This window comes from Euprymna scolopes, chromosome 6, assembly GCF_053919585.1.
Source record: "Euprymna scolopes isolate OS-2025 chromosome 6, ASM5391958v1, whole genome shotgun sequence".
NCBI classification, from domain to species: domain Eukaryota; kingdom Metazoa; phylum Mollusca; class Cephalopoda; order Sepiida; family Sepiolidae; genus Euprymna; species Euprymna scolopes.
Genome location: NC_136487.1, coordinates 113169212 through 113313390, shown reverse-complemented (window position 1 = coordinate 113313390; position 144179 = coordinate 113169212). Strand labels below are relative to the sequence as shown.

General features: G+C 34.8%; 1 protein-coding gene across 4 annotated transcripts; it reads right to left on the bottom strand.

Moving 5' to 3' along the window:
* Nucleotides 1-24053: 24053 nt before the first annotated feature.
* LOC145277881 (UDP-N-acetylglucosamine--dolichyl-phosphate N-acetylglucosaminephosphotransferase-like) lies at nucleotides 24054-87434 on the bottom strand. 4 transcript variants are annotated; one of them, XM_080129870.1, is made up of 9 exons: nucleotides 87045-87434; nucleotides 86227-86298; nucleotides 58907-59027; nucleotides 55021-55234; nucleotides 51571-51720; nucleotides 45560-45641; nucleotides 43456-43644; nucleotides 32957-33209; nucleotides 24054-24537 (listed from the first exon to the last, which is right to left on the bottom strand). In XM_080129870.1, the coding sequence occupies exons 1-9, from the start codon at nucleotides 87209-87211 to the stop codon at nucleotides 24478-24480; spliced, it is 1308 nt and encodes a 435-aa protein (XP_079985996.1). In that variant the 5' UTR covers nucleotides 87212-87434; the 3' UTR covers nucleotides 24054-24477. The 4 variants fall into 4 exon arrangements, 3 of the variants coding, with proteins under 3 accessions (XP_079985996.1, XP_079985998.1, XP_079985997.1); XM_080129872.1 differs by having other exon boundaries at nucleotides 86214-86298; nucleotides 87045-87433; XM_080129871.1 differs by lacking the exon at nucleotides 86227-86298 and having other exon boundaries at nucleotides 87045-87432.
* Between the last annotated feature and the right edge of the window lie 56745 nt (nucleotides 87435-144179).

Below are 144179 nucleotides of genomic sequence, written 5' to 3'. Positions count from 1 at the left end.
TTTGATACTAGCTTTTCAACACTGCATTAATTACTTGTATTTTCTCTATCGTTCTCCCTCAGTTCAAAAACTGTACCCTAATCGACCATGTCTCTGGACAGTATAGATGTAGCACTCTCTCTAGATACTAATGCCCAAGTACATGTGCTTTGTGATTTTAATGTCCCTCAGTAATCGGCTTAGCTTCTGAGTTATACAGATGCAACTGGACGCTGCACTCAGTTTCTCTATAGCTCATTCCCTTACACAGACAATCATATTCCTGACTCGCCTCCCAGATCGTGAAGATCAACAATCCTCACTTCTAGATGTATTCCTAATCACAATACCTGAGCATTGTGTGACAAATGCTCGTAATCCATTTGGAAACGTCAATCACCTTGTGATACCAGTAGACATCACCCTTAATTTCCGACCTCCAAATGTTCAAAATGACAAGGTACTACAAAAAGACTGATTGGGGAAACCGTCAGAGCATTAATCTTTTTCTTTCGGTTGAGTAGCTATCAATGCAACAACAAAATGATGCAAAGCAGGCATTGAAGCACATGTTCCTACACGGAAGTATAGTTTTTTTTTTGTTTTTTGTTTTTTAGAGATGACAAACTTTAAATTAAAATAAACCACAGAAAAATATTTTTATTATACAAATATGTGGTTTATTCCAAAGATTAATTTTTGGCATTTCTAACTCAAATAAAATTTTGGGCATATGGTCCCTGCGGCTTGCGCATATATGGCATCATAAGGTCCAAATCTCACAAATTCTATGCATTAAGTTAGAATTAGTATTTCGGCAATAACATATCAAACGTTGTCTTCCAAGTGGTCTATTATGTTTGGTTTATCAGAGTAAACATGAAACTTTACATAATCTCAAAAGAAATAATCTAATGGGGCTAAACCACACAAAAAAAAGGTGTCCATTTGATAGGTCCATTTTGTGTAATTATTCATTCATCAAATGTCAATTATTCATTCATCAAATATAAATAAAATAAATTTGCACAATTTACAAATGCTGCTCGGGTGTCAGTCTCTTCATGATGAATTTCCAAACCAAGCTGAACTAAAAATAACCGATAGTTGCCAAATCTGCAATTAAAGAAAATAGAGTTGTTAATTTAAAGTTCGGTGCTTCTAAAAAAACACCCTGTACTATAGCAACTCTCCGCGATGATTCACTTCACATTGTGCAGCTGCTATTGCACAAAGGTAGAAGCATACTGTTGATCCATCCATTACAAATCAAGTGCAAGTAGGTAAAAATATATAGATGCTAAAAATCATTGTGATAGCAAAATCACAGTAACCAAGAGAAGGCATATTGAAATAAATAGAAAACACGTACAATTGCAGAAGATAGGAACTTGCAATTTTTGGCAATTTTATAACAACAGTTCAGGAGTTTCCAAACTATGGCCTGCAGGCGAGATTCAACCTGCCAAAGGCTTTAATCTGGCCCACGAAAAATGTAAAAATATTCAGGAAAATTTTTTTTTTAAATGGAAATGTGAGAAAATAGTGTTTTTCTTTTTTTTTTTTTTTTTTGTTTTTTTTGTTAAGAAGATGATTAAAATAATAAGTTTTTGGAAAACCAGTTTCACTAAAAAGCAAAGCTAATGAGCAAAACAGTTAAAAACATGTCCAGGTTATATTTTTTTATTTTGGCTCTAAAAGTCAGCAATATGCCCCCCCCTCCTCCTCTCCGATTCGGAAACTTTGGAGACCCCTGGTGTAATAAATAAGGGACAATCAGTAATCCCTCTACTATCCAACAATCTGAACTGCTTTCCCAATGATACACCTTCAACTCCACCTTATACTCCACAAACAATTACCTCCCAAATTTCCCTATGCAAACAGAAGTCACACTTGATGATCTGGCAATCACACCTTCTCATATCCACGATATCATAAAAAAACTTAGACACCTCCAAGGTGCGTGGGCCTGATATTATTCCTACTAGACTAATTAAGAAATGCTCGGCTGAGCTAGCCCCTGTACTCTCCAAACTCTACAATGCCTTGCTGAATCTTGCTTCCCTGATAGCTGGAAAATTGCCTCTGTGGTAGCAGTATACAAGAATTCTGGTGAAAGAACTGACCCGCTTAATTATCACGTTATCAGTCTCCTTTCATTCCATGGTGCTTTCTACATTTACTTCTATAATTAACTGTTAATAATATTATTTTTTTTTAATTGATAAATGCCTCTCAGGGTCAGTACTATTAAGAAAGAAAACAATACCATTCTCCTTCCATAAAAATAATCGTCAATGTCAGCTAAATATTCTTTAAATCAATCAATTTTTTAAAAACTCTTTTTCACCCGAAACAAGATATATTACCACTTGAATGTAAGGGGGGGGGGAGGTTACAATTTTGGAATACTATAACGGGAGTTGAGCAACAAGATGCATGTTTACATTATATTTAAATTTCTGCATGTTAGTATAGTCAGGGAAACAGGAAAGGAATTCCAAGGTCTAGTAGTTTGAGGAATGAAACTATTAGAATAGAAGGCTTTCCTACGTCTAGAGACCTCAACAGTGAAGAGGTGGGATTTTGTTGCTTTTCAGGTATTCATGTCGCTCGTCAGAGCACATTCTTTCTTTTTTTTTTACAAAGGAGTCACCACTTATCAAGGCCCGGAGGCCACTCGAGGATAAGGGTCATTGGGTATACATTAGTCAATAGGATTATAGCATAGTAATCATAAGTAGTGGAAATTTTGTAAATTGGATTAGTTACCTAAGATGTAAGAAGTAAGACGGTGTACCATTGAATACCCTCTCTGGTTTATGGCGTTGAGCTATTTATCTGCTTATCCATTCAAACACTTGTAAAACATGCACAGGGATGTATTTAGTGATGAGACAGAGGTTGGAACTTGGTTGATAGTGGGGGACCTATTAGATTGGAGAGTCTTTTTTGGACCCTGTCTAAGAGGTAGAGACTATGTATCTTTTTTTTAAATATAAGTAAATATTCTTCAAATTAATAAAACGAATGTAACTTTTTTGAAAATGCTTTTATTTAAAACTAGCGGGGGTACCCGGCGTTGCCCGAGTGCTTGTTTCCGGGACGGGGGGGGGGGAGTTTTAAAAAATGTTATGGTAGGTAAGTAGGAAGGATCAAACCCGGAGTCATGAGTAAAAGTAGGAAAATAAAGTGTGAAAAAAAAACAAAAACATCTGCAACGTTAACAGTTCGGCCACCAAGAAAAGTCCATTCCAGTTGTTTAGGAAAAAAAAAAAAAAAAAAAAAACGACTACGGTAGGTCGGCGCGAACGTGAAAATATAATGTGAATTGTCCAGCACGCTAACCACTACGCCACAGAGCACTGCAGCTTAGTTTAGTGATTTTAAATAACTTCACATGAAAGAACTACGAAGCCAAACCGGTGTTCTCTTCTCAACTGTTCCTTGTGAACGATCCCCAAACGGTGTTAAGTGGTGGCAGGGGGAGGAGGAATTTATTAGAGAGAAAATATTTTACCACTTCCATTGATCTTAACCGATTTTGGCCGTGACTTCTCAGCAGAAAAAGTATAGAAATCTAAGATTATCGAGGAATTTGAGAAATAATAAGCCTATAACACACCTCAGATATTGTTCTGCCGTTTGTGCATATTATATTTGCATGAAATATCTTGATTTTTAATCCTATTAAGGTCAAAATCAGACGGAAAAAAATGAGTTCATTTTATTTATATAGAGATTATACTGTTTTAGTCAACGGGACGAAATAATTTGATTTTAGAACAATTCATTTTAAAATGGGTAAAGTCAGAACGTTTTTTTTTACCTTAGCAACATAAGATTAATCACAAATCAACATCTTGGCTAATCAGACAATCTCATTATTTTTTAAAGGTGTGTGCAAGGTGATAACTAGGGCTATGACAAGAGAATATTCTTATCATTGTTTTGACTCTCGGGTATATATCCGACACAGTTAATCAATCGACAATCACATCACTCTATCTAAAAACATATAAGATATTAACTGATATATACTCGAGAGTCCAAATAGTGAAAAGAATATTCTCGTCATAGCCCTATTAATAACATACACATCAACATGGGATGCCTTGGTGTATTATTATATAAATATCTTCAAATTGTCTGCCTGAAGATAAATATCTTTTTGAATCAGAAGCACCTTCTGTTCTTTGAATATTAGTTGATGTTTGGTAAGAAGATATTTTGCCGGTAGGAATGAGGGGGGGGTGAACGAAAGTCATGTTGACGGTGTGCCATTGAATATCCTCTCTGGTTTATGGCGTCGAGCTATTTATCTGCTTTCGGCGGATGACTTTTGACTGCTGATGCTTAGAATGCGTGCAAACACATTTAAAGGTATTTGGCATCTGCCAATGAAGGCTTTCACATCTGACCAATTCTATAAGTACGAGTTAAGAATCATTTACATAGTTTGTTCTTGCATGTAACTTACTAATGTCAGTGCTGGTGCTAAATGCTCATTTCCACTAGGTCGCTATTATTTGTAACTAAACCAATGTGTTACTTTTTATAAACACCAACATCATCATAACGTTTGTTTTACATGCTGGCATATGTTGGATGGCTTTTGGAAATTAATTTCCGAGCTAACGTATCTCTTATCAAGTCTTTATTTATCTCCCTTTCTCTTAAGTCCATTTTTATCACTTTCTCCCATGCTTTCTTTTATCCTCCCCGTTGACCTGATCCTGTTAACCCCAACTATTCAAAATCTACTAACCAAAGAACTTTCGTCCATTCTTTCAACATCATGCCATCAAAGTCTGCACATATCTTCCTATACTGTCCAAATTTAATTTTTCTTTGAGCTGATCAGATCTGAGCCTGTCTTTAAGACCTGCTTTACACATCTATCATATCATTCTCACCATTTATCTCCATGCAACGCATGTCCTCAACCATTACTGGCCAGGTTTCACTTTCGTATATAATCACACTTTGTATGCATGCCTAATAAATTCTTCCCTTGATCGACAGTGCTTATACTTTGCTGGTTAGGAACAGAAAAAGTTCCCTGAGTTTACTTCATCCAACCCTAATTCTAGTCATCACATTTTCACCTGCTCCATACTGTGCTCCAAAGTAAGGTAACACAATTTCTGAACAACTTCAATAACTTTGCCATCCACATATATTTTCTTCATATCTGACTTTGCACACAATCTGATTATCATCTCTCAAACTACCTGTAATTCCATTGCATTTCTTGTGAATCCGATGTTCACAAGTACCACAAAAATTTTAACTACACCCGACTCTCTTACCACAAACTGAGCATGGGACTTTTTCTCTTTCTGGAGGATATACAACACTACAAGCACTGCTCAACAGTTTTGCTTTGGTGACATTCATTTTCAGTGTTCTGTTGTCACGTCATTGGATCACATAATATTTGATTTCATATTTTAATTTTAAAATTAAGTTTAACGCAGATCGTTAATATTTTGTTTTAGTTTTTATTTAAAATTGTTGTCAGCGAAGATTTGTGTACGGAGAGAGAGAGAGAGAGAGAGAGAGAGAGAGAGAGACACACACACACACCTCCAAAAGTCACCACAGAATTACCCTCCCCCCTATATAAAACGATGTAACTTTATTATAAATTAATATTTTCAATATAACTTTTGTACCATTTAAAAGAAGGGCAAAATAAACTAGTAATAATTAAAAAAAGATTTTTTTTTCATCATACGAAAATAATTAAATTGCAAGACGAAAATCGTGTTTACATAATTGGCGCATTAAAATAACGTTCCCATATAGTAAGCATTTTGAACGTGAAAACATAGCCGTGTTTAATAAATTTAGCAAAAATCAGCTAATGGTCAAATTTTCGTGAAATTTTCGATACTTATCCATTTTAGAATGAAATTACATATAAAATGCAGTTTCCGTAAAATATGCGAGGGGAAATATTTTTTTATTACGTGCCCCCCCCCTATTTATTTTTTCGAAACTTAAACAAAATATATTTAAATCTATCAAAATTTCTATTTATTATGAAACATAAGAGTTCAAATAAGTAAAAGATTTTTTTCTAATTTAAATACACGTATTTAACAAAAACTTACCTTGAAGTTGCAATTAAAAAATGATATAAATTTAATATTATGTTTTTTTTAATAGGGTTTTTTCGAATTAATATATACTATAATCAATTGAATTGCCAAGAAAAAGAAACTTTGTAAACATTAATTAATTTTTACAAGATTAAATCGATTAAAATTCCATTATTTCAAAACGTTCCGTTACAACATAGACTTTTAATTAATTGTGTTTAAAATATTTTTAAATAGCAAGTTTTAATATAAACATAGCTCTTGTCAGCTATTTTATCACCAGATTAAAACCGATTTGAAAATATTATTGTACAAATATTAAGCATTTTGTAGCCCCCCTCCCTCATATTTTGTTTTCCTCTTTTTACCAAAAAAAATATGGAAGCCGGTAGGTAACCAAATGGACATTCAGTAAAACCGTACTTCATATTTAATATACAAATGTTTATAATATTATTAATCATTAAACTGTGTAAATCTTAAAACGTAACAAAATTATAACAAAGATTAATTATTAATTGCAGTTTGAACAAGATAAACAAAGGTGTTAAAAATCATTAAGTAGCTTCTGCTTTTCCATAGTTAACACAAGTCTGACGTCATGGAATCATGCTTTCTTTTTTTTCACATTGTTTTGGAGAGAGAGAGAGAGAGAGAGAGAGAGAGAGAGAGAGAGAGAGAGAGAGAGAGAGAGATTTTTTCTTATCGTCTGCGTAAAAGCAGAAATGAAGAGAAGGAAGGGAAGTGATTCTATAAAGAGGGAAAGAAAAGGTGGACAACCGTTTAAAAAGAGAAAGAGATGACATGTTTGTCTGCATGCGCACGTGGAGAGAGAGAGAGAGAGAGAGAGAGAGAGAGAGAGAGAGAGAGAGAGAGAGAGAGAGAGAGAGAGAGAGATACATTATGTAACACGCACGTGAAAGAAAAATTATGGGCCATGAAGAAAAAGAAGGAAAGAAAAGGATTGCTGGAAAAGTGCATCATTTGACGGTGACAGGCCAGGACACTGGGCGGCAAATGCCCGCCTTCCTGGTGAAAGCAGACAAAATATCACAAATGAAAGAACTAAGAAAAGAAATGACAAATTCCTCCATTGTTTTTAAATAAAATGAATAAAAAATAGTTATCAACAATAATAACAGTAAATGTCTGCTACGTATAGACATCTTAGCAGACGATGAATGAACAAATGAAGAAATGAAGGGCGAACTTCCGCTAAGAATGACAGCAAGTGATATGAAAGAATAAGAAATAAATGAAAGATATTTTCCAACCCAAAAAAGTATCAACTAACATTGTCCCAGATAAAAAAATAAAATAAACTAGCAGGACCCGTGGAAAACCACGGTAGTTAAAATCTTTTAAAACACATCAGTAAGAAATTCCTTATAAAAATGGACGTATGGAAGCAAGTAGAACAAACAAAGAACTTTAGTTTAAACTTTTATTGAAGGTCAATGCGATCGTAACTGATGCTGTTGATATTGTCAGGAAGTGCTGGTGATGATTGAGGCGGTGACAGGGACGTCGATCAGCTGCTTGGATGAGAATAGTGGTCAGTCAGCAGGTTCTTGGGAGTCAGATTGTGAATTTAAAAAAAACTGTGTGACATTGCTGACATCGATTTTGTGCAAGTTCTGATGACCCTCAAGTTATTTAATATTTCAGGACATTTTGGATTACATGTGTAAGTAATGAATAGGTCACAGAAAACTGCCATTGCATCTTGATAAAGCTGTTGTAGATTACTAGGACTTCCTGTAAATGTAGATGGTAGAATAACTGGTACACCAGAATAACCATCTTCATTCCTTGCTAAATGATCCATTAAGCCAGAATATTGAGCAGCTCTTAGTTGACTTTGATAGCTTTTAATGAAGTTAAATAAGCAACCGTCAACTTTAAATATGCGATAGACTTTTCTATTTATTTTGAATTTTATTCAATGAAGATTTGGAAATTCACAAATATTTTTTAAGTCGAATTATTGATATAGATTTCAATTAATGCATCACAACTTCCTGATAATATAAATAGAACACTTTGAATTTTCTGTACAAAAGTTTTTTCCAGAAAAACATTGTAATCTGTCATAATATTCAGATTCTTGTGTATTACATGCATAGAAAATGAAGTGCGTCTGTAAATCTTACGAAGTACAGTTAAATTTTGATTTTTCGATAATCAAAATGTGAGGTAGGTTATACCTATCAAATTTATGTCAATGTTATATAGTTAAGTAAGCTGGCTAATTGGCTATAAAGTAAGCTATTCCGAACTTTGATCTAACATTTTAATTAAAAAAAAAAAAGAAAAAAAGCTTAACATTTTCTTGTATCTTTTTTTTTTATATTAAGAAAAATGTGAGCATCATGCTGAAATAATAAAATGCTATTCTTAATAAGAGGAGAGGGTTTGACTATTCTAAACCTTCACCTAAATAACGATTTAACGAAAAAAATGTTTAAAATGTTTTTGGATCTTTTTTATAATTTTTGTTAAATAAGAAAAATCAATAAACTTTGATAGCAATATTGTAAGAATCATGCTGAAAGCCATTCTTAATATGGGGAAGTGGGGATTAACTATTCTGAAACTTCACCTAACAATGTAAAAAAAAAATAAGGGAAAAATATATGTATGAACAATAAATATTTCTTCAGTTAAATAAAATATACTGTAAATCTTTAAATAAGGAATAAATATTTATTTAAACCATAATTATTGAAACAAAGTATTGTACTGCATAAAAAAAAAACGGTTATGGGGAGAAGGGTTAACTATTTTGAACCTTCACCTAAATAGCGATTTAATGAAAAAAAATTTAATGGTCTTGTATCTTTTTTTTATAATTTGTTTTAAAATAAGAAAAAAAAACTTTGATACCGCTATTCTAAGAATCATGCTGAAAGCCATTCTTAATATGGGGAGGGGGGTTAACTATTCTGAAACTTCACCTAACAATGTAATAAAAATAATGGAAAAATTCTTCAGTTAAATAAAATATACTGAAAATCTTTAAATAGGAAATAAATATTTCTTTAAATAAATTAAATCGTAAGTAATGAAACACTTTTTTATTTCATATTAAAAAAAAGTGTTGTGTCCATTTTTTATAGTATTTAAATATGCATGCCCTGTCGGTGGGCATTAGAAGATGATGGCTGTCTGTAAAAGAAGCAAAATAAAATGAACAAAACATAAGTAATAACTATGTAAACAACGTGAAGCTGTATAAATGTTACAAAATTACTCGATTCTGCATTAAATAACACGAAAAAGGATTAATATGCCGTAAAACAAAAACAAAACAGAACAAGACGTAAAATATGTTTTGACTCTGTGTTACTCAGTGTATTTGCAGATGGTGACTTTGGTGATTTATTTAATAAAGTCATTCTTGACTTTTGTAACATGTATTTCTAAACATATTTTTTGTTATGTAAGGCTCACTCAAAAGTAAATAAAAAAAAAAAAGATAAAGTGGCACATAAAAAAAAACAAAAAAAAACGAACTCGTAACGTTAAATGTAAAAAATATATTTATTACTGAATAAAATAAAATAAGCGTTCCGTATTACACTACAATGATAAACAGAAGACATCGTTACAAATGTAAGTAAAATACTATACTATTTAAACTGGGGAACGATACCTTCTATGCATAATTGTCTTTAAAATAATCCGGAACCATAAATAGACAGTTATTTATTTATTTTTTTTTTTCGGGAACTTTTGGGAAATAAAAGGGTTTAATGATTTTTAACTGATAAAGATTGAACAATAAAGGGAGATAATTTACATTAATTAATGTTTGCGATGATGATGACGCGTTTCATTAATTAATGTTTGCGATGATGATGACATGACACCGTACGGACAAGCATATTAATATATAGATAATAATAAAAACTTGCATATGAAAGACAAGAACTGTCAGTATATCCGTTTCAGTGTCTTCTTGCTATCAATCTCATGAAAGTTTGTATTATCTTTTTTTTATCAATTTGTTTTGTAGCAAATTTGGGGGCTCGTTTTTTTTTTTTTTCTTTTTCAAACAGGAATCACCACTTATCAAGGCCCGGAGGCCACTCGAGGATAAGGGTTAATGGGTATACATTAGTCAATGTGATTATAGAGTAGTAAACATAAGTAGTGGAAATTTTGTAAATTGGATTACTTGGGGGGGGGCGGTTCATCAAGAACTTGTTTACGTTGGACTTGAAGACAATCAGATTGTAGTCAGCTGGAAAGCAGGCAAATGGAAGAGAGTTCCACAGGCGTTTAGTTCTAAGAAAGAAGCTTTGTTCATGGAATCTACATTTAGGTTTAGACACAGATAAAGAGTGTGGGAAATTATTGATAGTAGTTTTGGCTAGACAAGTGTTTTTTGTGAAAGTTTGGCGAGGGGGGGCATAGATTGAAGCTCAGACGAGCACTTTCCATGAAAATAACAATAAAGCAGAGGCAAATCAATCTGTTACATTATTTTTTCGCCATTCCCAGTAGAATTAATGAGTCGTAACATTAGGCTTTTATATTACTTGTAGTGATCGGACTATTGTTCTCATCTTGAGTGTTATTTGTGCAACGTTTCGGTCGGATTGGCCTTCGACCATCCTCATGAATGTTGGTTGTTGTTTGGAAAAAAAAAGAAAAAAGTTACTGGCTCCAAACTTATTTTTGTATTCTTTGAGTTAGTCTCTATTTTATGGTTATTGTTTCGAATTTCTGAAAATAATTGGTTGCCAAAAGGGAGGCAATTCTAATAAAGCTCAACACAGGATTATCTCCCTTCCATCAGCATTAGGCTTCTACTTTTCATAACATTCTTAAAAGTTTTGAACTCGACATGTAAGCCTTCCATTGTCTCACAAGTAAGTACTAAGCTATCAGCATATAGCGTCTTTTCTGGACAACTTTTGCAGAACTGAACAGTGCCTCCAAGACATGGATGAAACGTAATGCAGAGCTGTGATGCATTCCCACTTTAACATTAAAGCTTTCACTAAATGTGCTCTTAATTCCAACATGATTTCAAGTATTTCTGTACATTGTTTAAACAACTTTCACTGACCGCTTGCTTGCCCCTAGTTTACACAAAACCCCACAGACAACATCTGCCATTCTGTCAAACGCTTCCTTTATATTCACAAAAATAAAATACAGGTTCTTCTTATGAAAGAACTTCTCTTGTATTTTTCTCAGTACAAATGCAGTAACAAAGCAGATAATTATCCATATTATATATTTAATTGTACGTACATAATCAGATTCACACACCAGTTCTTGTTAAATTATCAAAGTTAAGCAACATTGAACCTGGTCAATACCAAATGGGTGACTATTGACTGCACGTTATCTCATCTGATATGTGGTTTTGATATTTCATATAAATTTTCTTTTTCGGTGAAAATCGGATGCAAGTCCAGGACAAATACCACACCTGGTATTACCAAATGTATATGTAGCTATCTGGCGTAGCCTGAGAGTCTTTTTACTTCAATTTTAGAAACACCATTTAATGAAGAATTTTATCATTAAAAAAATCAAATAAATAAATCCAAAAAATATAATGATATCATGAACACAAATACATCCGGGTTCCTCCTCACAAGAATATGATTGATTGGTGTAAGCCATAGATATGGATGGGTATATCAGCCTAGGAAAGATGTCGAAAAATATGCTTAAAATCTAAAGTTGATACATATTACCAGCTATGACTATGAACAACTGTTCATTAAGATTACTTACTAGATTGTATTAGTCAATTACTGTAGTTAAATCCACTCAGCTACTTAACCAATTATATCTCTTTCTGGAACATCTATAATATAAATCTCATCTGTCTGTTTAAATGTATGTATGTATATTTGTATGTCTGCCTAAAACTTTCGACAGAAGTGACAGATTTTCATGAGATCGGTATTATTTTGAAGCTCAACCTTTCGGATGACAAATATCGAAAAAATGGCTAAAACATTAATTCCTTCACCCTTAAATGGGCACTTTTCTACAGGGAGAAGTCACTTTTTTGCCAATATTGTCGACAGTCATCTCCTCTTTTCGATTGTCTAGCCTTAATTTAAACCTATGTTACTTCACCAAAATATAGAGATGAGACAACGCAATGGGGTTTCATTCTATATTAATAAACAACTTTATTTGTTATCTTTGTTAGTAGAATGTACAAGAGAGAAACGGTTTAGTAGGTTGAAGTGTTCTTGTGTGAAAATAGAATTAATATCATGCCAGCTTGTTGAGAAGAGAACAGTTCAGTTCCAGTTCCACATGTTTATAGGTAGTAGCCGTCGGTACGAAGGAAGCCGGTTAAAAGAGAAAGAAAGGGCAAAGGCTTCAGTGTGTTTACATATGTAGGAGCGTGCGTCCAATAGTAGAGACAGGGCAAAGGGTTAGTATCTCGTGGTAATAAAGAGTAGGTGTGTGTATCTCTGTGTGTTCTTTAGCATGACAAAAAAATGTTTGTTTGGGTACAGCACGTGGAAATAAATGGTAGTTAGAAGAGAGCCATTGTTAGTTTGTAGTACTCACGTTCGGTCGGGGAGGCGGGGGGCCCAAAGCCCCAGGCGATGTGTGCTTCTGGGCAAAGCAGTGAGAAAGAGGGTTGAGAGTTTCAGATTTTGTCTTTCTGTAACACGATAAAGAATGTTCATGTGGGTACTGCATGTGGAAACAAATGGGAGTTAGAAGGTCGCCATGTTGGCTTGTACTCACGTTTGGCCTAGGGCCAAAGGCTCAGGTGAAGTCTGCTGTCCGGCAGGGCCAGGAGGAAAGAGGAGTAAGAGTTTCAGATTTCACCTTTTATGTACTCGGTCACATGATAGACAGCTGGCTTGTGATTGGACAAGCCAGGGAGAAAATGGATTTCAAATCTCGAGTCGTGAGAAGCACTTCTGCCTGTTTGTAGTGAGTGTCGGTTGCTACAGACCACTGAAGAAACCAAAAGGCATTCTGGTGGATTTAATTACTTAATTTTTTTAATACAAATTTTAACATTTCACTTTATTTTATGCTTTATTATATGCTTATTTTATGCTATTGCATTTTGATTTCAATATTTATTCGATTAATAGTGTGATTCTTATGTTGTTATGATGGCTCATACAAGAGTAGTTCTAAAAGCAAAGCCTCTTATTTTTTTTAACTTAAAAAGTTTAAGAACTATGAAAACGGGAGTGGTAGCATTAAAACGAGCGACATTTTATGCTCCAGAATTTTCTAGATAGTCACCACCATTCTCAATGCACTTTTGTCAGCAATGAATGATGGCTGTGCATGGGCATCTGGAGTGCGCTTTGTCATGCAGGTCTTTTGAAAAGTAAAGCCTCCTATCTTTTAACTCCAAAAGTTGAAGAGCTATGAAGATAGAAGTGACATTTTTGTGCTCCAGAATTTATTTTTCTACATAGTCACCACCATTCTTAATAATGCACTTTTACCAGGAATTCAATGATGCATCTCTGCTTCTGACATGCATCCATCACAGGGGTTGCTTTCTTAGAGTCTCACACCGTCAATATCTGCAAAAGAGAGATGAAACTTTCATGTCATAAATGCATAAGTTCAGTCATCATAACAATGCAATTTGCAATCTCCTCAGATACATTCGGGTGGAATAAAAAATGAGGCATTACTTTTGGAAACTCCTCTCATAGATCCTAAAGGAGGTTTAACAGCACATTGGTAAACAGGGTTTTATGTAATGATATGTATTGTCTTTCATAGGATCAAAGAAAAGAAAGATCAGTGGTGTTGTTAACTCTGCTCAACATGGTAAAAACTCTTCTCTTTTGTTCAATAATCTGAATCTCTCTGACCAAACGAGAATAATCCACCGGTGTCCTTAGTAACCAGTGTCATTCTCCCTTGTTACCCTACAGTGTTCAATTTCTAATTATATAAAATTAGATATGTGGATATGTGTATACTTTTTAAGGATTCACTTCTAAATTAATTAACCGATTATTATAAATTTTGAAATACAGCAGCTAGGTGTAAGGTGTGGTAATATGGATTGTTTTCAGGTTACTTTAGTTTTATACAAAGAAAGTAAAATGAGAGGGAAACCAAACTTTTACGAAAAACACTCGTCGACCCAAAACCACTATCAATATGTTTCCCACACTCTTTATCTGTGCCTAAACCTCCATGTAGATTCCATGAACTGCATGCCTGTGGAACTCTCTTCCGTTTGCCTGCTTTCCAGCTGACCCCTTGACAGCCGAATTTCTGGCCGAAAACCGATTAAAAAGATTTTCTCAAATCTCAATACTCCTTATGTCAAATCTCGAATCTCTAGACCGAAAATTGACAGAGTTATTTGGTAGGGAAATGTACACACACACAGACACACATTTTCACTTATATATATATATATATATATATATATATATATATATATATATATATATATATATGTAGGAGTTACTGTATGCAGACGATGCTGTTTTTTTTGTCGCACACTGAGACTGATATGCAGCATATAATGGATAGCTTTGCTGACTCCTGCACTGCCTTTGGCCTGAGGATCAGTCTGTCTAAAACAAAGGTGATGTTCACTCGTGCACCGGGCTATTTCTATAGACCAAGCTTTTCAAGGTAAAAACTCAATGATTGCTAGCATAAAATCAAAGCATATGAAAATCGACAATATTAAGCTATATTTCATTGACCAAGATTTTATTCATTTTAAGTTTGTTTTTTTTCCAATTCAAAATTTTAATAAATATTTTATGTCAACACAGCCAACTGATGGAAATTAGTATATCAATTCATTTGGTCAGACTTTGTAAACTAGCACCATGCAGCCTAGCAAAGAGTAGGATGGGAAGCCGTCCATTAAACATTAACAAAACAATGGGAGTGTTGGACTTGATAAGTTTGGAGTGAGCAATACTGAACTTTTGTCGAAAGTTAAGTTAAAAGAATTTGACTGAATAGAAGTCATAGCAATATAGCACTAGAGTAGACTGATTTTTTGATCAGAACAGATTATCTGAACAATAGCTCATCAGATAAATTGCTGGAGTCTGGTCATGTAGATGACATGTAGCAGTAGTAGATATCACAGTGATGTTTTTTTCCTGTCTTTTTTAAATAACAGTGTAAAAGTTATTAATAAAAACGGCACCCTATTATTTGGAGTTTGTTAAATATCCAGGACAGGTATACTGAAATTTATTTGATAAAAGATGCACTTGCCATGAACATGTACTGGGTCAGAAGAAAAACAATTGAAGTCAGGTGCCTAGCCGGAAAAATGAATATGGTAAATTGTCAAAAATGAAATAATTGTTCATCGAAACCACTTGCAAAAAGTTACTGGCAGAAGGAAATTCAATCCAAACTATTTTCATGATTCACATAATAATATTGTTTGGAAATTTATGGAATCAATCTCTCACCAGCTATGCTTAAAATGGCATCTTGCATCCAATAATTGTATACATTGGATCATTTGTAATCATTGCAGTAAATAAAACTGGATCATGTTAAAACTGCTTGTACCAAACTTCTATCTTTTCACCACCATCACTCTGATCTCCACTTGGTCCCAGATGACATGAATGGCTCTAGTCTCAAGCTTTTTGAAGTAACCTTCGCTCCCAACCTTAAATGGAAGACTTACATCAAGCATGGTCGTTAGAAAAATGGTTGCATCATTCTATCGCTCCAAAAGATATCTTACCCCAGATGCAATCCTCTACCTGTATAAAAATCAAATTCATCCTAAAAATGAAGTACTGTTGCCACATCTGAGAAGAAGCTGCTCAAAGCACCTTGTCCTGTGTTGACAGAGTTCAATGTCGGCTTCGAAATCTGAATGGGATACATTTAACGATTGTAATTTATTTTATGAATATTGTTATTACTTAAACATATCACCATTATTAATTTATAACGTTTTCTTTCAGATTATTAAAGCAGCATTCATATTTTGATGTAATATTCTCACCCTCTGTTTTGCTATCAGTTATTTTGACGATTACAAAACTATTTAGATGGCCTTAGTTTAACATCAAAAGGGATTGAACACGAGTTAGATTCATATTTCACATCAAAATTTAAAGGATTTTGCAAATTAAGCATTTATAAGCTCATTGACAGATAGAATCAAATTATAGAAAGCAAAGGTTATTATTGTTATGAATAAATATTTTCCAAAACACAGTTTTTCATTTTCGAGATGAAATTTTAAATCAGCAAAAACTCTTGCACTGATCTTATAAGAAGAAATACGAGGTGCCGGGGCCGGATTTATCAATAGGCTAGGCAGGCTGAAGCCTAAGCCCTCAAAGTCCAGGGGCCTTGAAATTCAATTTCAGAGTTTGTGATTGCTGCCGAACATTTAAAAAGTAATTATTACATACTTAATTACATGAACTTTGTTAATGTTATGTTGCATATTAATTGCAATTGACTGAATCAGTGCTGATATTTATAGTGATGAATTCCTCTGACGCTATTTATAAAAAAAAATTCAAATTTAGTCTCTATTCATTAATCTGAACACATTATAAATGAGTAATTTTCATTTTAATTTTTTTTCTCAATAGTTAAATCAACTTATTGAACATACTCAAGAGTGGTCGATCAGTGTTGTTGTAAATTTTATAGATGAATACAAAAACAAATCTACTTAGACATATTTCATTTCATTTATCACTCCATCATTAATAAACAAAATTTTGATAATTATTTACCTATTCGTGATATTATTAATAAATTTAATTTAAACCATGTTAAAATTCTTGTGACAATCTAACGCCAATTATTGTTCCTTATGGAAATATTGAGTTATCTCCCTTAAAATCTATGGCACATCTACCTGTTATAATTTTCAGATTGCAATCTAACAAATAACAGGAACGTTTTTTATAGTATATTTTTATTAAAAGTTGTAAATGTGTGAAAACGTCCAACAAAAAACGAAGCTGTGTCAAAAGTCCAGCAAAAACCAAAGCAATTAATTGCATGCATTCTTGTGAAAGTTTTAAAGATACAATGTGTAGTGGCCCGAAAAAACAATTATTTCAATTTCAACTTATTTGAATTTGCCATGTAGGAGCTGCGGCCCGAGATTGCTTGCTTTCTGAAGACTGCTGATTTTATATGGTAAGATGCTGCTTTAATTGTTTTAGAGAATCCATTTTTTATTCATAACTACTGAGTTTAGCGTCTTTAACTGACGGTAGCGCTACATGTTTAGTTGTGATTGCTAATTAGCCTGATATTGGATGATCAGCATGTCATTACCGGCCAAGAGTGGTCCCCTTCTGTGACACGCGTTGCGTATGCTAACGTCACCTGGCAACATCTGGTCGTACCCTGCTGCAGTGATTACCAGTACTGGTGAGTCTGAAACCGTCATTGTGTTTATCTGTGTGTCGGTTGGCGGTGTGTTGTGTCAAGTGCTGTGTCTTCCTCTCTTGACAACAAGTGATTTTCTGTTATAATACGAAGCAGGAGAATTAAATACGAAAGTATTGTAAATTAATTAACTGATGCGGAATTCAAAATTACTTATATGCTTTGAATGTTGTATTTTATTACCTATCATGAAAGAATTGATTGATATTTTTAAAATTAAAAGAAAGTGTATATACATAGTATAGATATGATAGCATAAGTCATAAAAGTATATTTCTAAGCAATACATTTATAACTAATTTATGCCAATTTTAATTCTGATGTTTGAAATGAATTGCTTTTGTGAAAAATATTCATTAACTATTTGATAGACATAAGTGAATCTCACTGCATACTCAACAGATAAATAAATGTAAAAATCTTGTACAAATTGTGAAATTGAGGTATACTTTGTTAAGTATGAAAAAATGTAAATTGTATGAATTATTGATTGAAACAAACATAAACATACAGTATTATTTCGATTAATCAGACTACTGTTTTCATCTTGAGTGTGATTTTCACAACGCTTCGGCTGATGTTAACTCCAACCTTCTTCAGGTGTACCTTGTCGAACTCAGGAATGTTTCTGTCGAACTGGATAGAGATTCTCTATCCAGTCATGGCTGATGGAACAAGAGCACACTACCCCCATGAAGTAAATAAAGGGTTTCGCTTGAAATTCTGTCCAAATTCCCAAGTTCAACAGAAACATTCTTAAGTACGACAAGATATACCTGAAGAAGGTAGGAGGTTACATCGACCAAAACATTGTGAAAATCACACTATAGATGAAAACAGTAGTCCGATGAATCCAAATAATACGAATAACCAATCCTCATCTTAAACGTTCAGAAAACGTCATAAAGAAACAGCATTTCCACTTCAATAACGGAAAGAAATATTTCAATAAAATCTTCTTGATCCTTTAAGTCACAAAGGTTGTTTGGTTGAGTGCCGCATTTTACCCAAACATCTTGTAATTCATACATGTTTCATACTGTGTTTTACAATCTACATGCATTGTAACATGAAACCGTGTATTCAAAAACTGTGAACGAAGATAATGAATTACCAGTTTTGTTTCCCCTCAAATAAAACGCATAAATATGCATCAATTTTGCTGAAATCTTCAGACATTGTGAAACTTTGCATGTCAATTAAGATGATATATTTTTTTATGAAGTATTGCTGTTTGCTCTCATGGTATGTTAGAAGAGATACTTTGAGGTTTTAATTATAGTTGATAGTTTTAATTTGATATCATGCTGCTGAAATTTATTGTTCTTATCGATTTATTTCATTATTCGACGTCAAGGTATCACCTGCAATCATCTGATTTCTTACTTTCACATACCTGAATTTGTTATGAGTAAAAGGTTTGAAAGTGGAGCAAGCAAGCGTAAGAGAAAGAAAATTTAAAATGATATGGTTGAATGAAGACTGTAAAGAAGATGAAACCAATCACTGCTTTCTTGCATCAACTTTTGACAGAAGCAACAGGCACTAGCGGTGAAGGAGATGCAATGACGCTATCAGAAAAAAAATGAGCGTGATGAAGTTGATCAGCCAACGAGAAGAAAGTCTTATTGAAAAAGCAATGCAGAACGTTAAACAGCAATCAGGTAATGAGGAAGTAGGCATGCCAAGTGAAAATAAAAACACATATATTTCATAACTCAGTTGCTGGAAAAAGAGAGTTAAAAGAAACACATGAAAGTAATGGAGATAGTCAAAATTTTCAGTTCAAACCTGGTGAATTAAATCAATCCTAAGATATTACAGATTCTTATGCAAATGATGGCAAACATAGATCTATACGTGCACTCAGTTTAAAAGATGGTTTGTGAAAAGAATTATCAAATGAGGAATTAGTCTACTGGATAGAGAGAGGTCCTTCTATTCAGCACAGTTGTGGACCATTTTCTAATTCCAAGCGAATGTACAAGAAGCAATCCAGGTTTTGCAAAAAATCTGTTTTATTCAACGAAAGTTCATGGTGAAAAATATAGCAGAGAATGGCTTGTATATTCTTCCGCAAAAGGACGAGTATATTGTTTTGTTTGTAAACTATTTCCAAACCGTGTATCTTCTTTGCCTTTAGATTCTGATGGTTTTGATGACTCGCACAATTCTTATCTTATCTAAGCACACGAAAATCACAGAAATGCCATGTTGACATACCTAACAAGGAAATGAGGATTTATGCTTTTACTTCAAAGCTGGAGGAGCAAATAAAAGCAGAACAGCAGTATTGGTAGCATGTAATAGAAAGAATCACTGCTGTAATCTGCACTCTTGCAAAACAAGGCTTATGAGGAGCGTACAATAAGTAATGCCCCTGACCCACTTCCAGTTGTCTGATCTAGCTGAAATTTTGCATGTGCAATGATTTATATCTCTATGGGTTATGTGGAAACTTACAGCTCCGAACTAATTATGGTTTCTGTTTTACAGGTGTTTGAACTGAGTCAGGTGTGAAATGGAGCCTGTTGAATGTCGAGCAGTGATCCGGTTTTTGTATTTGAAAGGACACACACCACAGGAGACTTTTGATGAAATGAAAGAAACTTATGGTGATAATGCCCCATCATATGACCTTGTAAAATGCTGGCATCGTGAATTCAAACATGGCTGGAAGTCTGTGGAAACAGCTCCCAGACATGGTCGCCGCCCCCTTCTGCCATTGATGAGACATCTGTCCGTCAAGTTGAGGCTGCCATTTTGGAAGATCGGCGTATTACTATTCGCCAAATAGCCTACGATGTCAAGATTAGTACAGGGTTTGTGGAATCTATCATTCATGACCATTTGCATATGCATAAGGTGTCTGCCAGATGGATTCCCAGGTTGCTCACACCATTCCAGAAGCGAGAACGCGTTGAGTGCTCGATGATGAATTAGGAGATGTGCCAAGAAGATGAGTCAAAGTTTTTCAAAAGACTGATTATACAGGATGAGACCTGGGTCCATCACTATGATCCAGAGACCAAAGCCCAGTCAATGCAGTGGAAGCACTTGGACTCACCACCTCCAAACAAGGTAAGGGTGTAGCCCTCCACTGGCAAGGTCATGCTCACAGTCTTCTGGGACCAGAACGGAGTAGTGATGACAGATTTCCTGGCAAAGGGTACCACAATTACAGGAGCCTATTATGCTTCACTTTTGAGGAAATTAAGGGAAGCTATCAAAATCAAGAGGCGGGGCAAGATCAGCAAAGGTACCCTTCTCCTGTAGGACAACACTCTGGTCCACAACTCGCATGTCGCCAGATCAGAAGCACGGGTGTGTGGTTATGAAATATTCCCCATCCTCCCTACACTCCTGACCTTGCACCCTCTGACTTTCACCTATTCCCAGGCATGAAGTTGTTTTTGAAAGGAAAGCGTTTCCCAGATGATGCAGCCTTGATTTCTGAAGTCACTTCGTGGTTGGAGGACCAACCTGGGGTGTTCTATAAAAACGGTCTCCAGAGCTGCATCAAACGATGGGAGAAATGCATAACTCTGGGTGGTTCCTATGTAGAGAAAGACTAATAACTGTGCCAAGTTTCGTTGCTCTACTGCTATGGGAAGTTGGTCAGGGGCATTACTTATTGCACACCCCTCGTACCTTTTAGAGGGGACAATGAACAATTTGGTTCTCCTAATAATGACAATTATCTTGGTCTTTTAGAACTAGTAGCAAAATTTGACCCATTTTTACTTGCTCATATCAATCATTATGGAAATTCAGGATCAGGAAATCCCTCTTCTTTGTCAAAAACTATTTGCAAAGAGATGATTCAGCTCATGGCCAAAAAAGTTAAGAATCAAATTATTACCAACATGAAAAAAAGTGGATATGTCAGTTTTTCTATGGATTCTACTCTCGAAATTTCACATACTGATCAGTTAATTTTGATTATACGATATGTCACCCGTAAACAGTTTACCAAGTGAGAGATTTATAATTTTCCTACCAGTCTGTGGTAGGCATGGCAGATTTCGGGCATAAATATCTCACGACTGAGCTTCAGCTTGATTTTAATGCTGAGGACAGTCTTATGATAATGCTGTAAACATGACTGGTAGGTACAACGCTATGCAGTAAAAAATCTTAGAAAGAAATGAATTTGAAAAATTTATTCCATGCACTGGTCACTCCTTAAATTTGGTGGGCCGCTCACCTGTTGATTGATGTCTTGAGGGAATGAAGTTTTTTGGCATTTATCAATGAAATGTACATATTTTTTAAATCTTCCACAAAGAGGTAGTCAGTTTTAAAATCACACTGCCTTTCCTAATGTGAAAGCAATATTAAGACTATTTCTAAGCTTAATGCTCACTAACTGCTCAAGAGAGAGACTTTCTCAAGGCTCAAAGGAATAAAAAATGAACTGAGATCCACAATGTCTCAAGAAAGGTTGTCAGCATTGTGCATTGAGAGTGACAACATATAAATTTTGATGAACTGTGCCAGGATTTTGCTTTGATGAAAGCTAGAAAAAAAATTTCATAACTTAATCATACTTTATTTGATGGCTGCATGTCATCTTCTAAACTTTGCATTTATTGTAACAGCTGTTTAATTCAATAAACTAAAATTAAAAAGAAAAACTGTTTTAATTAGATTTTTTTTTTAATTTTGCACCCATGAATGGGGAGGGTGAAAAGAGTGGATAGTTTTGTGCACTCGTATTTTTAACATTAAGTAATGATATGTTATGTTGTTTAGAAAGAAATCTGAGTTAAAAAATAAGAGGGACTCACAAATGGAATAGCCTAGGGCCTGTTATGGTATAAATCCGGCCCTGTGAGGAGCCTTCAATAAGTTTTCAGACATTTTTGTACAGGCATTTAAAAATTGTAGTAGACTCTTGGAAATTCAGTATGTTATTGCTATACATCTTATGAGATGACTAACCAATTTTTATGCTTTTAGGGTCAAATGAACAGCTACAGCAGAAATTGGAATACACCCTACTAAAGCCTGATTGTCACAGCTGGTGAATTTCAAAAATGCAATCTGGATGTGAGGACACGTTAGAAGAATGATATGCAATAAAATTTTGTTTTAAACTTGGAAAAAATGTCACAGAAACGTATGAAATGCTTCAGACTGATTTTGGACCATCTTGCATGAATCAAGCATCAGATTTTGAATGGTATAAGAGATTCAAGAACAGCAGGGAGTCTGTGAGGGATGATGATAGGTGAGAGAGGAGTAAGGAAGTCAGAACACTCGAGTTGATTGGCCAAATAAAGAATTTCATGGATAAGGACCATCGTGTGTCTATAGAGACAATAAGCGCAGTTTGATGTCAGTGTGGGAACTGTACACACAATTATTTGTAAGGAACTGAAGATCTAGAAGATTTGCGCAAAGATTGTCCCAAGATTTCTCAGAGAAGATCAGAAAGAAAGTTGTCATGATAGCAGGGAGATGGCCAAGCTGATCAATTCAGATCCCACAGTTCTTGATGCTCTGGTGAACTGCAATGAAAGCTGGGTCTACTGTTATGACTCAGAGACCAAGAAACAGAATTCTAAGTGAAAGCATGCTGGCTCTCCCAGACCCAAGAAGGCCAGACAGAGCAAATCCACCCAGAATCTTATGATGATCCCTATTTTTTGACAGCACAGGCATGATCTACATGCACTAGGTTCTCACTGGACAGACAGTCAACAAGAAATAATACTATGTTGAGGTTTTAAGGGTGTTCAGAAAGAGATTCCGTCGGAAGAGGCCAGCACTCTTCAAATCGGGTCAGTGGCATTTTCACTAGGACAATGCACCAGTCCACAACTCAATCCTTGTAACAAACTATTTGACCAAAATGGGCACCAAGAGCATTTATCACCCTCCCTATGCTCTCTGTGACTTTTGGTTATTCCCTAAGCTCAAGGAAAACCTTAGAGGTTGTCATTATGAAACAATTGAGGGGACAAAAGAGGCTGTGATGAGGATCATTGACATGCTCACACGAAAGGACTTCTATGGGGCCTTCTTGAAATTGTTGAAACAACAAGTGCATTGAAGCCAGAGGGGATTACTTCGAAAGGAACTAAAGTTTCATGTGCTTACTATCAATGAAAGTGTTCATACGAAAAAAAGTCTGGAAACTTATTTAAAGTACTTTGTATAATAATTCTGATAAAATATATAAAAGATATATAATAATTCTGATAAAATATATAAAGTATATAATAATTCTGATGAAATATTTTGTAAGATATATAATAATTCTGATAAAATATATAAAGTATATAATAATTCTGATGAAATATTTTGTAAGATATATAATAATTCTGATAAAATATATAAAGGATATATAATAATTCTGATAAAATATATAAAAGATATATAATAATTCTGATAAAATATATAAAGGATATATAATAATTCAGGTGAAATATATAAAGGATATATAATAATTCTGATAAAATATATAAAGGGTATATAATAATTCAGATGAAGATCCAGTATCTAAAAGAAACACCAGATAGTAATAAACATAAGAACAAATAAAAGTGTAAAACAAAACGAATGCTATGTACATATACACATATATATTTTATCTGTATAAACAAAATGATATCTGATAATCTTTGGAAAGCAATTGCACCATCATACAACAAATTTGAAAGATCTGAATATTTCTTATTAAACAAATTCTTAGAATCCTATAGAACCTGAGAAGATTGCACAAATGTATTAGAAAACGAATCTGTTTGCATATTTTATAAATCCTTTATCAATCTGAAAAAGTCAGTAAAAAATATAATTCCAAAAATACTTGTAGAGTTGTCTTCCCTTTTTACTTGCAAAATTGTTGCACATTATCTGAGGTACAAGTAAATCAGCTGATTGCATTTATCACATCAAAAAGACATGGCCGCTTGTTAGCATTTTGCTTCCTTCTCCATCGTTATGATCAGTTATAATCTCCTTTGTTAGCACCAAAGAATTAAACCTAATAGAATACTTTAGCCAACTGATAACGGATGAGGAAGGCAATTATACTGCAGACAACCTGCAAAAGATTTAAAAAAAAAAAAAAGAAAAAAAAAAGAAGTTCATTACTAATAATTTTAAGGATTTTTACTTTTTAAAATATAATAAATCATAAAATTAATTGCCATATTTTCTGGTGTATAATTTAGAGAAATTTCTAATGGAAATTAAAGTTGTCAATGCATAAAAAAATCATTAAAGTTCTGTTTTAATATAGATTTAATAATAATACTTGAAATTTCCTGGCAAAAATCCTGGAAAGCAAAATAAAAACGCTACAATTTAACAAGAGTAAAAAATGAATCTTTGGTTTATTTTTGAAAACCTTGTAACTTTAACTTCCCTCCCACCTATTTTGTCCTTTTGTCGTCACATTTCATGAGTGATGTTTCTGACAAAGAGGGAAGAACTTCTGTTTTCTGATTGGCTTTAAATGGACAGTATTTGAAGATTTTCGATCCTCTCATAATACTTACTATCATACCGCCATAAATATATTTATCGTATTAACCCTTATCTTCAAGTGGCTTTTAGTCTTGATAAGTAGCGATATTTCATTACAATCACATTCTCAAATAAAGTATCTTCTTCTTTTTTTTTTTAAAAGGATGTTAATATGGGGGGGACGGTGCTCTAATAAATAAATAATAATTATTATTTGTCTCTTTTATTCTCTTCGGTCAAGCCCTTGGAACTATCTTTTCAATCTAAACACAAAAATAATAAAAAAAAATTACATAGACTATTTACACTATTAATTCAATATCAACATAAAGATGAAATATAAGGGGTGTTCCAAAAGTAATGCCTCCTATTTTTCATTCTGCCGGATAGATCAGAATATATTGCAAATTGCATTGTTATGATGACTGAACTTATGCATTTATTCTCTCTTGCAAATATTGATGTGCGAGACTTTAAGAAAGCAACCTTTGTTAGGGACGCGTGTCAAAGCAGAGATGCGCTATTGAATTACTGGCAAAAATATATTGAGAATAGTGATAGCTATGTAGAAAAATTAATTCTGGAGCACAAAAGGTCACTTATTTTAATGATATCACTTCTGTTTTCGTAGCTCTTCAACTTCTTGAGTTTAAAAACAAATGAGAGAGGCTTTACTTTTGGAACAACCCTTGTATGACAAAGTTCGCTTCGGATGCCTATGCACAGCCATTGTTAATCGTTAGCAAAAGTGCATTGAAAATGATGGTGACTATGTAGAAAAACAAATTTTGCAGCACAAAAGACCACTCGTCTTAATGGTACTACTCCCATCTTTGTAATCTGAGAGTTCCCAAAAATATCCTCTTAATTGTTTTTTGGTACCTTTATTTCTGAATTAATAAAATTCAATTTATAACTGGAGGGGGACCTGAACATTAATAATAAGTAAGAATTATAATAAATAAAACAAATAAATAATGATATTAATAAACAAAAATAAAAATAATACATAGAAATAATAAAAAGTAAATTAAATTGACAAATAAAAATAAAATTATCATTATAAATTATTTTCATAACAAATAAATAAAATACATAAAAATAATAAATAGAAAACAATAAATTTGGTTTGTTATGCATCTCTAATCAATCTTCAATTTAATTATCTTCTCAATTCAACCTTGAAAAAAAAAAAGAAAGAAATTGCATTGAACATTTACACTATTAATATGAATTCTTTAAATATCCCATCTGACGTTTCTGAATTTTTTAGATGAGGTTTGGTTATTTGTATTATTCATTCAAATCAAAGTGAGGTAAGTATGGACGTCCTAACGTTATTTTGGCTCACTGTTCATTTGCAATAACTTTTAATTAGCCAATGTGCAAATTAACCTCTCAAAAAGTTTGTTGAAATGAGACAGCAACATTAAATTTCTTACAAGATGCAGCAGACAGTTGCTCAACATAAAGTGTCAGAGCTGATTGTCATTAACCAGCAATTTACCCCAGTGGGCACAGGTCAATACTTTGGATAAAGCACGTGATATTCTCCTGAAGGTTCAATCCTGAGAGTGGGCGATCAAAATACATTTGCGAATTACTTAGAACCTCTATCCAGTCATGGCTGACAGAACAAGAGCACGCTAAATAAAGGGTTCCGTTCGAAAGTCCGTCCAAATTCCTGAGTTCGGCAGAAACATTCCCGAGTTCGACAAGATACACCTGAAGAAGGTCGGAGGTTATATCGACCGAAACATTGTGAAAATCACACTCAAGATGAGAACAGTAGTTCAATGAATAATAATTCAAACATCCCATAGTTCCCAAAAATGCTCTCTTCATTCATTTTTACCATTATTTTTGAATTTATAAAAAAAATATTTTATGCAATTGTTATTTTTAATCTTGCAACTTGTTCCAAAAAATGTATAAATATTTGCAAAAAAACAAAAACAAAACGCAATTGGTTAATAGATTTAATTTCTGAAAAAAAAAAAAAAAAAAATTTGGCTTAGAAATTAGTCAAATGTTTTTAAATTTTTAAATTTAATTTTAAACACGTACTAGTTTTACTAAGGTTATGTCCATTTTGCAAGTTGAAAGGCAAATGTCAAAGGGTAGTAATCTTTGTTTGTTAACAGAGATACGACAGCTGAAAGATGTCTAACACCCCATTGATAGGTGAAAGCTTATTGCCAAAGATAAATACTGGCATATATAATGGATATTATGGCTCAATTTATTAAATATCACGTCCTTTGCGGATAATATGAGATATAACACTTAAAAGAAACAAATGTTTGATTGGTAAATATCAGAAGCAAAATAACACCATCGAAATAGAACGGCAGAAATGTTGTGGATATTGGAGAATAATCAACTCGAGATAAAAGAAGTGGTTGTGACTAGAGAAGTTGGGAGAATTTCTATTCACAGTGGAAGCCAAAGGAAGACAAGAAAAAAAAAAATAAATAAAATAAGAAGAAAACAAAAAAACAAAGTGGCCAGAGTTAGGTTCATTGTTCAGATAGAGAGTAATTTCAGGAATTCTCTATCTATAATTTAATTAATGAGATATAAACTGAATCGGAATCAGGAATCAGAAAAATTGGAACTTTTTGGGATATCAGAATCAGTATCCAAAAAAATTTTAGGCTAATTCTCAATTCTGAAATCGATTCTTTTACTTATTTATATTTTATTTAAAACTTAATTTTATATTGTTGACACAAGTGAAAAATATAAATGCAAATCGAGTTTATCTTGGATAAAGGGAAAACATTAAGAAGTTTGTCAAATTAAAAAGAAAATAATATCTAAATTTAAAAGTAGATAAAAACTTTGTTAAATGTTTCACAATAAAAATCTACTGTTTTCAGGCGATTTTAGAATCAAAATCTGTAATTGCATCGAAATCAAGAATATGGATTAAAAAAAAAAAATTGGTAATTATATCAGCATTGGGATGGTCCCATCTCTAATATAAATCCTAACTATAAATATACAATGTTTCAACTGGTGTGGCTACGTCACTCAATGTTAATCATCGGAAATGCTCGAAAGTATGTCCTACACTGATGGCCCAAAGTCATGTGGTAGGCTACTTAAGATATGAAGAGGATCAGTTGATAACAACTTGCTCCTCAAAGTGTTACAAGCGAAACAGCAACAGAACAGGAGAAGTTAGAAGTTATTCACAAAACATCTAACCAAAAAATAATAATAATAATAGTAAGCTGGGAGCATAAAAATTTCCAACAATTTGAATAGTTATCTTTTTCAGATGTTCAAATTCAGACCCACATAGCAATTGTTCTGACATATCTACATTCAATTCTTTATAATCTTTCCAACAAAATCTAACATGGTCATTGTTGTAATCATCATTTTGACGACACTGTCTGATTGAAATGTTCAGAAGTAGGTAGCACTAATTCTGCATAGAACTGGAGAATGATGATGGAGTCTCAAAATGCGTTCCCTTAAAAGAACAGTGATATGGTATTCAACTAATTGCAAACCACTGGAAATTATGGAACAAGTTTAACTCTTAAACATACAGGGTGACACAAATTATACGCAACCCCTTAATGAAATCATTAATAAAAGTCACAATCGTTTTTGCAATCTAAACATATTTAGTACAATTAAACTTCAATCTATGTCTGACTTGTCCACCAAGCTTCAGTCATGAATGTCCCACGGTTTTTGTTTTATCATCATTCAATGATACGTGGGGACACTTTGCTGACCCCCCCCCCCCGTTTTTATCTACAAAACATAAACATAATTTCCATTAATTTCCCATCTGTGGAATACGTTACTAGAATATTGCTTTCTTGAGGTCATCATGATCCTCTTGAAATCTAATGTCAATAAAAACTTGTCATAAACCATCCTCATAAGTCATTGACCGTTATTCTTGAATGGCTCTTAAACTTGATAAATCATGATTTCTGAATCAAAAAACAAAAAATTAAATAAAAAAGAGAAGAAAAAAAACAAACAAACAAAAAAACTGATGTCCATTCCATTTAGTATCAGAAACCTTGTCCTCAAATTAATGTTACTTGGTGATTGTTGTATGGATTCTATACATTTGATAATAACTGATGCAGTATTCGTTTTCCATGGAAAGAGAAAGATTTTAGGAAATATCAACTTCATATGCGATCCCCAGTTGCATGTATATCTCAGTCAGCAGAGATGAAATATAGCACCTAATATTCCCAAATGGTTACCCATTTTCTATTGACCAGGCTCAACACTGCTTAACTGCAGTGATTTAACAAGGACCAGTGTGTCAAAGTAATTTTTTTTTTTTTTACATGGGGGTCACCACTTATCAAGGCCCGAAGGCCACTCAGGAATAAGAGTTATTGCGTGTACAGTAATCAATGAGATAGTATTGTAGTAATCATTAGTATTGGGGGTTTTGATAGAGTGTCTTAGGGGGTGGTTTGTCAGGAGTTTGTTTATGTTGGACTTAAAGACGTCCAAGTTGTAGTCAGGTTGGAAACAGGCAAGCGGCAGAGAGTTCCACTGGCGTGCAGTTCTAAGAAAGAAGTTTTGCTCATGGAATCTACGTTTGGATTTAGGCACAGATAAAGAGTGGGAAAATTATTGACAGTAGTTTCAGCCAGACGGGTGTTTCTCGTGAAAGATTGGCGAGGGGGGACGAGGGATTGGAGCTCAGACGAGCACCTGCCATGGAAATAACGATAAAACAAAGACAGCCAAATATATTTCTTGGTGCTACCAGGTGTCTGAAGATACCAGCTTCCTGATCTAATATGCCCCAAACATTGATGTTATTTTATTTTTTTTTATTTTCCCATTGCAAAACTCAATTATGTTCTGCAAAACTAAAAATGAAAACAACGATTTTCCTCTACAAAACAATAAAATCAAACGCCATGAATTTTAAGATATAAGGAACTTGAAATATAAAAACTTTTATCACAATAACTGAACTTTTTTCTTAAATTACTGGGTTTGGCATTAAATAACCTCAACAGTGTTGATATTCTGTAAAACAAAACAACCAAACAGAACCGTATATATTGTTGTACGGATTAGGCATGTTCAATAGGAATTTGAAAAGTATGGAGATTTAAGCCACATTTAAGAAACAGCTAAACAATTGATGTTTATTTTGTTTATAGAAACGGGACGTGAAGAGTTTGTGTTGCAAACACAACTTGAACACGTTTGCTGAGAATTAGATAGACATAAACAGAAAATGAGAAGATTAACGGCCTTAACATTAAAAAGATTTGGCATATCTACAATTGTTAAGGGGGAAGGGCCGAGAAATATCAAAGGCTCTGATTGGTTGAAAAAAGACCTCAACCACTTAGACAATCACGAGAGAAGGTTATCAGACAATATGGCAGTAGACCAAAAAGGTCTGATAATGAGGTTCCATTTGTGCATCCAAGGATGAAGAAATAATAATGCGTCAGTTACAACCATGCTTAATCTCAGGGTCATTGTCTAATGATAGCTTCGTTGGAGGCACTGCACCTGTTTTTCAAGTAGTAGTACAAGCAGTAATAGAAAAGTACAACCATTAACAAAGGTTTTAGGACCACCTTGTAATGTTATTATGTTATTGAACAAGGATCATTCAAAAAGTTTCTAAGCCTTACTAAGAAAGTACATTTCTAACATATAAAATTATCATTGGATTTTCAAAGTCAAACCTAAATAACATTTAAGCTTATAAATGATACTTTGCTTCTGACTAACCAATTTCCATTTGTTACATAGTACCATGTTTATTGGCAATATAATAACATTTTTTGTGACACAATTTATTTATTCCATTGTTTAGTCAGAGCCAGCCAACTGTTAATTTGAAACCATTAAAAATAATCATGTACAAGAAAAAAAAAACAAACAAAAAAAAAACAATCAACAGGGGAGATAATTAATTTAAAATTAAAGAATATAGTAAGAGTTGTCTACCTTCGGTTAAAAAAATGTACAAATAAAAATCTAAACTGATTTCATTGCATGCTGGGCAACCGAAAATATGTACAGCTAGTTATAAATATAGTTAACTAATTTGTTTGGGAATTTTTTTTAGATAAGGATTGATAGTTTGTATTATTTGGACTATTGTACCTATCTTGGATGTTATTCTGGCAAGGACTTGTGGTGTAGCTATTTACTATGCCTCCCCACGGGACAGAGTTAGACACCAGGGTCGTTTTTTAACGTGGAGAAAAGGTACAAAAATAAAAATTGTCTCATTCGTGAAGGATTTCTCCTCCACCGAAAGAGAACAAGAAATGGAAGTGCAGCATCTGAAGAACAGATACTACACTTTGATCTTGACCAAAAGGCTTGTGGTGTAATGGATATAAGTGTTAAATAATAATCAGTTCTAAATGACAGTCTGCTGGAGGTTGAAGGTTCAATCTTCAGTGTAGGCAATACTAAGAATACAATTGTAATTATTTAAGACTTCTACCCAGTCATGGCTGATGGAACAATAGCCAACTACCTGATGGATTAAATAAAGGGTTCTGTTCAAAATTCCATACAAATTCCAGAGTTTGACAAATAACCTATCAATTATTCAGCATTAATTTATATTTAAATATACGAGGGATGTCCCAAAAGTAATGCCTCCCATTTTTTATTTCGTACAAATGGATCAGAGGTGATTTGAAAATTGCATGAACATGATGGCTGAACTTATGCATTCATGACCTGAAAGTTTCATCTTTCTGTTGTGGATATTGACGGTGTGAGGCTAAGAAAACAATTCCTGTCATGGATGTGCATCAGAAGCAGAGGTGTGTCATTGAATTCATCCATACTGAAAAAATTGAACCGATCAACATTCATCAGCACCTGTTGAACTTTTACAAAGCCGATGCAGTTGATGTTATCACAATTAGGAGATGGGTTCGTCGATTTTAGAGTTGTGATTACAGATATGTGATTGATAAAACACACTCTGGACTTTTGCAACTGAAACATCAAAAGATGCTGGCAAAAGTTCATTGAGAATGGTGGCTGGAGCACAAAAAGATCATTGGTTTTTTTATGGTACCCCTCTCGTCTTCATAGCTGTTCTCTGTTTTAATTTTTGAGTTAAAAAATAAAAGATCTTACTTTTGGAACGCTCATCATACTTTGATATTGTTTAGAGTAAAGAGCTTGCAGAAGGGAAACACTTTTCTGAGTTGGCCTCCATGGGTGACCTCAATTATTTCCATGCATTCAATGTACAAAATATAGCCTCTTCACAGTAAATGACAGTCTGAGTGTGGTGATGAACCACATCTTTCTCAAAGTTGCCTTTTAATATGCATGAGTATAGATATAACATGGCAGATCTAGAGGAGTAAACCTTAACCACAAATCCTGCTATTCCACGTGTAGAAGTGATTCCAGTTGCATTCATTGAAAAACTAAGCCTCTTTCATTTCCTCAATTGTCTCATAATGACAGCCTCTAACGTTTTCCTTAAGCTTAGGGAATAACCAAAAGTCACAAGGAGCAAAGTCTGGCTTATAGGAATGATGAGGAACTGTCTTGATGTCCATCTTCGTCAAATAGTCTGTGACAAGGATGGAGCACTTTTGGCACAAACTTTGTGCAAATCTTCCACATCCTCAGTTTCTTACGAATAATTGTGTGTATAGTTCCCACACTGTGCATCAAACTGTGCACTTATTGTCTCTATAGACATGATGTGTTTCTTTTACAAATTCTTCACAGAATGTGTTACTGCACTTGTAATCCCTCAGTGAAAATATCCTGACCAACCTGGTTAGCAGCAAAATCATGCCTCTTCATTGTAAAGTCCAGCTGTTAGAAAATATGTCAGTCTTCCAGAATTGGAAACCACTTCACCCAGCTTGGAGACCATTCAGTCCCCAGTTGAGGGAAGGGCAGATAACTCATCCCTTTACTTTAGTATCTAACTAATGCTTTAAAGATTTCAGAAATAAATTTAAAAAAAAAATAGTTACCTGAATGCCAAGAATAATTGTGACAAGATGTTTTTCATGCAATGGACCCATGAAATAAAGTACAAGGTTGAGTAAGGTCAAATTGTTGCATTCGATTTGTTCCGTCTTTTTGCCATCTTTAGGTTTACTTTTGTGGATGCGAACCAATCGTAACGTGTGTAAAATCTTCAGCATCAACTGGCCGATGATATTGATATTTTTTAGTTCAAATGTTGTGACACTCATTTTCAGCGTATCTTTTTCAGGATCATATCTAAAATGATTGACAACAAAAAAATAAAAAATGATTACACAAATAATGTCTTCGTGGATTTATTTATTAAAAATCTCTTAAAAGGAGAAAGTATATCCATTGACAGTAGATTAATTAGTAAATTATATCTGCTGTAAAGTTATTGCAAAAGAATCATGATTGTCAAAGTAGAGTTTAAGTATTAATCATTCTCAAATGTGGTTAAAAACTGGTTTTGTTAGACTAAGAGTATCTTTCTCCATCTAACTTTAATTTTCTTTTTTTTTTTAACGAATTGTTTAAATACTGAGCTTTAAGACTATCACCTCCAAAATGTATTATTTTGAAAGTTTTTACTGGTGGTGGAGGCCATTACATAATAATTTGAGAGTCTTTTAACCCTCCAGGGATCTTGAGGGTACTGCATTATTTCATGCAGCATACTCTAGGTAAGAAAAATATGGCAGAGTCCACCACTCTCCAGACTTTAGAACATATGTAGCAGCTGGTCTTATCAAATAATCACCGATTGTACCATTTGCCATGTTCAATATTACTAAACTAATGAGAGTCGATATATCAATTTGATCATGCTGTATATACGAGGTGCCTTCAATAAGTTTCCAGACTTTTTTCGTATGAGTACTTTTATTGATAGTACACACATGAAACTCTAGTTTCCCCTTCGAAGTGATCTCCTACCATTCCAACAACTTCTAGAAGATCCCAGAACATGCCAATGACCATCGTTACAGCCTCTTTCATCTCCTCAATTGTCTCATAATAACAGCCTCTAAGGTTTTTTTTGAGCTTAGTGAATAACCAAAAGTCACAGCGAGCAAGGTCTAAACTATACAGAGAGTGAGGAACTGTCGATGCCCATCTTGATCATGATCTTTCTTTCTGATTTTCTCTGAACACCCTCGCGACAAACTTTGCACAAATCTTTTACATCTTCATTATTTTGCGAATAATTACGTGTACAATTCCCACACCAACATCAAACTGTGCACTTATTGTCTCTAGACACACAATAGTCCTTATCCATGAAATTCTTTATTTGGCTAATCAGCTCTGGTGTTCTGACTTCCTTACTCCTTCCACACCTCTCATCATCCCTCACAGACTCCCTGTCTTCTTTGAATCTCTTATGCTACTCAAAAACTGATGCTCGTTTCATGCAAGGTGATCCAAAATCGGTCTGAAACATTCCATAATTTCTGTGGCATTTTTTCTAAGTTTAAAACGGAATTTTATTATATATCATTCTTCTAAAGTGTCTTCACATCCATATTGCATTTTTAAAATTCACTAGCTGTGACAATCAGGCTTTAGTAGAGTGAATTCCAATTCCTGCTGTACCTGTTCATTTGAACCTAAAATCATAAAAATTGGTCAGTCACTTCATAAGATGTATAGCAATAACATATCGAATTTTCAAGAGTCTACAACAGTTTTAAATGCCTGTACAAAAAAGTCTGGAAACTTATTGAAGGCACCTCATAAGCATCGTTATAGCTTATAGTAAAACAATCCTTTAATAAGACTGGTCTTAATCTTTAGGATTTTAAAATTGTATTTCCAGTGTGCACCATTGTTAACACTGGCTGTGCAAGATTGTGAAACTTTAAAAGATGATCCATGTTATAAATGTTCACATCCTTGCACATTCCATGTTAAAAACAGTGCAGTACCAAAAGAATGAAATTAAAAAATTAAATGAAAGAAAAAGAAAAGCATTAATTTATTATTGTTAAAATACTTAAATTGGAGAATTATTTTCATTTCTACATCATTTTCAACATAGAGGAATCGACTTTATGATATTTAACTTTTAAAAGTATAAACATAAAATATCAGTTTCAGCAAATCAATTTCCATTTTAACAATCACTGCATTAAAGTTGTTTTTATAAAATCTGTTTCAGATCCCAATCTGTTGGCACTAGAAGTAACTCAATTCTTTTTTTTTTTTTTTTTTTTAGATTTTCACTTTTCCTTAACTCAGGAAAGAAAGTCAATAGAAAAGAGTTAGCAGAGAAGAGATGGCCAATACATTGAGGGAGGATTGATATTATAGATCAGAAGAACGGGAAGAAGCTTGATGCATTTTAATATTATGTCAATTCTATTTTGTATAAAGTTAATCTTTGCAACGTTTTCAAATTTTCTGGTTGAAATAAGAATCATTTTTTTTTTTTTTTTTTTTTTTTTTACAAAGGCATCACCACATTATCAAGGCCCAGAGGCCACTCAAGGATAAGGGTTAAAGAGTGTACAGTAGAAGTTGGTCAATATAGTAATCATTAGTAATGAAAATTTGGTAAATTTAATAACTTATATGGAACGGCTCATCAAGAACTTATTTACCTTAGACTTGAACACAACCATATTGTAGTCAGCCGGAAAGCAGGAAAACGGAAGACAATTCCACAGGCGTGCAGTTCTAAGAAAGAAGCTTTGTTCATGGAATCTATGTTTAGGTTTAGGCACAGATAAAGAGTGGGGGAAATTATTGATAGTGTTTACAGCTAGACGAGTGTTTCTTGTGAAAGTTTGGCGAGGGGGGACCATAGATTGAAGCTCAGTTGAACACTTTCCATGAAAATAACGATACATCAGAGACAAACTCGCAACATCTCTTCTGTGAGATAGAGGTAGTAAGGAGGAGAAAAGGACATCTCCTACGAGGCTACGAAGTCTATTTTGAACTCTATCAAGGCAGGACAAGTCCTTTCTAGCAGCTCCTGCCCAGATGTGGCAACAGTATTCCATCCTTGGACGTACCTGGCTCTTATATAGATAGAGAATAGCATCAGCAGTGAGATATCTACTGGATCGATAGAAAGATCCCACCATTTTTCCAGCGGCCTTGGAAACAGATTTGATATACGTGCTCCATTTAAGATCAGGAGTAATGGTCAAGCCCAGAAGCTTGTCAAAACTTGAGGCCTCCTGAAGACGAGAGCCATTCATTTCAATTGATGACAAATGTGGATTAAAATGTTGATGATGTAAAGAGAGAAGCTTGGTTTTAGATGCATTAAAAGTAACCAGCCACTCCTTTCCCCATTGTACTACATGCTCAAGATCAGAGGAGAGAGAATTGGAGAGTACTTGCTCGTTTACTGTCTTAGATGTGGTACCATAAATGGTAGTGTCGTCAGCATAAATGTCTACAAATGATGTAAGGATATGATTTGGAAGATCATTAATGTAGATCAGGAAAAGAGTTGGGCCCAGGATGGATCCCTGAGGGACACCGGCATTAATACTGTGAGCTTCTGATTTTTGCCCCTCAACTACTACTCTTATGAACCTATCAGAAAGAAATGATTTAATAATTGAGAAGACTTTTCCAGCTATACCATAGCTAGCGATCTTATGAAGTAAACCTTTATGCCATACCCTATCAAAGGCTTTAGATATGTCAAGAGCAATTGCCCTAGAAAGATTGCCACCGTCGAGAGATTTGCTAATCCTATGCGATATAACTGTAAGGACATCTGCTGTAGATCTAGCAGAACGGAAACCATATTGAGTGTCACTAAGAAGGTTATTTTTGTTGAGATGTTTGATTACTTCTGTATTTAACACAGATTCTAGCAACTTACTCATGACGCACAGGTATGTCAAAATTTACATTTATTAAACTAGTCTAGCAAATATCCATCTAACGTAGATGGAGATAATTTTATTTGCATTTTTATTATCAGAGTTATCTTTTGTATCATAATGCAGAGTTATTTCCCTTGACATTTTGCGAACGTAAATTTGTACGAATCAGAATATGACTTTTTAACGAGTACAATTCTATTGTTATTACTTTCTGCGATTACTTTTTTTTACAAAAGAGTCACCACTTATCAAGGCTTAAAGGTTACTCGAGGATAAGGATTAATGAGTGTCTGGTGGTCACTGAAATAGAATCATTAGTCGAGGAAATCGAGTAGAATCAGATTATTTAAGAGGACACCTCAACAAGAACTTGTTTACATTGAACTTGAAGACGACCATGTTGTAGTTAGCTGGAAACCAAACCAGCAGAACAAAATTCCATAGGGGGACAGTTTCAGGAAAGAAGTTTTGTTTATGGAATTCGCATTTAGATTTAGGCATAGATAGAAAGTGTGGAAAATTGTAGAGAGCAGTTGTAGTTAGATGAGCGTTTTTTATAAAAGTTTGGCAGGGGGGACCATAGAGTGAAGCTGAGACAAGTATTGGCTATGAAAATAACGATAGAATAGACACAGGCTTGCAATGTCTCTTCTGTCAGAAAGAGTTTGTAGGGAGGAAAAAAGGCATCACCAACTAAGTTTTGAAGCTAGTTTTTAACTCTTAAGGCAGGATAGGTTTCCAACCAGCTCCTGCCCAGATATGGCAATAATACTCCATTTTAGGACATATTTGGCTTTTATACATGCAGAGGATTGCATTGGAAGTGAGATACCTTCTAGAGCAGTAGAAGGATGCAACCATTTTCCCAACGATTATGGCAACAGATTTGATACAAGTCTTCCATTTCAGGTCAAGAGTGAAGGCCGGACCCAGAAGCATGTCAAAGCAGTGATGAGAGCCATTTATTCATATCAATTGGGGTCAAGTGGACATCAGAGCGTTTATGGTCAAAAGATAGAAGCTTGGTTTTGGATGCATTAAAATAGCCAGCCACCTTTTACCCCCCAAAATCTAGAATCAGGTACTTACAAGAGGGGCTACATGAAGGTTGCCAACATTCATAATGAAAGTTGTGCTATGGAACTGGTAGGATTTGAACTTGGCACATCCAGATCATCAGTTAATGTTGGTATCCACTCCACCATACTAGATAGTTTTAGGATTGTTTTAAAAGGGATTATTTTTTAAATAACCCCCACAGATAAAAACATGAAGGGGGGGCAGTTTAAGGTCTGGTGAACAGGAAGTTCATTTAGGATCACACCTTCTATTGATGAGATTATCACTAAATTGTTCTCATTTGAAAACAAAAATTGTTGGGCATTCATGATTGAAACTTGGTGGACAAGTCACTCATAGACTGAAATTTATTTCTACCAAATATGGTTGTATTGCAGAAAGAATTGTGAATTTTATTAACAATTCTATGTGTGGCATTTTTTTGTGTGTGTGGGAGTGGGATTACCTTCTATAATGGTGTGATGCAATTGTAAGTTGTTTCGAAACAGTGTAGAGGTGTAATTCTTTTAGGATTCCCTTAAAGTTAGTGCCAATAAAAATCTTTTTTCTTTTTATTTATGTAATACTAGCATGGTTATCTGGTGTTGTCCAGGAACATGGAGTTAGAAAGTGTGTGTAGCATCTTCCTCTTAAAATTCTATCTCCCCATTTCCCATTTATTACCCTTCCTTTCTTTCTCTGGAAAGTGGTTCAATATTCAACAGAGAAAAATAAATATAACTACAGTTTGACCTAATCTCAGACAATTGACAATAACAATGAAAAAAAAAAACAAAAAAACAAACAAACATAATCCCTCCTCCTTGTATTATTGATCCCTAATGACCACAAGCAAATCAGCATTGTAGTATTTCTTTTAAGCTTTATAAGTGTATTTTGTGGAGTTTTGGTGCTTCTGCAGTATAATGTGATTCCAAATAAATACATTTCGATTAAAAACACTATTATGTGTCATGTAAAATTTAGTATAATTCAACACATTCGCTACCAGCTATAGCTGTATTAAATTTATTATCATTGTGAAGCTATTTTTCTGCAATTTCCAAAAAATAAAGTCAACAAATATATGAATATGCATATAATATGGAATATATATTAAATTTATATTTATTTTTAAAGGAATTGTCACAAGTCACTTTCACTAAAGGAATTTTTTATCGGTTTATATATTTTTTGCAATAAAAACAACTCAAATCAGCTTTTATTTATAGCGAATCATTCAAATTATAACTTATATATATATCCACTAGAAAAAAACATAATATATGGCAGGGGTCAAATACGAGATAACCCGTAAACATACTATTCAATGTGTTTTTATCATACATGCCAGTTCAAGTTAAAGACAGTTATTGTATGTGCCGAGCATGCATTGACTAGTAGAAAAAGAATTTCATTACTAGGAGTTTACTCATAGCGGGTAAGGCTAAGCAAATGTCAGGGTACGAGAATACTCGTACTTGTCAGCAAATGTATTAAAAATGCCCCAAAAATGATTAAGTAGAAAATAATTAAAAGAAAAAATAAGATTTATTGAATTATAATTTTATTGTATCTTTTTATGTGGAAGAGTTCTTAAAATCCAGGGAAGGTAACTGCAATCTATCATTTTGACTTATCTTCCTTGTTTTCAATGAAAATCTGCCACTTCAAAATAGAAAATGTCTGACCACTAATATCTATGATTTTTTGCAGAAACTAAATCTAGCACATCTACTAGATCATTTTTCATAATTTCTGGAATTTACACTAAATTTTGGCATGACATACAAGTACATAATATCATGTGCAAGCAAAGGATCATTATACTGACAACCACTGTAAACATGAATTGGCTCATTGAACTCACTATTGTCACGTGGTTGAAGCAAAATGAATTGTTTTCAACTATTAAAAACAATTCCAATGCTATTGATAATGCTTACCCTTTCATCAATTTATTTTTCATTATCATTTATGACTGAATTCATGTTTGAAACACAACGTAAATCATAAATGTATGGTGTCACACCAAAGAGATGATTATTTTGTTAGGGTAATGTTTTAAGCTCTATTTATAAGAAAGTCAAGCTCAGTTGGTAGAACCTCACACTGAAGATCTCAAGGTTTCATTTTCCAGTTAGGATTGCCACTTTATTTGTCGTGAATTTATTATTTATGATTAATACAATTTTCTCATTTTTTAAAAGTATTTCAAAATGAGACAAATTTCGCATTCTATTTATTACATTTTGTGACAGATAAATAAAATCTCTATTATATAAGAAAATATATATATTGTATAGTATAGATGAACGATCGAAAGATAATTATTTGAATAGCCCATTTGTAAGATTATGTTTTTAAAACAGTTTATAATAAATTTTAGTGTTATTCAATTGTGATTTTATTGTCCTAGTTTGTCTATATACATGCAATAGTTTTGTTGATATCAAAAATAATCAAAATGATTTGAAAAAAATGGATAAGTTGATAAAATCTTGTCTTAAATTAACATTGCTCAATAGAATATGTGAGAAAAGAAAAGGGAGGGAGAAAAAGGCTTGCTTGCTAAATTTCATTTCAATCTTATTTAAAAGATAAATAAATGTGTATAAAATTACCAAAAATGTTAATATCTAGCAATTTATATGAATAAATGCAAAAGTTTTAGCCTTGTTGTGTTGAAATGCTTGTTATTTAAAATTTGGGTTTCAGATATTTCAGATAGTGAACTTTGCAAAATAGGGAGCTGGTAAATTCAGCTAATAATATAATAACATGAAAATTGAATCTTCATATAGTGTTATTTGCGTAGTTTTGTTTCAAATTATTATTCTTACTGTCAGTATTTAGTTTTGGACTACGTTTATGCCCTCTACTTATCATCAGCTGTATTGTTCAGTTACAACTTGTTTATTGTGCATGCAACATTTCATATGTACATAAATCCAGTGAATTAGAAATATTTATATAATAGTGAATGCATGTCTGTCTGGCTTGATTAAATAATAATCACGTATGAAACTTTAATTTTATGAGCAAAGAAGAGGAAACTTCATTTTAATAATATCTGATAATAATAAAAAAGGAAGGAAAGCATTTCTTTCACTTTTAATATAGACACAAATATTTGCTGATTATTATCATAATTCAAACAGAATGAAGGAAGAGAGAAAGAGTTTTGTCTTCTTTTTCTTATCGATGCGTTTTGTTTGAATGAATTCATCATCAGCAGCATGATGACGGGCTCCTTGCCCGGACCAATGTGACTCTTCCTCTCCAGAGTTTCCTATCTTCCATCAGTTGCCTCAGATCTTCAGGTTCACAGTTGGCGTTGTGTGCTATTTGTTGGATGTACGTGGATCTAGGCCGTCCTCTGCTTGCGCGTCCGTGTCGTGGAGTCCATAACAATACATCACTCACCAATTCATGCTTGCTCCTCAGACAATGACCGGCAAATTGTAGGCATCTTTCTCTGATGGTATTAGATATGGCAGGTAGATTGCCATAAAGTTGGTAGTTCGTGGGATGATTTTGCCAAGATATATTTAATATTGTTCTTAGCATACGGGTGTATGTGCCATCTAGTTTTCTTTCCAATCTTTTGGTGAGTATCCAGGTTGTAGCACCGTAAACAAGGACAGACTCTACCACTGCCCTGAAGAACTGCCTTTTCAGTTTGTCAGCCAGTCCCGAAGTCCATACTGAATGTAGCCCATCCAATGCGGTCCATGCTTTTGAGATGCGAATTCCGATATCTCTCTCTGTGGAGACTATGTTGCTGCCCAGATACTTAAACTCAGCGATTTCTTTCAGTGTTGATCCAACCAAAGCCTTGATCCCTCCTTTCACATTGAAAGTCATAAACTTTGTCTTATCCACATTTATGTGGAGACCAATGTCATTTGCAGACTTTTCTAACTTACGTAACAGTGTTTGCGCATCAGCAGTGTTGTTCGCGAACAAAGCAATATTGTCTGCGTAATCTGCATCAGTTATGTGTGCTGATTGATGACGTCTGTTTCTGGATTCATTTAGGGTGAAGCCTAGCATGTTGTGTATATCAACAAAGGTGCGAAGTACAAAGTCAAGAGAGACAATGAAAAAAAAAGGGGCAAGAGTATCTCCTTTTAGAACCCCAGTGCGGATGTCGAAAAATTCAGTGTCCCCATCTGGGGACCTGACCATTGCTCGAGTGTGCTCATATAGCATCATGATAGCATTAATGACTTCATTTGGAATGTCATATGCTTTTAATATGCTGGCCATTTTTACTCTATGTATGGAGTCGAATGCTTTGGAGAAATCTACAAAGATCATGACTGCCTGAATGTTTTTTGCTTTGACTCCTTCGATCAGTCTCCTAACAGTAAGTATTTGACTAGTAGTAGAGCGATTCTTTCTAAATCCATTTTGGTTCTTCCTGAGCACTTCTTCGATCTTTGGTTGGATACGGTTGAGAAGCATGGCATTGAATGGATTGGTGTTAAAAAATGATGAGACCATTCCAATATTTTTTCCTGATTCCGATACAATTACTGATTCTGTTCTAAATTCTCAATCCAAATTCTTGTAAAACCTCTAAATATTTAGCTATAGAACTGGTTTGTTTGTTTTTTTATTTTTCGGTGGGTAAAACTCATGTAATATATATATATATTTTTGCAAACATAAAAATTACATTTATGTTGAGATACATAGATTTTAGGTTTAGTTTAAAAATCAATAACTATTTATCATTAACAACAGCAATGGAAAACTGAGTTTTAAAAAACAGCACATATAAACAAATCGTTTTTAGCATAAAAAAATAGGCTTCAATTTTTCTGTTTCTGATACCTCAAAAGTTCTGATTTTTCCGATTTCGATTAATTGTTCCAACACTAGTATTTAACTGCAAAGTGACAATAAGTGATCAAAACTTGGTAATCTATATTATAAATCTCACCTATCTGTTTAAATGTATCTACGTATGTATGTTTGTATGTCTGCCTAAAACTTGTGACGAGATTGGTATAATTTTGAAGCTCAACCCTTTCGACGATAAATATCGAAAAATTGGCCAAAAACATTAATTCCTTTACCCCCAACAAGGCACTTTTCCACAGGGAGGGGTCACTTTTTTCACTGATATTTTCGAAAGTCATCCCCTCTTTTCGATTGACTAGCCTTAATTTAAACCTTCATCACTTCCAGTTTGGCAATGAACACAACAGCAAAGACACTTTTTTTTTTTTTTACATTTCTTTCCTCCTCCGCTGCACGAGTTCAAGCCTGCCTGCCTGTCTACTATCGCTTTTTAAAAAATGTTTTGCTCAACACACACCTCCAAACATCTGGGCAACACCGGGTACCCAGGCTAGTAACAAATAAATAGTGACATAACATTCTAAAAATCGAGAACTGAAACAAACTACAAACAAACATACATATGTTAAGATAGAGAAGCTGTTATTCATTGAGATTTTTAATTTTTAAAATAATTGTAACATTTTATGACATCATTCAACAGTGGAATTCTTAGTGATTAGTCAAAAAAAAAAAGGGAAAAGAAAAGGAAATGAATAAAAAAGCAAAATATTGTTTACTTTGGTAATCGATGACGTGGACATGGGATGAAGTGAAACAATTGTGGCACAGAATAGAGGAAGTTGAAGATTTGTGGGATGAAGAAGAGCAGAAGAGTCTTGCTGAAATGTCCGAGAATTGCCACCACGGCAAATGTCATGCCTGAGAAATAACAGAAAGTGTCACCCACAAATACCTGGGCAGGATACCTGGAATTAGAATGAACCAGAGATTAAGAAGAAATAAATAATAATAAAAAAAAAAAACTACAAAAGAAAATCTAATATTACAACTAAATATTAGAGAAATTATAAAAAAGCAATAAATAGAAATTGTTTGTGCTTTAATTTAAAATATACATTTTTGAAGATTTTACAAAGACAGATAGTTGGCTGTGTTATTGATTGCATCCCTGAAAAAAGAGCAAGCACCATAAATATAGCACAAACTAACTGTACCTATCCTGCGTTGCCCAGGAGTTGTTTTACTTTCATTTTTGTTTTGTTTTTTTTATCTTTTAAATCTCAAATATTTTTTTTACTTTTAAATTTATAAATACAGAGTGTGGATGACAGTCTCGGAAAAAATAACAATAGTTTCAGTTTTTGTGATTTATTCATCTAATATGACTTTGTCAATTTTACTCAATGAACCTGCTTTTGGCTTTGGTGACAACCGTGAGGCAGTATTGTAATTGTCACTCTGTTCCAACAGTTCTGGTGATTCTGTCCTCTAGCTAGCCCTTCATGTTGCAACAAGATATGTTAGTGTCTTCTTCTACCACATCACAGGTGCTATGTGAAACGAAATGTCTGGTGAGGTATAGTCAACATAGTTTTCCAATAACCTGAACTGAGTCTTCCAGCTGGTATGACAGAGTACTGAATATTTTTGCCACATATACAGCCTACTTACAGATTCCTGGTCAAGTCAGGGTTTCACTACTTTCCCTAGAACATGGATTGTGTTCAATTAAAGGTTTTTAGGCAAGAGAGTTGACATGATGCCATCTTCAGTGACAAACTCTAGCATTCTGACATCAGATTGTAGATTGTGTATTTAGTTCTCTGATGTCATCTCCTGAATCTTTCAATTCCGTTCTGACCGTTTCTATCACCCTCCTGTTGAGGCCGAGGCACTCTTAGGCCTTATTTGTCCTTTTGACACAAATTCAAAGAGAACTTTTTGTCATTTCCTCAAATATGAAGATTCAAAATTATCAATCAACAGAAATATAGTCACTATTTTTACGACAAAAGATGCAATTTGCTTGAAGCATTACAAGTAAAAATTTGAAATAACTTAAGAATTAATTAACACTTGTATGCAGTCATGATTGACAGAATGAGAACAATCTACCTCTGTGGATTAAATAAAGGATTCAGTTCGAAATTTCACATAGGTTCTCGAGTTTGACTTAAAGAGTCCCAAAATTCAAAAAGATGCATCTGAAGAAGTTTCGAGGTTACATCAACAAAAAAGTTGCAAAAATAATAACCAATTGAGAAAAATAGTCTGATTAATAAAATAAAATTCTTTTTGAAATTAAAATAATAAATTCATAACAAAAATATTTACACTTAATCAATTTAATTAAACTATCTATATTTTTTAATTAAGATAAAAAAAGTTTTTATATTCGATAGAATATGTTTAAACTTAATCAAAATCAAAGAAATTGCAAATAAAAAAAAAAGTGTTGTTTGGGATGTAAGTCAATTATCTCTAACGTCTGTAAAAAAAAAAAAAAAGGTATTTAATTTTTTTCTCAGGTTGCATATTTTTGCTAATATATCTGACAAACAAACATATTACAGAGTCACTCTCCAAGAGGAAGTAATGCTTTGGTAGATGGTCTTATAATAACAAAGAAGGTACTAGACTACACCCCCCTGCACTCCAAAAATAAATAAACAAAAGGAGGGGGTAATGCCTTGGAGGCTAGTGTTATGACAACAGAACTTTATACTACCCTCTCTGAATTGAGCACTGAAAGATAGTACACCTATTTCAAATAGTAAACTGTACCAAGCATTACAAGATAGTTTTCGTTTCAGACAAACACATACCAAATCATTATTAGTAATAGATGATGCAAAACTCAATATTTATTGAATGACTTACCAGTTATGCCAGAGTAGAAGACCACTTAGAGCTGTATATGGAAACAGGAAGTAAACAGAAAGTTCATGAGGGTCAGGGTCACCTAATAAAAGAAAAAGAAAACATATTGTCAGGTTGAAACAAAAGCAGTAACCTTATTGAATTTGACAATATTTCTGAGATAAGATATTTTTATTTACATTATGAATGAAAAGACAGAAAGGAAAAACAATCAAACACAGGAAGAAATAAAAATTAAATGAGAGACTGACCGGTTTTGTTTGGATCAAATGTCTCCAGAAAATAAATGAAAACTTGAAATCTATTGAAAAATGGCACACCATATGAAGGAAGATATAAAACGGAACTTTTGGCACATGTGTAATTACTTAAAAAAGATATGCAGTGTATGTGAAAAAGACATTAACTGGGAAGAGGAAAAAAAATAAAATAAAACATGGTGTCAATGTATTACAAATAAATAATACTTAATTATGGTTGGAGTTAATAATGCAGTGGTGGTGTATATTGAATTGTTTGAATGCAATTTTTCAAGTTGTTTTGTTAAGGAGAAAACCTTAAGGTTTATGCTAGGTGGTTGATAAGAAAAAAAAATTAGAGCACTTTTGATGCACTTACAGTGTGGGAGAGAAGATTCAGTCTTGAGGAAAATGCAGTTTGTAAGATTCAAAATTATTATTTACATCATCTACATATTAAAATGTAGAAAAAAATGACCATAGCCACGATGACACATGACTATGGTAATTTTTTACACACATTTCACCTTCTATACTTTCTAGCATTCTTCAGGTGACTTTTGTTGTAATTTGCAATTTAAATTTTAAAATTTAACTCTTTATTCAATCAACAGCAACAGACAAGGAAAATAGATCAAAACATAAATAATGTAAAGAGATACAAAATTAGAACTTTTTTCTTCATAATAATAATAGTAATAATAATAATAATCTCTGAGCAGGCCTTTATTTATGCTTCTTTCTCTCAAACCCACCCTCTCTCCCATATTTTCCTTGCCACCTGATTCTACTACCTCAACATCTACTAACACAAGCACTCTCATCCATTTTTCCATGTGACCAAACCAATTAAGTTTCCTGCTGTGCATGTATCTCCCTGTCCATATACTGTCCAGCTTTAATCGTTCTCTGAGGTCTTCAGATCTAAAGCTATATATATTTGTAATAAATCTATAAAAGTGAAGGAAATTGGTTCAAATATGAGATGAATGAAAGTTCTAACATTTCAAGTACATACCAATGTTTTTATTCTTTTCTTTTAATAATTTATAAAATAGAAAGGAGTTTTGTATAAAAGTTGTTCTACTTACGTAGCATTAACTGGGAGTTTTTTTACCCTTGCTTTTATTTTGCCTTTTCTTTCTTAAACTATTCCCCTTTTTTTATAAAATTATTTTTTTGCTCTTAAAATAAATAAATATGCATACAAATTCAAATAATTCAGAATGTGTTTACAATATCGGTAAATTTTCAATGGGTTTAATAATCACATGATTATTGATAATGTAACCATGTGATTGAAATTTAATTTAAATTAACCACACGTGGTCGCTTTCCTATCAAATATTCATCGAAAAATGGTAGGTACAGATAAAATGAATGCCGACGCTCAAAGTGTATAAACATTTTGACCCCTCCCTTTACTTAAAAATTCACCAAAAATCAGGAAATTAACCAATTTTAATGAAAATTGCAGTATTTATCAAATAATGATCGCAGAATATAATGAACTAATTATTTTTTACTTAACTCTTAGTGAAAATATTTTTTGTTTAAACAAAAAATACCTTTACTAAAGTTATGGTTTTCAGTAATAAAGAAAAAACGCAAGAATTTATTTTTGCTTTTTTTATATAAATAAAGCATCGTAATTTGTAACAATAAAAAATAATTTTTACAGTAACATTATGAAAAAAAGCCCCTAAAGTCCATATTAATGAATTCGATATAACTCAAAGAAAAATGAATTCTCGCATACTATTCAGGAAATTAAAGATTCAATTAGATTCCTATTTCAATCACCTAAATTATTTAGGGTGAAATGAGTTTAGGAATTTATAGCCAAACCTAAATATTTTTTTTTTTTTTTGCTTAAAAAAAATAGCATTAATACAGTAAGTTAGGTAAAATTTGCATAGAATGCTCTGCTTTACGGTTGTTGTAAAAATGGAACGGAAATTTGAATTTCGTTCCCTTTTAAATTCAGTACATTTTTACATTACATCCAACTCATCGTTCACATTCGACACGTCAACTTTTATAGCTTTTCGGGTATGCTGGCAAGGTTAGGGGTGTCTATTCCGAAAGCCGTTCTTAACATGGGTAGATTGGTAGGTTTGTCAGAAATTTCGTGAAAAATAGTGAATAATTCCACCCCGTCTTTCCAAGCTTATAACTCCTCGAAAAATCTAACTCAAGCCCTAATTTTTTTTTCAATTAAAGGAGCAAGGACCAAGGTTTCATTATAAAAAAACCCCAGAAACAAACGTGTTTTTTTTTTTTTAAAAAGTTTTAAATTTCGGACTTTACAGGTAAATTTATAAAAAACACTACTTTTTTTGTTTTAAATTTGAATATATTACTTATTGACCTTTTCTCTTCAATTTGTGATATATAAACCTTTGGTGAGTAAATTAATTATTTACTTTTTAATAGACACTTGAAAATGGGGGGGGGGGCGTGAATTTAAAAAAAAAGCGTTTGTCTAAAATATTATATTCGGTTTATTGGAAAGAGCATAAAATTTCACATTGACCCTGAAAATATCGTAAAAATAGAATCAATAGAAAAATTTTGATAGATTTTTAAAGTTTAAAAATTGAAAAATATTGAGTTTGTAAAATTCATTACTGTTTTTTAAAAAATAAAAAAAAAAATATTTCTATTACTTTTAAAACAACTTAAATAGTTTATTTTGGAAGTATAATCCATAAAGAAAATAAACAACCCACTTTTAAAAAAGAAATTACGAGTTTTTTATATTTTATTCGCAATTTCGTGATAGGGGTGTCAAAAATTCCTACAAAAATTCTGATACATCTACTAGATTGGAGTGTTTATTCGTTGTAAACGTACCCGACAACCTATAAATGTCGACATTTCCAATGTGAATGGTAAGCTGGACTTATGTAAAAAATAACAAAAAGATATACCAAACTGACTTTTTCGTTTAAAAATGGAATTATTTCCCTTTCGTTATTAACTTTGTTTTTTTTTTAATTTTTTTTAAAAATAAATAGTTTGTGTTTTATATACATAAAGTACAATTGTTGAATGTTACTGTTTTGATTATATTCGTTTTTTGGGGGGGGGGCACAATTAAAAAATTAAGAAAGATTAAAACAAAGCGAAATTTAAGTTTCCATTCCATTTTTACAACAACCGTAAAACAGCGCATACTCAGCAAGTTTTATCGTAATTTATAAGCATAATGTTGAAACACTAAATCAACATTTTATTTATTTTTTTGCATAATTAATGATGGAAGTATTTTTCTGTTTATTTTCTGAACATCTGTTAAAAAAAAATAATAATTTGTACATTTGTAAAAAAGAATCAAACTTTTCTCTACTTTCACATAACTATTTACAGTGTTCATTTAAAGCATTCATCTGTTCTTTTTATAATAAAAATTCCGTTTTCAAAGAGAAACGTTTACTGCCAAATTTCTTTTAAAAAAAAAAAAGTGCAAGTTTTCCTGAAAAAAAACTTTCACCTCACAATTTATGGTAAAAAATTAATCTTTTTTTGGGGGAAAAAAATAACAACCTTTACTGATTAAAAAAATTGCAAAAAATAATAAACGTAAATAAACAAACAAAATGCAATTTTTCTTGAGGAATGTGTTCCATTTTAACAAACTGAGCCACAGCAATGCGTGGCCGGGTACAGCTAGTTATACATAGGTATTTTATTATATTATCTATAGATATTTTATTATATTATATATAGATATTTTATTATATTAAACATAGATATTTTATTATATGTAGATATTATATTATATATAGACATTTTATTATATTACACAGATATTTTATTATATTATACATAGATATTTTATTATATTACACGTAGATATTTTATTATATATATTTTATTATATTATATATAGTTATTTTATTATATTACACGTAGATATTTTATTATATTATACATAGATATTTTATTATATTATACATAGATATTTGATTATATTATACATAGATATTTTATAATATTACACATAGATATTTGACTATATTACACATAGATTTCTTATTATACATAGATATTTTATTATATTATGCATAGATATTTTATTATATTATACATAGATATTTTATTATATTATACATAGATATTTTATTATATTATGCATAGATATTTTATTATATTATACATAGATATTTTATTATATTATACATAGATATTTTATTATATTATAAATAGATATTTTATTATATTATACATAGATATTTTATTATATTATACATAGATATTTTATTATATTATACATAGATATTTTATTATATTATACATAGATATTTTATTATATTATAAATAGATATTTTATTATATTATACATAGATATTTTATTATATTATACATAGATATTTTATTATATTATACATAGATATTTTATTATATTATGCATAGATATTTTATTATATTATGCATAGATATTTTATTATATTATACATAGATATTTTATTATATTATACATAGATATTTTATTATATTATACATAGATATTTTATTATATTATGCATAGATATTTTATTATATTATACATAGATATTTTATTATATTATAAATAGATATTTTATTATATTATACATAGATATTTTATTATATTATAAATAGATATTTTATTATATTATACATAGATATTTTATTATATTATAAATAGATATTTTATTATATTATACATAGATATTTTATTATATTATACATAGATATTTTATTATATTATAAATAGATATTTTATTATATTATACATAGATATTTTATTATATTATACATAGATATTTTATTATATTATACATAGATATTTTATTATATTATAAATAGATATCCGAATGTTCCATTAAAGGTTTACTTTACCTCTCAAACGTTAGTTAGTAAAAAAATGAAAAACATTAATTTTCCTTTTCTCAATCGACCAATTATGTTTTAGTATATTTGTATTTTGATCTCTAGTCTTATCAGGACAAGAATTCATCTAGTCTCTTTGAATATCAAGCTCAGTGCTGTTACCAAAGGCAACATTACTTAGAGAAGTGCACCATTTCTTGTAGTAGCCAGTGTGAGATAGTAATACCTAAGAGGATTTTACTTGTGCTTCAAATGTTATTTTGAATATTTGATTATGGTTTAAAGAGCACATATGGATGCATGTGAGAAAATCAGCAGCAGCTGAAGAAAAGATGGCTAGCGAAATTATTAGCAGCAGCACGCGTTAGAGCATGTATGCAAATTAGCAAGTGTGAGTGAGCTTTCATCACAAGAAAAAGAGAGAAAACTACATCACATGCTTGAGAGAGAAGCAAGTTGTGCACCAAGCAAGATGGATGTGTGAATACGAGGCCGAGAAGCGCTGGCCGGTGGTGGCAACAGAGACTTTTAAAAAGCACATGTGCATGTGAAAGGACTTTGGAAATAGAATGAAAGGTGTTGTTTTGGAAGAACTACAAATAAATGCATTTCATTTGTAATTAAGAGAATGACTAGTTGGGTTTTTATTTCTTTCCTGTTTTGTTTGTTTGTACCTGCGACGTTTTGTTTGTTTGTACCTGCGACGTTTTGTTTGTTTGTACCTGCGACGTTACATTTGTAGGGAAAAGTATCCTCATTCCAGGTTGTCCTGACAAAACTCTGTACAGAGAGACTGTACAGACTTGACAAGAGTATCTAGTAGGCATAGCAAACGTGAGTGATAACAAAACCTACAACATGATACAAAATACAATTGACCAAATTATTTCAATTAATTAGATGATAAGTACTTACCATGCATGATCTCAATAATGTTAAAAATCAACACTGAAATTGCAATAACCAGAGACTGGCCAACCTCTAAGCCATTAACGCCAGCTAAAATGTTGATAGCGTTAGTTGAAAATACAGCCAGCATTCCCATATAGACATAATAAAGCAAATCTGGAAAAAAAAAAAAAAATAAAATTTACATACACTTAAACAGATGAGAAATTTACTTATTATTACTCCAAAGTTTCTGTTATATTTTGAAGTATGTGTGATTTTTTTTTTTGTAGTAATCTATCGGTGAATATTTTATCATGCAGTGCATAAGCTAAAAGAAAATGGAGAGTTTATTTTTTTAATGCAAGTTTTAAAAATTATATTAATGTTTGTGTTTTCTGTCTGTAAGGAAGCAGTAATTGAATAGTTAGTATTAGAAAGATTGAGTAAGATGGGGTAATAAATGAAGATGCACACGAAAGTCCATTTACAACATTGTGTGAAGACAGTGTTTTAATTTGTTGTTGTGATATATCAAATTAGCTTATATACATTTATGATATCAAAATCATTTTTTATAAAATAGACTAATAATTTTTTTTTTAGTTTTAGATATAATTGCTTATCAGAATGAAGCATTTTTAATATCACCAACAAATCTGAAAGGGAATTCTTTTCATCAATTTTGAAAACAGTTGGTCCATTTAAAGTTATAAATGAGAAATAGCCCTAGGGTAACAAGACAAAATTAAGCAAACCAAATTAAATTGTGGTCAATAATAATGAAAAAAATTCCAAAAGCTGCCAAAGTCAATTAGCGATTTGTCAGACAGATTGTTATTTGGGTCAGACTTTACAAATTTGACAAGATAAATTATAAGTTATATGTAGGTTTTAAGTTTGAAACTTTGATATTTTACACTAATTGATACTTTTATGTTTCAAAATGACAACTCTGAACTAATTGTGATTTCTTATTTATAGGTGTTTAAACTGAGTCATGCGTGAAATGAAGTCTATTGAATGTCACGCAGTGATTCAGTTTTTGTATTTGAAAGGACACACTTTTGATGAAATAAAAGAAATATATGGTAAGTGTGCCTCATCATATGACCTTGTAAAACGCTAAAATCATGAATTCAAACATGGCTGAAAATCTGCAGAAACAGCTACTAGACTTGGGCAACCTCCTCTTCTGTCATTGATTCTGTCAATGAAGTTGAGTCTGCAATTTTGAAAGATCAACATGTGACTATTTGCCAAATAATCCAAAAGGTCAAGATTAGGACAATGTCTGTGGAAACTATAATTCATGACCATTTGCATAAGATGTCTGTCAGATGGATTTCCCAAGTTCTAACATCTTTCCAGAAGCAAGAATATGTTGAGTGCTCGAGGATGAATTTGGAAATGTGCCAAGAAGATGAGTTAAAGTTTTTTGAAAGATGAAACCTGGGTCTATCGCTATAATCCAAAGCCCAATCAATGCAGTAGAAGCACTTGGACTCACCACTTCCAAAGGAGGCAAGGGTGCAGCCCTCCACTGGCAAGGTCATGCTCATAGTCTTCTGTGACCAGGAGAGAGTAGTGATGATTTCCTGTTTCACATTTGCTTTTGAGAAAATTAAGAGAAGATATTAAAATCAGCAAAAATATCCTTCTCTTGCAACACTCGGATTCACAACATGCATGTCACCAGATCAGTAGTACAGTCGTGTGGCTATGAAATTATCTCCCATCCCCCTACTCTCCTGACCTTGCACCCTCTGACTTTTACTTCTCTCCAGCCTCATATATATATGCATGTCTTATCATCTTACAGAATATATAATACGAATCATCATTGTCTAGTCATGGTAGTATCATGGAACCTCTTGACTTACACCATCTCGCTCTTTCCTCCATTGCACCTGGCAGGGCTTCATGAGTGCATTGCAAATCTTTTGATAGTTGCTTGATGTAAATTCCACGTGGTCTCACTACTGAGCAACATCCCTGTTTGGTATCCACAAAAGAAAAACATTGTTGATGATTTCATCCTTAGCTTTCAAGCAATGTCCAACAAATTTGGTTATTTCTCTAATCAAAGCTGAGATTTGAGAAAGGTATCTGTAAAATTGATCTCATGTAGTGCTCTATCCAAATGTTCTCTAATCTTCTAGTGAAAGTTTAGGTGTTACTTCCATATTCATATGATGTAAAGTTGGTTTCAAACAATTCACATTTCATCTTGATAGGAATAGTATAAATATATAGATCAAATTCTTAAATAATCTATCAAATAGACCTTAAAATGTAAATTCATTTTTTACCATTATTTTTAATTTCAGTAATGTTCATTATAAAGGTTTTACAGTAGTGTTAGATTTAACTTATGTAATTTCTTTCAAATTATTATGGAAAAAAAATCTAATTGTGATAAAGTAAGTTTTTGAAAAATTTCTTGTCTCTAAATTTCCAGTGCAAGAAAAGCTCAAACAATGTTGTCAATATTTTGAAACTCTATTAATTATTTTGAAGGTTGCAAATCATTCTTCATTCTTTTCTCTGGTAATTAACCTTAAGATTCCAAATTATTTTTATAACTGAAAATTTTTATTAGTTTAGATTGTTTTCTTTAATGCCGAATTCATATATAATTCTATAGTAAGATAATTATTTATATTTTGAGAATACATTGCTCTTAGAATACACTTCTCTACTGTTGGAAAACGTTGCATTACTCTTAGAACCGCTAGACTCTGGAATTCCATTCCAGGTCCATGCTTCCCTAACTGTACTGACATGCAGAAGTTCAAGTGTAACGTGAACCGACATCTTGCTGCCCAAATCCCAACATAGTGCCCGAGTAGTTGCTGCCCCTGATAGTAGCCCCCTACACCAAAGTGGCAATGTGCCTTGTTTGGGGTGAAAATGTAATAAAAAAAAAAAAGAAAAAAAAAAAAAAAGAAGGAAATTTCAGAGACTACCGACACTATTCAAGAACAGGAAAACAAAGCATCCAGAAAAAGCACCCCACCAGTGACACTACTCAGAGAATACGTTGCTTTCTGGCATTGGTTATCTTCTTCGTTTTTAACATGATTAATTTTCAGCCGCCTTCTAGTAACGATTTGGGAAGAAAATAAAAAGGAGAAATCAGGTTCTGATTTTTAGGAGAATCAGATGGAATAACACAGTTTGAGATGAACTTATAGATACTAGGGCATGACATGACCAGCTGATTAATCAAATGGGATCTCTTTGAGCTCCCATCTAACTGAAATAAAAGTCAAAGTGGTAGCCATCCTAAAGCATCACCTATAACCTACAAGTGGCTCAATTTTCAGGTGGGGTTTATTATTTTAGTCCCTTATCATTGTACACTTAGTTTTAATGGTTAGAATATTTTATACAAGGTTTTATTAAAGTCTTTTTAAAATATATATTTTTAAGAATAAATAAAATAATGTCTAAAAATCAAATTTGTACACTTACGCAAGTCGAGGTCAAATCCAAATATTTCTCGAAATGGCTTTGGAATAATGATTACAGTTTTTCCAAAATTGACGTAATACACCATGAGTAGAGGCAACGAGGCAATGGTTGGAAGCAGAAGTTTGTGGCGCCATCGAAGATCAAGTACATCATCAGCAAATCCCAAGAATATCATACAACATATGGAAAGGAGTGCCGCAATATATTCAATGAACTGGAAAGAAAGGAATAAAATCAAAAAGAAATTATTTTGGTTGAACAGAAATTCAATAATACCTCAATGTTGACGATTCTATCTAGAAGTCATCCATCTTTATATTTGGTGTTTAACAAACAAAAATTACATAAAATGAGAATTTATTTAAAATTTCCATTTTTATGTCATTTATGTAATACAGAACAGATCTAAGATCAAGAAACTGTATTTTATTTTGAGTTTCATACCAAATGATGTAAAAGTATCACTCTGTATAAGAACCAAATATGTCCTAAGATGGAAGACATCTGGGAAGGAGTTGCACAGAGCACTCTCTCCTGTCTTGTTGGAATTTTTTTTTGTACCAATAATAGTGCATCCCCCTGTTTACATTTATTATTTATATTCTGGTTCTTATATTTGATTTTCTGTATTTCGTATCATTTTATGATTCTTAGTTTTGTATATTTTGGGTTTGTACGGAACTCCCTTTAATTTGAAGAAAAGGGAAATGCTAGTTCCTTGATGATGTCACGAGCCCAGCGTGAAATTCGGCCTCTTTTGAAATTCCGTTGACGAGGATATTGGACGTGATTTCATTGCCCAGCGCTGAATATGGAATTTTGACGAGCCTCCTTCAAAGAAGAAAACCCGACAAGAATACCCCGGACATGCGACGAGGCGTACTTCTGAAGACTATTTACGTGGCTACGGTCTGCACGTAATTGGAAGGAGTATAATTTTTTAAAAGGACTTTAAATCGAGAAAAAAAGAAAAAGGCATGTGCCTGACTGGCTTTCAATTTGAGTACGTTCCTAAAATTTATTACATATGAGAGTGTGATTAGGAACAACTATTTTTAATCTTATTATTTTGTTCGTTCATGGATACGACATCTTCATTATAAGAACCAGTGTTATTTTTTTTTCATTATATGTTACCTTTGGCGTTCTTTGTTTTTTGAATTTAATGCTCGCAAAGGGAAAAATTTGCAACTAATTTTATTGTGAATAAAATCTCTTCTTTGTTTTGAAACAAGACCTTTAAATTTTATTCTTTACCCCCTCCCCCTTTTTATTTAATGCTGTTATCTTTTTTTTCCAGGCCATTACTTTCGCGTCGAATTTATCTGAAAGAGGATAAATTTCCGACAGTCTTGACAGGGTACAAAACTGGCTTTGTAATCTAGTAGGAACTGTCTTTGTTTCCTTCTTACAATCTCTTTCTCACAGAAGAGATGCTGCGATTCTATATTTGCTCTATTGTTATTTTCATGGTAGGCGCTTGACTGAGATTTGATCGAGCCTCCCCTCCCTCTTGTAAAACATTCACAAACATCTATAGATACATGAGCTGATGCCCTTTATTAATGTAATAGCATGATTACCTGCTGTTGCTCGGTGAGGGTAGGGTGGTGGGGGGGGCATGTTCAATAAAATAAAAGAGTTAAGTGTGCGTAGCATCTTTCTTTTAAAACTTCTCCTGCTCTACCCCTTCCCCTTTTGCTTTCTCTGTAAACTGGAAAAAAATTATGTTTCTGAATTTTTGAGATGAGGATTGACAATTTGGATGATTCAGACTGCTTTTCTCACAGTGAATGTTATTCTCACACTATTCGTGATGATGTAACAGATAAAGTGCTATGTAAAAGTTCAGTTGTAAGTGACACTGTACTGGAGATTGAAAGTTCAATCTTCAGTGTGGGCGATACTAAAAATACAATTGCGAATTACTTAAGACATCTTCTCAGTCATGGCCGATGGAATGAGAGCATGGATTAAATAAAGGGTTCCGTTCAAATTCCATGTAGATTCCCAGGTTTGACATGACACACCTAAAGAAGGTTGAAGGTTATGCAATGAAAACATTGTTATAACATTTAAGATCAGAACAAAAGTCCAAATAATAATAAGACACAACTTTGCTTCATATAATAAATTAGTACAAATACTTGTTGTAAGATTTATAAAACCGAGACACTCTTAAGTCAGGAAAAGTCAAAGTGTGTGTGTGTGTGTGTGTGTGTGTGTGTGTGTGTGTGCGTGCATGCGTGTTTACAATAATGTATATGGGTATGTCTTGTGTAGTTTTTACTTTTAACTAGACACTCACATCGACAACTTTTCTTTATATAACAGACTAGCAGAGATACCCAACATTGCCTGGAGTTCTGGCTAAAAAAATAGAAGAGTTGAAAAAAATAGTTTTTGTCTCACTCTATGCATCCTCAGCCCAGTTATGTGTTAACTTTGCCAACTGATGACAAGAAAGAAAGAAGATGACTGACTGTTTGATCTAATTACAGTATCCTTTTACAAACATTTACCAGTAAGAATGAAAATTTTGTCTCATGAACTAATTTCGTCCATGTGAATGAACATTAGAGTACTTTATTTTACCATAACCAACTGAGGGTTATACTAAGTCAGGCTATGTACACATCTTTGGTAGTTTTCAAACTTTAGTGGGACAAATAGACAGATAGAAACACGATTTCCTTTATATAAATCCGATTGAAGAAGGATCAATCTGATTTTGACAAAAGTTAAAACTCTGATACAGTCTAACATTACAAGTGAAATTTTCCTTCCGGTGCACTGTGGTGGGTTCCTGACTAGAGTAGGCAATAAATCGATTTGATTGAAAAATAATTTCACTGATTTTGATGACAATAAACATATAGAAAGTGTGGAACATTTGTTGATCCTAATTCAATCCCGGAACATGTTGGCTACTAATTGCGCCCCCCCCCCCCAAGTATAAAAATGTAAAACATTAAATGCATATTCAGTCTTAAGGAGGGTGTAGTTTATAAAGAGAAAATTATGGGTAAAAGTGTTCCTGTGTATGACTAGTGTGTTAGTGGGATTGTTTGTGTTCATAAATATGGGACTTGATGCTTATATCCATCTCGCCAATATGAAACATCAGACCTGAGGTGCATTTTATTTTATAGATGCTAGTTTAGAAAGCAATGTCTTTACATGGCGTTGGGTGTTGAGTAAATCCTTAATTGTTTTAGAAGTTGATTTTTAGGTCAGGTTTAAATTGTTTTTGTAAGGCAATAGAAATGAGATTAGTGGGGAGAACTATATAAGATTTATGTCTTATCAAACTTGTCGATGTTATGGTGTTGTTGCTCTTCTTCTTCTTCTGATAATGATGATGATGATAATGATGATGAGGAGGAGGAGGAAAGTACAAAATGGTTCAAGCATCATAATACTGACTCTTGATATTTTACATTTCATCAATGTAAAGTTTTTTTACATGGAAAAAAATTATTATTATTTAATCACTAGGAGTTCTCACACAGGCTCACTGACAATAACCTGTGATGTTCCCTGAAATCCGAGTGACAACAAGTCTCCCCTGATTTCCAGTGCTCTCCACCTTTTTAAAAAAAAACATTGTAAATGATTTTGCATTATTGCAACAGTCGTTTACCAGTGATTTCTTGTTAGCAACAGCCATTGGTATCTCATAGGAGTTGCCAGTGCTCTCCACACCTTTCCAGTGGAGGTCTGGCTAGTTCTCTCCTTCCTAAGTCCTTTCATCCTCCTTGGCCCTTCATGATCATTTATTGTATCTCCAGCCAAGGCTGTCATTACCATTTTGGAGGGGGGCAGGGGGTGCAGTTACCTGAAAATTTTTACAGTTTTAGTTCTCTTGGTTTATTATAATACATACCTTATGATGAGGGAAGTTTTCAGGATTTTTCTCGGTCAAAAATTGGCTGAATGGAACTGGGATGAAAACAAACATTATGATCAAGAAAACAGTTCCAATTATCACACCTTGAGATTCTGGACTGCAAAAAAAAACAAAAAAAAATTAATGTATTCAAGTGAGAGTGGTTAAAATATTAGGACAAGGATCAACAATCTCTAGCCCTTAATGATTTGACCCCAACAATAGTATTCCTTAATCTGCAAAAGATTTTCTTCAATATAGGGCTATGACAACAGCATATTCTTTTCATTGTTTTGACTCTTGAGTATATATCTGTTAATCTATATATATAAAAATGTAACTCTTGGTTCGTTCGCAATTAATAGTCTAAAAAACCACTGGACGGATGGCTTCCACATTTTGGTATAATATGTTTACTATATCCATGTGTGTTTTTATATATTTCTTTTTAATTATAACATTATACTTAATTTTTCTATGATAAATAGGCGTTTTTCTTTGTACTGATACGCCATTTTTTTTTATTTAGGGACAATTATTTATTACCGCTTCCTGTCACGTGACCAGTGTTACAATTTAGCGGTTTTCCTGCTAGATCTGGAGATTTCGTTTGCAATCTAGCGGGGAATTCTAGAAAATCTGGAGATATTTGGCACCCACACATCCTCAATTTTAGATTAAAAAATAAAGAAAAGCGCTTGAAAATACTTTAAAACATAAAATAAACTCATTCAAGTAAGTAAAAAAAAGTAGCATTTATTGCCTTTGGTAACAATTATTTATTGATCATTTGTTTTGTTTTTCACCTTTTTTCGGCTAACCATTCTTAAATCTCGCTATAAAATCGATTTTTCCAAGTACATTTTAGGTGGGGGGGGGGCATTCCAACCTCCGAAGTTTAGTTTAAAATACGATCTAAGCAACCCTGCTTTATTTAGAAGTATTTAGTCGAAAATTGTAAAAAGCAAGAAACAACAGCAAAAAAAAAAAAAAAAAAAAAAACTTATACCAATACAGTAGAATTTAATTATCTACCAACCTAAATACTTTTAATATGCTAAAACAAAGTTTTTTTGTTTTTATTTTTCTAATTTCAATGTTGCACCATTATTGTGATGTTTAATTTGCAGTATATTTCAATTTAACTTTCATTATAAAAAGTTTGAGTTTATGATTTGTTTCCTACAAAAAAAAAAATACCCTCTCTGAAAAAAACAGGCAAAACTAGCTGATAAAATATGTAAGTCTTCTGGGGAGCTAACCGCTTCAATATAATTCCAGAAACATTTAGTGAGAAAATACGGAACATTTTATATATTGAATATACTATATTTATAATTTTTTTATGGTAGTAAGTTAAAATATGGAGTTGGGGGGGGGGGGTAGCGATTTTTGAAAATTTCAGACGATAAAAGTTAAAAATCTAGCGATTTTCTGGACATTTCTTTCTCCTGATCTCGCGGGTTTTTTTAAATCTCAGTTGCCAACATTGCATCACTAAAAAAACACTACAGGCTTAATGTAAACAGAATGTGTTTACAATATCGGTAAATTTTCAATGAGTTTAATCACATGATTATTGATAATGTAACCATGTGATTGAAATTTAATTTAAATTTTTTTTTTTTTTTTTTTATTACATTTTCACCCCAAACAAGGCACATTGCCATTTTGGTGTAGGGGGCTACTATCAGGGGAAACATCTACTGGGGTACTATGTAGGGATTTGGGCAGCGAGATGTTGGTTCATGTTGCACTTGAACTTATGCATGTCAGTACAGTTGGGGAAGCAGTGACCTGGGATGGAATTCCAAAGTCTAGCAGTTCTGGGGAAGAAACTACTGGAGTAGAAAGATCTTTTACATCTATGGATCTCTACAGTGTGGGGGTGGGATTTTGCAGCTTGTCGGGTCTGTCGAGGGTGTTTACGTCGTGGGGGCACAAGTGCTTGCAGTTCATCAGAGCATTCACCATTATAATACTTGTAGAACAGGCAGAGGGATGCAACGTTTCGACAATGGGACAGAGGCTGAAGCTTAGATGCCAGTTTAGGGCCTATCAGATTTGCGACTCTCTTTTGAACCCTGTCAAGGAGCAAGAGACTAGTAGCCGATGCACCAGCCCAAATATGACAGCAATACTCCATACATGGGTGAATAGTGGCCTTGTAGAGGTACAGGATACTTTCGGGTGTTAGAAGTTTTCTAGCACGGTAGAGAGAGCCCACCTTCCCCGCAGCGGCCCTGGCAATGCTCTCGATGTAATTGTTCCAACTCATGTTTCCTGTGAACGTTAGGCCAAGGAGCTTGAGAGACGTACTCTCAGATAAAGAGTTGTTGGCCATTGCTATAGGTGGTAGAGAAGGTTTCTTGTAATTATTGAATGAAACCAGTTTTGTCTTGGCGGCATTGAACGTGATCATCCATTTTTGTCCCCATTCCACTACTGATTGGAGGTCATCCTCTAGTGTTTCTGCCATTACTTTAGATATATGTTCATTTGTTTTCCTGTCGTGCCTGCTATAGAGTGTGGTGTCATCAGCATATATACCCATCTCAGAGGCAATTTTGTTGGGGAGGTCATTTATGAATATCAGGAACAGCAGAGGTCCAAGGATAGATCCCTGGGGCACTCCCGCATTTATATCATATTGTTTAGATGTACGACCGTCGAGGACAACCTGGACAAAATTAACCATGTGGTCGCTTTCCTATCAAATATTCATCGAAAAATGGTAGGTACACACAAAATGAATGCCGACGCTCAAAATGTATAAACATTTTGACTCCTCCCTTTACTTAAAAATTCACCAAAAATCAGGAAATTAACGAATTCTAATGAAAATTGCAGTATTTTTCAAATAATGAACGCAGAATATAATGAACTAATTATTTTTACTTAACTCTTAGTGAAAATGCTTTATTTTGTTTAAACAAAAAAATACCTTTACTAAAGTTATGGTTTTCAGTAGTAAATAAAAAATGCAAGAATTTATTTTTGCTTTTTTTATATAAATAAAGCATCGTAATTTGTAACAATAAAAAATAATTTTTACAGTAACATTATGAAAAAAGCCCCTAAAGTCCATATTAATGAATTCGATATAACTCAAAGAAAAATGAATTCTCGCATACTATTCAGGAAATTAAAGATTCAATTAGATTCCTATTTCAGTCACCGAAATTATTTAGAGTGAAATGAGTTTAGGAATTAATAGCCAAACCTAAATATTTTTTTTTTTTTTTTTGCTTAAAAAAATAGCATTAATACAGTAAGTTAGGTAAAATTTGCATAGAATGCTCTGCTTTACGGTTGTTGTAAAAATGGAACGGAAATTTGAATTTCGTTCCCTTTTATATTCGGTACATTTTTACATTACGTCCAACTCATCGTTCACATTCGACGTGTCAACTTTTATAGCTTTTCGGGTATTCTGGCAAGGTTAGGGGTGTCTATTCCGAAAGCCGTTCTTAACATGGGTAGATTGGTAGGTTTGTCAGAAATTTCGTGAAAAATAATGAATAATTCCACCCCGTCTTTCCAAGCTTATAACTTCTTAAAAAATGTAACTGAAGCCCTAATTTTTTTCCAATTAAAGGAGCAAGGACCAAGGTTTCATTAAAACAAAAAACAAAAACAAAAAAACAAACGATACGTTTTTTTTAAAAAAAAGGTTTTAACTCCGGACTTTACAGGTAAATTTATAAAAAACACTACTTTTTTTTGTTTTAAATTTGAATATATTATTTATTGACCTTTTCTCTTCAATTTGTGATATATAACACTTTGGTTAATAAATTATTTACTTCTTAATAGACATTTCAAAATGGGAGGCGTGAATTATTCTACCCCCTGTCTTTCCAAGCTTATAACTACTCGAAAAATGTAATTCAAGCCCTAATTTTTTTTTCAATTAAAGGAGCAAGGACCAAGGTTTCATAAAAAAAAAAAAAAAGAAAAAACAAACAACGTGGTTTAAAGAAAAAAGGTTTTAAACTTCGAATTTTACAGGTAAATTTCTAAAAAACACTACTTTTTTGTTTTAAATTTGAATATATTACTTATTGACCTTTTCTCTTCAATTTGTGATATATAAAACTTTGGTGAGTAAATTAATTATTTACTTTTTAATAGACACTTGAAAATGGGGTGGGCGTGAATTAAAAAAAGCGTTTGTCTAAAATATTATATTCGGTTTATTGGAAAGAGCATAAAATTTCACATTGACCCTGAAAATATCGTAAAAATAGAATCAATAGAAAAATTTTGATAGATTTTTAAAGTTTAAAAATTAAAAAAATATTGAGTTCGTAAAATTCATTACTGTTTTTTAAAAAATAAAATATTTCTATTACTTTTAAAACAACTTTAATAGTTTATTTTGGAAGTATAATCCATAAAGAAAATAAACAACCCACTTTTAAAAGAGAAATTACGAGTTTTTTATATTTTATTTGCAGTTTCGTGATAGGGGTGCAAAAATTCCTACAAAAATTCTGATACATCTACTAGATTGGAGTGTTTATTCGTTGTAAACGTACCCGACAACCTATAAATGTTGACATTTCCAATGTGAATGGTAAGCTGGACTTATGTAAAAAATAACAAAAAGATATACCAAACTGACTTTTTCGTTTAAAAATGGAATTATTTCCCTTTTGTTATTAACTTTTTTTTTTTTTTTAATTTTTTTTTAAAATAAATATTTTGTGTTTTATATACATAAAGTACAATTGTTGAATGTTACTGTTTTGATTATATTCGTTTTGGGGGGGGGCACAATTAAAAAATTAAGAAAGATTAAAACGAAGCGAAATTTAAGTTTCCGTTCCATTTTTGCAACAACCGTAAAACAGCGCATACTCAGCAAGTTTTATCGTAATTTATAAGCATAATATTGAAACACTAAATCAACATTTTATTTATTTTTTTGCATAATTAATGATGGAAGTATTTTTCTGTTTATTTTCTTAACATCTGTTAAAAAAATATAAATAATTTGTACATTCCCTTGAAAAAAAAGAATCTAAACTTTTCTCTACTTTCACATGTGTTCCATTTTAACAAACTGAGCCACAGCAACGCGTGGCCGGGTACAGCTAGTATCTTATATGTTTTTATATAGACAGATGTGGTTCTTGGTTTATTAAGTATGTCTAACTGTGTTGGATATATATCCGGGAGTCCAAAGAATGAAAAGAATATTCTGTTGTCACAGCCCTAATAATAAAACATGTCTAAAGGAAGGGTAGCTACTGAAACACACTTTGATATATAGTGGTGATTGCCAATTCTACACAGAAAAAGGTCATCCTTAAAAGAATGCAATGTTCAGTTGTGGGAACGTAAATGGCTCAGCTGCCTTTTTATAAGTCTTGCTGCAGCCTCTGTCCAAATTGCTGCAATGTTGTATCCTTGTGCTTGTTTTTAAAGTACTACAATGGAACGTGTCCTGATGAACTTGTTGATCAAATGCTCCTCTCTTGATGTAAATACATTCAACAAACTTGACAATCAGCTAAATCCTATCCATTTACTGTGGACGTTCCCAAATGTTGGATGACTTTCCACTCTAATAACTTCTTCCCTGGAATGGCTAGCCTGGAATTCCTTCCTTGCTCCCTGTTTCTGTAACTGTACTAACATGCAGAAACTTAAATGCAATGTGAACAAACATCTAGTTGCACAGCTCATCACTTGGGGTAAACCTCCTCCCCCATAAATCTGGTTCCTCATTCACATCTCTGGCAACATTATATCTAAGGCGAGTGCAGAGTTTATACTGTCAGAGATGTGGTTGATTAGGGTACAGTTCTAAATTGAAAGAGAACGGTATAGGAAATACAAGTAACTAATGCAGTGTTGCAAGGCTAATCTGAAGCCCATGAAGGCCCGATCATCTGATTCTAGATTGTGCTTAATTAAGGGAAAAGTGTTATGAATATAGAATCTAAGTCTGAGACCTTACAGCAAAGAGGGAGGTATTAATTCATGTTAAAGCAGAGGGAATTGAGTTAGTTTCACTTCATGCTAGGATATCTAGGGAATTTATGAGATGAAAAGATTCTACATCATCAAGATTAGTTAAAAGTCCATGGATATTTGTGAATGCGAGCCTCATCGGAGGAGGCAAATTGGTTTTGTTTGGGTTGAACATGTTCTTGGCTTTGAATGTTATTTCATTTGATTATTTCAGTTTGGTGGTAGAGTGGGTTAAGCGAAGTAGATCAGTTTGATGCCAAATATGCATATACAAGTAGACTATTAACAAAGTCATTGTTTAATTTATTGCATTGTTTTGGGTGAATAAGCTATCATATTGTTGGCCATGCAAAGCTATCATATTGCTGGCCATGCAAAGCTATCATATTGCTGGCCATGCAAAACTATCATATTGTTGGCCATGCAAAACTATCATATTGCTGGCCATGCAAAACTATCATATTGCTGGCCATGACATGAGACACTATCTCAGTGATTCGACAGAAACACCCAGCGGTAGATCTTGTTTCCTGGCTAGGGCAATGAACGCCGTTCTTCCCCATTCCCAGCACGCCCCACCCCTAAAACTGAACATTTGGGAGTGCTGGAGTATAAGATATGACTGAGCGATTAGATTGGGTTGACCCTCTTCTAAAGGGTTGAGGGTACCGTATTGACAGTTCCTGGCTGCTGTTCCCGACTGGTAGTACAGGAGCCCTAACTCTTTGGTAGCGCTTAGAGTGGCTGCTCCATCAACAGTTGAATAATATCGGGTTGTTTGTAGTGCCATGACGCGCATGGAAAGGGACCCTGCACTCATCCCCGGTGGGCTTTCCTGAGGCCACAATCCTAATTGGAGAAAGGTCAGCTGATGGTCTACTTATGATGCATGTCTGAAGCTCCGCATAACCTCTTGTTTAGCTCCCCCTTACCGAAACTCTTTAAAAAAAATATGACAACAGTACAATCCAAAAATAAGCTTAAACCAGGATTAGGGACAAACAAATTCAACTTGCCTCCTCCCTTGAGGCTCTCATTCACAAATATCCGTGGGCTTAGAACTAATTTAGCTGATGTTGAAGCATTTCTCTTAATAAATACCCCGGATATCTTAGCACTAAGTGAGACTAACCTACACTCCTCCATTCCCTCTAACCACTTTAACATGCCTGGATATCTCCCACTCTGCCGTAAGGACTCTGACAGACATATGCACGGACTTGGAGTTTACATTCGTAATACCCTTCCCTTGACTAGAGAAACAAACCTAGAAACAGATGATCAAGCCTTTATGTGCTTTAGACTAAACATGCAACACAATATTAGCTACTATTATTTTCTCTACCGCTCTCCCTTGACTCAGGACTGCTCCATAATAAACAAAGTATCTGACAGCATAGACACGGCACTGACCCTCGACACTAGCGCACAAATACATGTGTTTGGTGACTTTAATGTCCACCACAAAAACTGGCTTGGATTCTCTACTCACACAGATGCAGCGGGCAGCGCAACTCATAGCTTCGCTATATCTCACTCCCTATCACAAATTGTTACGTTTCCAACCCGATTCCCTGACCAAGAAGAACAACACGCATCACTTCTAGATCTGTTTTTGACCACAGTTCCCGATGACTGCATAACGAAGGCCCACAGCCCACTCGGGAATGCTGATCATGCAGTGATAATGGTTGAAATCGCCCTAAACTCTAGACCCAAAACTCAAGAGCCAGTGCTCAAAACAACGAGATATTATAATAAGGCTGACTGGGAAGCCATCAGGGAACTAATTAGAGATGCTCCATGGAAAAATATTTTCTCTCTCCCTGCTGAACAATGTGCAAACGAGACCACTGACTGGTTCAAAACTGCAATTGAAGCGCATGTTCCCATGCGGAAATTTTATAGTAAGCCCCACTCTCCCCAATGGTTTACGTCGACTTGTGCAACTGCCATTGCTCAAAAGCAGCATGCATACCGTAGGTTTAACCGACATAAGTCTAGTTCAAACAGACTGAAGTATATAGAAGCTAGAAATAACGTTAAGAAAGAAATAGCGACAGCTAAGAGAGAATTTACGGAAACCACTAAAAAGCGCATCGAAGCACAAAAACTAGGAACTCGAGACTTCTGGAAAATCTACAACAGTGTAGTAAATAATGGGCAATCAACCATTCCCCCACTAACCAACAATCACGAGGTTGTCTCCTCAGCAACCGACAAGGCTAACATGTTTGCCAGTCGGTTTGCCTCAAACTCCACACTGGACCCTTCCAACCACCCCCTACCTGACTTTCCTAAGCGGACAGACGCCACACTAGACGATCTGAAAACTACCCCTGCTCAGGTGCATGCTATCATAAAAAACCTTGATACCTCAAAAGCATGTGGACCTGATCTTATCCCAGCTGTGCTATTAAAAAAGTGCTCAGCCGAAGTAGCTTCAGTTCTCTCCAAACTCTACAACAAATGCCTTAATGAAGCTTGCTTTCCGGTCTGTTGGAAAACTGCTTCTGTTGTACCAGTATTCAAGAATTCTGGCGAAAGGACAGACCCATCAAATTATCGCCCCATTAGCCTCCTCCCACTTTTTGCCAAAATATTTGAGACCATAATTAACCATGCTCTAGTCCATAATCTTACAGATGCTAAACTACTGACTGACAAACAATATGGATTTAGACAAGCCCGTTCCACAGCAGACATCCTAACTGTGATCTCTGAACGTATATACCATTCACTGGACAACGCGGGGGAGGGCAGAGCGGTAGCTCTAGATATATCTAAGGCTTTTGACAGGGTATGGCATGAGGGTCTCCTCAGTAAAATCAGATCATACGGTATCACTGGTAGAATACTTAACATAATTAAATCCTTCTTAGATAAGAGAAAAATCCAGGTTGTCCTCGACGGTCGTACATCTAAACAATATGATATAAATGCGGGGGTGCCCCAGGGTTCTATCCTTGGACCTCTATTGTTCCTGATATTCATAAATGACCTCCCATTTTGCCTCTGAGATGGGTATATATGCTGATGACACTACACTCTATGGCAGGCACGACAGGAAGACGAATGAACACATTTCTAAAGAAATGGCAGAAACACTAGAGGATGACCTCCAATCTGTAGTGGAATGGGGACAAAAGTGGTTGGTCGCGTTCAATGCTGCCAAGACTAAACTAGTTTCATTCAATAATTACAAGAAACCCTCTCTACCACCCATAGCAATGGCCAACGACTCTTTATCTGAGAGTCCATCTTTCAAACTCCTTGGCCTAACGTTCACAGGAAACATGAGTTGGAACAATTACATTGAAGGCATTGCCAGGGCCGCTGCAAGAAAGGTGGGCTCTCTCTACCGTGCTAGAAATCTACTAACATCCGAAAGTATCCTGTACCTCTATAAGGCCACCATTCGCCCATGTATGGAGTATTGCTGCCACATCTGGGCTGGTGCATCTGCTACTAGTCTCTCGCTCCTTGACAAGGTTCAAAAGAGAGTCGAAAACCTGATAGGCCCTGAACTGGCATCTAAGCTTACGCCTCTGTCCCATCGACGAAATGTTGCATCCCTCTGCCTTTTCTACAAGTATTTTAGTGGTGAATGCTCTGACGAACTGCAATCACTTGTGCCCCCATGACGTGTGAACCCTCGACAAACCCGACAGGCTACTAAATCCCACCCCCACACTGTAGAGATCCCTAGATGTAAAAGATCTTTTTACTCCAATAGTTTCTTCCCCAGAACCGCTAGACTCTGGAATTCCATCCCAGGTCCCTGCTTCCCCAACAGTACTGACATGCAGAAGTTCAAGTGTAACGTGAACCGACACCTTGCTGCCCAAATCCCTACATAGTACCCCAGTAGTTGTTGCCCCTGATAGTAGCCCCCTACACCAAAGTAGCAATTTGCCTTGTTTGGGGTGAAAATGTAATAAAAAAAAAAAAAAAAAAAAATGTCAAACTATCATATTGTTCGCCATGCAAATCTATCATATTGCTGGGCATGCCAAACTATCATATTGTTGGCCATGCAAAACTACCATATTGTTGGCCATGCAAAACTATCATATTGTTGGCCATGCCAAACTATCATATTGTTGGCCATGCCAAACTATCATATTTTTGGCCATGCCAAACTATCATATTGTTGGCCATGCAAAACTATCATATTGTTGGCCATGCAAAACTATCATATTGTTGGCCATGCAAAACTATCATATTGTTGGCCATGCAAAACTATCATATTGCTGGCCATGCAAAACTATCATATTGCTGGCTATGCCAAACTATCATATTGCTGGCCATGCAAAACTATCATATTGCTGGCCATGCAAAACTATCATATTGCTGGCCATGCAAAACTATCATATTGTTGCCCATGCAAAACTATCATATTGCTGGCCAAGCAAAACTATTATATTGTTGGCCAAGCAAAACTATCATATTGTTGCCCATGCAAAACTATCATATTGCTGGCCATGCAAAACTATCATATTGCTGGCCATGCAAAACTATCATATTGTTGCCCATGAAAAACTATCATATTGCTGGCCAAGCAAAACTATCATATTGCTGGCCATGCAAAACTATCATATTGCTGGCCATGCAAAACTATCATATTGTTGCCCATGCAAAACTATCATATTGCTGGCCATGCAAAACTATCATATTGCTGGCCATGCAAAACTATCATATTGTTGCCCATGCAAAACTATCATATTGCTGGCCAAGCAAAACTATCATATTGCTGGCCATGCAAAACTATCATATTGCTGGCCATGCAAAACTATCATATTGTTGCCCATGCAAAACTATCATATTGCTGGCCATGCAAAACTATCATATTGCTGGCCATGCAAAACTATCATATTGTTGCCCATGCAAAACTATCATATTGCTGGCCAAGCAAAACTATCATATTGTTGGCCAAGCAAAACTATCATATTGTTGCCCATGCAAAACTATCATATTGCTGGCCATGCAAAACTATCATATTGCTGGCCATGCAAAACTATCATATTGTTGCCCATGCAAAACTATCATATTGCTGGCCAAGCAAAACTATCATATTGTTGCCCATGCAAAACTATCATATTGCTGGCCATGCAAAACTATCATATTGCTGGCCATGCAAAACTATCATATTGTTGCCCATGCAAAACTATCATATTGCTGGCCAAGCAAAACTATCATATTGCTGGCCATGCAAAACTATCATATTGTTGGCCATGCAAAACTATCATATTGCTGGCCATGCAAAACTATCATATTGTTGGCCATGCAAAACTATCATATCGCTGGCCATGCAAAACTATCATATCGCTGGCCATGCAAAACTATCATATTGTTGGCCAAGACAAACTATCATATTGTTGGCCATGCCAAACTATCATATTGTTGGCCATGCAAAACTATCATATTGTTGGCCAAGCAAAACTATCATATTGTTGGCCATGCCAAACTATCATATTGCTGGCCATGCAAAACTATCATATTGCTGGCCATGCAGAACTATCATATTGCTGGCCATGCAAAACTATCATATTGCTGGCCATGCAAAACTATCATATTGTTGGCCATGCCAAACTATCATATTGCTTGCCATGCCAAACTATCATATTGCTGGCCATGTCAAACTATCATATTGCTGGCCATGCAAAACTATCATATTGCTGGCCATGCAAAACTATCATATTGCTGGCCATGCAAAACTATCATATTGCTGGCCATGCAAAACTATCATATTGCTGGCCATGCAAAACTATCATATTGTTGCCCATGCAAAACTATCATATTGTTGGCCAAGCAAAACTATCATATTGTTGGCCATGCAAAACTATCATATTGTTGGCCATGCAAAACTATCATATTGTTGGCCATGCAAAACTATCATATTGTTGGCCATGTCAAACTATCATATTGCTGGCCATGCAAAACTATCATATTGTTGGCCATGCAAAACTATCATATTGTTGGCCATGCAAAACTATCATATCGCTGGCCATGCCAAACTATCATATTGCTGGCCATGCCACACTATCATATTTTTTGTCCATGTCAAACTATCATATTGTTGGCCAAGCCAAACTATCATATTGTTGGCCATGCCAAACTATCATATTGTTGGCCATGCCAAACTATCATATTGTTGGCCATGCAAAACTATCATATTGTTGGCCAAGCCAAACTATCATATTGTTGGCCATGCCAAACTATCATATTGTTGGCCATGCCAAACTATCATATTGTTGGCCATGCAAAACTATCATATTGTTGGCCATGCAAAACTATCATATTGCTGGCCATGCAAAACTATCATATTGCTGGCCATGCAAAACTATCATATTGCTGGCCATGGAAAACTATCATATTGCTGGCCATGCCAAACTATCATATTGTTTGCCATGCAAAACTATCATATTGCTGGCCATGCCAAACTATCATATTGCTGGCCATGCAAAACTATCATATTGCTGGCCATGCAAAACTATCATATTGTTGGCCATGCCAAACTATCATATTGCTGGCCATGCCAATCTATCATATTGCTGGCCATGCCAAACTATCATTTTGTTGGCCATGCAAAACTATCATATTGTTGGCCATGCAAAACTATCATATTGCTGGCCATGCCAAACTATCATACTGCTGGCCAAGCCAACCTATCATATTGCTGGCCATGTCAAACTATCATATTGCTGGCCATGCAAAACTATCATATTGCTGGCCATGCAAAACTATCATATTGCTGGCCATGTCAAACTATCATATTGCTTGCCATGCCAAACTATCATATTGCTGTCCATGCAAAACTATCATATTGCTGGCCATGCCAAACTATCATACTGCTGGCCAAGCGAACCTATCATATTGCTGGCCATGTCAAACTATCATATTGCTGGCCATGCAAAACTATCATATTGCTGGCCATGCAAAACTATCATATTGCTGGCCATGCAAAACTATCATATTGCTGGCCATGTCAAACTATCATATTGCTTGCCATGCCAAACTATCATATTGCTGTCTATGCAAAACTATCATATTGCTGGCCATGTCAAACTATCATATTGTTGGCCATGCCAAACTATCATATTGTTGGCCATGCAAAACTATCATATTGCTGGCCATGCCAAACTATCATATTGCTGGCCATGCAAAACTATCATATTGTTGGCCATGCCAAACTATCATATTGCTGGCCATGCCAAACTATCATTTTGTTGGCCATGCAAAACTATCATATTGTTGGCCATGCAAAACTATCATATTGCTGGCCATGCAAAACTATCATACTGCTGGCCAAGCCAACCTATCATATTGCTGGCCATGTCAAACTATCATATTGCTGGCCATGCAAAACTATCATATTGCTGGCCATGCAAAACTATCATATTGCTGGCCATGTCAAACTATCATATTGCTTGCCATGCCAAACTATCATATTGCTGTCCATGCAAAACTATCATATTGCTGGCCATGGAAAACTATCATATTGTTGGCCATGCCAAACTACCATATTGTTGGCCATGCAAAACTATCATATTGCTGGCCATGCAAAACTATCATATTGCTGGCCATGCAAAACTATCATATTGCTGGCCGTGCAAAATTATCATATTGTTGGCCATGCCAAACTACCATATTGTTGGCCATGCAAAACTATCATATTGCTGGCCATGCAAAACTATCATATTGCTGGCCATGCAAAACTATCATATTGCTGGCCATGCAAAACTATCATATTGTTGGCCATGCCAAACTACCATATTGTTGGCCATGCAAAACTATCATATTGCTGGCCATGCAAAACTATCATATTGCTGGCCATGCAAAACTATCATATTGCTGGCCGTGCAAAATTATCATATTGCTTGCCATGCCAGATTATCATATTGCTTGCCATGCCAAACTATCCTATTGCTGGCCATGCCAAACTATCATATTGCTTGCCATGTCAAACTATCATATTGCTGGCCATGCCAAACTATCATATTGCTGGCCATGCAAAACTATCATATTGCTGGCCGTGCAAAATTATCATATTGCTGGCCATGCAAAACTATCATATTGCTTGCCATGCAAAACTATCATATTGTTTGCCATGCCAAACTATCCTATTGCTGGCCATGCCAAACTATCATATTGCTTGCCATGCCAAACTATCATATTGCTTGCCATGCAAAACTATCATATTGCTGGCCATGCCAAACTATCCTATTGCTGGCCATGCCAAACTATCATATTGCTGGCCATGCAAAACTATCATATTGCTGGCCATGCAAAACTATCATATTGCTGGCCGTGCAAAATTATCATATTGCTTGCCATGCCAGATTATCATATTGCTTGCCATGCCAAACTATCATATTGCTTGCCATGCCAAACTATCCTATTGCTGGCCATGCCAAACTATCATATTGCTGGCCATGCAAAACTATCATATTGCTGGCCGTGCAAAATTATCATATTGCTGGTCATGCCAAACTATCATATTGCTGGCCATGCCAGATTATCATATTGCTTGCCATGCCAGATTATCATATTGCTTGCCATGCCAGATTATCATATTGCTTGCCATGCCAAACTATCATATTGCTGGCCATGCAAAACTATCATATTGTTGGCCATGCAAAACTATCATATTGTTGGCCATGCAAAACTATCATATTGCTGGCCATGCAAAACTATCATATTGCTGGCCATGCAAAACTATCATATTGCTGGCCGTGCAAAATTATCATATTGCTTGCCATGCCAGATTATCATATTGCTTGCCATGCCAAACTATCATATTGCTGGCCATGCAAAACTATCATATTGCTGGCCATGCAAAACTATCATATTGCTGGCCGTGCAAAATTATCATATTGCTTGCCATGCCAGATTATCATATTGCTTGCCATGCCAGATTATCATATTGCTTGCCATGCCAGATTATCATATTGCTTGCCATGCCAAACTATCATATTGCTGGCCATGCAAAACTATCATATTGCTGGTCATGCCAAACTATCATATTGCTGGCCATGCCAGATTATCATATTGCTGGCCATGCAAAACTATCATATTGCTTGCCATGCCAAACTATCATATTGTTGGCCATGCAAAACTATCATATTGTTGGCCATGCAAAACTATCATATTGCTGGTCATGCCAAACTATCATATTGCTGGCCATGCCAGATTATCATATTGCTTGCCATGCAAAACTATCATATTGCTTGCCATGCCAAACTATCCTATTGCTGGCCATGCCAAACTATCATATTGCTGGCCATGCAAAACTATCATATTGCTGGCCGTGCAAAATTATCATATTGCTTGCCATGCCAGATTATCATATTGCTTGCCATGCCAGATTATCATATTGCTTGCCATGCCAAACTATCATATTGCTGGCCATGCCAAACTATCATATTGCTGGCCATGCAAAACTATCATATTGCTGGCCGTGCAAAATTATCATATTGCTTGCCATGCCAGATTATCATATTGCTTGCCATGCCAGATTATCATATTGCTTGCCATGCAAAACTATCATATTGCTGGCCATGCAAAACTATCATATTGCTGGCCATGCAAAACTATCATATTGCTGGCCATGCCAGATTATCATATTGCTGGCCATGCAAAACTATCATATTGCTGGCCATGCAAAACTATCATATTGTTGGCCATGCAAAACTATCATATTGCTTGCCATGCCAGATTATCATATTGCTTGCCATGCAAAACTATCATATTGCTGGCCATGCAAAACTATCATATTGCTGGCCATGCAAAATTATCATATTGCTGGCCATGCCAGATTATCATATTGCTGGCCATGCCAAACTATCATATTGTTGGCCATGCAAAACTATCATATTGCTGGCCATGCAAAACTATCATATTGCTGGCCATGCAAAACTATCATATTGCTGGCCGTGCAAAATTATCATATTGCTGGCCATGCCAGATTATCATATTGCTTGCCATGCCAGATTATCATATTGCTTGCCATGCCAGATTATCATATTGCTTGCCATGCCAAACTATCATATTGCTGGCCATGCAAAACTATCATATTGCTGGTCATGCCAAACTATCATATTGCTGGCCATGCCAGATTATCATATTGCTGGCCATGCAAAACTATCATATTGCTTGCCATGCCAAACTATCATATTGTTGGCCATGCAAAACTATCATATTGTTGGCCATGCAAAACTATCATATTGCTGGTCATGCCAAACTATCATATTGCTGGCCATGCCAGATTATCATATTGCTTGCCATGCAAAACTATCATATTGCTTGCCATGCCAAACTATCCTATTGCTGGCCATGCCAAACTATCATATTGCTGGCCATGCAAAACTATCATATTGCTGGCCGTGCAAAATTATCATATTGCTGGCCATGCCAGATTATCATATTGCTTGCCATGCCAAACTATCATATTGTTGGCCATGCAAAACTATCATATTGCTGGCCATGCAAAACTATCATATTGCTTGCCATGCCAAACTATCATATTGTTGGCCATGCCAAACTATCATATTGCTGGCCATGCAAAACTATCATATTGTTGGCCATGCAAAACTATCATATTGCTGGCCGTGCAAAACTATCATATTGCTGGCCATGCCAGATTATCATATTGCTTGCCATGCAAAACTATCATATTGCTGGCCATGCAAAACTATCATATTGCTGGCCATGCAAAACTATCATATTGCTGGCCGTGCAAAACTATCATATTGCTGGCCATGCCAGATTATCATATTGCTTGCCATGCAAAACTATCATATTGCTTGCCATGCCAAACTATCCTATTGCTGGCCATGCCAAACTATCATATTGCTGGCCATGCAAAACTATCATATTGCTGGCCGTGCAAAATTATCATATTGCTGGCCATGCCAGATTATCATATTGCTGGCCATGCCAAACTATCATATTGTTGGCCATGCAAAACTATCATATTGCTGGCCATGCAAAACTATCATATTGCTGGCCATGCAAAACTATCATATTGCTGGCCGTGCAAAATTATCATATTGCTTGCCATGCCAGATTATCATATTGCTTGCCATGCCAAACTATCATATTGTTGGCCATGCCAAACTATCATATTGCTGGCCATGCAAAACTATCATATTGCTGGCCGTGCAAAATTATCATATTGCTGGCCATGCCAGATTATCATATTGCTGGCCATGCCAAACTATCATATTGTTGGCCATGCAAAACTATCATATTGCTGGCCATGCAAAACTATCATATTGCTGGCCATGCAAAACTATCATATTGCTGGCCGTGCAAAATTATCATATTGCTTGCCATGCCAGATTATCATATTGCTTGCCATGCCAGATTATCATATTGCTTGCCATGCCAGATTATCATATTGCTTGCCATGCAAAACTATCATATTGCTGGTCATGCCAAACTATCATATTGCTGGCCATGCCAGATTATCATATTGCTTGCCATGCAAAACTATCATATTGCTTGCCATGCCAAACTATCCTATTGCTGGCCATGCCAAACTATCATATTGCTGGCCATGCAAAACTATCATATTGCTGGCCGTGCAAAATTATCATATTGCTTGCCATGCCAGATTATCATATTGCTTGCCATGCCAGATTATCATATTGCTTGCCATGCCAGATTATCATATTGCTTGCCATGCAAAACTATCATATTGCTGGCCATGCAAAACTATCATATTGCTGGTCATGCCAAACTATCATATTGCTGGCCATGCCAGATTATCATATTGCTGGCCATGCAAAACTATCATATTGCTTGCCATGCCAAACTATCATATTGTTGGCCATGCAAAACTATCATATTGTTGGCCATGCAAAACTATCATATTGTTGGCCATGCAAAACTATCATATTGCTGGTCATGCCAGATTATCATATTGCTGGCCATGCAAAACTATCATATTGCTTGCCATGCCAGATTATCATATTGCTTGCCATGCCAGATTATCATATTGCTTGCCATGCCAGATTATCATATTGCTTGCCATGCAAAACTATCATATTGCTGGCCATGCAAAACTATCATATTGCTGGTCATGCCAAACTATCATATTGCTGGCCATGCCAGATTATCATATTGCTGGCCATGCAAAACTATCATATTGCTGGCCGTGCAAAATTATCATATTGTTGGCCATGCAAAACTATCATATTGTTGGCCATGCAAAACTATCATATTGCTGGTCATGCCAAACTATCATATTGCTGGCCATGCCAGATTATCATATTGCTTGCCATGCAAAACTATCATATTGCTGGCCATGCCAAACTATCATATTGCTGGCCATGCAAAACTATCATATTGCTGGCCGTGCAAAATTATCATATTGCTGGCCATGCCAGATTATCATATTGCTTGCCATGCCAAACTATCATATTGTTGGCCATGCAAAACTATCATATTGCTGGCCGTGCAAAATTATCATATTGTTGGCCATGCAAAACTATCATATTGTTGGCCATGCAAAACTATCATATTGCTGGTCATGCCAAACTATCATATTGCTGGCCATGCCAGATTATCATATTGCTTGCCATGCAAAACTATCATATTGCTGGCCATGCCAAACTATCATATTGCTGGCCATGCAAAACTATCATATTGCTGGCCGTGCAAAATTATCATATTGCTGGCCATGCCAGATTATCATATTGCTTGCCATGCCAAACTATCATATTGTTGGCCATGCAAAACTATCATATTGCTGGCCATGCAAAATTATCATATTGTTGGCCATGCAAAACTATCATATTGCTGGCCATGCCAGATTATCATATTGCTGGCCATGCCAAACTATCATATTGTTGGCCATGCAAAACTATCATATTGCTGGCCATGCAAAACTATCATATTGCTTGCCATGCCAAACTATCATATTGTTGGCCATGCCAAACTATCATATTGCTGGCCATGCAAAACTATCATATTGTTGGCCATGCAAAACTATCATATTGCTGGCCGTGCAAAATTATCATATTGCTTGCCATGCCAGATTATCATATTGCTTGCCATGCCAAACTATCATATTGTTGGCCATGCCAAACTATCATATTGCTGGCCATGCAAAACTATCATATTGTTGGCCATGCAAAACTATCATATTGCTGGCCGTGCAAAATTATCATATTGCTTGCCATGCCAGATTATCATATTGCTTGCCATGCCAAACTATCATATTGTTGGCCATGCCAAACTATCATATTGCTGGCCATGCAAAACTATCATATTGTTGGCCATGCAAAACTATCATATTGCTGGCCGTGCAAAATTATCATATTGCTTGCCATGCCAGATTATCATATTGCTGGCCATGCAAAACTATCATATTGCTGGCCATGCAAAACTATCATATTGCTGGCCATGCAAAACTATCATATTGCTTGCCATGCAAAACTATCATATTGTTGGCCATGCAAAACTATCATATTGTTGGCCATGCAAAACTATCATATTGCTGGCCATGCAAAACTATCATATTGCTGGCCATGCAAAACTATCATATTGCTGGCCGTGCAAAATTATCATATTGCTTGCCATGCCAGATTATCATATTGCTTGCCATGCCAAACTATCATATTGCTGGCCATGCAAAACTATCATATTGCTGGCCATGCAAAACTATCATATTGCTGGCCGTGCAAAATTATCATATTGCTTGCCATGCCAGATTATCATATTGCTTGCCATGCCAGATTATCATATTGCTTGCCATGCCAGATTATCATATTGCTTGCCATGCCAAACTATCATATTGCTGGCCATGCAAAACTATCATATTGCTGGTCATGCCAAACTATCATATTGCTGGCCATGCCAGATTATCATATTGCTTGCCATGCCAAACTATCCTATTGCTTGCCATGCCAAACTATCATATTGCTGGCCATGCCAAACTATCATATTGCTTGCCATTCCAAACTATCATATTGCTGGCCATGCCAAACTATCATATTGCTTGCCATTCCAAACTATCATATTGCTGGCCATGCCAAACTATCATATTGCTTGCCATGCAAAACTATCATATTGCTTGCCATTCCAAACTATCATATTGCTGGCCATGCCAAACTATCATATTGCTTGCCATGCAAAACTATCATATTGCTTGCCATGCCAAACTATCCTATTGCTGGCCATGCAAAACTATCATATTACTGGCCATGCCAAACTATCATATTGCTTGCCATGCCAAACTATCATATTGCTGGCCATGTCAAACTATCATATTGCTTGCCATGCAAAACTATCATATTGCTGGCCATGCAAAACTATCATATTGCTGGCCATGCAAAACTATCATATTGCTGGCCATGCAAAACTATCATATTGCTGGCCATGCAAAACTATCATATTGTTGCCCATGCAAAACTATCATATTGTTGGCCAAGCAAAACTATCATATTGTTGGCCATGCAAAACTATCATATTGTTGGCCATGCAAAACTATCATATTGTTGGCCATGCAAAACTATCATATTGTTGGCCATGTCAAACTATCATATTGCTGGCCATGCAAAACTATCATATTGTTGGCCATGCAAAACTATCATATTGTTGGCCATGCAAAACTATCATATCGCTGGCCATGCCAAACTATCATATTGCTGGCCATGCCACACTATCATATTTTTTGTCCATGTCAAACTATCATATTGTTGGCCAAGCCAAACTATCATATTGTTGGCCATGCCAAACTATCATATTGTTGGCCATGCCAAACTATCATATTGTTGGCCATGCAAAACTATCATATTGTTGGCCAAGCCAAACTATCATATTGTTGGCCATGCCAAACTATCATATTGTTGGCCATGCCAAACTATCATATTGTTGGCCATGCAAAACTATCATATTGTTGGCCATGCAAAACTATCATATTGCTGGCCATGCAAAACTATCATATTGCTGGCCATGCAAAACTATCATATTGCTGGCCATGGAAAACTATCATATTGCTGGCCATGCCAAACTATCATATTGTTTGCCATGCAAAACTATCATATTGCTGGCCATGCCAAACTATCATATTGCTGGCCATGCAAAACTATCATATTGCTGGCCATGCAAAACTATCATATTGTTGGCCATGCCAAACTATCATATTGCTGGCCATGCCAATCTATCATATTGCTGGCCATGCCAAACTATCATTTTGTTGGCCATGCAAAACTATCATATTGTTGGCCATGCAAAACTATCATATTGCTGGCCATGCCAAACTATCATACTGCTGGCCAAGCCAACCTATCATATTGCTGGCCATGTCAAACTATCATATTGCTGGCCATGCAAAACTATCATATTGCTGGCCATGCAAAACTATCATATTGCTGGCCATGTCAAACTATCATATTGCTTGCCATGCCAAACTATCATATTGCTGTCCATGCAAAACTATCATATTGCTGGCCATGCCAAACTATCATACTGCTGGCCAAGCGAACCTATCATATTGCTGGCCATGTCAAACTATCATATTGCTGGCCATGCAAAACTATCATATTGCTGGCCATGCAAAACTATCATATTGCTGGCCATGCAAAACTATCATATTGCTGGCCATGTCAAACTATCATATTGCTTGCCATGCCAAACTATCATATTGCTGTCTATGCAAAACTATCATATTGCTGGCCATGTCAAACTATCATATTGTTGGCCATGCCAAACTATCATATTGTTGGCCATGCAAAACTATCATATTGCTGGCCATGCCAAACTATCATATTGCTGGCCATGCAAAACTATCATATTGTTGGCCATGCCAAACTATCATATTGCTGGCCATGCCAAACTATCATTTTGTTGGCCATGCAAAACTATCATATTGTTGGCCATGCAAAACTATCATATTGCTGGCCATGCAAAACTATCATACTGCTGGCCAAGCCAACCTATCATATTGCTGGCCATGTCAAACTATCATATTGCTGGCCATGCAAAACTATCATATTGCTGGCCATGCAAAACTATCATATTGCTGGCCATGTCAAACTATCATATTGCTTGCCATGCCAAACTATCATATTGCTGTCCATGCAAAACTATCATATTGCTGGCCATGGAAAACTATCATATTGTTGGCCATGCCAAACTACCATATTGTTGGCCATGCAAAACTATCATATTGCTGGCCATGCAAAACTATCATATTGCTGGCCATGCAAAACTATCATATTGCTGGCCGTGCAAAATTATCATATTGTTGGCCATGCCAAACTACCATATTGTTGGCCATGCAAAACTATCATATTGCTGGCCATGCAAAACTATCATATTGCTGGCCATGCAAAACTATCATATTGTTGGCCATGCCAAACTACCATATTGTTGGCCATGCCAAACTATCATATTGCTGGCCATGCAAAACTATCATATTGCTGGCCATGCAAAACTATCATATTGCTGGCCGTGCAAAATTATCATATTGCTTGCCATGCCAAACTATCATATTGCTGGCCATGCAAAACTATCATATTGCTGGCCGTGCAAAATTATCATATTGCTTGCCATGCCAAACTATCATATTGCTGGCCATGCAAAACTATCATATTGCTGGCCGTGCAAAATTATCATATTGCTGGCCATGCAAAACTATCATATTGCTGGCCATGCAAAACTATCATATTGCTGGCCGTGCAAAATTATCATATTGCTTGCCATGCCAAACTATCATATTGCTGGCCATGCAAAACTATCATATTGCTGGCCGTGCAAAATTATCATATTGCTTGCCATGCCAGATTATCATATTGCTTGCCATGCCAAACTATCATATTGCTTGCCATGCCAAACTATCCTATTGCTGGCCATGCCAAACTATCATATTGCTTGCCATGTCAAACTATCATATTGCTGGCCATGCCAAACTATCATATTGCTGGCCATGCAAAACTATCATATTGCTGGCCGTGCAAAATTATCATATTGCTGGCCATGCAAAACTATCATATTGCTGGCCATGCAAAACTATCATATTGTTTGCCATGCCAAACTATCCTATTGCTGGCCATGCCAAACTATCATATTGCTTGCCATGCCAAACTATCATATTGCTTGCCATGCAAAACTATCATATTGCTGGCCATGCCAAACTATCCTATTGCTGGCCATGCCAAACTATCATATTGCTGGCCATGCAAAACTATCATATTGCTGGCCATGCAAAACTATCATATTGTTGGCCATGCAAAACTATCATATTGTTGGCCATGCAAAACTATCATATTGCTGGCCATGCAAAACTATCATATTGCTGGCCGTGCAAAATTATCATATTGCTTGCCATGCCAGATTATCATATTGCTTGCCATGCCAAACTATCATATTGCTTGCCATGCCAAACTATCCTATTGCTGGCCATGCCAAACTATCATATTGCTGGCCATGCAAAACTATCATATTGTTGGCCATGCAAAACTATCATATTGTTGGCCATGCAAAACTATCATATTGCTGGCCATGCAAAACTATCATATTGCTGGCCGTGCAAAATTATCATATTGCTTGCCATGCCAGATTATCATATTGCTTGCCATGCCAAACTATCATATTGCTTGCCATGCCAAACTATCCTATTGCTTGCCATGCCAAACTATCATATTGCTTGCCATGCCAAACTATCATATTGCTGGCCATGCCAAACTATCATATTGCTGGCCATGCAAAACTATCATATTGCTGGCCGTGCAAAATTATCATATTGCTGGCCATGCCAGATTATCATATTGCTGGCCATGCCAAACTATCATATTGCTGGCCATGCAAAACTATCCTATTGCTGGCCGTGCAAAATTATCATATTGCTGGCCATGCCAGATTATCATATTGCTTGCCATGCCAAACTATCATATTGTTGGCCATGCAAAACTATCATATTGCTGGCCATGCAAAACTATCATATTGCTGGCCGTGCAAAATTATCATATTGCTTGCCATGCCAGATTATCATATTGCTTGCCATGCCAGATTATCATATTGCTGGCCATGCAAAACTATCATATTGCTTGCCATGCCAAACTATCATATTGCTTGCCATGCCAAACTATCATATTGCTTGCCATGCCAAACTATCATATTGCTTGCCATGCCAAACTATCATATTGCTTGCCATGCAAAACTATCATATTGCTGGCCATGCAAAACTATCATATTGCTGGTCATGCCAAACTATCATATTGCTGGCCATGCCAGATTATCATATTGCTTGCCATGCCAGATTATCATATTGCTTGCCATGCCAGATTATCATATTGCTTGCCATGCCAAACTATCATATTGCTGGCCATGCAAAACTATCATATTGCTGGCCATGCAAAACTATCATATTGCTGGCCGTGCAAAATTATCATATTGCTTGCCATGCCAGATTATCATATTGCTTGCCATGCCAGATTATCATATTGCTGGCCATGCAAAACTATCATATTGCTTGCCATGCCAAACTATCATATTGCTGGCCATGCAAAACTATCATATTGCTGGTCATGCCAAACTATCATATTGCTGGCCATGCCAGATTATCATATTGCTTGCCATGCAAAACTATCATATTGCTTGCCATGCCAAACTATCCTATTGCTGGCCATGCCAAACTATCATATTGCTTGCCATGTCAAACTATCATATTGCTGGCCATGCCAAACTATCATATTACTGGCCATGCCAAACTATCATATTGCTTGCCATGCCAGATTATCATATTGCTTGCCATGCCAAACTATCATATTGTTGGCCATGCCAAACTATCATATTGCTTGCCATGCAAAACTATCATATTGCTTGCCATTCCAAACTATCATATTGCTGGCCATGCCAAACTATCATATTGCTTGCCATTCCAAACTATCATATTGCTGGCCATGCCAAACTATCATATTGCTTGCCATTCCAAACTATCATATTGCTGGCCATGCCAAACTATCATATTGCTTGCCATGCAAAACTATCATATTGCTTGCCATTCCAAACTATCATATTGCTGGCCATGCCAAACTATCATATTGCTTGCCATGCAAAACTATCATATTGCTTGCCATGCCAAACTATCCTATTGCTGGCCATGCAAAACTATCATATTACTGGCCATGCCAAACTATCATATTGCTTGCCATGTCAAACTATCATATTGCTGGCCATGCAAAACTATCATATTACTGGCCATGTCAAACTATCATATTGCTTGCCATGCCAAACTATCATATTGCTGGCCATGCAAAACTATCATATTGCTGGCCATGTCAAACTATCATATTGCTTGCCATGTCAAACTATCATATTGCTGGCCATGCAAAACTATCATATTACTGGCCATGTCAAACTATCATATTGCTTGCCATGCCAAACTATCCTATTGCTGGCCATGCAAAACTATCATATTACTGGCCATGCCAAACTATCATATTGCTTGCCATGTCAAACTATCATATTGCTGGCCATGCAAAACTATCATATTACTGGCCATGTCAAACTATCATATTGCTTGCCATGCCAAACTATCATATTGCTGGCCATGCAAAACTATCATATTGCTTGCCATGCCAGATTATCATATTGCTTGCCATGCCAAACTATCATATTGCTGGCCATGCCAAACCATCATATTGCTGGCCATGCAAAACTATCATATTGTTGGCCATGCCAAACTATCATATTGTTGGCCATGCCAAACTATTATATTACTGGCCATGCAAAGCTATGGTATTGGTAGTCGTGCAAACATATTGTATCACTTGGAGTGCAAACCTATCATATTGTGTAAACAAATCGGTTTACTAACCAATCATTGATGGTAATTGTTTTTTGTTTTTTTTTCAATGTTTTATTATTCACACCAAACCAGGCATATTTTCACTGAAACAGAAGAGCTATTGTGGTAAAGGATCAGATTTAAAAGGAAGAGGTATCCTAAGTCGGGAGTTGTGGATTTAAATTTAAATTTTGGCATGTTTTTATTGTTGAGGATAATAGGGAACAGGCAGAGAATTCCAAAGGCGAATGATCCAAGAAAAGAAGCTATTTAATTAAAAAGTTTTGCAGCATCTGTGGACCTCTACAGTGAAGGGATGGTATTTTGCTGCTAGTTGGGTTAGTGTGGGAGAGTTGAAGGGCAGTAAATTTGTGAGAGCACATTTTATGAAACTACTTCTAAAACAAGCAAAGGCATGCAGCAATGCAACAGATTCTGGAGGTTCATGAACAGCATAGAACTTATTAGGTTAGAGACTATTTTGCACACTGTTCAAGAGAGGGAGACGAGTTGTTGGTGCACTAACCCAAACGTGGCAATGTATAATAGGCATAAAAAATACCAAGTGAAATTTAACAAAAGTGAAAATATTTTTTAAAACTAGAAATATTTAATTTGTATTTAGTCTAAAATGACTAATTTTACTAAAAGTTTACCATTGTCGGTGAAAACATTAAAATGGGATTCTATTCTTTCTGGGTAATTACACGTCAACATCGTGAAAATAACTGAAAAAGTTAAGAAAAAAAAAAGAAGAAGAATTTACAGTGAGGGATCACTTTACTTTTATATAAATATAACGTAAAACATTCACTCTATGCTTGACCACACAGCATAGAATCGAACGAGTAAATATTTTTGTATTTCCAAAATGGAGCTCGTTTTCAAAACGACCGCCATCTTGGAAATACAAAAAATAAAAATAGTTATTCGTTCTGTCCTACGCTATGTGATTACTAGGGCTAGGACAACAGCATATTCTTTTCATGGTTTTGACTCGAGTGTGCATCCGTTGATATCTTATATATATAGAATGATGTGGTTCTCGGTTGATCAACTGTGTCGAATATATACTCGAGAGTTAAAACAATGATAAGAATATTCTGTTGTCATAGCCCTAGTGATTACAAACTGGACGATTATTTAATATTAAATTTATATAGCAAAGTGGACCCCACTAAAAGTCTAAAATATTTTTATTTATTTATTTAATTTTATGGTATTTCGACGTTATTTACATATAATCTCACCCAAATAATATTTTTTGTTGGCAACGTGGGGGGGGGGCAAAGAGCGAAATTTGACAATATCCTGATATCAGTCACAATATTTTTTGTGTCGTATGATGAATATGTTCCTATTTACAATGCCTCCCCACGGGACAGAGTTAAACACCAGGGTCGTTTTTTAACGTGGAGAAAAGGAACAAAAATAAAAAATTATCTCAGTCGTGAAGGATTTCTGTCCCGAAGGCCAATTATGTTGCTTTGTCGTTATTAGTCTTATTTAAAGTGAGCAACTAACCATGAACACGTACATAATTTCACTGCCTTGCTGGCATTCTTCGGTATGCGGGTTACTTTTAAGTGGGCCATCCTCTCGGATCCAACTAAAAATGAAAATCAAAAGTACTTGTAAGAAATAGGCACCCAAAAATCAAAAGTACTTGTAAGAAATAGGCACCCAAAAGATTTCAATGCTGAAATAATAACGTTATTATTTAGAAACTCATTAATGACATGGGATGGGGGACGCCGGACGGCCTTTGTTAATTATTCTGTACTTTCACTTTACAATTTCGTTAACAAAAGATACTAAACTTGAAAATTTTATCTAAAAACTAGCACTCTCCAGAAGTACCTACTTTTTTGGTACTTATGTTCTTATACTACCGTGCTAAAATAATAACGTCATTATTTGGAAAAATCATTCTTAAGATGAGGAAGGGGAGGGAGTTTTGTAACTATTCTGTACTTTCACCTAACAATTTAAGGTACTTGTGCATTTTTGATACCGTCCTGAAATAATAACGCTATTATTTTGAAAGCCATTTATAATATGGGGAGGGTATTAAACTAAGTTTTAGAAACTAATTTAGTTTGTAAAATTTAAATAAAAGTGAAATATGAAAACCAAACCATATTAAAACGAAAACTCGACTGATAATGATACTTTATCATAAAAAAAGAATAAAATAATTTTTACATTTATTTATTTATTTTCGTGATTTAAAGTTTTATGACTTGATTTGAAATATTGGCGATATGGTAAAATAATTACGAGTAGAAAAACAGAAATGACTTTCTTTTTAACCGGCGATCGAAGATGCGTTTTATTTATTTATTTTTTACTCACATTTTCTTGCTGTTTTTCTTGCTCATGTCGATTCCGAATAAGTGTGATTTTATGAACATTTCCTTGCATTTCTGGATGAGTTTGTGCGACAAGAAAATCCCGATGGCTGAAAGACAGGCATTGACAACAAACGGGAAGATTGCCGGCATCGTGATGATCGCTTTCATATTCGACGATGCTGTCGTCGATAGGGCCGCTTAAGATGGACGACAAGAAACTACCAGCAAACGTGTGAGACGACTGTGTAGCAACGCATAATGTAAACACACTTTAGTTTAAAATATTACATTGAAATACATGCGACGTATCATTAAAGTGTTATCGGTGTTCAAATGTGTTAGTTTCGTTAAAAAGAGATTAGTTTCTGTTTTACGGTGCAAATGTAGTTATCTCCCTTGCCAACAAACGCTGCTGCGGCGATCGATCAAACTAAGAGACAACCTTGGCGCTTACGAGATTTTTCCGTGTGGCTCATGTCTCAGATGTGCGCCCTTCCAGGCATTATCTCCTATCTTTGATAAGCAAATTTTGTAATATAGACAATAAAACGAAAAAGAGGTCCAAAACAAATAAAAGGTTTGTTTTACAATTCGATTGTGGTAAAAAAAAAAAAAAAAATCAAACAAGTAAATGTTAAGACAAGATAAGTTACTCTTCTACCTATCTGGAAAAGTTTTTAGTGGTTGTGAACACTTTAAAATGTTTAATCAGTTCGAAAAACACAGTGTCTAGTGTTACATGAGAACAAGAAAAATGGCCGCGATTTGGCTCCTAAAACTTGGCTAAGTTTTGATAATGACTTAAAATTAAAATATTATACAAAATACTGTTATAAACTCACCCAATATATGTTACCGTGACATATATTGGGTAGGTTTCTAATAGTATTTTGTATAAATCACTTTCAAAAGATTTCGGCAAAAAAAAAAAAATAAATAAAATAAAAATAAAAAACGTCAATTTTTTTTTTAATGTAAAGTTTGTATTCTTTCTTTATTTTATTTTATTTATTTATGTATATATAATATATATGTATTATATATTTTTTGCGTCAAAAACTATTAAAACGCATTTCGTTCCTATATCCGGATTTCGCAATTTTAAATTTCCAGGTGACGTCAGCATCGGGCGGCCAAGTTGTCTATTCCACCTACAAAAGCCCGTATTACCCAACAATTTATAACTAATGATAATGCCAACGAAGTTTTAAAAACAAAGACAACATTGTCCGTTTGTTTTGGAAATATTTCATTTGTTATTTTTAAGTTTATTGAAATTAGAAATTGAAGTTCTTCTTCGTTATAATAGCGAAAATCAAAATATTGAAAAGCCAATGGTATTTACTTAATCGTCATGTCGAATTTAGTAACATATCCAAAAATTATGAAAAACGATAGGATAGAAAATTAATTATTAATAAAAATAGTTTTCGAAGAAATGTACTTTATTTATTTATTTTTTTTCATTTGATCGTGCATAGTAGCATAGGAGGTAATCAATTTCTGAAAATTTTCAAAAACTTAGGTTAATTCCGGAGAAATACGACACATACGTCACGTCACATGGCGAAATCGTTTTTTCGTTGAATCATAGAAATACTTGTTTTATGTAATATTCCGGTAATATTTAACTAATTGCGACATGACAATTAGATAGATAACGTTGATACTGACATAAAAAGTAAGTAGTTATCATTGTTTTTTTTTGTTTTGCTTTTTAATGAAAACTCAAGTTTTTCGCCTGTCTTTCGCTATAATAACGAAAAAGAACTGAAATTAGTTATTTTACTTGATAATTTACTATTTAGTGTTTTAACAAAATATTATTTCCACAGAAAAAAAGGAAAACAATTTTTAATTAGATATAGACACTTTCTTTTTAAATTATATTGTAGAAATTATAAAGCCAAATAACGATGTGTGTTTATTTGTGTGTGTGTGTGTGTGTGTTTTCTTATCCAAAATACATTATTTATCGTTAAAGAACAAATAGGTTTTCGACTTAAAACTAAACTAAAAGGTTGAGGGCTATCCAAGGGAGATAACTTTCAGTTCTCTATTAATCTATGTACGTAATCTTACACGTAATCGATCAACATCTTAAATGCAGTTCACAATAGTTAAGAGAATATATGCTCTAATAAACCCGGAACCGAAAATTAAAATACCCTTAATCACACACACACACACACACACACACACACACACACACACACACACACACACACACACACACACACACACACACGCACGCACGCGCACACACACACACACACACACACACACACACACACTACTAACTGGGTTACACACACACACACACACACACACACACACTACTAACTGGGTTGCCCAGTTTTTGTGGTGGTGGAGAAGGGGAGGAGCAATCTAACACTTCACGGTATAGTAAGGAATAAGGAACAACTTTTATGGGTATATTTATCAATGGTTTCTGGCCTCTTGCTCATCTAAAAAATAAATCAAATAGAAACTAATTAAACCCCCTTTTGGCCTAATATCTATATTCCAAATCTCATGAACAGTGCATCAAAGTATTATTTTAACTAGCAGGATCTATGGAAATTCCACAGCAGCATCTTTCATATTGCTGATGGGCATTCTGTGGACATTTAGTGTGAATGACGACCCCGTGATATTATTGTATCCCTTTTGTCAAAACTGTAAAGGTATTTATCTAAATAATCTGGTTAATGTAGTATCAGAATATATCTGGTTATTACGGTTTATCTCCAATATCCTTACAAAAGTATGTGAAATATTTCCATTGTATGGATGCCCGGCGCGAAGATTATCATTATACCATCTTTAGACAGAACAGGTACTGTCTTTTAATCCTAGCCAGAAGACCAAAACTTAGAAAAAAAAAGAAGAGAAAACACTGTAAAGTGTCCTCACTTCCAGATTTCATTTTTGTCCTCACTTCCAGATTTCATTTTTGTCCTCACTTCCAGATTTCATTTTTGTCCTCACTTCCAGATTTCATTTTTGTCCTCACTTCCAGATTTCATTTTTGTCCTCACTTCCAGATTTCATTTTTGTCCTCACTTCCAGATTTCATTTTTATCCTCACTTCCAGATTTCATTTTTGTCCTCACTTCCAGATTGCATTTTTTTTTTTCACCATTTGTGACAATCAGGCTTTAGTAGAGTGTATTCCAATTCCTGCTATAGCTGTTCATGTGAACCTTAAATCATAAAAATTGGTCATCTCACAAGATGTATAGCAATAGCATACTGAATTTTCAAGAGTCTACAACAATTTTAAATGCCTGTTCAAGTCTGGAAACTTATTGAAGGCACTTCATATATATTAGGTTGACAAGAAAGTTCTTGCAGAATTTTTAATTTTTGATTTCAAAATGTATTTTCAAATGTTTTTGCTATAACACCTTTACTTCATATATCACTAGCAGTTCAGCCCGGCTTTGCTCGGGCCTTAGGTACTGTTCATAACTTTATGTGCATATGTATATATATATATATATATATATATATATATATATATATATATATATATATATATTAAAAAGTTTGACTCATGTCCAGGTAACCTACATCTAAAATTTCTAGTGCTTAGACCCAAAAGTGGCGGAGGAGTTTGGTAGAGTTTGTAAAGGTCAACTCTTTCAACATTGATCTCTTGGCAGCAACATTTTCGCCACAAAACTGATTAAAAAGCTTGCTGCATATCTGAATACCCTTTATGTAAAATTTAAAATGTTTAAAATTCGCTGAATAGTTTGCTAGAGACCGCAAAGGTCAAATCTTTTTAACTTTGACCTTTTGGCAGCCAAATTTTCGGTTAGACCCCAATTAAAAAGCTTGCCCTATGTCTGAATACACTTTATGTAAAATTTCAAATGTTTAGACCAAAAATTGGCTGAGTAATTTGGTAGAGACTGCAGAGGTAAAAGCTTTTTTAAACTTTGACTCCAATTTTGACCCATTAACATTTATTGTTTTGGGCTCAAATCGAATTAAAACGTTTGATCCATGTCCAAGTAACCTACATCTAAAATTTCAAGTGTTTAGACCCAAAATTAGCGGAGGAGTTTGGTAGAGTTTTCAAAGGTTAAATTGTTAAACTTTGACCCTTTAACTGCCAAATTTCTGGCCGAAAACCGATTAAAAATTTTTTTCCCCAAATCTCAATACCCCTTATGTCAAATATTGAGTCTGTAAACTGAAAATTGATGGAGTAGTTTGGTAGGGAAATATACACACACACATTCAATTTCACTTGATATATAGATTTTAAAGAGTGTTTTTCGCTCTTTCTAATCGTTTAAATTACAATCGTTTTAAAACAAGTATGCCTTCTTTTCAGAACGTTGGATACAAGATAGAAAAAAAGCAAATTCACACAATTTTCTTATTTCAAATCAAGCTAGGCCAAAAAGCTGCTGAAACAGCTCGTGATATCAACTAATTTGACTCAGACAGAAATACAGTTCAGGTTGATTAATTTTAAATTTGGAAAGAAGTAAAGTGGGAGATTAGAATACAAAATTATAATTGTATGCAAACACATACACACATATATAAAATAATATAGAATAAAAAATAAAATAATGTGAAATAATATAGGAAAAATGAGATTAAAGGAAAAAAAAACTCATGCACAAGCAAATGGGATACATACACATGTAAATTTACAAAGACATAGATGGATATATAAATGCCCATATACATATGTATATGTATATGCATACACATACATATATACATATATTAGTTTACAGCAGCACCTTTACCAAAGAGTTAGGGCTCCTGTACTATCAGTCGGAAACAGCAGCCAGGAACTGTCAATCCGGTACCCTCAATCCATTAGGCAAATTCAGCCCAGTTCAACTGCACCGACATATATGGTACTGAAGCACCCCACTGTGTCCAGTTTAGGGGGATGGGATGTGGCGGGAGCGGGGAAAAGCAGCGTTCATTGCCCTAGTCAGGAAACAAGGTCAACCACTGGGTGATTCAGACGAGTCCCTATGATAGCATCTCTACGCCTGGCTAATAGGCAAAGAAGGAGTATGAAAGCCAGGCGATAGACAGAGCCTATCTCCTCCTTAAGCAGTTTAGGTTTGCCAACCGGTGATTTGTTTGAGTCACCAGCTCTAGGAAGGTTGTCGTCCAGGACTGAAGAGGCCTCCATCCCCTAGGTTTAGCTTCAGAGTTTTCCTTCTAGACGGATGACCTGGGAAGATCTGCGGGTCCATCAGCTCTGAGAGGGTTCGCCCTGCGCCTGGATCCTAATTCAGGTATTTCTGTGACCCTGCATGGGTAGTTAATAGTAATTTGTTATTTAGGTTAACATCTACTGAAAAATTTCACTCCTCAAGGTGGTTAACAAAGGACGTTACTATGCTTTCCATTTTTAATGGGAGAGGGGATAGGTAAAAATTCATGCAGTGGAAGCAATTAAATTTGCAACAGTATTGGTTTGAGAGAGACGAGTTAGTGTATGGGTAGATATAGTTTAGTAAGTTTAGGAATGTATGGGTAGATATAGTTTAGTAAGTTTAGGAATGTATGGGTAGATATAGTTTAGTAAGTTTAAGAATAAGATAAAGTGTTAAAGTATGATTTACTTTAAGTGCTTGAACAAATTTAAAAAATTATTCCTGTTTAGAAGGGATAGGAATATTTTTTGCAGAGAGTGAGATGTATTCCTTTTCGAACATATCTCGATAAGATGATAATGCTTAACTCAGAAGGAGCTTATTGTATATATTGCATCATTTTTTTTCAATTAAGCAAACATTGTTAGCCATAAGAGAATTCTACAGTTTAATTATATCTTTTTTATTAACATTTTTTATAATGATCTTTTTAGGTTAAATTCAAAATAATTGATGTACGTTCCGTGTGTATTCTCGATTCTTCGTAAAACCATCATTAGGCGAAAAAAGAAAATGAACAAAAAAGCTGGAGAAAAGATAGCAAAGTGAAGTCATTTAGACGCTAAGAGAACGTTTTCATATTTTTCCAGGAAGGACTTTAATAAAACTTAAATTTCACGATGCCAAAATTAGCCACATAGGATAAAATTGTATTACGTTTAGCATTTTAAAATGCTGTTACTGGTTGCATGCATTTCATACAGCTGTTGCATGATGGTTCCTTGTTTATTTTTTCTTAAATCGGATTTTTGTGAAACTAAGTTAAATTACCTACAGTATAGCTTAGTTAATAGAAAATATTTAAAACTAGCAGGGGGCTCTCAGCTTTGCTCGGTCATAAAATATGCTTAAATATTCATGTAGATTTCCTATTTATTATTACAAATCTAATTCTATATGGAATATTATATTATACTTAATACATAATACTAATTTCAAAAATTAAAAAAAAAAAATGACTTGGTTAGAATTATAACCAAAACATTTAGCACTCTAGCCGCGTTCCCTACTGTTTGAACTATCAACAGATAGAGAAGAAATATTTAAAATTAAACCGCTTCAAACTATGAATGAATTCGCACATGCGCAAAACTAATAGAAATATGTTGGCAAGTTGAAATGAACATATTTTTGTACGCGTTATTCATCCACCCAAACAAAGATTTTAATACTAATAAACGATCCTTGGTGTATGATAACTATTTCCTGTTAATTTCAGTGTTATGTGACCACTAGTTTAAGAGCTTCACACAGACGCACACACGCACATATATTTACTGTTTTATTTATATAGGTTATACTTTTAAAAAGCCGATTTACTATATTACATTTGAACGTGAATTGCGACAGTCAGAAGATAACTCACTTGTCTACTATAACAATTTAATGATATAAATTACTAGCTCTAGTTACGCAACATTGCCTGGGATTATTTACTTACAGTTTCCTTTGGCTCATTTAGCCATTTAACCTTTGTTTTAATTTGTAAATGAAGGATACTATTTAATGAAAAAACAACAAAAAAAAAAACAACAATAAACAAAAAAAAAGAAGAAAAACAAACACTGTTTTCCATTAAAATATAACCGACGTCTTACGGAATGTTATTTTTATTTATTTATTTATTGTGGCGAAAGGAAAAAAAAAGGTACCGTTTAAGGCTAGGTTATGGTTAGAAAAAAAAAAGAAGTAATATACGACGTATCGGGCGTATCTGCATCGCTTTTTGAAAACCAGACAAGATGAGACAACTGTGCCTCATAGAGCCATCTTCGCATATTAGTGGCGGCATCCGTGCAACAAAACGGTAGGAATTGAGGGTGAAGAAGCTACCATTAAAGTGGGTGAGGAGGTGTGGGTGAAGCCCCCAATGCAAAATGTACAACTCGCTGGGGGAGTGGGGTCGTAACAAGAACGCAGTCGAAGAACAACATGATGGTGAATGGCGTTCCCTGGCATATCCTAGACCTGCGTTGTGTGACCCTGTCTGTGTGCCGTGATGGCAGTGAAGAGGAGGAAGTCGAAATCCACCGAGAAACTAACGATCCACCCCAATTCGACTTAGCCCCACATTGCAGTTCGTTACAACTGGACGAGAATGTCTGTAGTGAACCTGAAAACGTCAACCCCCAAGAAGTTGTCCCCCAGAGGCCTCAACGTGAGAGGAGGAGGCCTACTTGGATGAAGGATTATGAAGTGTCATTGATCTCGAAGATCGGGGGGGGGGGGGCGTGTGGGGTATATGCGAAAGGGGGGAAAATGGTACTGTTTAAGGCTAGGTTATGGTTAGAAGCAAAAAATAAAATAAAATAAGTAATATACGACATACCGGGCGTATCTGCATCGCTGTTTGGGAAAGAAGAAGGAAAGGATGGCTAACTCATTTATATACCCGAAGGGCATCTTGTGAAGGCAGGGCATGATGGGAGAAGATATTTTTTTTATTGTCTCTTCTTTTTTTTTTTTTTTTTGATAGGAGGATATAAAAGCCGGGAAAAATTCCCTGCAAGGAACACAGAAAGAAAAGAGTCGTGAACATCTCTTGAAAAGTATTTCGTGTTGCTGACGTTCAGATTGTGCAGTGTGATATTGGTGGCGAGAGGCCAGGTGTGGTCGATTGGAAAAGAAGAGGGCACAAACGTGACTCACTCCTTCCTGAACCCAGAACCGAATCCTGATCGTAACCTCACAAGCTATTTCGGCGAGTCAAGTAGATTAACATGGATGACTGGAGACTGTACACTCAAATGTTGAGACCCTTCACTGGGGAGGGTGACCTAATTAAATGACTGGAAAAATTAAAGATGGTGGCAAGGTTGCAAAAAATCGAAGATGTGGTCACCCTGATGCTGCTATACTTAGAGGGAGAAGCCTCACAATTTACCAGCAGATGCGTGATGAAGATAAGGGAGACCATGCCTCAGTGGAGCAAAGACTGAAATTGGCTTTCGCTGAGAGTCCATTTGAAGCACTCGGCAAGCTTGCAAGTTTGAGGTGGACTGGTGAGTTTGTTGACGTCTTTGCTGCGGAGATCAGAAGACTGGCAGGATTGGCTGGTTACGTGGGGAGGAGTCTGGAGATGATGGTAAAGCTATACCTAGTGAATGGCTTCCCAGAAGAAATCTCCGCGAACATGCAGAGAATCACTGAGATCAATATGATGGAAGTGGACGATCTCTTGGTCCATGCCAGAGTCCTAGTCAAGAATGTCAAGGGCCCAATCGTGGCTGCAGCTGTGAGTGGAAATACGTGCATGAGGCCCCACTTGAATGACGAGAGACAGGCAGCGAGGCGACAGGAGGGGAGACCTACCATCAAGTGTTTCCGGTGCCAGGGTTCTCACCTGCTCAAGGACTGCAAAGAGCCAAAACCGATGGTCACCTGCTACCGATGTGGATGAGTGGGGCACATTAGCCACTATTGCGTCGCTTCGTGGGACCAGGGAAATGAGTGAAGGGGAGCCATTGCACCAGTGGTTCCCTCTTCTATGTGGAAATAGCGCATAACGAAACGTTGCCTCAGTTACTGGTAATAGTCAATAAGAAGAGAGCCATGGCCCTTGTTGACACAGGCTGCACCATGACGTTGGTAGCGAAGAATGTCGCTAGGTCATGGAGCGGAGCCAGGAGTATTAAGACCGTGGATGGCAAGAAGGTGAAATGCCTAGGAGAGACAACAGCGGAAGTACTGGTGCAAGGTGTGTCCATTGGACTGCGAGCTCTGGTGTTGGATCGTCTGGTCGGTGATGTTGATGTGGTTTTAAGTGTAAATGCGATCAACCAACTGGAGGGCGCAACATTGAGAGGGAGCCAAGTAACTTTTGAATGCCTCGGTGCAGTGGGGATGGCAGGAATGGAAGGTGATAGAAACATCAGAATGCAAAAACAAGAGGCTTTCTGCATCGAAGACGAGGATTTCCTAGCGACGTTCGATGGCGAGAGGTGGAATGGAAATGGATCTCCAGGCCTCCGGAACTACGAAACAAAGTAAGCTACTACGAGAAAATACTGTGAGGAGAAATAAGAAAAGGATTCGAGGAAGAACGATTTTTAATATTATTATGTAGTAATTTGTCAACGATATTTTCCGATTGCCAGAGAAACCGAGAGGGAAAGTAACAGAGAGAAAGAGTGTGGGTGATAAAAGAAAGAAAGAAAGAATAAGAAAGAGAGAGAGAGAGAGAGAGAGAGAGAGTAGATGAGATATGAGAAGAAGAGAAGAGAGAGGGACGGGAAAGGGGAGAGAATGTACATGGAGAGTGTGAATAAAGATAGCTATAGAACTAGCGAGAGAAGAAGAGATAGATAGAGAGAGGGAGAAAGAGAGAGAGAGAGAGAGGGGGGGACGAAGGATTATGAGAGGAAAGGAGAGAGAATATAAATAGCGAGAAAATAAGAGAGAGAGAGAGAGAGAGAGAGAGAGAGAGAGAGAGAGAGAGAGAGAGAGAGAATTTGTTACCGATATTTTCGGACAACGTCGGATAGCCATGCTAAAATCTAATAAATCAACGTTTACGAAATAATTTCTCACCACTAAATTTACAGTCTTCATATCGCATTTATTCTGAAAGCATGAAAACAAACTTTACAAATACCACTGGGCGAAATTAAGAGAATCATTGTTTTAAGTCGTCGTACAATCGTACATCGCTTTTCGTTTTGTTTCTTTTATTATTGTTGTTTGTTTGTTCAACGAGATTTCATTGACTCTCGTTACTTTGCATTAATCTCCATAGTTAACCACATGAACCGCTTTTTTGTTTTTGTTATTTTCAACGTTTCCTTCTTCGTTAATCTTCGTTCCCACTTCATTTATATCTTTTTCCTCTTTTTGTTTTTCGTTACCCCACTCCCCTCCGCCCCGTATCTCGTTCAGCATCCATTGTGAATATTGTCCATTTTATCAGCTACATCCCAAATGAAATTAATAGCATCCGTCAAGCCGCGACATCAAAACCCGCCCTGCTCTCCCGTCACACCTGTGAGCCGCTGTTTTCGCAGAAACCACAGAGCTGTCGAGTGGAATAAACTCAAAAGGCGGAGGGGCTCAAAGGAGGGTGTAAATTGAGCCGTAAGTTAACGCCTTGTAAAGTGTTACCCCGAAGAGGGTCCGCGTGTTTATCCAATACACAACGACAACTACGACGACTGGAAACACTTGCGCGCAGGTTATCCTCCTCCCCTTCCCTTCCATTTTCCTCTCCGTCTTTTTCTCTGTTCCCTTTCTCTCCTTTATCGCCGTTCAAGCTTTATCTACATCCAAACTCCGCTTGGTCGCTTCCGATAATGGACCCTGTAACTGACAAACGGTGTTTTTTTCTTCTTAAACCTTTTATTTTATTTTTATTTTATTTTATCACCAATAATCACATCAGTCATAAATGGAAAGAAAACTGAACAAGAAGCTCTTCCCAGCAAAAAGAACAGCACATAAAAAGCCCCTCCCCCTTAAGCTCCACCAAAAAAGAAAAAACGGAGAAAGAAAAGCCTCCCCCACCACCACCACAAAAAAAAAAAAGAAAAAAAAAGGATAGTCTTAATTTTTTCTGACGGATTCTTTAAATACTTATTGATGTTATGCGTTCTGTTTTTATAGATGATTTTCTTTTTATCAAAATCGTTTAGAACTTACCATTCCAGATATGTCTTATATATTTAGCTTAAAGCGTCATCTCTATCATTGGGTTAAATAGTTTAGCTTAAAGCGTCATCTCTATTATTGGATTAAATAGTTTAGCTTAAAGCGTCATCTCTATCATTGGGTTAAATAGTTTAGCTTAAAGCGTTATCTCTATCATTGGGTTGAATAGTACGGTAGACTAGACACCTTTAATTTATACCTCATCTACTAGGATGCCACAAAAGTAATGCTGCTAATGGGTATTTGTATAAACGCCTCGTCACTAACGGAAAAATAGTTTTTGAATATATATATATATATATATATATATATATATATATATATATATATATATATATATATATATATATATATATATATATATATATATATATATATATATATATATAGTGGTCCATAAGTCACTTTACAGTTTCAAAATGAAACAACTTTTTCTTAAATGACTGTATTTAATTACCCAGTTTACAGCGTGGAAATTTATTCTGACTTAATTACGAAAGATATTGTTTCATAAGTAGCCTCCATTCTCGGCTTCGCAAAGTCGAGCTATTCTCCATGACAGTTCTTAGCATCGGACGTTATAGGGAAAAAATTTCCTGTCGTATGTTTATCTTAAATTCTTGGATGGTTCAAGGCTTATTTGCATACACTTTATCTTTAAGATATCCCCAAAGCCAAAAGCCTGGTGTTGTCAAGTCAGGGAAACGTTGAGATAATCCAGAATCGGAATTTCGAGAGATTTTTCGATCCCGAAACATCACAGTTAACAACTGCGTTGTGGCTCTAACTATATGTGCAGTTTCTCCGTCTTATTGCCACCAAACTTCCCTAGCATATCTCTATATCTCTCATCAGTTAAGGTCACATCATTTTTATTCGCATCTTCAAACAAAAAGTGTCCAATAACTCTTTCTGAGGTTACTCAACACCATACCGTGACTTTAAATGGGTGCATTGACTCCGGAAATGGAACCTACCTACCAACGGATGTTCTTTGTAAGACATCTAGGTTTTCTATAACTGATCATTTGCTTAAAACCAGACATGTGCTACCAATTTCAGCATTGACTCATTTCCCATATTGAGTCGTGCTCATTTAAACTTTCATTTGAAGGTCTTGTGGACTATTCATGTTCGTTTAAAGAGATCTTCTGTTTGTAAACAGAAGGAATGTCTTTTGAATTTGAACGTGATTAGTTGCTAAGATATTCTAATATTGTATATAGATCATAACACAGCTTTGTTTTAACCACAGTGGAATCTCTAGATACGAAAGACACTGCTCACGATGTTATGTAGCGGGTACATATTGAGAGACATATTTAACGGGGGACTCAGAACAGGGATAATGACGATGATGACAATACTGAGGGAGAGACATTTATAGTCTTGGTACATCATGACGACTGTGATGATAGTTCTTTCATCATATTATTAACACAGAGCTGAGACATTTATACAACAGTTCTTGTTAACACAAAGGAGGGGAGATACTTCACTTATGATGGAGGAGAGGGCAGACAATTAATACTTGAAGGGGGTTATACAAAGTTCGTTAAAGATTATGATAGACAAAACACATTTACCTTTTCAGTCAGTGAAATGACGACATGAAGACAAACAGTTACAAAATATTAGATGATTTCTTTATTCCTCAACCAGCCGATTGATGATGTCAGGATATTCAAGCCTTTTCGACTACATGGTCTCTTTTCTACCCTTCGCCTCTAATGTCATCAGCTCTCACTAAGTCGCTGTCCGACTCTCGTCTGTGACTGTGATTCTCTGATTCTCCTCTCACTCTAACTTCGAACCCCATCTCAATATATTGAAATCTCCTCTGTTTATGACGTCAGACTGTGGCTTTTTCACATGAATAAATTTCATGTGGATTTTACATATGTCTGTCCAAACACATTTTTGGCAAACAAAGAATTCCCAATTTTAATTCTTCAATATCTAACCTATTTATCATTATTTATAAACTCGCATTGCCCATTCTTTTAACTGTCATATTTAATATCCAGTTATTTCTAAAAGAATGGAAATCGTTCCTTTTCTGACAAAAATAATATTTAATTATTTCTAAAAGAATTAACAATCGACTGAATTCCTAGATTTCAATTATCCATTATCTTTAACACTTGCCTACAGGGTTCGATTCTAACCTTTTCCTAATATCATTTTCACTTATCTAGTCTGCCTTCTTACTTAAATGAGAAGGGGAGAGCCCTTCTTATTTAACAACAAATTTTTCAGCTTACGAAACGTGATGTGATTTTTTGTTCCTACATACGAAAAAACTTTCATGGCATGAACGCTATGAGTGATAGTAAGATCCTGCTCTCTTGTGGGCCACAATTATCGCTATTTTTCAGATACCTAATTCTTTGAAAATCTTTTTAAAATCGGGGTTTTATTCGATTAAAAAATATTATTTTAGTAATTTTGGGGGGAATATTTTTATTGATTTTTATCTGAAAACATTTTTTCTTGGACTTGAATTGATTTTTTTCTACTTACTCTCCCATAAATTAAAAACATATTTTTAAAAATTGAAAAATTTAATGTATGCTTACAATTTTTATTATTACATTTGAAACATAGATTGAAGAAAGATTTTCTGCTTTAATTTTTACCGTACACCCTCTGAAATCTTCCGCATCTTCAGTTCCTCACAAATAACTGTGTGCAAAGTTCCTGCACTGATATCAAGCTGTGCACTTAATGTCTCTATAAACACACGACGGTCCTTATAAATGAAATTCTTTATTTGGCCAATCAACTCTGGTGTTCTGATTCCTTACTCCTTTCACACCTCTTATCATCCCTCATAGGCTCCTAACCTTCCTTGAACCTCTTATGCCACTAAAAAACTGATGCTCGATTCATGCAAGATGGTTCACAAGCAATCTGCAGTATTCTATATGTTTCTGTGGAATTTTTTCTCAGGTTAAAACAGAATTTTATATATTATATTTAATAAGTTTCCATACTTTTTTCGTATATGCAATTTTATTGATAGTGCACACATGAAACTCTAGTCCCCTTCGAAGTAATCTCCTTCGGATGCAATGCACTTGTACCGTTCCAACAACTTCTGGAAGCCCCCATGGAAGTTCTTTTGTGGGAATGTGTCAATGACCCTCGTCACAGCCAATTTCATCCCCTCAATCGTCTCATAACAACAGCCTCTTAGGTTTTCCCTGAACTAAAAGAATAACCAAAAGTCACAAGGTCTGAACTACAGAGAGGGTAGGTGTCTTGATGCCCATCTTAGTCAAATAGTCTGTGACAATTATGGAGTTGTGGACTGGTGCATTCGTGCAAATTTTTCGCATCTTCAGTTCCTCGCAAATAATTGTTTGTAACATTTCCCACACATCAATCTGCACACTTATACTCTCTATAAACACACAACGATTCTTATCCATAAAATTATTTGACCAATCAACTCTGGTATTTTGACGTCCTTACGCCTCCAATATCTCACATTGTCTCTCACAGACTCTCTGCTTTCCTTAAATCTCTTCACTCTAAAACTGATGCTCGATTCATGCAAAATGGCCCAAAAGCGTTTCTGTGGAATTTTTTCCAAGTTTAACACAGAATTTTATTGCATATCGTTCTTCTAAAATATCCTCACATCCAAATTGCATTTTTGAAATTCACAAGCTGTGACAATCAGGCTTTAGTAGGATATATTCCAATTCCTGCAGTAGCTGTTCATTTGAACCTGAAACCATAAAAATTGGTCAGTTATCACTTAAGGTGTATAGCAATAGCATACTTAATTTTCAAGAGTCTACGACAATTTTAAATGCCTGTATAAAAAAAAATCTGGAAACTTATTGCAGGCACTTGTGGAGACGCTAAGTTAACCGTGTTATCGTTTAAAAAAATCAACAACAAATCTACGTAAATATGTAAACGATAAAAATAAACAGTAAAACTGTCTATGGCTTCGTAGCGTAATGGATTAGATGCCGGACTGCAATACATAAGGCCCAGAGTTCGATTTCTAGAAGCAGTCAAGCTACACTGAAGAGGAGTAGGGTCCCAAAACATGCATACCCGTATATTACTATTTAAAAAAATATTATATTTTAAAAGTAATCTACGGGCATGCATGCATCGACGAGCTTACATGTTTTGGGGCGCTGTCATCCACATACAGTAATGTTTTGTTGTATCACAACTCATCAGTGTGGCTAGACATACATCTTTCCCCAGCTGTGGATCGAACCTGCAATCGTTGCGTTGATAGTAAACAACTCTAACCATCGGACCACAGACCAGTGCCATAAATATTTCTCCTCGAATGTGTATTAAATCCACACCCGCCTGTCGCAACGGTGCCCTAACCATCAGTTTGTTTACAAAAAAATTAATAGTGAGCTTCGCTTAATAGCTTAAATACGCATCGGGTGAAAATATATTTACAAAGTGCTCAACCCAAAGAGAGAGGCTTATGTGCTAGAACCTTTCATTCTAAATGCTATGTTCAATATAGAACATATGCATAAATAGAACTGATCGTAATAGCTAATGAAGCTAATTATCTAATAAGAATCCATAAGAAACGAATAATTGATTAATGAAAGTTCGTTTTTCAAAGGAATATGCAAATTAGTTAACCTTTATGAAGGTGCTCACATATCCATGGCTGAGTATATTAAGAAGTTCGTTTTAATAATTTTTAGATATTGAAAGTAGGCTTTTAATATCAATATCAGTGTGACAAAATAATTAACTTTATGTGTGTATATACGTCACATCATGGCTTTTCAGTGTCACTGAACGCTGAGGTTTGAAATGACGACTTGTTTTGCAGTCGGGCCTCTTATCCCATGCTCTATTTTCCTCGCCACGAAGTAAGATAAATTATAATGTTTATAAATATTTACATTTTCCCAGGATGTTCAATTTTTTTTAATCAATATTTATGCCTTATGCTAAGTGGCAACCACTTATTTCACTTACTAGAAATCTCAAATAGGTATGGTAGATGAATTGTAATTGAAAACGAATTATTGTAGACGAATCGCTAGATGTTCTGAAAACCACCCCTGCTCAGGTGCATGCTATCATAAAAAACCTTGACACTTCAAAAGCATGTGGACCCGATCTTATCCCAGCTAGCTCCAGTTCTCTCCAAACTTTACAACAAATGCCTTAATGAAGCTTGCTTTCGGGCTGTTGGAAAACTGCTTCTGTTGTACCAGTATTAAAGAATTCTAGCGAAAGGACTGACCCATCAAATTATCGCCCTATTAGCCTCCTCCCACTTTTTGCCAAAATATTTGAGACCTTAATTAACCATGCTCTGGTCCATCACCTTACAGATGCTAAACTTCTGACTGACAAACAATATGGATTTAGACAAACCCGTTCCACAGCAGACATCCTAACTGTAATCTCTAAACGTATATACCATTCACTGGACAAAGTGGGGGAGGGCAGAGCAGTAGCTCTAGATATATCTAAGGCTTTTGACAGGGTATGGCATGAGGGTCTCCTCAGGAAAATTAGATCATACGGTATCACTGGTAGAATACTTAACATAATTAAATCCTTCTTAGATAAGAGAAAAATCCAGGTTATCCTTGACGGTCATATATCTAAACAATATGATATAAATGCGGAGGTGCCCCAGGGTTCTATCCTTGGACCTCTATTGTTCCTGATATTCATAAATGACCTCCCCGACAAAATTGCCTCTGAGATGGGTATGTATGCTGATGACACTACACTCTATGGCAGGCATGACAAGAAGACGAATGAACACATTTCTAAAGAAATGGCAGAAACACTAGAGGATGACCTCCAATCTGTGGTGGAATGAGGACAAAAGTGGTTGGTCGCATTCAATGCTGCCAAGACTAAACTAGTTTCATTCAATAATTACAAGAAACCTTCTCTACCATCTATAGCAATGGCCAACGACTCTTTATCTGAGAGTACATCTTTCAAACTCCTTGGTCTAACGTTCACAGGAAACATGAGTTGGAACAATTACATTGAAGGCATTGCCAGGGCCGCTGCAAGAAAGGTGGGCTCTCTCTACCGTGCTTGACAACTACTAACACCCGAACGTATCCTGTACCTCTGTAAGGCCACCATTCGCCCATGTATGGAGTATTGCTGTCACATCTGGGCTGGTGCATCTGCTACTAGTCTCTCGCTCCTTGACAAGGTTCAAAAGAGAGTCGCAAACCTGATAGGCCCTGAACTGGCATCTAAGCTTCAGCCTCTGTCCCATCGACGAAATGTTGCATCCCTCTGCCTTTTCTACAAGTATTTTAGTGGTGAATGCTCTGACGAACTGCAATCACTTGTGCCCCCACAACGTGAGCACCCTCGACAAACCCGACAGGCTGCCAAATCCCACCCCCACACTGTATAGATCCCTAGATGTAAAAGATCTTTTTACTCCAATAGTTTCTTCCCCAAAACCGCTAGACTCTGGAATTCCATTCCAGGTCCCTGCTTCCCCAACAGTACTGACATGCAGAAGTTCAAGTGTAACGTGAACCGACATCTTGCTGCATAAATCCCTACATAGTACCCCAGTAGTGTTTCCCCTGATAGTAGCCCCCTACACCAAAGTGGCAATTTGCCTTGTTTGGGGTGAAAATGTAATAAAAAAAAAAAAAAAAAAAAAAAAAGAATTATTGTAGATGAATTATTGAAGATGAATTTAGCTAAAATCACTTCAATAAAGTGGTATACAGCTAACGAATATCCGAGACATTGAAAATGATCTATTTTACAAATTTTTGAGATTTGGAGAAAGAAAATCTTAACCCATCCGGTCAACTTACCCCGTCTAAACAATCTGACTTGATCCAAACTCCCATCGTTTTCTCTTGATTTCTTGTTTTCTTAGCCTAGCATCAAAATCACTCATTAAATAAGGGAAAACAAGGAAATCTAAAACCATCTAATACAATGTCCTCCAAGCACTGGTCAGTTAGGATATTGTTCGGTTCACAGGCTTGACATTAACTTCTTCCGTCAGCAGAACCGGAGGGGGGGGGGTCGTAGGTCCACTGCTCTTGTCTGGCCCACACATGATAGACACTGGATCATCTTATCGCTACTAGTAACTTATTTCTTTTTTTGGGGGGGGGTAGGAGGAGGGTATTTTTAATGTTGTCTCACTCCATATCATGACTCATGCACACTTTCTTTTTGTAAATAAAATTTCATTGAAATCACTTGGGAATATTTAAATAAGATCAGATCATAGAATGGGTGTGTTTTTTTTTTTTTTTTTTTTTGTGAGTGAAAGTGTCTAGTGTAGGAAGAGTCCAAAATCTATTTGACAAAATTGCATAAACATCCCCTCAAAAAGAAAACAAAAAAAAAAAAAACTAAATGCAAAACAATCATGAACTCGCATATAAATTTTGGGTTTCTTTTCTTATTAAATCTAGCAGTAAAGACAATGGTGAACTTTACAACTGGATTTAATAAGTAACTAATCATTGCAAGTTAACGTGCTAAAGAAAAGTTGGAAGGGGGCCTAATTAACCGGGTTTTATTTGATTTAGTTAGGCACCATCCTACCCTCTCTCTGTATAAGCACAATTTAAATCTTTTCTATGTTCACAAGTTTTCTAATCATTCTAATTCTATTATAAAATCTATAGTACCTACTGTATCTAGAAGAATTTCTTCACTCTCCGCAGACAAAAAACATTCCAGCATAATGCAAGCTTCTTCAATAACGCCTTAAAATTTCACGAACTACAATAACCCCGTTATCAGCCGTCTAACATCCATAATTATGCATAACATGACTAAAAATAAATCAGATTCCAGAAAACAATCTATTCTGCTGAATAATAACTGTAATAACCAACCGCTTTACCAACATAACTCAGCCCAGTGCAATAAACAAGCCAAACCCCCAACAATCGTCTAAGGTAAAAGAAAAACATTTGGTTTATCCCCTTTAGCTCAAATGTCAAAACAAATATACCAAAGGAAATTTTTTAAGATTGTAGAAAATTCTTTTAAGCAACCACATAGGTACAGTACCATATTTAATAAAAATTCAATTAAAATTTCCTACTATACAATGCCCAATTTAGCACAGACGATAATAGCTTCAAACAACAAAAAAATCAAATTAGCTCAGATCACCCCGTTCCACATAATGCCAAAAGCTAACTGCAATTGTAACAATAAGCAAGACTACCCACTCAAAAACGATTGCGTCCATAGGAATGTCATGCATGCGTGTACTGTGACTGAGTTACCACAAAACACCCCTACAATAGTTGTAAATAATCCTCAAATAGTTGTAAATAATACTCAAAATATAACTCCAATGAGTGAACCGACTGTTCCACTAACCGTTTCACCTACAAACAACCACATCACAACCAATAACATAAATAATATCAATATTGAATAATAATAATAATAATAATAATAATAATAATAATAATAATAGCCTGGCTTATTTTTCTCAAAAGACATAATATTCTAAAGTTCCTTGGAAATACAGATTCCAATATCCCCGTACAGATTGAATCTACTATTGCTAATTATAACAACCTTGAATTAAACACCAATCCTACTCCAAATCCTAACAGAAATCCACAAACTACTACGCGTACGCCAGGCAAGATATACACTTATATTGGTGGCACCTCAACTTTAATAAATGTTAGAATATCTAACCACATTTCTTCCTTTAATAATGAAATCACTGATAATAGCCAGAGAACTTCCCTAATCACTTTAATTAAACAACTTAAATCTAAAAAAAAAAAAAAACTTTCTCTATTAATTGGACTATTCTTAACACGTCAAAGTCTTATACTCCAAGTTCTAAGGCTTGTCACCTTAGCATATCTGAAGCTATAAGTATAATTACTTCCCCCAAAGTATCAACATAATCAATTTCAAAAGCGAACTTATTTCCCACTGTAAACATAAGAAAAATTTAAATATAATCAATTCAAAATTACTTAGATTACTTCTTAAACATTAGGCTATATATTTACTTAATATAAGACATTTCTTCTATTCCTCTTTATTGTTTTTTTTGTGATATAACCTATAAATGCGTTAATTTTAAGGATTTTTTCTAGAGGGTGGAAAGTCGATTGTCTGCTCTTGTTGATCCTACATTCCCGACATTGCCAAGAGGTGTCGCTAGCAGCGTATCATTCGAAATGGAAGATGGCGTCAAGTAATTCTCCGATAAAACATGCCATATTTTGATTTTCTCAAATAAAAAAAATATATTTACATGATTTTTAGAATATGACATCTTTGTGCAGTGACAGGTACATACATCATAAAGATTTTTCTTGAAACAAATATTTTTATAGGCCCAACTGTAGATAAGTACCAATTACCTTTGTGTGAAGTTTGCAAAAGATAGGCTCAGCCGTTTCGGAACATATGAAAAAGGAACTCACACACACAGTGATTTTATATTATAGTAAAGGTAATATGAATATAACTTCACATTTGAAAATTAAAAAATATCAGATTTTCATAGAATTTCCATTGTCGCGATTCTACATCAAGCAAAATTAAGCAAAATTTAGTCAATTACAATTCCTTATGTCTAGTTAAGCTTAAGCCTTAAATTTTAAACATTTTCTAGAATCCAAATCATGTAATGAATGCTGATAAAAATTAAAATAAGTATTCTAGACATAAGGTTTGGTATCATCATATCTTGATTTTTATTTTTATAAGGACACATAAAAGTGACGAAAAACTGTTCTAATTAATTCCAGTCGGATGCTTGTACAGTATAATGTGATTTCAAAGTATGGAGTTCAGGTAAAAATACTATTACGTACTTAGGTGTTATTGGCGAAATTGCCAAGAAAATCCAAGAATTACGAAAAATGATCGAATAGAAGATCTGCTAGGACGATTGTTTTACCCCCCCCCCCCAAAAAAAGCCAGATATTAGTGGTTCGCCATTTTCTATTTGGAAATGTCTGATTTATCAAAATCACAGATAGCAGTTACCTTCCTTGGATTTTAAGAATTCTTCAACATTAATTAAAACGATAACACTCTATAAATTAAATACAAGTTTTTTACTTGTAATTAATTTTCTACTGTATCATTTTTCATCATTTTTGGAATTTTTACTAATTTCGACATGAAACAAATACCTAATCGTTTTTTTTTTTTTGCTGTTTTGCTTTTTTTTTTTTTTACATCAAATGCATTTATTTTTTTTTAATCAAATGATTTTATTTGAAATCCTATTATACTGCACAAACACCTTTATTATGCTTATTTTTTTTGTTACGTATATGATATGAAAAAAAAAAAAAGGTTTGAAAGAATATTAACTTATCCCACTTGTTCTTGTGAAATATTTAAGGACATTTTACCGAACCTTAGAGTTTGCAGAATCCCGGTTAAGAAACGGTGGATTACCGACCAAGACCAACAGGACAAGACTGCTGCTATTAGCGAAGATCGTATTAACTTTGTAGAGTTGTCTTCATTTAGTGTGTGAAATTGAAACGCTATAAATTTCTCCCGTATACAATAAAAGTTTGAAGTCATTTTGTTACAATATAATGCAAAAATGAGGAAGAAAAAAAAAAAAAAGAAAAATATATAAAATTCTGATGATGGAACGCAATATTATGTACAATGAACAAATATTTATTTGTTTAAAATTAATATTTTGACGATATACGCCATCATCTAAATTTTATATATTTTTCTTTTTTTTCTTCCTCATTTTTACTCGCCATAAAATTCTGATGATGGCATATATCGTCGAAATATTAATTGAAACAAATAAATATTTAAGTCATAGAAAGTCTATTGTTTAAAGCACTGTTGATATGGAATGCAAAATTCAAAAATTAAACCGTTTAAAAACCAGACAAGTTCAGAACCTCTAAATCTTTAAACAGTTAAATTTTTGAATATTGCATTCCATATCAACAGTGTTTTAAACGGTAGACTTTCTACGACTTAACACAAACACGCTTGACCAGCGTTTTCTACTATATCGGACATTTAAACCATTACACTTCACCAACATCTGAAGGAAAACGTGGCAAGCATTATCATCGCCTTGGTACATAAAAAAAACAAAAAACGGAAAAACAATATTTCCTGATGAAGATTCTGTTATGAATCGAAATATCGAATTTAATTTTAATAAATAAATATGTTTATTTATTGGAAGAGATTCTCCACTTGTTTGGCTTTAAACCGTTTGATAAATATTTGCTTATTTTACATAATATTGCGTTATAATTTTGCTTATAAACATATTTCATATGTATTTTATTTTAAAATTTAAACAACGCTCATGTCACGGAAAACAACTTTCACTTTCATTTTGTTAAATTTTAAAAAATGTAGGAAAACTATCTAAAACTCATGAATGTCATTGCGCATGCGCGGAAGCATTTATCTTTCATATTTGCAATTCGTACCTGACAGATTTTATTGTATTTTTTTTTTATATATGTTACTAATTTAGGCACAACAAGGCACGACTACTTGCTGCTGACGATGATTCTGTATTCAAGCAACTTCACCCGTCGTTCAAGCAAACTCTGATGTCTATCATCATTCGGACGATGTGGGTCCGCCAGCGCAAAGTATTGTTCATAATTCTTATGGTATTGTTAAAATAAATAATAAAATGGATTTGGTCACAACTTTCAGACGAGAGTTTATTTTTGTCAAATATCTGTTTAGGTGCATGCCTAAAAAGCTATTTACCAAAAGTAAACTCAATTAAAAAACTATTCTCTCTTAAGCCTGAAAAAAAGAAATGTTCGGGTTAGGGTTAGGGTTAGGGACTAAATGTGATATTTTTCTTTAAAATTTAAATGTTTTACCATAATAACAAATCTGCATAATGTAAAAGTAGAAACTTTTTTGTAAACAAACATAAGTAAATAGTATCACAAGTGATGGAAACCAACATTTTCTATACACAAATATGTTGATATTGTACGAGAGAAGTTCCAAAGGCAAAAAAATAACTATTTAAAACAAAAGTTAATATACATAAGTAATAAAATCGTATCTGACATTCACGTTAACGAAATCAGCAAACATAACTTGCTTGTGCTCAGATGTAGAAAAATAATAACAAACAACACAGGTGCAACAGTAGCAAATGTAGCAAATGTCTTGAACAAGCAGTTCTTGAAAAGAAGAAACGAGTTTTTATTTATCTCTCTTCCACACAAGGCTAAGAAAAGTGGGGTTTGAAGTCTTATGCAATTTGCAATAAACTAATCCATTCTCAAAGAGCAACAAGACAAAGCCTGGTAGAGTGGACCTAATAAAACTGCAACTGCACAGACTATACTTCAGACCGACAGAGACCAAGCCATCCTCAAAAAATGGCCTTGATTCTGCCGGCCTGACTTTAGTACGGACTATATATTGATTCCTATTTCATAAGTTGCTGTATATAGAACAACCTATATTAATAACATTGAGACAGCTTGGCCTTCGGGGACAAGATTTTTTTCCGTCCCCCGGAAAACAGTCGGCGATCTAACATTTTGATTAAGATCGAGAGGGACCACACCCATTAGGCATTATGTTTTGTTTATTTCACGAACATTTTATTTAGCCCCCCCCCCGAACATTTTTGTACATACCAAATTTAAAGACTCTTTCTTAATGAATTGAACTCACTTTTGCGCGCGCGCGCACACACACACACACACACACACACACACACACACACACACACACACAAAATTCACAAATGCATATATTTTTATTAAAACGCTGGGAAATGATCAAGTAAGATTTACGCCATAGAATAAATGTTGCCAGTCAAGAGTAATCTTCCAAAGTTCCAAATTACCATAGTTACAAATACCCTGCACTCTCACCCTCACCCTCCCCAAACTTCTTGTAGGGCCTTGTGCCTAAGTTTGTTTTTGTTTGTGAAATTTAACTTTTAAGTGTCAAAAATTGATTGTAACTTTTTTAAAAACCGGAATAAACTATATAAACAGTGTAATATATGTTCTGATGCTTCACCTAAGTAATTAGGCCTTGGTCAGTGTAGGGGGAAACCCTTCATACCAAGACAATCACTATTTATTTGGACATTGCCAGAGTGCCCCCTTTTTGGGGAGCTGGTTTTCCCCTACATTAAAAAACGACCTTGTGTCTAATTTGTTTTCTTGGGAAGTAAATAAATACCATCTGTTCTTCAGATGACGCACTTCACCTTTTCTGTCCTCAGTCAATGGAGGAAAAATATTTAATGAGTGAAGCAATTTTTAATTTTGTTCCTATCCTGAGTGCCCCATTTTGGGAGCTTGATTTTCCCCACATTAAAAACCGATCTTGCGTCTAACTCTGCCCTTGTGAAGAGGCAAGTAAATATGGAACACTATGAGACAACTTCACGTGTGTGTTTTTTTTTCGTGACAATTTAACTTTAATATACATTGAATTATTAGTTTATATATATATATCTATAAAAAATAAGAATGTGTGTGACGACACTTCTCAACTTTTATGCTCGACGAATTTTTGGTATATAGCATTGTTGATAAACAAATATGTGAATGTTTAAGAAGGATGATAGCAATGTAGGATACCGGGATGATGAAGTGACGTTATGCATGAACAAAAACAGGCAACCGTTTAAATCAGCGTTTAAATTACAAATCTTTGTGTATCTATTTACTTTACAGTTTTTAGTTTGTTTTCTTTTTGAAAAGGTGATGTTTTTCCTCGAAATTATCAAGGACATTATACAATTCCAGTTATATCTTAATTTCCATATTTACTGATTTATATGAAAAAAGATCTTTTGAAAATAAATGGATTTATGAAGATGTGTGACTTAAATGCATTCGGTTTTCTGTTTTTGTTCATACGTCACGTCACTTCACCATGCCGACATCGTACAATGCTTAAACACTCACATAGTTATTGTTTTTATATGTTTACATCGCTCATTTCTTTTTTCTTGTTCCTTTTTATTTTATTTTCCTAATCATCAAATTTCCATAAACTTTTTAATCGTTAATTTTTATTTTAGTTCCAACGCAATTTTAATATCCGCTTACATATCTATTTTGTTGGAGAATTATCTCACTTGAATAAGAACTCTTCAAACTACATGTAATTATAAATAATGATCTATGTTTATATTTACAATGCCTCCCCCACGGGACAGATTTAGACCCCAGGGCCGTTTTTTAGCGCGGAGAAAAGGAACAAAAATAAAAATTGTCTCAGTCGTGAAGGATTTCTCCTCCACTGAGAGAGAACAAGAAATTGAAGTGTAACATCTGAAGAACACTTTGATCTATGTTTGTAGCAAGCTTGATAACACTTCGAATACTTTGTTTTTTACATGGGGTCACCACTTATGAAGGCCCGGAAGCCACTCGTGGATAAGGGTTATTGCGTGTATAGTAATCAATGGGATAGTATCGTAGTAATTATTAGTATTGGAGATTTGATAAAGTGTCTTCCTTAAGGGGGCGACTCATCAGGAATTTGTTTATGTTGGACTTGAAGACATCCAAGTTGTAGTCAGGTGGGAAACAGGCAAACGGAAAAGAGTTCCACAGGCGTGCAGTTCTAAGAAAGAAGCTTTTCTCATGGAATCTACGTTTTGATTTAGGCACAGATAAAGAATGGGGAAAATTACTGACAGTGGTTTCAGCTAGACGGGTGTTTTTCGTGAAAGATTGGCGAGGGGGGACCAGAGATTGGAGCTCAAATGAGCACTTGCCATGGAAATAACGATAAAACAAAGACAGACTCGCAACGTCTCTTCTGTGGGAGAGAGGTTGCAGGGAAGAGAAAAGGGCATCTCCCACTAAGCTACGAAGTCTATTCTGTACTCTGTCAAGGCAGGATAGGCTGTTTTTAGCAGCTCCAGGTGGTAAAAACATTATTACGTACTTACATGTTATGTCGAAATTAATACAAATTCCAAAAACCACGGAAAATAACTGAGTAAAAGATGTTCTAGATCTAGTTTTTGAAAAAAAAAATCCTTAATAACGATTCGACATCGATTGCGGTTACTCCTCTAGATTTTGAGATCTCTTTTACATTAAATATACGAATAAACTTTATAAACCTATAAATTTGATAAATTTTATTTTTACTTATAATTATTTTTTCAAATGGATCATTTTTTCGTAAGTTTTGGAATTTATACTAATTTCGACATGACACGTAAGTACGTAATAATCTTTTCATCTGAAATGAGTTGGTTTAAAAGATCACCAATCAACACAAGCACCAAGTACGCGTAACTTTTTTATGTCCTCTTTTTATTTATTTATTTTTTAGTAAATTTTCTTTTCCTTCTTGTTAGTCATTTTGTTTTTCTTTCTTTCTCCTCAATTTCCTCTAGACTTTTAATGTTTAACTTGTATTTTTGTTTCTACACCAATTTCGGGGGCTATTTCATTTTCGCTCTTTATTTCCTTTCCTTTCTATTTACATCCATTCCTCTCTCTTTGCCGTTCCTAACGCACAACTTTGAGCGCATCTTTCCTTTAATCACACTCCAGTTGTTCCCTCATAAGTTTCTCAAAGGGAATATCAGAGACCGGCGCTGAAAATATTATTTAAACATTTAATTAGGTGTGATAATTGCAACTGCTCACGTTACGGCTAGGCGAGAAGGTGATCTTTTTGTCGACGTCTAATATCAACAAAACAAACCCGATGTGGGTCGGGGCGGGGGGAAATGGTGTGGGACCGGCAATGCCGACGGCGGTTCGACGGTCGATGTGTGAAACTCTGCCCGGTTTCCCATTTGCGCAAAATGTCTTTGAAGCTAACAAATAAATGAAGGATACGAAAGATAAATAAAAGGGAAGGGTGATTTGAGGAGAGTAAAAACAAAAGGAAATAATAAGAAAAGACACCAAGAAAGACACACAGAGTAGTGTGTGTGTGTGTGTGTGTGTGTGTGTGTGTGTGTGTGAGAGAGAGAGAGAGAGAGAGAGAGAGAGAGAGAGAGGAGGGTAGAAAGAGAAAAAGAGGAGAGAAAGAGGGAGGTGATAGAAAGAAATAAGGACCGGGAGATAGAGATATAACTAGAGAGAGAGAGAGAGAGAGAGAGAGAGAGAGGGGGCGGGCGGGCGGGAATAAAGAAATAAGGACTGGAATATATATATATATATATATATATATATATATATATATATATATATATATATGAAAGAGAAAAAGAAAGAGGGGAGGGGAGAGATGAAAACATTACGATGGCGAGGAGGAGGAGATAGAATGAAGATATAAAAATAGGAGATTGAGACAGGGAAAATAAGGAGAGTGCGTGTTAGAGGTAGGTAAGAGAAGAAAACGAAAACGAATGAAAGGGAAGAAAAAGACGGCGACGTAAGAAGTTACATTAAAAAGAAGGGAGAAAATCGATAAAGGGGAAAGGAGGCCGAGAGGAAGAGAAGAAAGAAAAGGAACAAAGGTAATTCGAGAAAAGAGGTGAGAGAGAGAGAAAGAGGGAGTTAGGGATATAAGAGAAAGAGAGATTAGGAAGAAACGGAAGAGAAGTCGAGAAAAGAGGAGAGAATGAGGAGAAAAAAGATGTAGTAAAGAGAGTGATAATAAAAGAATAGAAAGAGAGAGGGAGTAGGGGAAGAGGGAGATATATAAGGGACACAAGTTGAAGAGAAGAAGAAAGAAAAAACGCGGAGTGTGGGTGATTGAGGGATAGAATTTTATTGTATACCAGCGACAGTTGTTAAAACAATCTTCTAATTCTAATATGACTGCGTAAAATACAGAAAAAAAATCAAACAAAAACAAAAACAAAAACACAAACAATGTTACTCCCCCACCCCCCGGACACACATACTAAAAAGACGATTTCACAAAATTTCCCCCCTTCTTTTCTTTTTCTTTTCGTTTCGTTTTGGTTTTTGTTTCGTTTTTTTTTTTTTTTTTTTTTTTTTTTTGAATACGTCTGAAATTATTTTCTGCTGTCGCGGGCAGCTATTCGAACGGAATCTGGAAATTTCAGTGGGCTTCTCTTTTAACCAGTAATGGATATCGATGTAGGGAGAATATATATATATATATATATATATATATATATATATATATATATATATATATATATATATATATATATATATATATATAAAATTTAAAAAAAAATAGGAAAAATCGGAAGGACGCCGAGAAAAGAAAAGAAAAATAAATTAATGTAAGCAAGAATAATCGGTTAAAGAAGTGAATACGAATTGGAAGGAGATATGCGCACACGTTACAAAAAGAAAGAAGAAAGGGCAGAGAAATACACACACGTTACAAAAAGAAATGGAAAGACATACATACACGTTACAAAGTCATAAGATCATAGTGATAGACCAAAGTTTCATCCTGAAAATTTTTTGAAAATCTTTGACTCGTACACTTGGTACATCTCCAAATTTATCTCCGAGCCTTCGACACGTTCTCGCTTCTGGAAAGGCATCAGCAACCTGGGAATCCATCAGGTAGGCACCTCATACGTATAAAAATGATAATGGATGATAATTTCCACAGACATTGTATGAATCGATCTCTTGGTCCATTTGGCAAATAGTCACGCATCTTCTAAAATGGCAACCTCAACTTGACTAACAGATACTTCATCAATGGCAGAAAAGAGATGGTAACTAAGTCTGGGAACTGTTTACACAGATTCTTGACCAAGGTTGAATTCACGATGTCAGCGTATTACAAGGTCATATGATGGCCATAATTACCACACGTTTCTTTCATTTCATCAACATTCTCCTGTAGTGTGCGTTCTTTTCAAATACAAAAACCGGATCACTACAAACACTCACCAGAATAGTTCAATGCTGTAATTTATCACATAAAACATAGAGCTATAAATCACTGCACATATAAAATTTCAGCTAGATCAGACACTTGTAAGTGGGTCATGTACATTACTTATTGAACGTCTCCCGTACGTTACAAAACGAAAGTGAAGAGCTATGAAGAGGTTGCATAAAAAAGAAAAGAGGGATATATATATATATATATATATATATATATATATATATATATATATATATATATATATATAGAGAGAGAGAGAGAGAGAGAGAGAGAGAGAGGGTGTCTAGAAAATGTACTCACACTTTAACCGTTGCTAACACGCTGTCTTTTTTGTGTTGCAGGTGTGAGGTGTGAACCACAGCATGGCAGGAAATCAACTTAGCTTGAAAGAGAGAAAGTTTGTCCTGAAATGTTATTGGAAGACAGAAAACGCCATTGAAGTGCAAAGACGATTCAGAAGGGAATTCGCAAGACCAGCACCAACGCGCCGGACCATTGCTCGCATCAAAGAGAAATTTGAAGCAAATGGAACCATCCAGAACGTCAACAAGAAACGTTCTGGACGACCTCGGACATCCACGAGCCCTGGAAAAGAAGAGCAGGTGCAGGAAAAACTCTTTCGATCACCACAGAAATCACTTCGACAAATTGCTCAGGAAACCCACATCTCAAAAGATAGCGTCCATCGCATCATGAAGCGTCTGCACTGGAAATGCTACATTCCAACACTAATTCATGCTCTCAACGAAGACAATCCTGACCGGAAAGTCGAATTCTGTGAATGGTACCTGGCAAAATGTGCAGAAGATGCAGGGTTTCCACACAAAATTGTGTGGAGCGATGATGCAACCTTTAAATTAAATGACACCATTAATCGCCATAATTGCACGTACTGGGGTCCTATAAATCCTCATGTAACACTTGAACACCATGTAAACTTGCCAGGAGTAACAGTGTGGGATATCCGCACTAGGCATCATAGGGCCATTTTTTTTATTAACGTAACTGTCACTGGTGAGAGATACCTTAAGTTGCTTCAGGAGTTTGTTGGTCCACAAATTTCTGAGATGTTTGGTGATGACGGCGAGATTTACTTTCAACAAGATGGAGCACCTCCCCACTACCATCGCGATGTACGAGGTCACCTCGATGCAACTTTTCCAGACACATGGATTGAACGAAGGGGTGGCATTGAATACCCTGCACGTTCCCCGAACCTCACGCCCATGGACTTCTTTTTTGTGGGGATATCTCAAAGACAAAGTTTATCGCACCAAACCAAGAACAATTGATGCATTGAAAATGGAAATTGAAAGACAATGTCGCGATATTTCTAATGACCTGTTTCGTGACGTTTGCGAATCACTTGGTGCGCGTTATCAGCGTTGTCTGGACAATAATGGTCATCTATTCGAGCATTTGCGAACATGATTCTTTAATCACATTTGCCTTCTGTATTCGAAGCTATTCCATTTCACTGTATGTTCATAAATAAAGGATTTCTCATCGTTCGAAGTGTGAGTACATTTTTTGAGTCACCCTGTATATATATATATATTTACATTACATTACATTATATTACAAAGGAGTCACCACTTATCAACTCCCGGAGACCACTCGAGGATAAGAGTTAATAGGTATACATTAGTCAATGAGATTATAGCGTAGTAAACATAAGTAATGGAAATTTTGTAAATTGGATTACTTAGGGGGCGGTTCATCAAGAACTTGTTTACATTGGAAGACAATCAAATTGTAGTCAGCTGGAAAGCAGGTAAACGGAAGAGAGTTCCACAGGCGTGCAGTTCTAAGACTGAAGCTTTGTTTATGGAATCTATGTTTTGGTTTAGTCAAAGATAAAGAGTGAGAAATTATTGATAGTGTTTTAAGCTAGACGAGTGTTTTTCGTGAAAGTTTAGCGAGGGGGGGGCATAGATTGAACCTCAGACTGATAAAAAAAAAGGAATGCCCATAGTTTGCCTCTGTAAACAGAGTTGTTAACAACCTTGTAAGCTAAGTCTTTGATTCTTCAACAGGAACTGGAAGCAAGCTCATTCTGTCTTCGAAGAAAAGGGGTTGCAGCGGTAGAAGAGGTAGATAAGATACCTTCTGATGTAAAGGACCCAATATTCGCACTGACAGCATAGTGCAGAAGTCCATGAAAAATGTTAGTGCGGTAATTATACCAATGAAAGTCTCTTAACGAACTTAATGAAGATGTGCCTATATTTAGCCATGAAATAAATTGTTTCAAGTCTCTAGCGGACTTATGGTAATGTTCCTAGTTGTTTAAGTATAAGATAAATTGTCTCAAAGAGATGAAAGTTGGAGGCTCCATGCCTCCTGCGGGGGATGAGTTTCAACGTCCTTCTTGTTCGATTTGGCTGCTTGATATGACTGAAACAGATTCCGCCCATCCGTCCAGTCGCTGAAACATTCTTATGAGCCTGGCCAATACCAGATGGGTGACCATTTGGGACTTCCAGGTGCTGTATGTGCTCTCCGCTTATCTCGGCATTGTTTCCATTCGTCCTGGACTTCTCCTTGCCACTGGACTCAAGCAATGTCGACTCAGGAGAGGTGGGGGTGATAATTGCACAACCCTTGCCACACAATTACACGCGCAGCTGGCCTTACAAGGGGGTATCATTTGTTTTCCGAGACTGAACAGAGGCATCTGGACACGCTAGAAAAAAAATACAAGCTCCCAATTCCGGGTCAAAATGCCAAGGCAGAACCTAAAACGGATACAATTCCAAAATGCGTAATTTCCGTTCCAAATTAACGTCAAAATAAAATAGTAATAGTAAGAATCGCCTGAAATACTTCATATTTTTTTAAATCTTCAGCCGAGGAGAATATAAATATTGACGTCGTCCATTCTTACTAAATACTACAGGATGTTCAAAAAGTTACTGAAGGGTTTGAACGTAAATAGATTCTTTATTTTTGATGATATCTTTCTGTAATTTTAACACAATCTAAGACATTGGAATATTTTTGATGCAAAATTCTAAAAAATATTTATTTTTGAAAGATAATCCCTTTTAAATGTTACCCATTTTCAGCTTCGCATATTTGTGCTCTTTCCAAAACATTATTCATGACAGATTGCAGAATCTCTGGATTGCAATATAACTCCTTTATTTTGTTCCTGATGTTTTCCTTCAATTCTTGCAGGATTAGGGGTGTATTAACATAGACGCTTTGTTTAAGATATCCCCACAAGAACAATTCGGGGTTAGTCGAGTCTAGGAAACATGAAAATGCCGTCGATAAGCTGTTTGAGTCAAAACAATTGACCCCTGATTTGGTAAAACAATCTCACAACTTGCGCATGTTGCTCAATGCTGTACTTATCCATAATTAATTTTCAAAATATTATCTGCAAAATATATGATATAGAGAAAAAACAAACCATTAATGGTAAAATGACAAATATTTTTAACCCTTCAGTGACTTTTTGGACACCCTGTACAAGCCCTGCATGAAAACAATTTTGATATACCTTGTTGTTTTTAACAAATTTAAACGTGATGAAGATCGCGAGAATACATAGCATTCCAATAAACATGTTATACAAATAGAAAAAAAAAACCCTTTAAGATCACATAAAGTACAATTTGAAAAGAATGACAAAAATATATCAATTTCTTTTATTAACAGAATTAACCCTATTTTCTCGTAGAAAGTATCTTTTTTTTATTCTGTGGCTATGGTATCCCATGTAAAATATTGATTGACTGTAAATAGAAAAAAACAATATTGATTGTCTTGATTTCTGAAAAATCAGACTATCTCTAAGTGAAGTATAGTTCAAATAAATGGACCCGACACTGGAAAATATTTTTGACAAAATTATAATCAGGAACGCAGTTAAGTTTGCAGAGAGGGAAGAATTTTGTGTTTTTACTCAATTAAATTAGATTGTAAATGTAAAACAGTGAATTAAATTAGATTGTAAATGTAAAACAATGAATTAACATTACAGCCTCCAACATCTTTATCCAATTTAAAGTTACCGACCTTTTTCAACCTGCCAGGTGATGTGTCTCATTCAACACTAGCTGGAGCGAAAATAGGTGATCACTTTTAGGACTGCTGTCATTTGGGCTGGTGAATCACTGTCCCATTTGAGGGTACTTGTGGAAGTACAAAAACCTATGGTCAATTTAATTAGCTCCACTGTTTCCTCTTCTCTGCATCTCTCACAGACGTGATGTTGCTAGTCTCGGTTTTCTTTTTATAAATACTATTATGGCACGTGTTCATCAAAATTGACTAATCTATTTTTTGCCTCATTTGGTCCAGCTCGTTTGAATCGCTGGTCTAGTAGTCTCCATCAATGCACTGTTCTGATATGTCATTGTAATGCAGATTCCTATACCAGTAGCTCCTTTCCAAGAACTACAATCTAGTGGAACTCTTTTCCTGATAAATGTTTCCCTCCTTCCCCTTTTCAAAATTAAGGTTAATCGCATCTTCTGTCTTTGTGATAATTATCTTTTGTTCTTCTTAGATCCTTATACCAAGTTTGGAGCGATTTCCATAAAAATTAATTTGTAATGGAAAATACAATATAATAATTATAGTAAATTGTGGCAAATTTAAAGCCTATTTTTTTTAATTTCGCGATAAAATAATGATATATTAGCAAATAATGTTAAACAGAATCCCGTCTAAATGATAAAAAAGATAAAAAGAATAACAAAATCTTTAATATTTCCTAATTATTTTTCTCTGTTGCAAACAGAAAAATAACAATTAAAAAAGAAAATTATTTATTCAAAAATTATATAACATTATTTGGCGAGAATTTAGCGAGAATCTAAAAATTTTTAATTTATGATATTTTTGGCAAAAGAAATATTTCAAAAGAAGTTACATCTTGTGCATTCATTTTTTTTTTTACTGTTATCCTCATCTTCATAGTCGTTGTTTCGCCACGTTTCGGCCAACTCCTCCTCTGGCCATTTTCAAGTGAGTAACCGAGATGCTGAGTCTTGTAACTGTATCCCTAGTAATTACTGCCTTCCGTACAAAAAAAAAAAAAAAAAAAAAAAGAATACAGAAATTATGTAGCTTTATATCAAAGGATTCCAAAAAATAAAATAATAAATGAGTTACATCTTACTGACAAGATTTTAAAGAGGATTCTTCTGGCCGGATTCCTGGAATCACGCCGGAAATAAAGTTAAGCTTATTAGACAGACCAACAACTGTCGGATTGCTTTATAGAGAGCGCCAGCGCCACTCATTATTAGAATATTCTAGAACCCTTTCCATCTTTCTGGAAGGTTCTTAAAAGTTCTGGACCTCCTGTTTTTTTTTGTTTTGTTTGTTTTTGTTTTTCTCTAGATGTTTCTAAAAAGTGCTGGGACCTTCCAGATTTTCTAAATCTTTCTATTTCTTTTTCTTTTTTTGGGTTCTGGAAAGTGCTGGAACCTTCTGGATATTTCTAAATTTTTCTATTTCTTTTCTTCTGTAAATTTACATTTTCATGAAAGACGATCTTTCTGAATTAGAGAGAGATGAAACAACTATCTATATTCAGGGAACATAAATTAAGCCCTCATACCGATACATACATACGACAACGTGCAAAAAAAAAAAAAAAAAAAATTATCCCGTGTACTTTATATATATATATATATATATATATATATATATATATATATATATATATATATATATATATATATATATATATATATATATATATATATTGTGATTTATATATATATATATATTGTGATTTTTATATATATATATATTGTGATTTATATATATATATATATATATATATATATATATATTGTGATTTTTATATATATATATATATATATATTGTGATTTATATACATATATATTGTGATTTATATATATATATATATATATTGTGATTTATATATATATATATATATTGTGATTTTTATATATATATAGTGATTTTTATATATATATATATTGTGATTTTTATATATATATATATTGTGATTTTTATATATATATATATATATTGTGATTTTTATATATATATATATATAGTGTGATTTTTATATATATATATATATATATATATATATATTGTGATTTTTATATATATATATATATTGTGATTTTTATATATATATATATATATTGTGATTTATATATATATATATATATTGTGATTTATATATATATATATATATATATATATATATTGTGATTTATATATATATATATATATATATATATATATATATATATATATATATATATATATATATAAATCACTCTTCCGATTACTTATTTTTTCGTTTTGTGTTTGTTGCTCCACAGTTTTTAAATTAATTATCTCTAAATACCTGAAAATATTCCTACCGAACATACATGAAGAGAAACCCCTTGTATGCTATTTTTGTCTGCCGACTTGCAACGCTAAATCGGACCACCCTCATAGCACGTTTAGTCCTTACAACAAGCAATATGCAAGCTCAGATGTGTAAAAGAAGAAGAAAAAAAGCAAGAAGAAACATATATAAGACAAATCCATTATTTCTGTTACGCATACACGCTGAAAGCTAAATAGCTTAGTGGCTAAATAAGCGTGTAATTGCCCAGAGAGACTGGAGTTCAAGTTAACTTCCGCTAGAGTTTAATGAAGATCTATTTATTTTTGTATTTATTTTTATGTGTTCAATTCTAGACATTTATACTTTGTTTTGGGTTCAATAAGTACACCCTCGTGCGTAAAACCTAAAACACAACACTGTGATCATGTATTTTTAAGATAGATTCATGTACAAAGATATACAATTAAGTTTTGCATAATATGTAACATATAAAACTAGACTTTTTTTAAACAGGCAAAAGTTATAGCCTGTTGACTTAGAATGAATGCTTTATACTGCATTGATTATTAAATAGGATTAAATTAGTGCGCATCTTTGCTTTAAATACTAACCCCTAATCACCAACTGAGAATTGAACGAATACCATAACCTAGTTCGTTGCACCTTATCATAACAAAAGTCCATACCAAAATTCAGCCAGTTTCCAAGTAAACTTCAAGAGTAAATATGGTATTTTGGTGACTAATCCCTATTAATACCTAACCCTGCATTGAAAATATACCATAACACTTCGTTCACTGCACCTTATAATAACAAAGGTCCATACAAAATTTCAGCCCCACTGCACCAGTAGTTTCGAAAAAAAAAAAAAAAAAAACATGAAACGGACAGACAGATGGATAGACAGACTAAGAAAAATACAATATAGATTAAATCAGGCGAGTTTTCCAAGTTAGACTTAAATAGCATTACATCTGAAAAACCAATATTTTTTTTGTAGGCAGCGTTTTTTTTTTTTTTTTTTTTTTACTTATACTCTACCGAAAGCAGGCACATTGTCTCTAGGACGTAACGGGTGACTATGAATTAGGGGGCAGATTAATAGAGGTATACCTAGTGGGGAGTTAAGCATTACATTACATTTGGATTTTTACATGGTGGAAACAAAAATCAGGGAGGAAAATTCCAAAAGCAATTAATTCAAGGAAAGAAGTTAATAGAAGAGAAAAGTTTCTTTTTTTATACTTACATCAAGTTCTTTACAATTTTCGTATCAGTTTCTTTTGGAGAATATTTATTCCGGCTAAGAATGTTGACTAGATTGGAGGTATTTTTGTTCATGAATTAAACAGCACTAGCCGTTTATAAATTTGATAGAAATAATTCTCTACATTTTTCTGTCTATATCCAACTTCAGATCAGCAATTATATATTTTTAAAAATAGACAATTATGTACTTATGTCCTAAAATCACTTATATATCATAATACTCGGTTAAAATCTTAATTTAGAAAACGTTACTACGTAATTAATATTCAATAAATTCACAGATTTGAACTGTCATTTCTTGTTTTAGAAGGTTATATTGTGGCGCGTTCCCTGGGCTTGGTAGAGGCCATCTTGGAATGAAGATAGTGGCTCAGGAATTGCTAAGAACATCGACATTTAATATGAATTGTTTATAAAAATTATTGCTTTTTCGAAGGAAGAAAACGAAGGATATATATGGAATATGTATGTATATTGTAATGGGAATAAATGAAACATTAAGAGAATAAAAGTGCAACCGGAAAGCAAGTGTTATCTATCTATACTATTAATAAAATTATAAATGTTTATTTATTTATGTGTGTGTAAATATATACCAATAAAATTTTCGAACGGATGCATCTAATTGAAAAATTATTTTTTTCCCCTGAAAGGTATGAGCCCCTAGATTGTCCTTATCTATATGTGGTTCGCAACGAACAACGCCGAGTCACACAAAAAGCCCGAAATAAGGGTTTTTGGGCCGTTACGTGGAATTGTCGCAAAAAGTTACCTGCCCATGTCAACTGAATTTAGCACTTTCTGTATACAGTCGCGATAACATATTTCGGCATACGAACAGGGCTTGTGGCACAATGGATAACGCGTCTGATTACAGATCAGAAAATTCCAGGTTCGAATCTGGGCAAGTTCGTAACAATTTTAACCATCATTTTTTTTCCAATGTTTACTCATTATCCTTACCCGTAGTAAGGGTATTTTTGTTTTTTCAGAGATTTTGTTTTGTGCGTATGGGAATTTCCCATACTCCGAGTTCACAGAGTAAGCGTTGATGGTAAGACGATGTTGAGTGTACTTGATGTTGAATGTACTTGATTTTGTTTTTGACTCAGCGTTGTGTGTGCCGACGCGGCGCTGCCGCCAGTTTAAAATATAAATAGGGTTTATAAAAGAGAATTGAAAAAAAAAAAGAAATTTTAGAACAAAAAATTTTTATACAAGAGATAAAAATTATTTAAATTTAAGTAAATGTTCATGATAAAAACGAGTGTATATCGATGTGTTTATAGTGTGTATATGCGTGTAATATGTATATTAGTATTTGGCAGCGTTGTAGTGTGTATGTGTGTGCGTTGGTTTAACTTTTTATTCTTAGTGTGTGCATAGATGTGCACAAGCTGGGTCCTTTAATTTTGTGACGAAGTCATAATTTTAGCCAAATAATATGAATAAATAGGAAAATTTCTAAGATTGATCTTTTAATTCCATTCCATTTCTTTCTTTTTTTTTTTTAAGAAAATCATACGTACAATCATCAAATTGTCTTTTTACGTTTGTTAATTTCCGATTCGCATGCGTACACTTCCGGTTAGTTGCCATAAGATGTGTACCACTTATAATTTTTCTTGAAGATTTTTTAGTTTTATATTCCTTCTAGATTTTAGAGAAGGAAAGAGTCCATTACAAATTATTTGTAGACATGACCACGAATGGAAGTATATTTGCGCGGGAACAACACTATCACATCATGCAAAGAAGCGCTACGATTAGATACCTATTTTAAAGGATACCTTTTCCATTTGCGGTTTTGTTTTTATGGAAATCGTTCCAGAAAAGGCATGAAACCATTTGACGTAATGAGATAAAATGAAAAAAAAAAATCCTACTTCAAGGCGAAAAAGTAGCCAACAATAAGCGCTAGATGGATAGATCCTTACACAGAAAGCAGCAATTTTTCTCCCTTTATCAGAAACATCGCTCATGGAATATGAGAACTAAAGGGCAAAATAAGGAAAGCAAGAATTACAAGACTACCAAAAGTAAACTCAAAACCCACTTTCCACTTTTTCATACAAGAGATAAGAATATAAAATTTATTTTCATGTTAGTAAGTATTCATAGTGCAAACATGTTTGGTAAAGAATGTTCAGTAAATAGTCACAATGTGAATATGCGTGTATAAGTTATGTATGTATATGAGTCTTTGGCAGTGTGGCATTGTGTGTGTGTGTGTGTGTTTTGGTTTTCCTTGTTTGTTAACTTCAAATTCGCACGCGTTTATTCCAATCATCCCTATAGACTTGCATTGCAGCGTAGGCGAATATAAATATCAGGGTCGATATTTAATGTAGAAAATTAAGACCCCCTCTCCATCATAAAATGGCACTTTGAATGGGAAAAAGAAAGAATGGGAGAGGGATTTGGAGATGACAACGTTGTAGTCTGTAAAGAAGCAATCACGTCATAATGTGTTCCACAGATGGGAAGCATATGAAAAAAAAAAAAAAAAAAAAACTCTGTTGATGAAAATTCTGCCCGGTGTTATGCGCATGGGGGAAGACAGGAACGCTCTTTTCCGTTGTGGTAGCAAGACACGTTCTTGCTACGAATATTTTGTTCCCTCTGTCAATTTCTGAGCACATTATTATTATTATTATTATTATTATTATTATTATTATTATACAACAACAGCAGGAGCACTAGGAAAGATAACAAAAAATTTTGAGAAAAAAGAATGAGAGAGATTGGAATCAGAGGGATGGCCGAAAAGATACAACGAATTTCAATAATGAAAACTGCAGAAATATAAAGGCAAACTCTAGAGTGTAGAGACTAACACCACACATAAACTACACACAAACTGGACACAGAAACTGAACACACAAACTGGACACAGAAACGGCTACAGATGCAAAACGCAAAGTAACATCACATGAAATCATGAAAACTGAAACTATATAAATGAAAAAAAAACGTCTCCCTTTTATTTTCCTGTGAGTGTCACAATAAACAGACACCACACCAAATAATAAGGGCCGAGGAGGAGGGGAAGACCGAGAAGAGAAAGCACTAGCCAGACCTCCGCTGGAGATATGCAAAGAGAGCTGGGACCTTGGGGAGGCTTATTGCTTCCCAAATTCGCCGCCAAAGAAAAGTCAATGGTAAGCGCTATTGCGATAAAGCAAATTCTTTTGCAAAGATTATCGAAAGAGGTGGAGAATACTATAAATCTGAGGAGACCTGTTGTCACTTCGACTCCAGGGAAAACCATAAGTTTTTCTTGGAGAACAATCTTTGATGATGGCTTGTGTGAATATTCCTAATGATGAATGTTCCTTGTGATGAATGTTCTAATAATAAGATAAATAAAAATTAAGAAAACTTAAAATATAATTGTTAGTTAACACATCCACCCATCCACTAGGTGTGTCAGAAACTGACCTTACGAATGCGTGAAAAAATATTGAATAATTCGACCCCCTGTCTTTCCAAGCTTATAACTACTTGAAAAATGTAATTCAACCCCTAATTTTTTTCAATTAAAGGAGCAAAGATCAAAAATTAAAAAAAAATAACAGGTTTAATAGCAAATGATGCAATTTTTGTTTTTTAAATCGGTTTTCTTTAAAAGATTTGAAGAAAATAAACAAAATTTAACTTAGGTCGATTATAAAAAATCGATATAAATAAAAAAAAAACAACACTTTACTATAAAAATTACTAATCAATGTGCAGTTGCATTCTTCATTGTTGAGAATTTTTCCATATTTATATTTATAAATCCATTTATTTTTAAATAAAAGAATTTTTTAAACGCCTATTTGAAAAACCCGCCATGATGCAAACATTTTACGTTTTTATTTAAAACCGGAAGTAGTTTTTTATTGTTTTGAATTACGGATGGACAGAAGGAAGTAAAAACCACACGTTCGCGTTAGCCGTCTACCTTTGCGCATAAAGAAATTTGTGCCTCCACATCTGAAAACTAGTTACATTTGTACGAGCCTTTTTCAAATCTCACACAAAACACACATTCATATTTCAAGCTGTCATATACATACGCGCACACAAACATACGCGCCCACGTCCACACATGTACACATATTCACGTTCGCGTACATACACTCACATTCACGTAGATATACACACACGCTTACGTATACACATGTACTCACACACGCGAACACGAACACACACATGGACGACGTCACTTCCGCTTTCTAAGGAAATACACATGCGCAAAAGACACTCCAGAAGCGAGTATAAAACATAGAACAAGCTGTTTCTAATGCTCTTTTTAGGACCAACTCTCAACTAGAGAGGTTGGGCGAACAAGCCGCCGCCGTTTCGGCGCGCGCGCACGCGCACCTCACGCCCACTTCCTATTATGTATGGGACACGAGCTAATGACTGTATGTATACATTCTCCCTCTTTCTCTCTCCATCTACTACTGCCCACTAAGAACACCTTCGCGTAGCTGACTACTAACTGATGACAACTCTAATATCCTCTTCCTTGCCTACACGCTGGATTCTCATTTCCACTACAACACTCACTTCAATTCCCACGCGCGAACAAACAATAATGACCCAAACTTGAGATGAAAACACATTTCCTTTTCTTGCTACAACACCAGTCCTGCAACGGACATTGGTTACATACGCGCGGACATGTTATAACTAAAATGTTCATTTCTTTCAACAGCAAATAAACGACGTTTATCTTATCCATTACTTGAGTCTTTGTTTCCTTCAATTCCCATTCGTTTCATTATTCTTTTGTAACGGGATTGGGGTATTTATATATCCTAGTCCCCTACACATTTTATTTATAATTTTTGCCTTAAAAAAAAAAACAGTTCAAGAAATATTTTTATTCTAAAAAAATACACGAGTTTTCGATTTAATATATTTAATTTCCACTTTATGGAGTGAATTTTTTTTCAAAATCTAAAAAAACAAACAAACATTGAATGGAATAGAAATAATTTTCGTAATAATACGAAACTTTCTGTACAATATAAGAAGATTATAAGGTTTCATTAAAAAAAAAAACAAAAAAAAACAACGTGTTTAAAAAAAAGGTTTTAAATTTCGGACTTTACAGGTAAAATTCTAAAAAACACTTTTTTTTTAAATTTGAATATATTATCTATTGATCTTTTATATTCAATTTGTGATATATATAAAACTTTGGTACATAAATTGATTATTAAAGTTTTAGTAGACATTTCAAAATGGGGGGGGAGTGAATTTAAAAAACCGTTTGTCTAAAATACTGTATTCGGTTTATTGGAAAGAGCATAACATTTCACATTGATCCTGAAAATATCATAAAAATTTAACCAATAGAAAAATTTTGATAAATTTTTTAAGTTTAAAAATTGAAAAAAAAACTAACTCGTAAAATTCAATTGATTTCATTACGTAAAAAAAAATGGCTGCATGAAGGCGCGCCGGCACTTTGTAAACACTGTTTTTTAAAAAATAAAAAATAATATTTCTATTATTTTTCAAACAACTTTAATAGTTTATTTTGGAAGTATATTCCATAAAGAAAATAAACAATCCACTTTTAAAAGAGAAATTACGAGTTTTTTATATTTTATTCGCAGTTTCGTGTTAGGGGTGTCAAAAATTCCTGCAAAATTCTGATACTACCACCCATCCACATAAGAAAGGAGGAGATTGGCATTAAGAGTTACCATGCCAAAGACTTGAAGAAGGTCGGAGAGGATGGAAATACCGAGGAGAGAAAGCACTAGCCAGACCTCCGCTAGATAATTGGGAAGAGGACTGGGACAAGAATTTCAGTGAGGATTAATGGTCGCGACCAATGAGAAATCAATGGTAAACGGCTGTTGCGATAATGCAGATTCATCTGCAAAGGTTATCGGAAGAGGTGGAGAGTACTGGAAATCTGGGAGACTTGCTGTCACTTTGACTTCAGAAAACACCACAGGTTGTTCTCCAAAAGAAATTTTCGATGATGACCTGTGTGACTACTCCTAGTGAGTAAATAATAAAATCCTGCTGAAATTTCATTCTGATTTGTTTATACGTCCAACCATTTAACACATATCTAAAGTCAAAATAGTCATTTTATAAATATGTTTTTACTAAACAATATAAACAAAATTACAGACGACATTTGTTTTAAATACTAACACACAAATTTGTGCACATCGGGATTTTTGACAAAAACATTTTATTCGGCCAACTCTTCTGTCAGTGCATTACCAATCTAATAATTTATTCACACTTATTTAATACTAGCAGGGCTACCTGGCGTTGCCCGGGACAGATTTGTAATATATTTCTATTAAAGCATATCTTTTCTCCAGTTTTCTTTCTTTCCTTCCTCCATCGGTATATTTTCATCGTGATCCTAATCTCTTTTTTTTTAAATTATTTTCGCCCAGGCCATTCCTCTCTTTGGATATACACATACACAGACATTCGCCTTATACAGATTCATCGAGGAATGAGTCGTCATAAAGGATTTGAATCATTGAAAAAAAAAAGTTACTTCCATTTAGCTAGTGGCTGGAAAACCAGCAATACTGACGAAATCTGCGCCAGTTTATATGTCGAAGAACAAATAATGTTTTTAAATTTTAGATATTATTCATCCATGGCAATGTTGATAAAAAATATAGCAAATTTGAGGTTTTTTGTTTTGTAGTTTTGGACTTTTAGACTGGAGACACATCTACACACAGACAACTGTTGTTTACATAATAGATTTAACAAAATATTATTCTATATTAGTGGGATCCATGACTTATACATAAAGAAAATTAACAATATACTAGTGGGACCCTTGGAAATTCCACAGTGTTTTCTATATCAATCTGTATAATTTGCTGTTAATAATAATATTCATTTTGCTTTTAAAAAACTACTCTCTCTGCTTCCGTAAAAATAATTGTCATTGTCAGCTAAATAACCTAAAAATAAATATAATCGATATGTCACTTATTTATTTATTTAAAATAGTAATAATAATTCTTTTTAACAGTAAATATTCTCTATCTTCTTACCGTAAAAATAATTGTCAGCTAAATATCTTTCAAATTAATAAAACGAACGTCACATTTTGAAATGCTTTTATTTCAAATCGTAATGTATTGGTCGACAGGAGGACATAATTTGACTTGGGAACAATTTATTTTAAAATGAGAAAAATTGGAATTGTTTACCTTAGCCACATCAGATAAATCTAATATCATTTCTTTGCTAATCAGGCGATCTAATTTTTCACTGTGTGTGAAAGGTGATAACGTACATACGAATACGAAATGCCATAACGTACTGTTACATAGATTACTAGTTGTAACTTTTATTTATCGCTAATATTGATAGTAATGAAGATCCTCCAAGATTTTGACTCCCCACTTTCATTTTGCCCTTGGCATCCCCAAATCATATTTATATTGGAAGCTTGTTTTCGGAGTAGAGTTGCTGAATGAACACCCAAGAAAATATCAGTACTTACGTAGAATAGAAAGAAGAAGAAAAGAAAAAGAAAGAAAGAAAAATTTGCTTTCTCCTTTCCCTTAACCACTTGAAATTATTTGCACTCGTTAAATTTTGCGTGACGAGATCAATGTATTTATATATATGGCATAATTACATTGACACATCGGTCATCGAAGTTAAGCAACGATGAACCTGGCCAGATGGGTGATCACTTGGAAACGCTGCATGTGCTCTCCGCTCATCTTGGCATTGTTTACAGTCGTACTGACTTAATTAAGTTTTGGAAAAAGAAAATGGAAAAACAAAAAGCATCAATGTTAGGTGCATTGCGTCGCAGGAAGCCAATATCTCCAGACAGCCTGATCTGGTAGTACCATGTACCAATTGAACCTATCACTCGAGATATGTTGAACTGAAAATACTTCCAGCGACTGTGTTCTTTGTTTCTGTCCTCTCTCTCTCTCTCTCTCTCTCTCTCTCTTTCTTTCCTTTTTCCCTCTTGTTTCGACATGGGAAGAATTGTAATCAGTTCGGACTCGATCGCGGTCGGCGGCGATCGTAAAGGTTGGAAGTTGCACGCCGCAAAAGTCGGGTTGCACAATGTTGGACTCTCGAGAATGGGTTTCCAGTTAAAATGCTCCTTCAATTGTTAAAAGAAAAAAAATCTATTTTTATAAGAAAACTAGCAGTTCAGCTCGGCTTTGCTCGGGCCCTATGTACTGTTCATAACTTTATATGCATATGTATATATTAAAAAGTGTACATATGTATGGTAATGCCTTTCTATATAATAGGCTTCCTTAACTACCGTAGAGAAAAGTTGCTAGAGACTCTAATTTTGATCCCATAACATTTATTGTTTTGGGCTTAAATCAAATTAAAATATTTGACCCATATCCAAATAACATACATATAAAAGCTGTAAGTGTTTAGACCCAATATTTTGTGGTGGATTTTGGTAGAATCTGCAAAGGTCAACTCTTTCAACTTTGACCTCTTGCCAGCCAAATTTTCGCCCAGAAACTGATTAAAAAGCCTGCTGAAAATCTGAATAACCTTTATGTATTGGCTAAATAGTTTGCTAGAGACCACAAAGGTAAAATCTTTTGGATTTTGATCCCTTGGAAGCCTAATTTTCAGAAAAAAATAATTAAAAAGCTTGCTCTATGTCTGAATACCTTTTATGTAAAATTCCAAATGTTTAGACAAAAGTTGGTTGAGTTATTTGCTAGAGACCGGAGAGATAATTTTTAAAAAACTTTTAACCCCAATTTTGACTCTTTTACATTTACTATTTTGGGCTCAAATCAAATTATAAATTAGATCCATGTCCAAGTAACGTATATCTAAAATTTCAAGTGTTTGGACCCAAAATTAGCGGAGGAGTTTGATAGAGTTCTCAAAGGGCAAATCGTTGAACTTTGACCCGTTAACAGCCAAATTTCTGGCTGGAAACAGATTAAAAAGATTTTCCCAAATCTCAATACCCCTTATGTCAAATCTCGAGTCTGTAGACCGAAAATTGATAGAGTTATTTGGTAGGGAAGTGTACACAGACAGACAGACAGACACACACACACACACACACACACACACACACACACACACACACACATTTTCGCTTTTATAGATATAATAGCAGTTCCGCCCGGCTTTGCTTGGGCCCTATGTACTGTTCATAACTTTATGCGCATATGTGTATATTAAAATGTGTGAATATGTAAAGTAATGCCTATCTATATAAAAGGCTTCCTGAACAACCATAGAGAAAAGTTGATAGAGACTGCAGACGTCAATTTTGTTTTTAAACTTTTACCCCAATTTTGACCCCTTAACATTTACTGTTTTAGACTCAAACCAAATTATAAAATCAGATCCATGTCCAAGTAACCTATATCAGAAATTTCAAATGTTTAAACCCAAAATTGGCGGAGGAGTTTGGTAGAGTTCTCAAAGGTCAAATCGTTGAACTTTGACCCCTTGGCAGCAAAATTTCTGGCTGAAACCTGATTAAAAAGATTTTCGCAAATCTCAATAACCCTTATGTCAAATTTCGAGTCTGTAGACCAAAAATTGGCAGAGTTATTTGGTAGAGGAATGGAGACACACACACACATTTTCACTTTTATAGATAGATAGATAGATAGATAGATAGATGTGCTTGTCGCTTATTATACACAGCGCACCTCTTTCAGCTGAATACATAGCCAATAATGATGCAAAAAAACTCGCAGAGAAGAACAATCAAGGCAGACGTAACCGACGGCACACCAACTCCTAGATCTAAAGGCGATGTGCCTAGTGTTCTTTTCTTTTTTACAAGGGAGTACCCACTTATCAAGGCCCAAGGCCACTTGAGGATAAGGGTCAATGAATGTAAGGTGGTAGTGTATTACCGTGGCTACCGAGAAAGAAGGCCGATGCATATGACAGCGTAACGTCACTTCCTAATTAACTTGTAGGTATAGACAGCTTCCGGTATTCAACCACGTGGTCATGCTAACAGGCATAAAAAATATGGCTACCGATATGTGTTACCGATTGTCCATGCATGTTCTAAAGAAAAAGAACAATTCTCCATTCGGAAAATAATTATTATAATTGCACATTTGGGATAATTTTAATCAAAATATCGTAAGTGAATTTGTGTTTGAACTTTTATTTTTATTGGAGAAAGTCGAATATTTCATTTTATTTTTATTTTTTTTTTTTTACTGCAAAACAAACAATTTTTGGGTTTGTATTACTGTACACATAGATTCGAAAAAGTTGTCAAAAAACAAATATATAACAAATAAATGTTATCAAAAGAAAGATAAGTTACTTTTCTACCAAACTGGATATATTTTTCGTATTTTTATTCAATGTAACATATTTATTCAGCTCGAAAAACACACATTGTTTACCGATGTATTGGAAAATTCAAAATGGCGCCTGACTCTCTCTTTAACACGGTAAGTTCGGGAAAAGGTGTTATAAATAATAAACTAGACAAAATACTATTAAAAAAACTACCGAATATATGTCAACCTATGTCATAGGAATATATATTGAGCGAGTTTCTAACAGTATTTTGTTTAGTTTTATATTTATAGCACCTTTTCCCAAACTTACTATGTTAAAGAGAGAGTCGGGAGCCATTTTGAATTTTCCAATACATCGGTAAACACAGTATGTTCTTTGAGCTGAATAAACATGTTACATTAAATAAAAACACTGAAAACATATCCAGTTAGGTAGAAAAGTAACTTATCTTGCCTTTGATAACATTTATTTGTTATATTTTTTTTTTTTGACAACTTTTTCGAATCTGTGTACAGTAATACAAATCCCAATTTTTATATAATATTTTTCAGTCCATTCTTTTAATAATAAATAAAACTTTTCACTGAGTATTTTCAAATATTTTAAAGTAAGCATTTTTCACGGCAGTGTTTTTTTTTTTTTTTTTTTTTTTTTTACGATTGGTGAATTATCAATATTTTAGCACGGGGCGTAATTCATTTCTTTGAAATATATTTAAAACTTCAATTTTTTTATTTTTATAACATTTAACTGTAAATAATTTACATAACGAGTTTGTTTTACTGTACACAAAGATTCGAAAAAGTTGTCAAAAAACAAATATATAACAAATAAATGTTATCAAAGGCAAGATAAGTTACAAACATGCCGATATTTTTCTTTTTACAATATATTGATAAACATTGTATGATTTTCGAAGCGATTACTAAAACCCTTCCCAGATAGGTAGAAGAGTAACTTATCTTGCCTTTGATAACATTTATTTGTGATATATTTGGTTTTTGACAACTTTTTCGAATCTATGTGTACAGTAATACAAACCTAAAATTTAATTTAACTTGAAAATAATATTTAAAATACACGTGCGTACACTGCACAAGCACCCTTATTATTATCATAATAATAATAATAGTAATAATAATAAAAAAAACTGGTATAGATGACATCAACTGGCGCCACACCACACCAACTAGTTGTGAAGGGTCAGGGAGGATGGAAAGACCGAGGTGAGGGAGTACTGACCAAATCTCCACTGGAAGTGTGCAGTTAAAATCTGGTAGATTGGGGAGGCATTTTGTCACCCAAACCCCAAGAAACACCAATGGCCGATGCCAACGAGAAATCAGTGACAACGGCTGTTGCGATAACATGCAATCATCTGCACAAGTGGTCAAAAGTTGGAGAACACTGCAAATCTGGGGAGACTTGTCACTTGATCTCCAGGGAACACCACAGGTTATTGCATGTGAGCAATCACTGATGATGGCTTGTGAGACAACTAATACGCTACACATTTTGATGAAAAGCATGGGGGGGGGAAATGGACATAGAAGAACAGAAAACCAAAACTTTAAATATAATTTCTGCATTTAAAGTAATAGTTATTTAAATATTTCAACATATAATCTTGTGGAGAAAATCTAGCTTCCCAATAAGGGGCACTCTGGATAGGAACAAAAATAATCTCAGCCATGAATGATTTCTCCTCCACCGACCGAAGACAGAAAAGGTAAAGTGTAGCATCAAAACAGATACTACACTGTGATATTGTTCCGAAGGCCAAAAAATATTTGTTTAATGTTTCTTTAATTGTTTGTCCCCTAAATTCATAATTCAGTTTCATCAGTATTAAATTGTATATTGCTTTAAAATTACTTAATTTTACATAGATAATGTTTATATTTTATATTGAATAAAGTTCAGTTTTAGTATTAATCGAACTGTGTTTCTTTTTCTTTTTAAAAATGTTTTATTGCTCTTTTTCAAATGGCTCTCATATAGTGCTGACAGTCTGACAAATCTTACCTACATTGCCTGCAGACAGTTAACAGGCCATCTTCTTACTCTCGGTGGCCGTGGTATTACTTGTTAATGGCGTAAATTAAGTAGAATTTGGATTATTTAAGGGAACGGCTCAACAAGAACTTGTTTGCATTGGACTTGAAGACTACAATATTGCAGGCGGTCGGGAAGTAGGTCAGCGGGACAGTGTTCAACAAATGTTTTCATTCAATTTAGGCACAAATATAGAATGAGGGAAATTGTTGATAAGTTGTTGTTTTCAACATTATTTTGACATGCTCGTTTCTAATCTTGTGTGATTGGTAACAACATTGTCAGAGATTAAAGTTAACCATTCCAGCCGTCTTGGTTGAAAAATACGACTGGGTTCGAATTCAGCAACATATGTTGTAGAAAAGTCTATCAGTTGAAAAAAAACAAACAAACAAAAAAGCAAAACAAAAAAAAATGTTTGTATTAGACATGGAATTCTATCTCGAGAATGTGCCCTGCCCCACCACTCTGTATATCCAACCAAATTTTAGAAGCTTTTTTTCACTTTAACTTGATATTTTGTCGAGTATGAGGTCAAGTTCAACCCGGATTTTTCTAAGTTAAGTTAGTCTCAAGGGGAAAAAGAGCACATTGGCTTAATATCAAATCCCCGTCTAAGCAGACATTCGGAATTATCTATATTATAAAGATAAACGTGTGTCTGTCTTGTTTGCCTGTCTATCTATACTATTAGAGAGAGAAAAACCCTTTTTCCTGAAATTCCAAATATAGATAGTAGACCTACAAATTCCAAATATAGATAGTAGACTTACTATACATGTAACACACGTGATGCTATACATCTGGCACATGAAACCGTGATTAACTATATAATGTGAGTTTCGAAGTAAAGAAATACTAACATGTGTTCCAAGAAATAAAAACATACTTTAACAAATTCCAGTGATAACACAAAAAATTCCTCCTCAAAATTTGTTGCAAAATAAAAACCGTACACCATCAAAGTGAAACTGCGTGTAAAAAGTCTTGAAGTGCATAGGAAAACAGCAGCAAAAGACAATGGCTAAGTGAAGTTGGCACACCTCAAAGAAGGTTTCGAATAAAATAAAACAATGGCTAAGTGAAGTTGGCACACCTCAAAGAAGGTTTCGAATAAAATAAAACAATGGCTAAGTGAAGTTGGCACACCTCAAAGAAGGTTTCGAATAAAATAAAACTTAGGTTCGAATGTTCAGAAAATACACGTTTGCAGATAAAAAGCCTCACTGGATACACTTTTAAAAGTCAATAGAAAATTGGGCTGGAATGACTGAGAAAATAAATTCTTACATTTAGCAGGCAACAGTTATTTGACACTAGTGTTTCATGCTTACACAATCGCCAGCGATAATTAATGCTGGTTGGGAGATTCGAACTTAGTCACAAAGCTACCCCTGACTTAAACCATGTCAATATCTAGCAAAAAAGAACATGTCACAAAATGTATGACGTCGTCCACTAAAATCGATTTAAAGAGATTGGGAAAATTTTTGATAATGATCATTAAATTCTCAAGTAAAATATGAGGTCATACTTTAAAACGGTGCACACTGGATGGCGTCATAAAATGATCTTACAAAGGAATGTCGTCATCCATATTAATGTCTTTGTTGTATTTAGATTCTGTTCGAGAATAAAAAAATTATTACCGGAACAGTAGTAGAAACTCACTATGAAGTAAGCGAACAACAGATGTTGTATTTGAGAGAAACAGCTTACCTTATAGGCTTGTATATACTGATGTTTATTAGCTGTTTTCTTTTCGAATAAAGTTAATGTCAAGAGAGAGATAAAGCGCCTTTCTAGAGCTTTCCTTGACTAAGTTTTATAGGATGGGGCTTTTTGGGGGGGTATTTCATAGCATATTTTTAAAAACTTTATATAGTCATGTTTGGGGGGCATTTCGTTTTATAGATAATATTGGGTCATCAGGAGAAAATACGCACCATTTCGGGACCTTCCTCTCTACGGCTTGTTCGCATACCGTCCCCCTCACTGATGTGAGGCCCAATTATTTGCTCAATACAATTAAAAGAAAAGACGTTTGATAATTAAACGGCTCTTGTTACGAGCAATGGCTTTGTACATATCGTTCAATGTTTAAAGGCTACGCTGACATATTTGTTAGGACGCGCACATATCGAAGAAAATAATGATAATATTAGTAACAATGATAATAAACAATAATAATAACGATAATAATAAAAGCACTGTATATATGTATATATGTGTATATAACTAAACATACATTTATATATAACATTAATAAATAAATATATATATATATATATATATATATATATATATATATATATATATATATATATATATATGCATAAACACATAAAAAAGATAAATCTAGTCACAGTAATAACTACACTGTAGGTCCTTGCGAACATATGCGGTGTTACTTTTCGCCTAGATTGTAACGTAACCTTCACGGATCAGCTCTCTTTTTTTCTTTCTTTTTTCTTTTTTCATTTCATGTTTCTCACAATATTTTTGTTCTCTACCCGGCTGTTATAAGGTATTGTAAATCCAATCTAGGTGAGTATTTTCCTTGTTACGACTTTTTCGCATCGTCCACATTTGTTGATGCGAGGCTTAGATATCTGAATCGCATTTGAATGTACTATTCAATGCAGTAAAAAATGTTTAATGATTTTGCGTTTCATATAACGAGTAACGGCTTTGTGCACGTGGCCTTTAAATTTAAAGGCCGCGTCTATCAAGTCCGTTAAGTTAAGACGCACTCATATCGAAATGAATAGAAAAACAGAAAAAAAGGAAAGAAAGAAAATAAAAAAGGAGAAAAGAAAGAAAATAAATAAATAACTAAAAATTGTATAAATAATTAAACAAAAGCAAAAAAAAAAAAAAATGAAAATCATTAAATAAATGAATAAATAAATCTGCACTGTGGACACATATTACCACTCGGTATTTCTGTTAACCCAGAGCCAGATGGCACATTGTTCAGTAATTTCTGTTAAACGTTTACTAGCTGCGTTTCTTTTTCGGCCTTTAAGTCCAAGCTGACCTAAAAGTTGATATAAAGAGCCTGAAATGAAATCTTTTGCTCCAATCTCACCAGCTCGAAGAATTATAATGTAACCTTCACGGGTCAACTCTCTTTTTGGGTCTTCATATTTCTCCATCTTGTATTGGTGTTGCTTTTCTACCCGGGTCTCATAAGGTACTGTCAATTCAATCAAGACAACTTTTTTCCTTGTTATTGACAAGAGAACAATGTCTGGCCGTTGACCATTTCCGTTTATAATTTTTGGATAATTACTTTGCCAGCCAGGGAGATTTGCGGCGACTATCCAATCATCATTGATTCCAAGAATATTTTGGCTCTGTACTAGCAATAGGCCAGTTATACGTTTTGATCTCTATCTATATAAAAGCCAAGTACGTCCAATAATGGAATATTGCTGTCATATCTGGACAGGAGCTGCTAAAAACAGCCTATCCTGTCTTGACAGAGTACAAAATAGACTTCGTGGCTTAGTGGGGATGCCCTTTTCTCTTCCCTGCAACCTCTCTCAGAAGAGACGTTGTGAGCCTATCCTTGTTTTATCGCTATTTCCATGGCAGGTGCTCGTCTGAACTCCAATCTCTGGCCCCCCCTCGCCAATCTTTCACGAAAAACAACCGTCTAGCTGAATCCACTGTCAAAAAGTTTCATCACTCTTTATCTGTGCCTAAATCTAAGCATAGATTCCATGAACAAAGCTTCTTTCTTAGAACTGCACGCGTGTGGAACTCTGTTCCGTCTGCCTGCTTCCCACCTGACTACAACCTGGATGTCTTCAAGTCCAACGTAAACAAATTCCTAATGAACCGCCCCCTTAAGTAAACACTTCAATAAATCTCCACACTAACGTACTGTACTTGCAATAACCCTTATCCCTGAGTGGCTTCCGGGCCTTGATAAGTGGTGACCACCGTGTAAAAAAAAAGAAGAAGAAAAAAAGATCCGATCTACATTTTTCCTCCCTCAGCAAAAAAAAACTTGTGTCTTATGTTAGCTGCTTCGGGCTTCGTATGATTACTTATTGTTGTGGTCAGTTCTTCCAATACCCTGTTGTGCCGCCACGTATATCGCCCATTAACAAAGGCTAATCTGCAGGAACTAAGAACATGTTCCATAGTATGAGGTTTTTCTTTGCATAAAGGACAGGTTGGATCATCCCCCTTCTTCCATTTGGCAAGGTTAGTCATTGATGAAAGCATGTCGTAAGTTGAGCGGATTATGAAATTCAACCTTAGCGGCGACATTTGCTAGATGTCATTCCACGTAATGGATCTTTGTATAGCTTCTTCCCAGTTTGTCCATTGTCCCTGCTGTCACTGTTGAATGGCTTTTACGAGCCTTTTGCTTTCCTCATTGCTCCTTATTTCCTGAATGTCCAGATCCCGGCGCTCTTTGGTTGTAGCCGTAGACCATCTTTGAATGCTGGTCATTCCCAGTCCAGATTTCCCTGTCTGAGTGAGGCCAAGAACTTCTTTAAAGGCTAGGTTTTCTTTCGCCTCATTTATAGCATCTCGGACTTTCCATTTCCTTCCTGTTTTAAGAGAGGGTTGTACTGTCTTTACAACAGTGTCGTTGGAATTGTCTAACATCATCTGGAATCTGACTTTCCCTGCTTTGAACTCCTCTTCAATAGACTTGAACGATAATTTTAGTTTTGATTGTTTGCTATATGAAGCAACATCTGATAATCCTGGAGGCAATCCCAGCCATTTCCTCGTATATCTGTTGATTTTCGCTTCGATTGCCCCAACTTACTCATAGTTACTTCATATATGAGAAGAGGCCATAAAAGAATTGGGATGAACATGTGTTGAAGACACCATACCTTGTATTTACCTTGAAGTGGACAGCGCCCGATCGTCTTTACTCTCATCGACGGGTTTTATTGTTACTTTAACCTGATTGGAGTCTTTCAAAGTGTTATCGTACCATCTTATCGGTTCTTCTGAGACAGAAGGAATATTCTGACCACCTACTGAAAAACAGATATCTTCATGCTTCTGGACTCATTCTTAAAACTTATTCTGGGCCAAACCATCATTTCATCCATAATGCTGAGTAACTTGCGGGTGTCAGCTTCTTTTGATGTGAAGATCGTGGTAACGTCCATGTAAGCCTTTAATGGTGACATTTCGCATTCTTCGCCTAGTTTAGTAGGGCTTACATTGTTTCCTGCTGCTTTGAGAATTACTTGCATCGCTAAAACAAAAAGTATAGGCGATACTGTACATCCCATTACAATTCCCACCTCGAGTCTCATCCAGTTTGTCGTGTAGTCATTTGTGGTACACCGAAATACGTAGCAATCATCTTGCGTATTCCCTCTGGGATGTGGTGCATTTGAAGGGATAGTTGAATCATTTGATGAGGCACTGATCCATATGCATTAGCCAAATCGAGCCAAAGAAACAAATGGTGAGGACAAGTCAATCTTTTTTTATTTTCGCTCTTTGGATAGCCTCCCATATCATCATACTCCCATGTTCCAGACAACCTGCTATTCCAGGGATACCACCTTTTGCACGGAAATATCGATATATTTGTTTGATAGTGGGTATTTTGCTATTCTTGAAGCCATTACTGCGAAAAAATATTTTTCTTTCTACGTTAAGAAGTGAGATTGGCCGAAATTGATTTATAGCTTCTGCTTTTTGCTCCTTAGGTATGTACACACCGTCTGCTTTCATCCACTGGTTACTGACATGACAGTTTTTCCATGCCAACTTCAAGTTAATATAAAGCCATTTAAGTACTTTTGGGCCTGGTGCAGATTTATTTCTAGCTTTGAAGACAACGCGTTTTACCTCTTCATACGTCATTATGTTCATATTGAACTTTTTTTTAGGGATTTCTGGCCATACCAACTTGCTATTTTCTTTCAGTGGGATGTGCCGGTTATGGTCGGAGTATGTGTGTCTTAGATGGGTTTCTAAGACATGTTGTTCCGTCTTTAGTACTCCTGATTTTGGTTGTTCAAATAGATTTCGGGCATATTTATATGGTCCTTGAATGAACCGTTCGCGCTCTTTTCTCTGCTTCAGCCGTTTTTTCCTGACGCGTTCCGCCTTGCTAAGAGCGCTATGTCAATCTTTGAGATCTTTCCAGATCTTTAATAAACCCACTTTTTCAAAAGGATTTGAAACGCGGAGTTGTCGTTTCAGATGTCTTTTCTTATTCCTAAGATCTGCCATCTCCCGCTATCGTCTGTTTTTCTTGGAGGGTGGTTTAGTTGATTTCACTTTCTCACCACACAATGCAATGCAAATACGGTATATAACATTTCTAACCGTTGATCATACTTCTTTCTATCCATTTCTTTATGTAATGCATTGTTTATTGTATGATCAAGCATACACCATTTTTCCGAATTGTCCGCCGGTGGAAATTTGATTCTGGGGAGTTTCAACTCACCCACTGGCCCAATTGCTTGGATATCTTCGGCACTGTGGGTTGCGTCCTGGCCTTGGTGTTCCGACGTCTTATCTGAGGTATCAGAGCGCTGCATATGAGTCACTGGATGACTGGCACATCCCTCTTTGCTTTGGTGAATCTTCCTTCCTTTTTGGGAGTTGAATTTTTGTCCACAGACGCATGGGAATTCCGTATGTTCTTTAATCATAATCCGTTGGAATATCTAAGTCATATTCTGTTCGTTTCTTTTGGGTCCATCATCCTCTCGCTGGATCTTGAGGGCATTTTTCTTTGTCCGTGTCTGTTGCTTATGTTATAAGAACTCTGGGTTGCTGGCCCGATGAGTTCATTTGGTCTTTCCCAACGCCCCCTGTCTTTCCAGGTGTCACTGGTCTATTCTCAGTTGCCATTCAGTCTATTCCTGAAAGTCAACGGACTAAGCATGTCCCTAGAGGACAAACATTATTACCGGAACAGTAGTAGAAACTCGCTATGAAGCAAGCAAACAATAGAAGATGTTGTATTTGAGAGAAACAGCTTACCTTATAGACTTGTATATACTGATGTTTATTAGCTGTTTTCTTTTCGGATAAAGTTAATGTCAAGAGAGAGATTTAAGTTTTTAAGTTTTATAGGATGGTGCTTTTTTGGGGGGGTATTTCATAGCATATTTTTTAAAACTTTATATAGTCATGTTTCATGTTCGATATTACAGCTACCAGAAGAAACGAAAAAAAAAAAAACACGCCCACAAAAACAAAAAAGAAACCGAATTTTAAAGACGAAATATCCACAGAGCAATTTGCGAAGTGTCAGTTGAACAAGACTCCAGATACAACACCAACCAAAGATGTTTGTTGCAATCTGGGATTGAAGAATTCCCTACACCAATCGATCTATGTATAAGCAGACTATTTTTAATGTGATCATACCAAACAACCGACCACACCGTAAAAACGTTTCTATCCTAACTTCAATCGGTTGTCATATTCCATTTTTTTTAATAGAATGCGAAGAGTAAATAATAGCTTCCGCTTACTATTAAGCAACACTCCTCCTTAAAAAGAATGTGAAGAGATGGGCGAATTGAATAGAAATTAGCGAACAGCGATGGACAATATTATTACATTAGACAATTATCTCATCATAGTTATACTAACAATTAGAGCCAAAGAGCATTTCCGTAATACGAGTATTTTATTTTCTACCGTTTAAGAAACAAGTGGTGAGGACAAGCCCTGTGTGGATGTGATGTCACGAGCTAAAAGTAGTAGACGGCGTCTTTACATGGCCACTAGAGAAAAGAGCAAACGTGTCGCAGGCGAGTCGCAAAAATCGTGAGGAACTCCCTTAATCATCTTTATATAAAACTTGGGGGTACAATAATGATGGCTTATTTGTCATTGTGGGTCACAACAATTTTTTGTGAACAGATATACAAAATAAAAAATGAAACCTAAAATATTGCTGCTGTTTATTAAGCGAGTCGCACATCTGTATAGAATTCACGATTTTCTGAACTGCACGAAGACCTCCTCATTAGTCGGAGCTATTCGTTAAAGCTGCAAGATTTTGAGGTTTTTATTTTCGATACAGAGAACGGCGAGGCTTAAGGGTTGCATTCAAAGTCAAGAAAGGTTTGGCCCAGAACACACGATGGAATAGCGCAACAGCAACTTTGATGCTCTTATTCTATCGACTAGTGGTTCTGCGCCAAACCCGCCTTTGCTTGTCACACACAGAAGTAGAGACGACTAGAGACGACAGATTCTGATGTCAACACCTATTTTTTTACTAGAGTCTTATTAGCAGACTGGCGACACTATAGAGTTTGGGGTCTACCAGAAACA

Excerpts from the sequence above, each read along its gene's own strand:
- LOC145277881 (XM_080129870.1), bottom strand. The coding sequence starts at position 87,211 with ATGAAAGCGATCATCACGATGCCGGCAATCTTCCCGTTTGTTGTCAAT. Across the intron at positions 59,028-86,226 it reads CAGCAAGGCAGTGAAATTAT|TCCAGAATCTCAAGGTGTGA; the intron begins GTACGTGTTCAT and ends TTTTTTTTGCAG. Across the intron at positions 55,235-58,906 it reads AAAACTTCCCTCATCATAAG|TTCATTGAATATATTGCGGC; the intron begins GTATGTATTATA and ends CTTTCTTTCCAG.